Raw genomic sequence first — 144,179 nt, 5'->3', positions numbered from 1 at the left:
GCCAACCAAAAGTTCGGAAACGATCCTTTTCTGGCTTCTGGAGGGCCTCGGGGGGGGGGGGGCAGAGAAGGCCATTTTCACCTTCCCCAGGCTTTAGGAAAGTCTCCGGAGCCTGCGGAGGGCTACAAAGAGACCCAATAGGCCTACCGGAAGTTCGTTTCTGAAAATCAGTTGGCCGGTGCGCACATGCGCGCTGGAGCCAACAGCTCACGTACCGGCAGATCAGTGGTGGGTTACGACCGGTACATCCTGGTACGGGCATACCGGTGCCTGCCGGGAGTACCGGGTACCGTTCTGGGAAAGCCGCACACGGGCCTCCTGAGCTCCGTTTTTGCTGGCAGAGACACCGCAAGCCGGTTGCTGTCATGAGGGTGGGCAAAGCCAAGCAGATTTTTCATACATTAAAGGGGTATCATGTTCCAGCGTTCACAGTGAAAATAAACAGAGAGTCAGTTTGTTTGGAGAAAAACTTTTATCTCTAAGAAATCGTGATAAGCAGCACTAAATGACTATGAGCCAAAGGTAAGCAAATCCTAGTCAGTTCTAACAAAATTAACCCTGTCACCATATATGTACCATTACCTGGTCCAATTCCATGCCACAAATCCACCCAATTACCCAAATGATACCCTTAATCACCAGCACCAATCACCAGCACCCTCAGCCACCCTCAGACACACCCCCACGCAGTGTCATCATTGCCTCCTTCTGTATTGGCTGCACCTGCACAGAAGAGTTCCTTCAGAGTAGGCAGCTACACCTGCTGCACCTTTAACAGAAGGAATTTGATAGCCCCCTTTTCGAACACAACTAATTAAAAGGCAGGAGATTTTGTGAGTTGAACACGATGAAGTAAGTGGCAGCTCACATAATGTCAGGCGTGAATAACCAGGCGCAATTGTTGAGATCAAAGATTGAGAGAGTTTCTTATTGCTACTTCTCGAATCTAATCACCGAATGGTCAAAGCTAAATTGGCATTAGATAAGGCTCAGTGGAATTTAGGAGCCACTGGGTTTAGCTCTCTTGTGGCAACGTAATGATTCCAAACTGATGACCTGTTTAACTCCGCCTTCCAGCTCAGCTTGCTCTTCTTCTCCTACACAAAAATTTGTGCTGTTTAAGAAACTCGGTTAGTCACTAAAGGTGCCACCACCTTCTTCCTGATTGTTTGCCATCATAGGCTGGCAATTTTCCTCCTAACCATGACATTTAATAGGTGGGTGCTTAAAAACGACGAGGAAAGACTAGAAATGAGCTCTCTCTTCTACCGTTTAACAAATCAGTAATCTGACAGTAATTTCATTAGACCTGGGCTTCCCAAGATCATGAAGCAGACTCCTCATCCCGATAAAACCCCTTTTAGTTACTTTAAAGGGAATTCCTCTCCAGCAAAGTCCCAGCCAGCAGTCTTTCAAGAGATTTCACAACTACAGACCTTTATCAGGCTTGGAGAGCTGCCAGGCTGATATCTTCCAAATGCCACTCTGTAGCAGCAACGGGCAAGAAGTCAGGAACAGATTTTCACTCTATTGAATTGAACTAATTGTCTCCTGCAAACTCCCCTCCCCTTTCGCTCCTCTTTATTCCCTATGGGAGGGGCCATTCACCGTCCACCTTTGGCTTTACTCCCGAGTCAGCCCTTGTTCCTTAGCTGTTCCCTTCTCCTGGCAGCTCTGTGCATGCGCACACTGGGAACAGGCTCCAGCTGTTCTTCTGCCCCACTAATGTCCGAATCTGAAGGCAGCTGAAAACTGTCGGATGGCCCTGGCCCCCTATTTACCTCTGATGCAGAGCCCTCACCGGAGCCTTCCCCAGACTCCAGGACTGGCCCATGTTCCTCCCACACCTCCTCACTGTCTGGGATCTGCTGCTAGATCCACTGGCTGCTATTGGGCCATAACAATGAGGTCCAGCAGATCTGCAGAACTTCAGATGATTTCTGCCTGACTGCCAAGGAGGAAGGCTGAAATGTTCTACATTTCTTTCTTGCCATCCGATGGTAATTTAGTGTCCCAGTCCAGATCTGTTTGCCCACCACAACGTTTAGCAATCTTGTCTATTCATTTAAAGCTTCCTTGCCCAGCTTTTCAATCCAAAAATAATCTCCTCCCAGCCTCCAGAAACCAATGGAGATTTATTGCCATCTATTCCTGTAAAACACTCTGGCAGGCTTGATACTCATTTTTTTCCCCTCTCCGCTTTTCTATTTTATTTGATGGTGGAGCTGATTTGCTGGAGAGCAAGCAACAGAATTCAGCCACTAATTTCCACCACAGGCTTGGTAAGACACACAAAGCCATAACAAACAGCATTACATCTTCTTTTCAACAAAACGTAGGAAATTAGCACCCACCTCTCTCCTAGGAGAATGAAATATTCTAGGAAATATTAAAAAGGCCAAATATTATATTTCCCTGGATGAGAAAAGGAGAAACATGCTTCAAAGACAAAGCAGCTCTCTGCCCCCCCTCCCCTTCAGATCCAGGGTGATGGGATGGAGACATGGCTCTCAGAACATGATAGGATTAGCCCTCTACCAATGGTGGGTGGGTTTCAAAAATTTTTGGAACCTCTTCTGTAGGTGTGGCCTGCTTTCCGGGTCCACTGGTGGAACCTCTTCTAACCAGTTCGGTAGATTTGACGAACCGGTTCTACCGAATAGGTGCGAACTGGTAGGAACCCACCTCTGCCCTCTACCCATCTCACTACATGGCACCTGGGAAGATTACATCACCCAGCAAAGCTCAACCAAGCTTGGGACTCAGGACAGCCTAGAGTTGCCCCTGCATGGCCCCGTGAGAGTCTGAGAACCAATCAAAATACAAGCTCAAATTCAAAAGCCCAGAGTGGGTATAAAACTCAGGAACTCTCAGCATCTCTTCCCTTTTTTTCTTCTTCTTCACCCAACATCTTCAAGGCATGTGATCCTGTCCACCATTAAAACCATCTTTCCAAACAGCCTCCATGTTTCCAGTGTCTTTCTCCCCACTTGGAACTGAACCCAGAAGGGCATTTCTTCCAGTGGTGGGTTTCAAAAATTGTTCGAACCTACTCTGTGGGTGTGGCCTCCTTTGTGGGCGTGGCTTGCCGCCCTTGTGACCGGATATGAAGATGCCGACGACACTTGTCAGAACCACCTTAAATTACCTCACACACAGCACTGGCATGCATAAGAATATGATGTAAACTTGTTTTTTAAAAGGCATCTTTGCTTTGTTTTAAAACAACTTCGACACACGCAATGTTCTGATTGCGCCACAAATGCAGTAGTCATCCTTACCTTTCACATAGGCACTGAGTTTTATAAATATGAGCATGACCGTGTAGAATAATCATATCCAAGGACCAGGGGTGGGTTTCAAAAAAATTTTGGAACCTCTTCTGTAGGTGTGGCCTGCTTTCCGGGTCCACTGGTGGAACCTCTTCTAACCGGTTCGGTAGATTTGACGAACCGGTTCTACCGAATAGGTGCGAACTGGTAGGAACCCACCTCTGATTTCTTCCAACAAGGATAACTTATTTTCAATAACTGCTGCAATGAAAAAAAGCTGCAAGGTTTTAACGCGCACGAATTTTGGGTGGAAACCCTGTATAACAACTTTGTGTTCCACTTCATGCAGTGTGCGGCTGTTCGTTGAATTTGTTCGCACGGCCAAGATGCTCTGACGTTAATCTCCCCAGATGCATATTTCACAGAGAGAAAGAGCTGCATACGGTATACATTAGGATTAAGAATCTAAATTACATGCGTGCAGGATTCTGTAGGCATCTGGCAAAGAAAAAGCTCAAAGAGTTTGGTTGTGCTACAAATACTGACACACATCAAAAAAAGAAAGAAAAGAAAAAGAAACCAGAAACAAAACAGATAAGAGAAAACCGAAGCCAGGAACCATTAGATCAACTTACAGGAAAAGAGTTTTGCTTTCCCCTCTGGGAAATAGAAAGGTACAAGAATAAGCAGAAAAGAAAAACGGAGGCCAAGAATATCTGAGTACGGAGAGGGAAATATAAGCCAAATGTCAGAGACTCGTCCTGCTGAAATGTCACTGTGGGAGTAACAAATGGCAAATTAAAGACTCAATGATTGGCGAGGAGGATTCTGAAGTTTGTTAGATTACATACCCGTTGCCGGTTTTTAATATTGAGGGAGAGGGAATGTGGGAGAACTAGCAGCAGAATTGGAATGAACCAGTGGTGGGATTCATTTTTTTTAAACTACTGGTTCTGTGGGCGTGGCTTTGCGGGCGTGGCAGGGGAAGGATAATGTCCTCAGGCATGCCTCACTCAATATCCAAGAAATAAAAACCCCCAACTCCATTGAATTAGAGAAAAGTTACTTTTACTGGACATGAAATGAAAACAGCGGAAGTGAAGCAAGATCTAAAGCAAAAAAAGTGCGAAGTTGTACATATCAAATGTTTACCCAAAGCCCTTCCCCCCCCCCCAGCTACCCCGGCCTAAATGTCCAATCTCCAACCCCCCCCAGGGTGTCATGTAGGGCGCATCTTCAAGTGGCCTCATTCTTTGCTCTTGCTCTGCTCTCTTACTTTCTTCCGATCTTTTTCCAAGGATCCATCACTAAGGAATGCCTTATCTTTGGTCCTGCTAAAGAGCTTTTCTGGATTGGATCTGTGTTCAGAAAAGTGCCATTTTCCGGGGGTGGGCAGGGGCATCTCTACCTGAATCACTGATCTCTGAGCTGGTGGTCTTTGGAAGATCAAAAGAAAGAAATGTTGCAGTTTGCTTTGCCAAAGACAGATTTTTCATGTCAAAAAGGATTTTTAAAGCACAGGGATCAATGTACATACATGCATGCCAGGGGTGGGTTTCTCGCCCCGTTCCAACTGGTTCGGTTGGAACGGGGCCAGTGGCGTCCTCGTGCACGCGCGCGGTGCACGCATGAGTACTAGCGTCTGTGCGATGCTCCAGCTGCTCCTGGAGGATCGCGCAGGCGCTGTATGTGTCCTGCGCATGCATGGAAGCACAGAACTCGTCAAAACCGGGTAAGGAGCGCAGGCGGGCGGGTCGGCCCTTCGCTGTTCCCAGAAGTTACTTACTTCTGGGTTCACCAACCAACCGGTTCGCGGGGACCGCCACGAACCAGTTGAAACCCACCCCTGATGCATGCATGCATGCATGCATACATGCATACATACATGGCTCTGTGTGTGTGTGTGTTCCAGCATAACTCTGGAATGCCTCCAGCAATTTCAACCAAACTTGGTACACAGATGACTTACTCAGTGGTGGGATTCAAATAATTTAACAATCGGTTCTGTGCCCTAATGATTTCTTCCAAAAACCAGCTCACCAAACTTCTCAGAAAAATAACAACTGGTTCTCCCAAAGTGGTGCAAACTGGCTGAATCCCACCACTGGACTTACTCTCTGGAAAAAAAATACTGTGGGGGTAAGACACCCCTAATACCCTTTGGGGTGTGTGTGTGTGTGTGTGTGTGTTCCAGAAGAACTCTGGAATGCCTGGGCCGCTGAAATGAAAAGGAATGAATTATATCTATAGTGTCAAATCATAGTACTCTTGACAGTGATAGTGTGTGTTTTGGATTCAAGATCTGTTAAGATACAGCCTGTTGTGCCTTAAAACGGCGTGTGCTGTACAGCACAGTGGAGTTGCCATGGTAATGACTTCACAGTACTCCGCAAGGGGGCTCCCTCTGGTAAGGGGGATTGGTTCTTAAAAAGAAACAAAGAAAAAGCAAGGGGGCTCCCTTTGGTAATAGGGATTGGTTCTTACAAAAACCAAGGGGGCTCCCTCTGGTAAGGGGGGTTTGTTCCGGGCAACGCCATGTTATCAGCTAGTTTATCACGAAGAGCAGTGTGCTAACATCTCAAAGAAGGGCTCCCTTCAAAGATCAACCAAATAGTCTAGCCCCGTGATGGCGAACCTATGGCACACCTGCAACAAGTGGTACGCGGAGCCATTTCTGAGGGCAGGTGCGGAGTTGCTCTGTCAGTTCCAGCGCGGGAACAGACTTCTGATTTGTGCATTGGGCTATTTTTCACCCTCCAAGCCTCCGGAGGGCAAAAAACCACCCAACACGCAAACTGGAAGTTCAGGAACTTCTGGTTTTCGTGTTGGACCATTTTTTTGCTCTCCTCAGGCTTCTAAAAAGCCTCTGGAGCCTAGGGAGGGCAAAAAACAGAGCTACCGGGCCAGGGGTGGGTTTCAACCGGTTCGCGGCGGTCCCTGCGAACCGGTTGGTCGCCGAACCCGGGAGTAAGTAACAGTCCTTACCCGGTTTTGACGAGTTCCGCGCGTCCACGCATGCGCAGGACGCATACAGCGCCTGCGCGATCGTCCAGGAGCAGCTGGAGCGTCACGCAGACGCTAGTACGCATGCGTGCACCGCGCGCGTGCACAAGGACGCCGCCGGCCCCGTTCCAACTGAACCGGTTGGAACGGGGCGAGAAACCCACCCCTGTACCGGGCCCACTGGAAGTCGGAAAACGGGTCGTTTCCGGCCTTTGGAGAGCCTCCGGGGGTGGCATTTTTGCCCTTCCCATGCTCATAGAAAGCTGTGTGCACATGTGTGGGACAGTGGGGGGAGGGTTTACATGCGCAGAGGTCACGGAGCGTGGGGGGGCATTAAATTATGGATGTGGGCACGCGTATGATTTTGTGCACCCGAGGCGAAAAAGATTCGCCATCACTGTTTTAGGCAGTATAAAGATTATCTTTGAATTATTAACAGAGGAAATAAGAAAAAAACAATTTAAAGAGCTTGTGTGGAAAACGAACTGTTTCTCTTCAGCTTCATGACAGGGCCTTAATTCAAACCCATCAATTTTCAAGGCTGGGTGCAAATCTGGCTGGAAATTATTGTATACGTTTTCTTGCCATGACCCAGCCTGCCCGCTGTGAGGGAAAGCAAACCATCGTTCCTCTGGAAAACTAATCCGTAATTTTGAAACTCCTTGGAGGTTTCCTTTGAACTTCAACCAAGAAAAACCCTGTCTTATAAATAATGGAATTTGTTGATTGGCTGACAAGAGTGGGTCAATATTAGTTTTGGAGAAATAGGCTGGATGCATTTCCTTGAAGAATTCTGCTGGTCACAGTGCTAAAAATTTCTGTCAGCGTAATTTCTTTTTGTTGGAGCGATGCTAACAGAAAGAATCATTTCCAAAGCTACTTCCAGAATTTAACCTAACATTTGGCCTGCCTCAGTTAAATGTTATTTTACATATTTCTTTCTGGAACACTCTCTCTTTCTTGCCTGCCTTCCAAGGTCGAATCCATCTTTTGCAATTTAGAATTTAACGATAGGCCATTTTCCTTTACCAGAAATGGTAAACTGATTGGATCGCTTCTATTAAAGCCGCGAGCGATGAAGGATCTTACCCGCAAACCGACTGAAAGGAATTGCGGGAATTGGGGTTTTTCTAAATGGAGGGCCATGTGGGCTGAAGAAATATTTAATCACAAAAATCCTCCATTTTCTGCTCAAGTGGTAAACTCCAAAGCGCACCCCCAATTCTATCTACGGTCCATGAGAGCTACCGTATTTTTTCAGACTATAAGACGCACTGGTGTATAAGACGCACCAAGATTTCGAAGAGGTAAGTAAGAAAAAAAAAGGTTTTGTACTTCCCGGCCCCCAGGACCACTCTGCAGGCTTCAACAGGGCTAAAGGAAGGCAAATGCACCTCCATTTTGGTGAAAAATGGGCGGGAAACAGGCCATTCTTTGCCAAAACAAGGGCAGTTTTGCCTTCCCCCAGCCCTGCTGAAGGTTGCAGAGTGCTTCTGGGGGCTGGGGGAAGGCAAAAATGCCTCAGTTTTTGTGAAAAATGGCCCATTTCTTGCAAAAAATGGGATGCAGGGGGCAGGGCTTTGGGAGGCCAAAAATGGCTGTATTCGGTGTATAAGGCGCACCAACATTTCCACGCTCTTTAAGGGGGGGAAGGTGCATCTTATACTCTGAAAAATACAGTAAGTTAAACCACCACAAAGCAAAACAAAACCAAAAAACATCCCTTTAATATTGAGGTGGTTTTGAACAGTCATTTCTTTGGAGACTTCTAAGTCTCTCTAAGTCTTCTAATGATTCTAAGTCTCCGCCCAAACTGATTATTCTTGTTTGAGAATGGGAACAGGATGGTGGTAGGTAGAAGGAAGGATGAAGTCTTCGAAATGACCTCATCTACAGTAGCTGTGAAATTACCATAATGAACAATGCGTGCTGCTCATTAGAAAGTCCAGTGGTAAACACCCTTCTCTTGCAAACTAAAATGCAGCTATAATTTCATGCCCACGAAGAGCAGGTGAAACCTGTTCCCTCTATTTAATCCCCTCTAGATGTTGTAGTTAAACCACCCGTGAAGATGTCTTCTGGTGGAGATCTTGAACCTGGCTCCCAGTTTGTGGGAAAAATAGGGTTCAACCCATTGTTGAATTTTGGATTTTATTTTTTTCTAAGGGAACCTCTATCTTTTGCTGAAGTAGAGGAACAAGATAAAGGCTTTTGACAAGATAATAGATCATAATTAGGGCTTTCCCCAAATTTAGACCTAATTTGTCAGGGGCAAAAAAATTGGGACCGTATCTTAAGTTGCAGTTCAGAAGATTTATTGTTCAAGCTTATATACAAGAATCTAGTCAACGAAAGTTCAATACTTAATAGGTGCTAGATAAGGGTCAACAGAATTCAAGATGGATTAGACCAGGGGTCTCAAACTCAATTTCATTGAGGGCCACATCAGGATTGGGTTTGACCTTGAATGGCCACGTGGTGGATTGGCCGTGGATGTGTCCATGGTGCACGTGACACGGGACCACACATCTGCAGACCCTGCTTCCGGGACTCCGGCTCCAGATTTTGCCTCAAGGTTGACTCCCGAAGCCTTTTCCAGTAGTAGATACAGCCACAAGGCAGTGGAGGTTGGTAATCAGAGTTTCCCTTCTCCTAGAAGATGGTTCTGCCACTTTATCTCCTGTTGGGGAGTAGATCTCTCTTCCGCCTTCGAAACCGTTGACCGTCTTCTCCTGTAACCCTTACGAGGTGCTACCAGCCAGGCCAGTTGGGGCCCTTACGAGGTGCTACCAGCCAGGCCAGTTGGACCAAGGTTTTTTAAGGAGGTGTTACTCCTCCATCACTCACCCTTTGTCCTGGCTTGTGACAGGCAGAGCCTGGCTTTCCAAATGTTGGGCCCAGGACGATGGGTTTAAATAAATGTAGCAGTCATTAAGTAAATGCAGCACTCATGTATCAATGGGCTTTTTTGCTCAGCTAGCATCCTTTCCTTTGACGAGGAAGGATGCTCAAGGATTCCTTCCATACATGGACTGAGAGGACAGGAGCCGTTCTGGGACAACTTCCCTCCTCAACAGTTGATTGACACCTTCCAGGCTTCATTCCAAAATGCTGTGAAAACACACCATTTCCGTACAACTTCTATACAGTGAAACCTATATGTCATCCCCATTAATTAGGGTTGGGTTCATGTAGCTATCTGTTCTTTTAGTGCCATGGCTGATATTTTGTAATTTTAGTGAGTGATTTCATCGATTTATCTGGAGAGTAAACTCCACAAGAGTCAGCTCTGATTATGGCCATGAACAAACTTCGTAAGTAAATAAAACATTGTCTGTATTTTTATGCAACACCCTGATTTCCTGGGCTTGGTTTAAAAGACCGTGGTGTCCCAAACGCCAAGCTACATTACTTTTCCAAGCAATCCCTGGTTAAAACCTAATCAGGTTTAGCATGTTATGCAAATGCTGTGGTTAGGGCTTCAGCCTACTCTGGTTAAGCATGATAGGGTTTCCTAAATGTGGCAGCTATTTCTGAACGGGAGAGAAAATTAGTCAACCCACTGGATTTCCCTTTGTGGTCCTTTTGGCCAGGAGTGTCCAATTATGACAATTTTAAGACTCGTGGACGTCAACACCAAGAATTCCCCATGGCTGAAGGAGGAATTCTGGGAGTTGAAGTTCACAGGTCTTAAAGTTGCTGAGGTTGCATTCTCCTGGCCAAAAAGACCATAGGGGAAGTCCAGTGGATTGACTAGTTTTCTTCACCATAACCCTTCAAAAGTATTGTTGTTTAGAGAGACACTAAGAAATAATGATTTAGGAAATGCATATGTGAGGGTGAAGCAGGGGTGAGATTCAGACTGGTTTGGGAGAATTAGATGCTAATTCTACATAAGGTTCACCGAACTGGTAGTTGTAAGGACTGGCTGGCCCCGCCCGCTCACCCTACTCCTCCCAGGAGTCTCCACATGACCAGGTAAGTGAGGCCCCGCATGGAGCTCTGGAAGGGCAAAAAATGGGCTTTCCAGAAGTTCTGGAAGTCCGGAAATGAGATTGTTTCCGGCCTCCAGAGCCCTCCTGGAGGCTCTAGGAAGTTTTTGCCCTCCCGGAGACTCTAGGAAAGCCTCCAGAGCCTGGGGAGGCCTCCAGGAAGTCTGGAAACAGGCCCGCTGACCGGAAAACCCGCCCCTTGCCATAGTCTCCTCCCGGCAGAAACTCCTCTCAAAATTGTGGTGCCAACTGGTGACAGGGAGCCACAGCAGAGGGATGAAAGAGCCACATGTGGCTCCAGAGCCACGGATTGCTGACCTCTGCACTAGAATGATGTATGTTTTTCAAATAGGACATCTGAAAAGATGTCCCAGTTAGGACCCAGCACCAGTTCTGGAAAGATATGGAGATAGACACAACGTATTTTCAGGACTTCACTGAAATTATTATTTTCATCTCTCCACCAAATGAGATGAGGGGGCTGGAAATAAAGTTTCTTGTGCAACTGGGGCAGTGAGCAAGAAGGGTTGCAGGAATTCTTCCATCCTTCAAAAATTCTCTGTCAAAAATGCTTCCCTAACTGTTCTAATTTGTGCCCCCAGCCAACTTGAGCTTCCAAACTATAAATAAGCTAGTTAGGCTGGGTGGAGATGTAGACCTCGGGGGATTTGTTAAGAACAGCCAAGAATGGAAAGGCTGATGAAGGATTTTTGATCTTACTAGCTAATTCTCCCTTGAAGGACCAAAGGTTCAGAATCCTTGTTTTCCTCTTCATCCAGATCATAGACATTCTCTTCCATAGAAGTTGTCTCGATGTTGAGACGACTGTTCTAGTCAACTAACTACCTTCAAGCATATCTAAGCCTTCATGAAAAATGAAGATGCCCTGTAAACCAAAACTAAAAGTGATGTGATTAAGAAAGGATCCTGACCAGGGCTGAAATTTGTTTGTTTGTTTGTTTGTTTATTGGATTTATAAGCTGCCCTTCTCCCAAAGGACTCAGGGCGGCATAAAACATTTAAAAAAAAAAACATATTACAAGAGTTAAAAAAAATTAGATAGAGTATCCAAAAACGAACACAATTAAGATTAACAATAACATTAAAAAAATTAGATTAAAATTAACAATAATCAATCATTTATTTTATTTTGTTCAGGCCAGGCCGGCTTGCTGGAAAAGCCAACTTTTTAGGGCGCGTCGGAAGGACCGGAGGTCGGGGATTATACGAAGCTCCGGGGGCAGTTCATTCCAGAGGGAAGGCGCTCCCACAGAGAAGGCTCTCCCCCTGGGGGTCGCTAGCCGACACTGTCTGGCCGACGGCACCCTGAGGAGGCCAACTCTGTGGGTTTTGAAATATACACCAACAATAATAGAAAGAGAGAGAGAGAGAGAGGAGAGAATGAAAGGAAGACGGGGGAAAGAAGAAAGAGGTAAGGAGAGGAGGATGGAAGGGAAAGAAAGAGAAGGATAGAGGGTAGGAAGGGGAAGAGTAGAAGGGGGGAGGTAAGGGAAGAAGGAAGGGGAAGGAGAGGAGGAAGGAAGGAAGTAAAGAAGGGAGGGAGAAAAGAAAGGGAAAATAAAGTGGTGTTACAACAGGCGCAAGGGATGGTAAATAAAGCAACCAAAACTATATATTATAACCTATTAAATGAAATAATAAATGTATAAGAATGACAAACGTATAGAAGAAGAATAATTATGTGAATGTATACTTAAAATGGCATGTAAGAGAATAAAAAATAAAAAATTCTGGGGGGGAAAAAAAGAAATTTCTACAGTTAAAACTGCAGACCATTTTAAATCAGTGAAACTACACGCCTCCAGAAGTTGTGGGTGCTCCAACATTGGAGGTTTTCAAGAAGAGATTTGATAACCAGTTGTCTGGAATGGCATAGGATCTCCTGTTTGAGCAGGAGGTTGGACTAGAAGACCTCAAGGTTCCTTACAACTCTGTTATTCTGCTACTAGTAGTAAAATTAAGTTCTCCTTTAAATCTGTGTATCTTTGCTGGCAACACTATGGAAATTGTTTTCCATTGCCTTTTTGAAGTGTTTTTTTTTAAACTTCCCAACCTAAGACAACATTTTAGGATATCCTGAAGATCTGCCACCCAAATATTGACCCAGTTTTACAGACTGACCAGCTGTTCAAGTTTATCAGTCAAAGACAACGAGGCGGGCTAACATACTTGAAATATTTCCACAGAAGTCGGAGATAAGGAGAGAGATTTGCAGGGATTATAAACTAGTGCTGGAAGAAATATCCATCTGCTTCCGTTCCAAGAGAGGAGAAAAGACATTGGAAACACGAAGGCTGATTGGAAAGATGGTTTATTGATGAACAGGACCACCTGGGTTTGAGGTCCTGGGCAGCTGATCACATGGAGTTGAGAATGAGGGTGATTTATACCCTCTCTTGGGCCTTGCCCTTGAGCTTCCTGTTCCTGTGGCAAGAGCATGTATTCTATTGACTGTTGTAGGGGTCATAGCTAACCTTGTAGGTTGTCTGAAAAGTTTGGTTGAACCCTGGAGGGTGATGTCCTTAGGAGACTATGCAATGTAGTGAGCTCTGCTACTAGATAATCCTATTATGCCCTGGAGAGTCATGTCTTAATCCCATCACCCTGGAGCTGAAGGTCTTTTATTTTGTAGATAGGATGGCCCAGTCTTCAATGGGCACCAAATATCTGCTGGCAGCAGGGAGCTGGTTCCTGTCTTTAGAAATATGTTTCTCCTTTAGGGAAAATATAATATTCTGCCTTTTTAAATATTTCTCAAAATATTTCATTCTTCTAGGAGGGGTGAGTTCCTTCAATAAATCAAAATGAATTCCCCCTGCCTTTACAATTTGGCCACGCAAAGTTTATTAATTCTACTCAGCTCATTTTAAGGTGTTTAATGCCCACACTTGTAACCTTAAAAGTACTTTTCAACAGAAATAAACCAACAATTCTCTGCAAGTTCTTTGGCGATGTAGACTATAATCACTGTGTAGTGACTCTAAATATTAAGCCCATGGGCCTCCTAGCAGACATTGCTCCACACCTAATATAATGGTGCATTTCTTTAGATAAATTAACTGCCTTAATTAATCCAAACATCGTCACCTAAACGCATCGGAGTGATAGACATCAGGGAGTCTTCATAATTTCTTATTTTCCTTTCTGCAGGACTTCTTGGCACCGTCACCAAGGAACTCGTACTACACTTCCAGCGAGCAATTTAATATCATAAACTCTGTACTATTAATAAAATTCCAGGTATACGTAGCGTATGCCTTTCAAAGCAATGGCAGATAATTAATCTGTGCAATAGGTGAATATGCAAGCCACATTTCGTCTTGTAGTATTTTTCATTAAAATGAAAACTGAAATGCATCGTACTTCAGAGATGCTCTCTGCCTTTAAGTGGGGGAGTCACACCCTTTTGGTCAAGTTCAAACAGATTGCGTATACCAAAGAAAGCGCCCAAATTTAGTCACATTGAATAAAGTACGAATAACAGCCATGAAAGAAAGTTTTTCTGTGGCTATTCACAAGTTCTGGGATAACCTCTCTCTATATAAAAGCGAAATGCCACTCAAGCAACATCACGAAATCTCCAGAACCATAAAGCCTACAAACTTGAAATTTGGCACATATGTTCCTCTTGGTTTCTAGGTGCTTGTTAAGAAAGGATTTTTCGAAATGACCATCAGATCATTAGTAATTCTTGTACAGCAATTAACATGCTCTGATGCTAAGGAGTTAGACGTTCTACTCCTCCTCCCAACCTGAAAATAACTCTGTTCCAACCGCCACATGGGTGTGGCCAGCTCGTGACTTGCTTCTGTGGGGCAAGCCTGAGAGAAAGAAGGGGATAAGATAGGAGAGGAGAGGCTTTTGTGGAGCAAGCCTGAAAAGAGAAGGGGAGAGGAGAAGCCGATTGTAACTACTCATTAACTTTCAAGCTGTGTGCCAATTTATCAAGCCCAATCACATAGTTTTGTAGCAGAGCACAGGTATTCAGGTAGTTTATAATATTGGTGTATAAATATTTTTATTGCAAAAATGTTATTTTTTGATAAAAGGGGAGGATAATCACACACCGATGGTAAAAGTAGATTTTTTTTCTTTGACCATTAGGTGTTTTTCCTCTTGAGACTCTGCCAATTACTCCAATGATTATAATGTTATCATGGAATCTGCAACCAATCACTTCAAAGACTTAATCCAATTAGTCACAATAAAGATGTTGAGACTCTAGAAAGAGCACAGGGAAGAGTAACAACGATGATAAAGTATATGGAGACTAAACCATATGATGAACAGTTAAGGGAACTGGCTAATCTAGTCTAGTCTAATGAAGAGATGGACAAAAGGTATCATTATATATGTGTGTGTGTGTGTGTGTGTGTGTGTGTGTGTGTGTGTGTGTGTGTGTGTTGTATTTGTGCTGATAAATAAATAAAGGGAGACTAGTATAGATCTATTTCAAGCTATTTAGCTCTCATCAGCAAGCCATACTCTTACTGGGAATCGAACCTGTGCTGTATTGAATCTTAGGCAGATGTGTTAACCACTAAGCTACAGAGTTCGACTCCTTATCAGCCAAGCCAGGGTGAAAGGTATCTCATAGCAAATAGCAAATACCACTCAATCATCACAAAATCTCCAGAACCGTAAAGCCTACAAACTTGAAATTTGACACATATATTCCTCTTGGCTTCTAGGTGCTCGCTAAGAAAGGATTTTTCAAAATGACCATAAAATCATTAGTATTTTTTATGCAGTAATTAACACACTCTGATGCTAAGGAGTTCTACTCCCCCTCCCCACCTGAATGGAACCCTGTTCCAACTGCCAGTTGCCTTATATTAACACGCTCAAATGCTAAGGAGTTAGACATTGTACTCCCCCTCCCCACCTGAAAAGAACTTGGTTCCAACTGCTAGTTGCCTCACATTCCGATACCCCAGTTCAAACTGGCAGACATTCCATTCCTTCACTCAGAAGCAGTCTGGCTCTTTTACAGTACTAAATGTCGGTACCTCACCAAAATGTCTATGCCTTCCACCTATGGAACTGCTTCTGGACTCAAGGCGGCAGGAGCGATATTCCCTTATGTTTCAATCACTGGCCACCACTGAGCCAACAGATTGTGAACCAAATTTTTCCTGCATAGCCCAATCACATAGTTTTGTTGCGAAGCACAGGTATCCAGTTAGTTTTCAATATTTGAGTCTTAACAGAGAAGAAAGGGTTAACCTATTCTGCAAAGCACCTGACAGCAGGACAAGAACTAACCAATGGAAACCTATCAAGGAAAGATCCAACTTAGAATTTAGGAGAAATTTCCTGACAGTTAGAACAATTAATCAGTGATATTTATGTAGCTGCCCGTCTCACCATGATCAACTCTGGGCGGTGCCCGACAGTTCGCTAAACAATAAATGTTAAAGCAAAAATATAAAAATCCATATTAATGAATATAAAAACCATAAACCAAAACCAGACCGTCACCCGTCAAAACCGCGCTCGACAAAAGCGCGTACCTGACGTCATCAGCAGCGTGACGAAAAAAATTAAAAAATAAATACAATTAAAATAAAAATAAAATTAAATCAAGCCGATTCACATAAAGGTAAGGGTTAGGTTTAAGTTAAGGGTTAGGGTTAGGTTTAGGGTTACGTTAAGCATTAGGGTTAGGTTTAGCGTTAGGTTAAGGGTTACCATTAGGTTTAGGGTTAGGTTTAGGGTTAGGTTTAGGGATAGGTTTAGGGTTAGGTTTTGGGGGGGTTAGGGTAAGGTTTTCGCTTTAATTTTAAATTTACCGCTCACATCGCGATGTTTTCATCGCGCTGTGATGACGTCATGTACGCGCTTTTGTCGAGCGCGCAATTGTCTACCGCGGTTTTGTGGTGGAACCAACCAGACAGGAAGCAGCAGGTGACGCTAGGCAACATCACATCAGATACCTGTACAATTAGCACAGGAGCCCCGCCACCCTTCCGCGGACTGTGTGCTCTCTCCACTTCTTTCTCTATACAATGACTGCATCTCAAACGACCCATCTGTTAAACTACTGAAGTTTGCAAATGGTAAACAGTGTTCGGTCATCATTTGAGATAACAATGAAACCGCAACATTCTTTGAAAATCCCTTTTATACCAGCACAAACAGTGTGTGGGATACATTACAGAGCTTTACAAAAGAATACTTTCTTGTTTAAGCTTCACAAAGCTGCCAGCTGATTACATTTGATTTGAAAAGAAAAACTGGCATTTCCTTTTGGCTTTGCTGCCTCTAAAAATAAAATACTTCCAATCGAACCTCTTTCTAGGATTCTCCCCAGCTAATATGATGGATTTCACATCATTCTAATAAGCTAAGGAGACTACAGCAATTCTTAGAATAGAATAGAACAGAATAGAATAGAATAGAATAATGAATGGAGAAAAAATAGAATGGGAATAAAGAATAAAATAGAGAAGAATAGAATAGAGAAGAATAGAATAGAATAGAATAGAATAGAATAATGAATGGAATTGAATGGAGAAAGAAAATAGAATAGGAATAAGGAATAAAATAGAGGGAAGTCGCGACGAGACGACGTGCGATATCAATGCTCTGAGATCGCAGTCGATACTTTTATCACTGGGGGGGGGTCCCAACGGACCTCAACCATCCTGAAGAGATGGTGAATAGGAAGATTACGTCTTGCTGATCTCAGGGATATCGCAAAATCTCCGAAAGAAGCAAGAAAAGATCTTCAAGCCGGTGATAAAAAAAAATCCAGTGTTCCAACATCTTAGGGTTTGCCACAAAGAAGAGGAAGTCAAGCTATTCTCCAAAAGCACCTGAAGGCAGGACAAGAAGAAGTGGATGGAAAGTAATCAAGGACAGAAGCAACCTAGAACCAAGAAGAAATTTCCTGACAGTTAGAATAATTAATCCGTGGAACAACTTGCTTCCAGAAGTTGTGAATGCTCCAACACTCAAAAGTTTTTAAGAAGAGATTGGAGAACCATTTGTCTGAAGTGGTGTAGGTTTTCCTGCCTAAGCAGAGGGTTGGACTAGAAGACCTCCAAGGCCCTTCCAACTCTGTTATTCTATTCTATTCTATTCTATTCTATTCTATTCTATTCTATTCTATGCCATGCCATGCCATGCCATGCCATGCCATGCCATGCCATTTATATTCTTCAATTTGAGTTAACTGACTGGTGAATAAGCTTCTTGATGAGAAGCAAAATGAAGTAAACCAAGAAAGTCCACTTGTCTTTTGGGGGAAAACTACCTTTGGGACATCCCTTATAACCTTCTCTAGGGTGGGGAGAGTTCAAGTCCCACCCATCTTATTTATCATTACCCTGGAATCTAAAGGTCAGTTCTTCGTTGCTATATAGATAGTGCTTTCAGTAGCCCTCTCTCTTCTGTCATTCAGTTTTGATCAGTTTTGCAATCCTTTCTGGGGAACGGTAGTTTACATCTGCGCCATCTGGAGCCATTTAGGATGTCCTCCTGTTACATTCAGAATAGGGGAGATTAAGCATTCCAAACTCTTAATTTATCTGATTTAGCCAGTGTGGTTTTATGGATCCAGGTGATTGCTTCCTTTGCTGAAAAATTCCGTACTCTAATCAATCTTTGTGGGTAACGGTAAGAATGAGGTCTCGTGCTGTGACCCACCAGTTGCCAGTGTGAAACTGGCAGCAGATTCGGGCAGTGAGGAGGTTGGGGAGGAACATGGGCCAATCCTGGAGTCTGGGGAAGGCTCTGATGAGGGCTCTGTGTCGGAGGCAGAGAGGGGGCCAGAGCTATATGCCAGTTATCAGCTGCCTTCAGAGTCAGACATCAGTGAGGCAGATGAACAGCTGGAGTCTGTCCCCAGTGTGTGCATGCACAGAGTTACCAGACGAAGGGAACAGCTAAAGAACAGGGGCCGACTTGGGAATAAGGTTGCAGGTGGATGGTGAATGACCCTCCCAAAGGAACTAAAAGAGGAGCGAAAGGGGAGTGGAGTTTGCAGGAGAAAATTAGTTCGCTTAATTGGTTTGTGACTCTCCGAGACTCCTTGCCAAGTTTTGCAGATATCATCCTGTCAGCTCTCCAAGCCAGATAAGGTCTGTGGCTGTAAATTCTCCCTTGAAAGACTTTGCTGGATGTGAATGAGCAGAATTCACAGCCAATTAATAAAAGGGTTTTTTGTCGGGACCAGGAGTTTGCTTCATGCTCTCGGGAAGCCTCGGTCAGAACACTATGTTTTCTTGAACGGCTTGGTGGAATGGTGAGCTATATATTTAGCGAATCTTCTGACTTCTTAGCTCTTTGCCCAGTATTTGGGGTTTTCCCCATTGCTTTTTTCCAAAAATGCGCCTCCCTCTTAGTCATGAAGCATGAACTTGGGCCAAGCTGGAGTGAAAGCAAAAAAATGAACTCATAAAAAGGCCATTCTTTCCTGTAATTTATAGCACTCAAAGTTGCCTGAGGAAAAATACAAATGTAAATGGTTTCCATATGGCTAAACGCCCCCAAGTGAGAAGTTCTGTACAGTGCACAGGCATTGAATCCGCAATTGTACGAGCAGCTGTCAAGTCCTTTCACACTTTGATTCCACCTATTTATTTTGTTCTTGTGTTACCTTTTGTAGTAGTTGGTCATTTCTGCTGAGCTGCTAGAGGTCTGCTAAGGAGGGGAAAGCAAGAGATATTTTAGGTCATAGAAGGAATCTCTCATGGGGGAAAAAAAAGCTGGAAAATGTAAACAATTACGCCTATGTGTGTAGTGAAAAAAGTACAGTTGTGAAAGATTAAAACATCTATTTTCCCCCCTCACAACTGGCATTTTGAGCGAGGCCAACAGTGGTGGGATTCAATTTTTTTTACTGCCGGTTCTGTGGCCGTGGCTTGGTGGGCATGGTGTGACTTTGTGGGCGTGGCTTTGAGGGCGTGTCAGGAGAAGGATACTGCAAAATCCCCATTCCCTCCCCATCCCACTAACTTGCTTCCCAGCTCCGATCTTCTGCTCAGGGCAACAAAAGAAGATCAGCTGGGAGGCAGTGGGGTGGGGCCAGCCTGTTTGCTGGTTCTCCGAACTACTCAAAATTTCCGCTACCGGTTCTCCAGACCCTGTCAGAACTGGCTGAATTTCACCTTTGGAGGCCAACCTTCTGAAAGATATGATGTTCTTCCCTGTACAGAGGAAGCAAAAATTATTTTAAGAGAAACAAATATTTCTGAATATTTATCTCTACTTACTAGACTGATGTGAACTGATAAAGGGAGTGTGGACAGAGGTCATGCTGGTTGGAAGATGGACCCACTGTCTTGCTGAATTCCAAAGCACCAGAGGACAGAACAAGAAGCAATGGATGGAAGATCATTAAAGGGAGAGCCAATCTAGAATTAAGAAATTCCGGACAACAATTAATCAGTGGAGGAGCTGGCCTCCAGAAGTTGTGGGTGCTCCATCACTAGAGATATTTTAAGAGGAGAGTGATTTGTCCAGAATGGTATAGGGCAGTATTGGCAAACCTTTTCGGCACTGAGTGCCAAAATGGGTGTGCGCGAGCGTGAATGCCCGCGTGCCAGAAACCGGAAGACTAGCTGGTCAGTGCACATGCGCGCGCTGGAAACTTGAAGGGGATCAATGAAGCGCATCCCGCAGCCTGCCACTGAGAACAAGCCAGCGCAACCCCTATTCCCACCACTTCTGCCAAGGGAGTCTGACCGTTTCCTGGCTGGCACCCCTCTTACCCCAGTGCCGGACAGACGTTAGTCTTCACGCAGATGGACAGCTGGTCTTCACATGCGTGGAAGCACTGGAAACCGGAAGAGTAGTTGCCCGGTGCACACGCATGCACCCAGATGATCTTCCAGTTTCCAGCACCCACATGTGCACTGGTCAGCTGATCTTTGCGCGCGCAGACGGGTGCTCTTCCGCTTTCCTGCGCTCCCACGTGTGTGAAGACCAACTGGCCAGCACCCTGGAACCCGGAAGAGCAACGGGCAACAGCTCCCGTGCCCTGAGAGATGGCCTTGTGTGCCACTTCCGTCACACCTGCCATAGATTCACCATCGCAGGTATACAGTTTCTTGTTTGTGCAGGGGATTGGACTAGAAGACCTCCAAGGTCCCTTCCAACTGTTATTTTGTTATATACACCCAGGACATGTGAATGCTTTTTTTCTTTGCAGCTGATACGTAAAAATGTTGAGATCCTGTGTGCAGAGAATTGCAACCGATAAAGAGTCAGGAAGCTAAATCATACGATGAACAATTGAGAGTTGCCTAGTCTAAGAAAGAGAAGGGCTACAGGTGATATGATAGCATCTTCAGAGTTGGGATTCAGCCGGTTCGGGCTGGTTCGGGCGAACCGGTAGTTCTGGCAATCAGTTGGCCCCGCCCATCCACCCCTGCCCTAGCCTGTCCTATGTTTGAAGCCCAGTTGATCAGAGCCGACTGCCACGCCTGAGTTGTTTTACTCACCGGAGCTGCCGAAGAAGGTAAGTTTTAGAGCTGTTTTCAAAGCTGTTGTTACACCGGTTGAATCCCACCACTGAGCATCTTCCAGTATTTGACTGGCTGTCATAGAAAAGAAGGCCTCAACTTAATGACTATAGTGAATCCCCCCGCTGTACTGTTTGCACAATGTTACGGTTTTCCCCGAAGGCCTTTATGGGCAAAAAAAATGAAGCGCGTGTATTTCTAAAGACAGCTAATGATTCATTAAAAACAACTCCCTTAACTATCAAGGAAAAAACATCCCCACAAAACCGTTTATAGAGTCATAAACAACAATAATGCAATGTGGTGCATCCTGATATTGAGTTAGGAATGTGGAGAATGAGGTCCAAGTTCTGTGCGGTGTTTCCGTAGACTACCCGCAAAAGCATTTTTTTTTAAACCTTGGCAGATCACAAAGCATTAACAAGTTTTCAGGTAACCAAAATCAGATGGTTATTTAAAACACACACACACACACACACACACACACACACACACACACACACACACACACAGAGCAAACGAGAAAGGCTAATGAAAACCTGCAGATTCAAGCTTCAGGATTTTTAAACCTGAAGTAAAAGTTTTTCATCTGGAATCGATCTATACCATAAAGCAACACCAGGCATAATTCGTGCCAGAAGATTTTTCAGAACAGGGAAGTTAAGCTGCCCCCCCCCAAAAAAGCCCTTGTTTTTCCCTAGTAGCTACTAACTCCTGCCATTTGGCCACGGAAAAGGAGAACAGGGTGTTTGCAAGAGGAACTTGTGGATAGGAAGCCAGTGCCAGCCTATTAATTCTGAATTCTGAATTAATTCAGAAGTGTCTACAACGTCAGGGGTATTCAGGCACAATAAAAGGGATTGTAATCCATTTTGACAACCGATTAATGTTTACTAGTAGGAACCCAATGGTATTCCTTTTTTTAAAAAAAACTTTTTTTTTGTTATAGAAAGTTTTTTTTTCTTTTTCTTTCCATATACGTTCGCAAACAAGTGTAGCAAGAGAGACCTTGAAGTGGGGCGAAACTCACTTCACTTCACTGTCTTGCTTAGCAAATTTTGGTCGTAAGTCGAGGACTTCCCTGTATAACAACTTTGAGAAATACGTTCAGTCAAACACAAAAGCACCAGGGACCGCTGATCGCAAAGAACATTAGGGAGAAAGGTAAGGGTGGTAAACACACACGCACACGAAAACAATTTGTCACAATTGCACAATGCAGATTTTCCACAGAAAAGGAGCCTCTGCAGTTTTGCAGAAATTTGCAGGCCACCGAGAACTGCTGCTCTGAAAAATAATCTGGCTCAGAAGTAGCATTCTTTCAGTTCCTTCTGCAAGTTTATATAAAAAAAAAACCAAAACCTCTGGATAGGAAAATGGAAGTGAGCAGCCAAATCTTTCGGCACTTTGGCTGAGTCAGAAGCCCCAAAATATACAAAGCAGAGCAAGCGACTGTGGAAATGACCACAATGTTCTCCGAAGTGAATCATCCCAAAACAAATAAAATTAAGACAAGCAAATAAACTTGTGCTTATGGGCATGGCCATGAATTCCGCACAGATCGGTGTGGCAGCTTTTAATGAAAAGGGATAGACAATTCGATTTTTTTGTGTGTGTGTGTGGTTTAAAGCAAGAAAGGATTCCAGTCAGAATTATAAAGGTAAATAAAGATTTCCCTCGCAGAGGCGTGCTAGTCATTCCTGACTCTAGAGGGCGGTGCTCATCTCCCTTTCAAAGCCGAAGAGCCAGCGCTGTCCGAAGACGTCTCTGTGGTCATGTGGCCGGCGTGACTAAACACCTAAGGTGCATGGAACGCTGTTACCTTCCCACCAAAGGTGGTTCCTATTTTTCTACTTGCATTTTACGTGCTTTCGAACTGCTAGGTTGGCAGAAGCTGGGACAAGTAACGGGGTGCTCACTCCGTTACTTGGCACTAGGGATTTGAACTGCTAAACTGCCGATCTTTCTGATCGACAAGCTCAGCATCTTAGCTACTGAGACACTGTGTAACTTGGTCAGAATTACCGTATTTTCCAGAGTATGAGATGCACTTCCCCCCCCCTCCCTAAAAGAGCGTGGAAATGTTGGTGCGTCTTATACACCGAATACAGCAATTTTTGGCCTCCCGAAGCCCCGCCCCCACATCCCATTTTTGCGAAAAACGAGCTGTTTTTCGCAAAAATGAAGGGTTTTTTTGCCTTCCCTCAGCCCTGCTGAAGCCTGCAGAATGTTCCTAGGGGCCGGAGAGGACAAACACATTTTTTTCTTACTTACCTCTTCGAAATCTTGGTGCGTCTTATAAACCGTTGCGTCTTATAGTCCGAAAAATACGGTATACCCCATCTCAATATATATTTTTTTAGAGTGGCGGGTTGTCATGTTGGTATCACCGTGTTTGTAATCCTCGACTTATGACCAGAATCGAGCCTCACCTTTCCGTGGCTACGTGAAACATTTGTTAGGTGTGTGTCGCTCCGTTTTACAACCTTTCTTGCCACGGTTGTTAAGTGAATCACTGCAGTTGGTAACACTTGGTTGGTAAGTGAATCCAGCTACCCCATGGACTTTGCTTGTCAGAAGGTCGCAAAAGGGGATCACGTGACCCCGGGACACTGCAACGGTCATAAATGTGAACCTGTTGGTATGTGCCTGAGTTTGGATCACGTGACCATGGGGATGCTTCAATGGACGTAAGTGTGAAAAATGGTCGCAAGTCCCTTTTCCCCCAATGCCGTTGTAATTTCAAACGGTCACTAAATGAACTGTTGCAAATCCAGGACTACCTGTACCAGACAAATTTGAAGAGCTTGGTGAAGGGTACTATTGGCTTTGTAACCTTTTGAGTATGAGTAAGAAATAGGGTAAGAAATGGAGGTAGGGAGAGATTTTACTTTCCTGGGCTCCAAGATCACCGCAGGTGGGGACTGAAGCCAAGAAATTAAAAGACGCTTGCTCCTGGGGAGGAAAGCTATGGCAAATCTAGACAGCCTGCTAAAAAGCAGAGACATCACCCAGCCAACAAAAGTGCTTATAGTCAACGCTATGGATGGTTGTGAAAGTTGGACCATAAGAAAGGCTGAGCGCCAAAGAATTGAGGCCGTTGAGCTCTGGTGCTGGAGAAGACTCCTGCGAGTCCCTTGGACTGCAAGGCCATCCAACCGGTCAGTCCTAGAGGAGATCAACCTTGACTACTCTTTAGAAGGCCAGATCGTGAAGAGGAAACTCAAAGACTTTGGCCACCTAATGAGAAGGAAGGACTCCCTGGAGAAGAGCCTCATGCTGGGAAAGATGGAGGGCAAAAGAAGAAGGGGACGACAGAGAATGAGGTGGCTGGATGGAGTCACCGAAGCAGTAGGCATGAGCTTAAATAGACTCCAGGGGATGGTAAAGGACAGGAAGGCCTGGAGGAACATTGTCCATGGGGTCGCGATGGGTCGGACATGACTTCACAACAATAAATCTAGATGAAATATTAATAAATACTGCCAGTACACGTGTGGTATACGACATGACAAATAAGAAAGAAAGAGAAAGAGAGAGAGGAAGAGGAAAGAAAGAAAGAAAGAAAGAAAGAAAGAAAGACAGAAAGAAAGAAAGAAAAGAAAGAAAGAAAGAAAGAGGGAGGTGCAGAGGGAGAAAGAATGAAAGAATGAAAGAAAGAAAGAAAGAAAGAAAGAGGGAGGAAGAGAAAGAGAAAGAGAAAGAGAAAGAGAAAGAGAAAGAGAGAAATAGAGAGGGAGAGAGATAGAAAGAAAGAAAAGAATGAAAGAAAGAGAGAGGGAGGTGTAGAGAAAGAAAGAAAGAAAGAAAGAAAGAAAGAAAGAAAGAAAGAAAGAAAGAAAGAAAGAAAGAAAGAAAGAAAGCCAGCCTTAGGGATATTGATCCCGCACCAGATGTGTCATTGAGTCTCATGCTTTTACAATCTGAATAGAACAAACATTGCGTTTAATTAGCTAAACAGTTTTATAAAGTCCTCTGTCCCCCGAGCATATCCATTCATTATAAGATTTAACAGCCTGCCCTCTGCTGTATGAAAAGTGTAGAATAATTATATATGGAGAGAAAGGTGTTAGAGCACTCAACTCTACCTAAGCTGCTTAAGCTCTGTGTTTTGACAAGATATTCAGCATTTCACTATCTTCCCCGTTTTTCTCATCTTTTTCAGAGAATTCAGAAACGTGCCTTGCTTTTTTTTTTAATTGCTCAGAGGAAAGCAAAAGCAGATTTTGAGTGCCAGGTACAAAGACTAAGTGTAGGCATCACTCCACGCATTTTGAGATAGTTTTTGTTATTATAAATGCATACAGTTTAGCATTCTGCGTATATTCATAGATTTAGGATTAGTTTTCTATTTCATTTACAGAGTTTCTCGGCCATCCAGGTGATAGTTATCCCAAATAAGCTTTTTTCCAAAGGACAACTGGATTTTCTTGGCGTTTCCTTTGAAAATGTTTCACTTTTCATCCAAGTGAACAGACGAAATTTCTTGGATGAAGAACAAAATGTTTTCAAACAGGGAAAAAAAACCCCAAGTAAAGTCCAATTGCCTTTTGTGGGGGGAAAAAACAACCCACTTGTCTTTGGAAGTTGTGGAAGCTTCATCACTGGAAGATTTCCAGAAGAGACTGGACTGCCATCTGTTAGGAATGGTGTAGGGCAGGGGTCAGCAAACTGCAGCTCTGGAGCCGCATGTGGCTCTTTCCTCCCTCTGCTGCGGCTCCGTCACCGGTCGGCGCCACAATTTTGAGAGGACCTTCCGCGGGGGGGGGGGGGAAGAGATGCACAGTGCGCCAGGAGAAGACTCTATGACAAGGGGAGGGTTTTTCAGTTGTCCTCACAATTGATAGGGCTTTCAGTTATGACAGGTAGAGGAAAAAGTACGCCACGCTAGGAGGAGACTCTATGGTGGGAGAACTGAACTTCCGGTCAGCTCCAGAAATGAACAGGGGGCTTCCGGTTAGGATCTTTGTGGCTCCCGGTGTTTTCTTTTCTGTGGGAAACGGGTTCAAATGGCTCTTTGAGTGTTTTAAGTTTGCCGACCATTAGTGTAGGGTCTCCTACTTGAGCAGGGGGTTGGACTAGATGACCTACAAGATGCCTTCCAACTCTGTTATTCTGTCTGAAACTTAAACCTTTTCAAAGGAAAGAATCCTTAACATGCCACAAGCTCTGACAGAACTCACGTATGATATATCTATCCATATCTCTCCTATGTATCATGTTATACCTACTTAACATATGTATATGTGTGTGTGATGGTATCATGTTATCATAGGATAGACTCAAGATCATGTGGCGTGTTAATGCATTATTATGCCTTGGTAAGACCACACCTGGAATATTGCATCCAGTTTTGGTTGCCACAATATAAAAAAAGATGTTGAGACTCTAGAAAGAAGAGCAACAAATATTAGAGGATTGGAGGCTAAAACATATGAAGAACGATTCCAGGAATTGAGTAATTTAATGAAAAGACTAGGTGTGACATGATAGCAGTGTTCCAATATCCCAGGGGTTGCCCCAAAGGAGAGTCAAGCTATTCTCCAAAGCACCTGAAGGGCAGGACAAGAAGCAATCGGTGGAAATTAATCGAGAAGAGAAGCAACCTAGAACTAAGGAGAAATTTCCTGACAGTTAGAACAATTAACCACTGGAACGGATTGCCTTCAAACGTTGTGGGTACTCCATCCCTGGAAACTTTTAAGAAGAGATTGGACAGCTACCTGTGTTTCCCCGAAAATAAGACTGGGGTCTTATATTAATTTTTGCTCCAAAAGATGCATTAGGGCTTATTTTCCAGTTAGGTCTCATTTCTGGGGAAATATGGTACTAAATGTGTCTGTCTGGCTGACGAGCTTAATGTGGCTTATTTGGGGGTAAGTGATTATATTCCGAGCATCCTGAAAAAAATCATGCTAGGGTTGATTTTCCAATTGGATCTTATTTTTGGGAAAACACAGTATTTGTCTAGAATGATATAGGGCCTCCTGCTTGTGCAGCCGGTCGGACTAGAAGACTTCCAAGGTGACTTCCAATTCTGTTATTCTGTTTATTCATAGTCTGTTTTAGTTCCTAAAAAATAATAATACTAGTGTCCTATATCCCTTTGTCACCTTATTTTATCTCAAGAGTAATTGCACAGCACAGGATTGGCTCCCTTTTCCTCACATCTGCCTATAGAATGGGATAACTGATGTCTGCCTGAATCCGGAGGATTAAGAGATTAATCATTGTCGGAGTACAACTGGAGAAAAAACACAAAACTACAAGCAATTCAGGAATCAAAGCAAACAAAAGACAAGTTCATTTTCTGTTAAACCGAGGTCAAAACATGTTTGTTTTATCCCTTGGACAGGAAACTAGGAAATGATTCTTTCTCGACTCAGCAACGGAAGACTTAACCATTTTATAAACTAGGCTCACATCTCTCCGAGCAGGGGTCGGCAACCTTAAACACTCAGAGCCACAAAGGTCCTAACCAGAAGCCCCTCCATTCAATTCTGGAGCCAACCAGAAGTGTAGCTCCCCCACCATAGAGTCTCCTACTAGCACAGCATCCTTTTTCCTCTACCTGTCATAAACAATTTTATAAGACATGGGATTTATTTTATCAATGGTTAGATAAAAAACATGGAAACGAAAGATACTAGAGAAAGTTATCAATACAAAAATAGAATGATACTGAATGTAACATAAAGATACGTATATTATGATTGGATAGATTGAAGATGATGTAATGAATTGTTATAATATAAATGAACCCAATATTTAGTATATTTCGTTTAAAATGAAGGAATAGTGATAGTCAAAACAAATGAGATATGATAACAATGTATACAAACATATTCAATTTGATATTATGTGATTTATATAAATTGCAAGTGATGACTATGGAAAGGATGCACAAAAACCTTGTAACCAATCGACACACTATATCTAATGGAAGATGTTTTTATGTTTTATGTCGTTTGTCTGTCCAAAAATTAAAAAAAACCTTTTTTTTAAAAAAAAAAAGAATATCTCATATAGTTGTTCTACACAAATGTGGTTTCACTTGGCTTCAAGTTGATTAGACCAACAATCATTTTGTTTAACTTTATACATCTGTTAAGTATCATTACTTATAACACTGTTTAGATTAAGCATAATGAGTGCATCCTTTACAGCAATTCCAAATGGGCAAAGCAGCCTATTATTTGGAGGTTTAGGGAATTTTACACCCAAAAGCAAAAGATGATTTCTATACTTTTGATACCACGTGATGTTTGAATGCTTGTGAATCACTGCGGTACACATTTTATATACCTGTGATATTTGGGGAAAAAAATAAGTATCACAATAGATATGGAAGCAGTTTTGCAGGCTGACTGCCCACTGCCAGGAGTTTGATTCTGAGTGGCTCAAGGTTGACTCAGCCTTCCGTCCTTCCGAGGTCGGTAAAATGAGGACCCAGATTGTTTGGGGGCAATATGCTGACTCTGTAAACTGCTTAGAGAGGGCTGTAAAGCACTATGGGGTGCTATATCTAAGTGCTATTGCTATATATAGCTGCTTGGTTTTATCTGGTCAATATGTGTGCAGAAAACCAAGACTAGGAATTACTATCTGGATGCTAGAAAGAACCTGCCAGAATACAGGTAGGCATTTTCTACATTTATGTCTCAAAGCCAACTTAAAAAGTAATGGTAAAGGTTCCCCTCGCACATATGTGCCAGTCGTTCCCAACTCTAGGGGGCGGTGCTCATCTCCATTTCAAAGCTGAAGAGCCAGCACTGTCCCAAGATGTCTCTGTGGTCATGTGGCTGGCATGACTAAATGCCGAAGGCACACAGGACACTGTTACCTTCCCATCAAAGGTGGTTCCTACTTTTCTACTTGCATTTTTACATGCTTTCCAACTGCTAGGTTGGCAGAAGCTGGGACAAGTAATGAGTGCGTCACTCGGGATTCGAACCGCTGAACTGCCAACCTGAGCCAGGATGTCCCAGGCAAAGCCAGCCTAGTGACAATTTAAACACAAAATTACTGAAAAATTTCAAATAAAGAAAAACAGTATAAAACTTTACGAAAAAAGATTTTAAAATGTGTAATACACATTTTTTTATTTGTAACAGGAAAACAACAAATATAGCTTCTCTTAATTTAAAAGTTAACTTTAAAAGCCCTGAACTCAAAATGGTAGAGTTTTAATTAGAAATTCAATCCAGTTAAAAATCATCTCTTCTTGGAGCCTGAAATTATAATGTGCTTATCTGGAATATCTTTTTCAGAAATAACTATTATTATTCTCAGTTCATCTTTTCATTTAAAGAACAGTTAAAATACCGAGCAGCGTATCCCATGGTAATTATAAAAAGGTTCTATTTCGCACCATTTTAGAACATGTGTTTTTTAAATAATATACTTTATTAGCATATTTTATACAGACAACGGCTGCATAATCTGTATAGATCAAAATAACATTTATTCTTTCAGTAAAGGAAAAGTCTATTATTCCATTTTCTTAACAGAAATCATTCCGTACAGTTCTCTTTGCCATATCAAGATCAGAGACAATCTTAATGTTTGAAAATCAGCAACTACTATGAGTCTATTTGCATGAATGCAAGCCAACATGCCAACCCCTTTTTCCCCACATTATTTCAGTTGTCGGAAAGGTCTTGGAGCAACATGGATGGCAAAAAGGGAAATCCACACTTCTTCAAGCTCTCACTCAGGGAGAGGTTTTTATTTTCTTCCAAACGGATCAGACCACACTTTTAATCCTACAGGAAAAGATACAATTAGAATGTTTAGAATTATTTCTTTTAATATCAGTATCAATGCAAGGAGATAGTTGTAAACATGCATATACGAAAGGGAAAACCTTCTTAACCCATATAATTTAAATAATAAAACTACCCCCCACCCCAAAAAAGCAACCAGATCTGTTTAAAATTGGAAAATTAATCTGAGGTCAGAGTGATTCAGAAATTGCGTTCCTACAAGTCAGAGGTGATATTCAGACAGTTCTGACTGGTTCTAGCGAATCGGTAGCGGAAATTTTGAGTAGTTCGGAGAACTGATAAATACCACCTCTGGCTGGCTCCACCCCCATCTAGCTGCCTCCCGAGTCCCAGCTGATCGGCTGGGTCTTCTTCTGTTGCCCTGCAAGGGAGAACAGAGCTGGAAAGCTGGTTAGTAGGGTGGGATAGCAATGGAGATTTTACAGTATCTTTCCCCTAGGAGTGGGGAGAGAATGGGGATTTTGCAGTATCCTTCCCCTGCCACGCCCACCAAGCCACACCATGCCCACAGAACCGGTAGCAAAAATGTTGAATCACTGTTACAAGCATACATTAGAATATGTAGTTTTCCTATGAGGGCAATCTTAAGATTCTGGTTAGCCTTCCTCTTTGTGAAATTTTCATCAACTGATCTGTGCACAGTTCTTACACTGTATAACAACGCAGGATAGATTTAACTGTTTTGAGAAATGATCATCCAATACAGGACGAGGGTTGGGGAAGAGAACTGCCTCTGAGACCAAATACCACAGGAAAAGAACAGTAGAAGAAATAACAACTATTCCCTTGACTAATTTAACAGGTTTTCTCGGAAAGAAATTCCACTCTTAAATCTAACTCATTTATTTCGAGATTTAAAGGCTGCCCAACTCTTGACAATGTCATTCTGGGAGGATGTACAATATACAATGATGTAAACAACTAACAACAAACAATATATAAATGTAAGTACCAAAGCTCAAAGCTAAAATATAAAATGACATTTCCCAATTAATAAACCTGTCAATAAACTCATTATCCAATAAACATGTTTAGGAGTGTAGCAGGGGGAAAAAATATCCAGCAATAATCAGTAACTTGGAACACTAATGCACATACTAGTTTCTCAAATAGTTGCTTAATAAATGAGTGTGGGACAAAATATGGCTAAAAAGAAACTTCACAGAGAAACTTGGTTAACCTACAAAAAGTCCTACTTTTCAGTTTTATTTAATAGATCTGAATCCTCACAAATGTTGGTTTGCAGACAATCGAGTCCAATCAGTAACAATACTGATAAACTTCATTAACGTGATGTTACCTAACTAAGTTATAGTAACTAAAATCTTTATCCCCTCTTCTATTTCATCTCAAAAAGGGGAAGAAATTGATTTTCACTTGAATAGAGAAGGTATTTTGGCAAAGAAGTTTATATGTTTGTACGTATCTAAATTGGCACTTTAAACACTCAGAAACAAATAGGTAGCCAGTAGTTCTAAAAATGGCAATACAATAATGTATGGTAAAATACAAAGATGTTGTGCTCATAATTTGAGTGCCAAACGATGCACGAAGCTGCTTTACAACACTTTGAAACAATTGAATCAGGACATAACTAGAGCATGGCTAACTCTGACCCGGTTTTCCCTGTCTTGGAATACTGACAAGCCAGTATAGTTTGTCTACTCCAACTACACTTGGTTTGTCTACTCCAACTACACTTGGGAGTCTATGTCAAATTTAAATGCAAGAGGAAAAACAAAACTTAAAATCCACTTTGCAGATTAATACAAACCGCTGTGTGGCTGGATAGATCCTAATTCTTCAAACAGGGAAAATCAGTTAAGCATAGCACTTCCATTTCTTGGAATATTTTACTTACTGGCCTTCATCCAACCCACTAAAAATAGATTTCATACAGCTGAGTTCACTAATTATCCTCACCAAAGGGTAATCTAATAACTTTCCTGCATGAACCCCAATCGTCTGGATTTGCAAGCCACAAAACTAATCGGATAGGCTGAGCTTGCACAACGAGCCAAGAAAAATGTGGTTGGCTAATTTGTGCAAACACAATTTCAGTAATTTAGCTGACAAGGAAAAGAGCTGGATAATATCACACAGTGGCAGGATTTCACAAACATACCCTACAGAATTACAGAAAGGGAATAAGAAACTGCAAACAGGAGGAACTAAAAGCATTAAAGAGAAAATACAATTAAATCTAGTTATTAACACAACTTGCAGCTCCTTTCCGTATCTTTCTGTCTTGCAAATCATCCTTGTTTTGCCTATGCCCACATTGTTTTGTCCTTCTCACTTGTTTCATTTGAAGATTTTGTCAATTCCACCAATCATGACTTCCTGTCTTGTATCTCCTCTCCACCTATTCACTCTTCTCTTTCTTCATACCTTTATTTTACAATTCATCCCCCACTCTTTCCATATAATCAAACTTCTGCAAACTAAAATCTCAACAACCGTACCCTAAATACAAAAAGGGACTCAGCCAACTGCTGAGTACCTGACCTCTGACCACATCTTTGCGCTGATTTAATCGTACGACAAAAATCTGGATATCTATACTGCATTTCTCCTAATAGAGTCAGTCACCTGTTTCCCACACATTAAGTAATAAACCTCCTGTTGCCATGGCGACAAACCCATGGCACGTGTGCCCAAAGTGGCAAGTGGAGGCATGTCACCTGGCACATGTAGCGTTACCCGTTCCTCTTCTGGGTTTCTGGCGCGCATGCATGTGCGATGATCCGCTAGGCTTCGTGCGTGCGGCAATGCCAGAAAGTGGAAGAGCTGGTCTTCCGTTTTCCAGCATGAGCAAGTTGATCGGCGTGCGTGCCAGTAAGCAGAAGACTTGCTGGCTGGCGCTCATGGGCATGCCGGAAACCAGAAATTCATTTTCTGGCGCGCGCATGCCCCCTGGGCAGCTCCTCTTCCAGGTCGCGGCCCAGATGAGCGCGCACACGAAAAGATTCACCATCACTGTCCTATTGCTTTTGCATTCAATCCTATTTGGGATCAGAATTCCTTTCCTAAGCAAGGCAGTTAAGCTAGTTGCAACTGATTTTATGAGCTTTTTTTTGCCACAGTTGTTAAGTGGGTCACAGCGCCATCCTAAATACATGCCAACTGCTGAGCACCTGACCTCTGACCACATGACTTTGGGAATGTTTTCTACCTATACAGCATTGCCTGCATCCCATCTTCCAGAGAAAGTATGCAGCCTATTGATAATCACCCTTGGGGTGTATGCTATTCCAAGTTCCCCAAAAACCTTAATTTAATTTATTTATATATTACACAGGTAGTCCTTGACTTACAATAGTTCGCTTAGTAAACGTTCAAAGTTACAACGGCACTGAAAAAAGTGAGTTATGACCATTTTTTACACTTACGATGACTGTGGCATTCCCATGATCAAAATTCAGACACTTGGCAACTGATTCAGATTTATGACTGTTGTAGTGCCCCAGGGTCATGTGATTCCCTTTTCTGACAAGTCAATGGGAAGCCAGATTCACTTAACAACCATGTTATCAACAAATGTGGCAAGAAAGGGTGTAAAATAGAGCAAAACTCAACAAATATTTCAATTAACAACAGAACTTCTGGGCTCAAATTGTGATCATAAGTTGAGGAGTACCTGTATTTAGAAACAAGTAAAAGGTAAAGGTTCCCATCGCACATATTTGCTGGTTGTTTCTGACTCTAGGGGGCAGTGCTCATCTCTGTTTCTAAGACGAAGAGCCAGTGCTGTGCGAAGACATCTCTGTGGTCATGTGGCCTGCATGACTCAACACCAGAGGTGCACGGAACGCTGTTACCTTTCCACTAAAGGTGGTTCCTATTTTTCTACTTGCATTTTTACGTGCTTTTGAACTGCTAGGTTGGCAGAAGCTGAGACAAGTAACGGGAGCTCACTCCATTACCCAGTGCTAGGGATTCGAACTGCTGACCTTCTGATCAACAAGCTCAGCGTCTTAGCCACTGAGCCACCACATCCCCATTTAGAAATAAAAGTAGGTAGTAAAAAGCATGATTGACATTTTGCTCCTGGGCATTTTTGTCGGCAAGACTCCATTAGAGAACTCATTCTGATAGTTGCACAGACAACTCTTTCAGTTATTTTAAAAAGCTAAGTACTTTACGCACCAAAGTCAGACTCTACTAGTTTACCAATCGAAAACAATTCAAATAACAATTGTGACTTTGGAGTGTGCCCAAGTATAAACTAGCCATGTTTTAGGCTAATGTGCTGTACAAAGCTAATAGTTAAAGTGCAAAGTATCCTGCAAAACCAGAAAATTGGATTGAATAAAGAAATCAAATTGTGGGCAAAGATTTTGTGAGAATACAATTGATCTGTGCCATCTAAGAGAACCTGAAGTTAAACAGCTGCCACCTGTTTGAGGACTTTGTCTCCAAATGAAGCACTGTATTTTTCAGAGCATAAGATTCTCCGAAGTATAAGACACATCCAAATTTTCACCCTCCTTTGGAGGGGGAGGGGGTTTTATACTCCGAAAAATATAGTACTCGTAAAATAGTGATGGTAGTGTGAGAGTGAGTGTAAGTGTTGCTTCTGAAGCGAAGAACCACTGCTAACAAACAGCTTGAGACAATCTGTCCCTTGAACAATATGAAGAAATACTATGTGCTTCTGGAAGAGCTTTTGAGGGAAACAAATAACAACTGTGTCTGGAAGGAGATATCTTAATATAGAGCAGAGGAGTATTTACATGTTTTACTTCTTTTCAACAAAAGAGGCATAAACTAAGGTCCAATCTGCTTCTGTTTTCCCATTTATATTTCCAAAATTGAGCAGGAGTAAAATATATGGAGGTGACAAACTGTGCACAATTGGGAACAATTTTCTAAGCAGTAGAAGAATGACTCAACCAAGTAGAAACTATCCACTTAAAAATGTATCTCATATCTTCAGGCTGGCATCCAAATTAAACTCCACCGCTTATCTATTTTGGGATAATTATTAAACCATAATATTCCTGAACAGACACGCTTCAATAAGTAATTTAGAGATATACCTGGAGGCTGTACATCTTCTTGGATAATGCCGGCTCGATTTATACTTTGTGCCTTTTCTAATAAATATAAAATACATAAGTAGGTAAAATGCACACTTAGTTGACTTACAGCTGAATATTCTTGAATATGTTAAATGTGGCATTTAAGGCTGTCTCACAACAGCTACTTCTTACCCTTCTGTATCTGTTCCCGGCTCTCAGATCAAAACCCCAATACCACTCTATGCAATTTTCTTAATCTCTTGAATTTATTCCTTACTACAGTTTTACTTTGTTCCTCCATCTTTCCTACATGGCATCTGGCTCCTATCTCCCATCAGACGTTTTTACTGTACAGACTAGGATTTTGCTTATGTAAACGTATATACACACAAGCCCATGTCCCTATATATGCACCTAATAGCATAGTACTCAATATAATACTACTGATAACCACCACCTTACTCAGAACTACCTATATACTCAAGACATTACCTTAACAGCTCTTAGGTTCTTGGTTAGGACTTGAATTGTTTTTACCAGTCCCAGAGTGTAAATCAGATTGAAGATTAAATCAACAACAATTATGAAGGTACTTGGTTGATACCTAGGATGCTGGCAGCAACCCGTATCAACCATTAGCACCAGTCAATGGTATTTGTGATGAATTTTTGAATGTTCAGTTGGCTGAGTTTCCTTTTAAATGAATAAAGTATATAATAATAGTAATAAAGCAGCTTCCTGCTATAACACCAGCGGAACTGCAAAAGACTGCACTACTCAGAACAACATACTTTTAAAGAAGATATTTGGTCGATACCTAGGATGCTGGCAGCACCCCATTTCAACCATTAGCACCAGTCAATGGTATTTCTGATGCACTTTTGAAAGTTCAGTTGACTGAGTTTTATGTTTAATTAATATAATAACAATAATAATTTGATACCTAGGATTATGGCAGCAACCCGTATCAACCATCAGTCCGTCAATGATATTTGTGATGCATTTTTGCATGTTCAATTGACTGAGTTTCATGTTTAATGAAAGTAATAATAAAAATAATTTTTATCAGTCCCAGATTGTGAATGGGAGATTAAACCTATAATAATTATATCAACATCCACTCATCCCAGGTCCTTGATAGGTAGACAAACATGCCAAATCCAATTGCACATCTGTCTGATAAACCATATTTTTATTTTTATTATTAAACTTTTATTCATTAAACATGGAAGTCAACTGAACATGCAAAAATGTATCACAAATACCATTGACTGGTGCTAATGGTTGATACAGCATCCTAGCTATCAACCAAGCTTATTATTTTTATTATTCATTCATTAAACATGGAACTCAGTCAATTGAAATTTAAAAATGTAAAAATGTATCACAAATACCACTGAGTGGCACTAATGGTTGCTACAGGTTACATCATCATCATCATCATTATTATTATCAACTTTATTTATGAACCATGAAGCTCAGCCAATTGAACATTCAAAAATGCATTACAAATACCATCGACTGGTGCTAATAATGGTTGATACGGTTTGCTGCCAGCATCCCAGGTATCAACCAAGTACCTTCTTAAAATATAAGATGTTCCGACTAGCGCAGTTTTTTGCAGTTCCGCTGATGTTATTGCAGGAAGTTGCAATTTCTTGATGTATCTTGTAAAATTCTTGGACATGGTGCCAAGTGCCCCGATGACAATGGGTATCATCATCATCATTATAAAATGATAACTTTTATCTATTTAGTGCATCACCCCTGTAGATGCCATACTCTAAATACATCAATAAAATCCCTAATCATACCCGTTTGTTTGTCCTTATTTTTTTTTAAAAAGGAGAGAGCCGTGTGTTGAGGCTGCCCTCTCAACCGATTATAGAGGACGTCTGCAATTGGGGGGGGGGGGACTAGTCCCCCAACCGCCATTCTTATTGCGGGGGGGGGGCATTGCTGGTTAGCTGCGTTTTTTCAAACGGATTTCAAACGAGGGGAGTTATGGGATGGCTGTGATCATTTGTTTCTTCCGCTGAATAAAGGCGGCCCATTGCCCGCACCTGAGCCCAGCAGGCCAGCTGTGCCCCCCCCCCCTCAAGGCCTCAGCCTCTTCTCCCCTCCCGCCCCCCCAAGGAAAGGCCGGAGCCGGCGAAAGTGGCCGCGGACCCTCCCTTACTGTAGTCCCCCAGGTGGCTCATGGGGTAAAAGTAGATGGGGTAGAGGGTCAGGCCCACCGCAGCAGCGAAGCCGCCGAAGACCAGGACGTAGCGGCCGAGGGGCGCCATTTCTACCCGGCGGGAAGCGGAAACCGGCCGCCCGCTTCTTTCCGCTTCCGGTTTCCTGCGCTCCGCCAGCCGGACGGCGCCCGTATGGCCAAGCGGCGTCCCAGAGCGTCCGCGCCTGACCCCTAGTGGCGGACGCCGGGAAGGAGCAAGGCTCCGCTGGGCTGAACTGCGGGGAGAGACTAATGACATCCGAGTTTCAAAAAAAAAACCTGGCGTTTTTGATCTCAGAAATCAAATGATTTGGTCAGATCCTGAAGCTGGAGGAAAGCCAGGAAGGAGAGCAGACAGAGGAACGGAGGGGCTGCTGCTCGCTGGTTGGGCTGGTTTCTCCTGCCTCAGCAGGGGGTTGGACTAGATGACCTCTAAAGCCCCTTCCAACTCTGGCATTCTGTTATCACTGGGGTTTTTTTTTTTTAAAGAAGAGACTGGACAGCCACTTGTCTGAAATGGTATCAGGTCTCCTGCTTGGTCAGGGGGGTTCGACCAAAAGGCCTCCATGGTCCCTTTCCAACTCTATTCTGATTGATTGGTTCCCTGGGAGATGTCTCCCTGCTGGACTAGGTAACTTCATCAGTGCTGGGAAGGAGGGGGAGTTGCTCTCCTCTTTTAGGGCTGCCAGGGGTTTGTGTGGGGATGATGGTCTTGGTGGTCCTTTGTTTGGGCTGCTTTGGCAGTTTGTTAATGGGGGATGTTGTTGACTTGATTGTTGGTCTGATGTTAACCTTGGAGTTGATCTCTGCTGATCTGGGTGCTGATTAGATTGAATTCACAGCAGACCAACAATCAACTCAACAATGCCCCAATCAAGGAACTGCCAAAGAAGCCATCAGAAAACAGCCCAACCCATTCTACCATATGTGGTGGACGTGCCCCATCAACTTGCCAAAGCAAATGGTCTCTGCTGAAATATCAAACAGGAAACAGAGGAAACCTAAGACAGAGGGGAAAAAAGGGGGGGAAAAAGAAGAAAGGTGAAAAGTTTGCAAAAGGCAGGGTTCTCCTACAAGCTGGTAGGGATCCCTCTGCATATCCTAAACAACAGAGGACCCAGAGGCAGATGAGAGTCTAAAAGACACCCCCCCCCACCCACACACACACCCCCAATCCTTAAGCCAGCCATTACTCTTGAGAAAAGAAACTGATGCACTTACAAAAGGTAGAATCATCTTCTGCCTAGAGTGTTAAAAAAGGCTGTAGAGACATTTGAAAAGTCTGCACGCTCTTCAAACCCTGGTAGCAGTTGGACTCCCCCCCCCACTCCTGTTGTGACATCATCAGCTGGATGACATCATCAGCTGGATGACATCACAACATTCTATTATACAGTCAAGTCTCTCCTGGTCCCCAGTATCAGTGTCTGAAACGAAGTCCTTCTCCAAGGAACTCCATGTAAATATACCCTCTTTAGTTGTGCTTGGTGGCCAGAATATATCTGAGAACGTATCTCCTTCTGAGTCCTTCTACTGGAGAAAAGGAGCTATTTTCTTCAGCTGCTTTTAGGCTACTTCTGGCTGCTTTATTTCCAGATAGGAAACATATCCTTTCCTTCTCTCCTAAGGTGACCAGATTTTCAGATTGGTAAAGAGGGACCCCGGAGAGGGGGAGGGCTTGATTAAAAATTTTATACGGAGCCAACAAAAATTTTCATACAACGCAAAAATAGTATTGTAATGTTTTTTATTTCAACATAACTACAATTTACAAATATAAATTGTAACTGTTGCCAAACTTCAAAATTTTGATCGCGTGACCCTGAGGATGCTGCAACGGTTGCTAAGTGTGAAAAATGGTCGCTTAGTGTGAAAAATGGTCATCAGTTCACTTTTTTCAATGCCATTGTAACTTTGGTCGTTAAGCCCATTATACCACCTTTCTTGCCAGAGTTCTTAAGTGAATAACTGCAGCTGATAAGTTAGTAGCAGAAGTGAATCTGGTTTCCCCATTTGACTTTGTCAAAAGGTGATGATAGGACCCCAGGACACTGAAACCATCATAAATACGAATCTGTTGCCAAACATCAAAATTTTGATCGCGTGACCATGAGGATGCTGCAACGGTCGCTAAGTGTGAAAATGGTCGCTAAGTGTGAAAAATGGTTGTTTTCTAGGCAACTTGACTTCTGACATGGATAAAATGAGCCAAGGTGGCGCAGTGGTTAAATGCAGCACTGCAAGCTACTTCAGCTGACTGCAGTTCTGCAGTTCGGCTGTTCAAATCTCACCGGCTCAGGGTTGACTCAGCCTTCCATCCTTCCGAGGTGGGTAAAATGAGGACCCGGATTGTTGTTGGGGGCGATATGCTGACTATGTAAACCGCTTAGAGAGGGACTGAAAGCCCTATGAAGCGGTATATAAGTCTAACTGCAATAACTGCAAAAAATAGATCAAAGTTGCTCTCAAAGCAGCTTAACTCCTCCTAATTTACTGAGCACAAACAGTGACCTGGATTTAAAGTGTGTCAATGCCCTGGGTACCTTTTCAAGATCAACTGTGCCAGTTACTAAGGAGCAGCACATCATACTATTAATGCAATTATTTAATTGGTAGCTTCTGGTTTACTGCCCTGTGTAGGGCAGCTCAAGTATTTTGGGAGAATCTTGGCCCTGCTGCAAGCTATTATAGGTTTAAAATAAACATATCGTTAAAAACAACAGCAAAAGAGAGAGATAGAGAAACGTGCTTGACTTCTCAATTTTTAAACGTTCACTTTAAAAAGAAACAACACGCACTTCCCATAGAAGTGGCGCCTGCTTCTTATCTTCAGTGTTAAATATGCAAATAGGGAGCGAAGCCCAGCGAAGGTTTCACTCAGGTCCGGAGTTAAATGGCGTATTTGCATAAACCGCCGCTGATTGGTCCATTCGAGCGGCGGGAAAAACAAAGCAACGTCAGTGCCCTTTAAACAAAGAGCAGCCGGGCGAAAGGTTTTTCCACGTGCACAAGAAAGAGCTGGAATGACTTGCCCAGTCCTGCCTCTTCATTCACCCCCAAAGCAACACTCCAGCTTAACATTCATTGGTAATTTTTTTTTTAAATCTGAGTTTATGGTTTCTATGGATGGGGCCGAAATCCTGTGAACAGCAGGTTGGAAGGAATAGCTGAAATCAATGAATAAATAAAAGGTGCTTTTTGACGTCCACTTTTCCTTCCAAAGACAATCCTGATTCCTAACTCGGAGGTGACAGGAAACTGGCTGGTTGAACGTTTTCCCTCTTTTTTCAGGGTATATTAGGTTAATACTCTCCTTATGGTTTCCTGGTGACTTCCTCTTCAATGCAGAACTCAAAATCACTCTAAGTGTGTTTGGTGGTTAGTATTTTATTGACATAAATATTAACATTTTAATTAATAATATAACTATCTTAATGTTAAACTATTGACAGAAGTAAAAGTGCTTCTTGGGGAGACAGCAATATTTTTATAGATGGTTCATAAGCATAACAATGTTAATAGGTGATATATATGGTTTTTTATTTATTTTTTATTTCTGCTAATAAATAAATAAAGGGAGACTAGTATAGATCTATTTCAAGCTATTTAGCTTTCATCAGCTAGGGTATGGCTATATATAGGTATATATATATATATATATATATATAGATAGATAGATAGATAGATAGATAGATAGATAGATAGATAGACAGACAGAGAGAAAGAGAGAGACAGAGAGAGAGAGAGACAGAGAGAGACAGAGAGAGAGACAGAGAGAGAGAGAAAGAGAGAGACAGAGAGAGAGAGAGAGAGACAGAGAGAGACAGAGAGAGAGAGACAGAGAGAGAAAGAGAGAGACAGAGAGAGAGAGAGACAGAGAGAGAGAGAGAGAGACAGAGAGAGAGAGAAAGAGAGAGACAGAGAGAGACAGAGAGAGAGACAGAGAGACAGAGAGAGAGAGAGACAGAGAGAGACAGAGAGAGAGACAGAGAGAGACAGAGACAGAGACAGAGAGAGACAGAGAGAGAGACAGAGAGAGAGAGAAAGAGAGACAGAGAGAGACAGAGAGAGAGACAGAGAGAGACAGAGAGAGAGACAGAGAGAGACAGAGACAGAGACAGAGAGAGACAGAGAGACAGAGAGAGAAATATTTAACCACTATATGGATTAATAATTAATAATGCAAAACTATTCCTGGAATTCTGGATGATTGGTGACATTATGGTCAATTGAAAATATGAATGTATATTATAAATTAATTTTGCCCCATTTTATGACCTTTCCGGCCACAATCCTTAAGTGAATCACTGCCGTTGTTAAATTAGCCACACAAATTGCCTTGCCTTATCAGAAAGTCACAAAAGTTGAATTGCATGACTCTGGGGACACTGCGACCGTCGTAAATGCGAATCAGCGGCCAAGCGTCTGGATTTTGATCGTGTGACCCTGGGAATGCTGTGAGAAATGGTCCCAAGTCCTAAGTCACTAAATAAACTGTCGTTAGTCAAGGACTACCTTACTCCATGCCACCCTGGGTTTCCTTTTCTTTTTGATATCCACTTTCTGCCAAGTCTTTCCAAATTCTTCCACCAGGTGGTGCCATAATCTTACAAATCTTGCCTCGAGACAAGTTCTGTAAAAAAATAACAATCAGAATTTGATTTTGGAATTTCCCGATATATCCGGCATTCATTTTCTTCTGCTCATAAGCTGCTTTCAGCTCCCGGTGATGGATCCAAACTCACTCAGCAGACTTTCTTACATAGGGCAGGACTAGAATTCACAAACTCCTGGAGATTGGTTCAAATGTTACAAAATCCACTTTAATTCCTAAGGTGGAACTCACAAGGGGAGCTCGGCACATGGGCGCAAGGGCCGATCGGGGGTGGACTTCAAATATTTTAGCAAGGGGTTCTCTGCTCGGTTGCTGGGTGGGCGTGTCCACGGTGGGTATGGCCTAGTTGGCCTCCTGCACCACGATGGGGGGGGGGCTCCCCGGGCTCTGGAAGGTTCCTCGAGCCTCCGGGAGGATTAGGTTAAGGGTTAGGTTTAGGGTTAGGGGTTAATTTTAGGTTTAGCGTTTACAGCGTGCTTCTGTCTCCGCGCTGTTGTCGCGCTGTTGATGACGTCAGCTACGCGGTTTCGTCGAGCGCGGTTTAGTCGAACGCGGTTTTGTGGTGGAACCCAACTCAAGGCATGCCCTCTACGACCAGGTGACTTCATATGAGAGGAGTCTGGACATTCTTCATCCAGAGAGATGTGGAGTAAAACTCTGGACTTAAAAGAATATTCTGGCTCTGAATTAGTGGAATAATAACACAGAAATGAGAAACAAGTTAACGTTGTACTCCTTAGAATTTATGAACAGGATCTGTTGTTTTAATTGACAAACAACACAGGGGAAAAAGCATTATACAGGCAGTCCTTGACTCACAACCACAAGCAGAATTGTGGTTGCCCCCAATTTTTGTTGCTAAGTGAAACATTTGCTCAGCGCATTTTGCCCCCCCCCCCATTTTATGAACTTTCCTGCCATGGTGGTTAAGCATACCAGTGCAATGTTGAGTTAATGACACAATGGTTCAATGAGTCTAGTTTCCCTTTCGGTTTTGCTTGTGGAAAGGTCACCAAAGAATAATCACACAATCCCCAGCACACTGCAACTCTCATAAATATGAATCAGTTGGGAAAATAGTCATCACTAACCAGTGGTGGGTTTCAAAAATTGTTCGAACCTACTCTGTGGGCGTGGCCGCCTTTGTGGGAGTGGCTTGCCGCCCATGTGACCGGATGGGGGTGGCTTGCCGCGCATGTGACCGGATATGAAGATGCCGACGACACTTGTCAGAACCACCTTAAATTAGCTCACACACAGCACTGGCATGCATAAGAATATGATGTATACTTGTTTTTTAAAAGGCATCTTTGCTTTGCGTTAAAACAACTTCAACACACGCAATGTTCTGATTGCACCACAAACGCAGTAGTCACCCTTACTTTCACAGAGGCCCTGAGTTTTATAAATATGAGCATGATAGTGTAGAATAATCATATCCAAGGACCAGTGGTGGGTTTCAAAAAAATTTGGAACCTCTTCTGTAGGTGTGGCCTGCTTTCCGGGTCCACTGGTGGAACCTCTTCTAACCGGTTCGGTAGATTTGACGAACCGGTTCTACCGAATAGGTGCGAACTGGTAGGAACCCACCTCTGTCACTAACCCTTTTTTTTAGTGCTGTTGTAACTTTGGTCACTAAGTGAACTCTGGTTGGTTGGTGACTGTTTTCCTGCAATTGTAATCTTCTCGCCAGAAGATTACAATTGTCTCGCAATTGTCTCGCCAAAAAGACAAAAATAAAAATCCCCCAGCCTTTGGGAAAGGGTGAGGATGGCAGTGTTTGCTCTTATTTCTTTTTTTTAGGGAGGAACGTTGCCATTTTCCCCTGGCAAGGTTTCCGAAGAGAAACAATAAAAGTTGACTAGCTGGAGAAGGCATTTCCTTGGGCTCGGTTCCTCCTATTGTCAAACTGTTAACAGAATGGTCCCTTTCTTGTCGCTGCAGATGCCTGGTACGAAATATATTTACGTGTACCAAAACACAAGGGCTTTTCCTACATACGCGTAATGTAAAACAATACATTTCACTCCTTATTACTGCAAATTGCATTTGTGTTCTAATTGTTGTGAACTAAGACGCTGAACTCGTTGATCAGAAAGGTCAGCAGTTTGGCGGTTCGAATCCCTAGCGCCGCGTAACGGAGTGAGCTCCCGTGACTTGTCCCGGCTTCTGCCAACCTAGCAGTTCGAAAGCACATAAAAAAATGCAAGTAGAAAAAACAAGAACCAACTTTGGTGGGAAGGTAACAGAGTTCCGTGCGCCTTCGGCATTTAGTCATGCCAGCCACATGACCATGGAGACGTCTTCGGACAGCGCTGGCTCTTTGGCTTTGAAATGGAGATGAGCACCGCCCCCTAGAGTCGGAAAGGACTAGCACATATGTGCGAGGGAAACCAGTATACATATTTGATTAATAAAGTTTGTACCTATCTATCTGTTTATCTTATTTCTTTCTTTTCTTTTCTTTCTCTTTCTTTCTTTCTTTCTTTCTTTTATCTTTCTCTCTCTCCCCCCTCCCTCTCTGTGTGTGGTGTGTGTGTATGTGTCAATTAAATATACTTTTTTTTCTACAACAGTAGAAAAAGAAAGGAAGAGAGGAGGAGAGGAAGAGGAGGGGAGGAAGATAGAGGTAAGGAGAGGAAGATGGAAGGGAGGAGGAGAGACGGGAGGAAGGGGAAGTGGGATAGGGCAGAGGTAAGGGAAGAAGGAAGGGAAAGGGAGGAGGAAGGAAGAAAATAGAGAAGGGAGGGAGGGAGAAAAGAAAGGGAAAAGAAGGTGGTGTCAAAACAGGCGAGGGATGGCAAACAAAACAAATGGTATGTTATAACCTTGTAAATGGAACGACAAAGGTATAAAATGACAAATGTAAAAAAGAATAACAAATATATATGGAAGTGGAATGGAAGTGTGACCTTCCTCCCATATTTGGGCATACCAGGGGTTGTGACTTTAAATATATACCTTTCACCCTGGCTTGGCTGATAAGGAGTTGAGCCCTGTAGCTCAATGGTTAACACATCTGCCTTAGAGGCAATAGAGCACAGGTTCGATTCCCAGCAAGGGTATGGCTAGCTGATGAGAGCTAGTAGCTTGAAATAGATCTATACTAGTCTCCCTTTATTTATTTATCAGCACAAATATAACACACACAGACACACAGACACACACACACATATATATATATACTTTTTTTTTCACCTATTCATTTGGCATGTAGCCTTGGGAACCACCAATTTTTTCGTGACCTGACTTTTAATTTCCAGCGAAATTTGCCAGTCTACCATTAGCATTTCTGGGCATTTGATAGTGAAGATAAAAATATCTGATGACCTTGATGAATTTTAAACGTTGGGGACTAGACAGACGGGCAAATCCAAAGAGATCCCAGAAGAAAGAGGCACAGCAGTTCTGACTATCTCGCTCCGGGGGGGGTGTGGGGGGTGAGTGGGAAGGTCCTCTAAATGCTTTGGCTCCCTTAACCCTGGGGTGACTTCTTTTGCGCAATCGTTTTCTGCAGAAGTGTCGTGGGTTGGGGTTGAGGGAACCACAAGTGGCAACACCGAAGTTCCGTTATTGCAGCCAGAGGCTGAGCTCGTCCTTCTCAGGGCAGGAGGGCCTCCTTCTCAGGAAGGCAAGCTGAGCTCTCCCCCTCCCAGGCTTCCTTGGCCCAGCTGCCGTTTCTTTGGCCTCCTGCCCTCCATCCCTTTCCACTTCAGTGGCCTCCCTCCAAAGGTGAGACGCTCTTGCTGCTCTCCTCCTTTTCTCTTCTGCTCCTCCTCCTCTTCCTCCCTCTCCTCCTCTCTTCTCCTCTTCCTCCCCCTCCTTCCCTCTCCTCGTTTTCCTCCTCTTCTCTCTTCTCCTCTTCCTTCCTCTCCTCCTCCTTTTCTCCTCTTCTCCTTCTCCTTGTTTCTTCCTCCTCCTTTTCTCTTGTCCTCCTATCTTCTTCTCCTCTTCCTCCCTCTCCTCTTTTTCTCCTCTTCTCCTTCTCTTCCTCCCCATCCTTTCCTCTCCTTCTCCTCCTCCTCTTCTCTTCTCCTCTTCCTCCCTCTCCTCTTCTCCTTCTCTATTATCCTTTTCCCCTCCTTTCCTCTCCTTCTCCTTGTTCCCTCCTCCTCCTTTTCTCTCCTCCTATCCTCTTCTCTTCCTCCCTCTCCTCCTTTTCTCCTCTTCTCCTTCTCTTCCTCCCCTTCCTTTCCTCTCCTCCTTTTCCTCTCCTCTTCCTCCCCCTCCTCCTTTTCTCCTCTTCTCCCTTCTTCTCTTCCTCCCCCTCCTCCTTTTCTTTTCTTCTCTTTCTCCTCCTCCCTTTCCCTCCCCTTCTCCCTTCTTCTCTTCCTCCTCCTCCTCCTCCTTTTCTCTTCTCCTCCTCCTCCTTTCCTCCTCCTCCTTTCTTCCTTGTTTCCTCCTCCCCTTCCCTCTTCTCCTCTTCCTCCCCCTCCTTTCTTCTCCTTCTCTCCTCTCCTCTTCCTCCCTCTCCTCCTTTTCTCCTCTTCTCCTTCTCTTCCTCCTTTTCTCTTCTCCTCCTCCTCCTCCTTTCCTCCCCCTCCTTTCTTCTCCTTCTCCTCCTCCTCTCCCTCCCTCTCCTCCTTTTCTTCTCTTCTCCTTCTCTTCCTCCTCCTTTTCTCTCCTCCTCTCCCTCCCTCTCCTCCTTTTCTTCTCTTCTCCTTCTCTTCCTCCTCCTTTTCTCTCCTCCTCCTCCTCTCCTCTTCCTCCCTCTCCTCCCTTCTTCTCTTTCTCCTCCTCCTCCTCCTCCTCTCCTTCTTGTTTCCTCCTCCCCCTCCCCTTCCTCCTCCTCTTCGCCTGCGAGCAGCCACGGCGAGGCGCGCCGAGAAGGACCAGCGAGCGCTTCGAAGGCGCGGCGCGCCAGCCGCCCAGCCAAAGTTTGGCAGCCTTGGCTTCCTTTCCGTCCGCTGCGAGGCGCGACCTGCTTCTCCCCCAACGAAAGCGAACAACCAGCCCTCGCGGAAAGGCGCTGTTACTCCGGAGAGGGCGAGGTTAACAAGCGCCGTCTCGGAAGCTGCCTCCCCGCCGTCAAGGGGACGGAGGAAGACGGTGGTAGTGGGCGGCGGCGGCGGTGCCGGCAGTAGTCGCGGCTGTTCGGCTCTTTTCCCACCGCGGTGTCGTTTCGTCCTTCGCCCCGCCGGCAGGTTCCGCTTCGTACGGTCAGGTAAGAGGGGGGGAAACCCCAAACCGCTTCTCCCTTTTTTTTGCAAGTCACTTTCGGTGGTTACAGACGGAGCCCCGGTCCGTAAGTCTCCTTGACTTTCCCCGCGCAGGCGGCAGGTGTTTGAACTGCTGGATTGAATGGTTTCTACACCTGGTTGTAAGTCCAAGGGAACAAGCACTAGCTCGCTTGTTGGGCTGTTCTGTACAACTTTACTCTGCGTTAGAATCCCGAACCTTGGACCTTACGGTGCTAAAAGGAAGTGGTAAACACTAAGGCAACAACAACAACAACAACAACAACAACAACAACAACAACAAGCACACATACAAACTGGGTGAAACCAGGATTAATCGCAGTAACTGTGAGAGGGATCTTGGGAGTTTTAGTTGGCAACCAGCTAAATATGAGCCAGAAGTGTGTGGGTGATAGCCAAAAAAAAAGCCACTTGAGACTTTCAAGAAGAGATTGGACTGCCATTTGTCAGAAATGGTGTAGGGTCTCCTGTTTGAGCCGGGGTGGGGGTGGGGTGGACTAGATGACCTAAAAGGTCCCTTCCAACTAAAGGGCGCTCAACGAAAGCGCGTACGTGACGTCATCACAGCGCGACGAAAACAGCACGCTGTGAGTGGTAAAGTTAAAATTAACGCGTAAATCTAACCCTAACCCCCCCAAACCTAACCCTAAACCTAACCCTAAACCTAACCCTAAACCTAACCCTTAACCTAACCCTAAACCTAACCCTTAACCTAACCCTAAACCTAACCCTAAACCTAACCCTTAACGCTAAACCTAACGCTAACCCTTAACCTAACCCTAAACTTAACCCTAACACTTAACGTAACCCTAACCCTAACCCTAAACCTAACCCTTACCTTTACGTGAATCGGCTTGCTTTAAAAGCGCTTTTTAAAGCGCCCTTTTTTCTCCGCGGTCGTATTTGTCGCGCTGCTGATGACATCACGTACGCGCTTTAATCGGGCGTGCTTTAGTGGACCGTGGTTTTGTCGTGCCACGCTTTCCAACTCTGCATTAACAGAGGGATACAATCAAAATCAAGTGAAGTACTAATGCCACTCTATAAAGCCTTTGTAAAGAAGACCACACCTAAAATATTGCATCCAGTTTTGGCCACCACACTATAAGTTTGTGGAGACTGTAGATTCTAGAAAGAGTGCAGAGAAGAGCAACCAGGATGATTAGGGGACCGGAGACTAAAACATATGAAGAACGGTTGCAGGAACTGGGCCTGGCTAGTCTAGTCAAGAGAAGGACCAGGGGAGACATGATAGCAGTCTTCCCATATTTGAAAGGCTGCCACAGAGAGGAAGGGGGTCAAGCTATTTCCCAAGGCACCTGAAGGGCAGACAAGGAATAATGGATGGAAACTGATCAAGGAGAAATTCAATCTAGAAATGAGGAGGAATTTTCGGACAGAACAATCAACCCATGGGACAGAAGGTTGTGGGAGTTCCATCACTTGAGACTTTCAAGAAGAGATTGGACTGCCATTTGTCTGAAATGGTGTAGGGTCTCCTGTTTGGGCCGGATGGGGGTGGGGGGTGGACTAGATGACCTAAAAGGTCCCTTCCAACTCTTGTTAATCTGTTAAACCTGTTGAACCGTACTAGTAATTGGCAGCTGGGGGGAGGAGGGGAATTCTTTAAACTTCACGGCCCAGAAAGTCTTCATGGGAATATCTTGGAAGGATCCTACCGAATCTTTGGAATTGGAGCTTTCCCAAGACTTGGTATAGATAGTCCTTGACTTACAACAGTTCCCATAGTGACCGTTCAAATTTACAAAGGCACTGAAGAAAGGGACTTACGGCCATTTTTTCAGAAAGGTCGGCAGCACGGCCGTTCGAATCCCTAGCGCTGCGTAATGGAGTGAGCTCCCGTTACTTGTCCCAGCTTCTGCCAACCTAGCAGTTCGAAAGCACATAAAAATGCGAGTAGAAAAATAGGAACCACCTTTGGTGGGAAGGGAACAGCGTTCTATGCGCCTTCGGCATTTAGTCATGCCGGCCACATGACCACGAATATGTCTTCGGACAGCGCTGGCTCTTCGGCTTTGAAACGGAGATGAGCACCGCCCCCTAGAGTCGGGAACGAATAGCACACATGTGCGAGGGGAACCTTTACCTAACAACCTTTCGCAACATTCTGCATGGTTCCTGTGATCTCAAAATTCAGATGCTTGGCAACTGGTTCAGACATATGGCGGTTGCTGTGTCCTGGGGGGGTCATAGGTGATCCCGTCTTGCGACCTTCGGACAAGCAAAGTCAGTGGGGAAGCCAGGCTCCCTTCGCAATCAGGTGACTAACTTTATCAACTGCAGTGCTTCACTTAACAACCGGGGCAAGAAAGGTCGTAAAAAAGGGGGCAGAACTCACTTAACAAAAGGTCTCACTTAACGGCAGAAATGTTGGCCTTGGTTGTGGTCTTTAGGACGAGGACTGCCTTGTATGGCATGCTCTTTACAGTTGTCAGCAGCCTTTTGATGAATATGGTGCCCGACTTGGGTGAAAACTCTAGTTTTCCAGCTACTTGAATTCACAACGTTGAATTTACAACTAAGTTCTGTATGTTTCTTGCACCAGAATGTGTCAACAGACAATCTAGAAATAGTGACAATGCAGGGTCTACTATAGGCTTTCTCTCTGGTCGTGTAAGAACTCGGCTGATGGGAATTGCAATGAAGCATACTGGGAGTAACTGGGTTCGGACGTTGGGCTGGAACTGGGGAAACTAATTTTAAGTATCCACTTCCAGTCAGAAGGGAGCAATAACTACATGTAACTCTTGACTTACAACCAGTGGTAAAATTCATTTTTTTTTTACTCTCGGTTCTATGGGCGTGGCTTGGTGGGCGTGGCAAGGGAGGGATACCGCAAAATCCCCATTCCCTCCCGATCAGCTGGGACTCGGGAGACAGAGAATAGATGGGGCGGGGCCAGCCAGAGGTGGTATTTGCCGGTTCTTCGAACTACCCAAAATTTCCGCTACTGGTTTTCCAGAACCTGTGAGAACCTGCTGAATTTCAATCCTGCTTACAACATTCATTTAATGACCGCTCAAAGTTTCAGTGGCATTGAAAAAAAGTGACTTATGACCATTCTCCACACCTACAACCATCGCAGCATCTCCATGGTCAATCTAAATTCAGATGTTTGACAACTGACTCATATTTATGACGGTTGCAGTGCCCCGGGGGCATGGGATCAGCTTTTGCGACCTTCTGACAAGCAAACTCAAGCGAGGTTCATTGAACAACCATGTCACCAACTTAACAACTGCAGTGATTCACTTAATGACCGTAGCAAGAAAGGTCGTGAAATGGGGCAAAATTTGCTTACCAATTGTCTCGTTTAGCTATAGAAATTTTGGCCTCGGTTGTCGTCGTAAGTCGAGGACTAACTGTATTTATTTCACAGGGCTTTCGTTAAGATAACTTGGAAAGGAAATTCAACAGCATGTTTTCCACCGTGAATTACTTGAAATAAAGATAGCATTTATGTGTGTCTGCACCAGGATAAAAATGTTCCTTCCTTCAGTGACTTTCGGAATTGATATTTGAATGACTTAAGGGGTTGATTAAGAGGAGATAAATACTGAAAACTGTTTTGAAAAACATTTTCACACCTAGATTCCAGAGAAGATATATACCATATTTTTCAGAGTATAAGACGCACAGGAGTATAAGACGCACCAAGGTTTTGAAGAGGCAAATTAAAAAAAAAAAGTTTTTGCACTCTGCAAACTTCCCAAAAATGGCCCGTTTTTTTCCAAAAACAAGCCCCCCCCCCAAATGGCATGAATAGCCTTTAGGGGGCTTGCAGAGTGCTGGGGGGGGGGGAATGAGCAAAAAACGGCCCATTTTTCGTAAAAACAAAAGGGCCTGGATAGCCTTTAGGAAGCTTATAGAGTGCTCCTGGGGGCTGGGGGGGGGGGTACAATTGAGGAAAAAAAGGGCCATTTTTTTGCTCATTTCTGCTCTCCCCAGCCCCCAGGAGCTCTCTAAAAGCTTCCTACAAGCTATGCACAACCATTTTGGTGAAGGGACGGAGTTTTGGAAGACAGGTTGATTTTGAAGAGGTAAATTTTTTGAGGGAAAAGGGTGCATCTTATACTCCAAAAAATACGGTAGATCAGAAATCTTTTTTTAAAAAAAAATACCTTATTTAGGACTATAAGATATACCGTAGTATAAGACACACCATGATTTTGAAGAGGTAAATTTTTTGAAAAAGTGTTTGCACTCTGCATGCCTCCCAAACCCTCTGCACAAAAAAAGGGGGGGGCATTCAGAGCTTTAGGAGACTTGTAGAGTGCTCCTGGAGGTTGGGGGGGGGGGAAATGAGCAAAAAATGGACCATATTTTGCAAAAAAAAGGCATGCAGAATTTGGGAGGCTTGTAGAATGCTAGTGGGGACTGGTGGGGGGGGGGAGCAAAAACAGCCTCTACTTTGCAGCCTGTACAATACTTTGCAAGTTTCTCAAACCCTCTGCGTGTCCATTTTTGCAAAGGGGGTGGAGTTTCGGTAGGGCAAAAAATGCTGTATTAAGTTGATAAGACGCACCCAGATTTTCACCCTCTTTTTTGGGGGGGGGGGAAGGTTAGTCTTATACTCTGAAAAATACAGTAGTTGATGTGGATGAAATTGGGGTTTTTTTTAAGCTATTGTTAAGATCCTTCTTGCTTTTATTCATAGAGTTGCTGAACCTTTTTCTAAAGCTCAACTTCAATTTAACGGCCTTACGATAAAAGATGAACTGGCTAAGGATTTCCCGTAATCACCCTGCTAGGTGAAACTATACATTTTAAATTAATGCCCAGGCAATTATTACAAACATGTTGTTTTTTTTATTAGTAAAAGAAAAATACAACAGCCAATAGATTGCAAAAGACAATACAACATCCACCACTGTTTTGCTTTACATTTGACTACGTTTCGAGACTTTTCCATAATAACAAGATCGTTATGGACATCAAAAGTTAGGCATCTTCTTCCCTCCCTCCCTCTTTCCTTCCCTCGTTTCTTCTCTCCCACTCCCCTTCCTTCCCTCCCTCCTTCTCTCCTTCCCTCCTTCCTTCCCTCCTTTCTTTTCTCCTTTTCTCCTTCCCTTCCCCCTCCCTTTCCTCCTTCCTTCCCCCCTTCCTTCTCTCATACATTCCCTCCTTCCTTCCCTCCTTCCCTCCTTCCTTTCTTTTCTCTTAGATTCCCTCCTTTCTTCCCTCCTTCCTTCCTTCCTTTCTTCTCTCCTTCTCTCCTTCCTTCCTTCCCTCCTTCCCTCCTTACTTCCCTCCTTTCTTTTCTCCTTTTCTCCTTCCCTTCCCCCTCCCTTTCCTCCTTCCTTCCCCCCTTCCTTCTCTCATACATTCCCTCCTTCCTTCCCTCCTTCCCTCCTTCCTTTCTTTTCTCTTAGATTCCCTCCTTTCTTCCCTCCTTCCTTCCTTCCTTCCTTTCTTCTCTCCTTCTCTCCTTCCTTCCTTCCCTCCTTCCCTCCTTACTTCCCTCCCTGCTTCCCTCCCTCCTTCCTATTACAAACATGTTGATGATTCATTTCTCTGATTACAACAGGGGTGTCAAACTCAAGGCGTGGGGGGGCCGGATCCGGCTTGCGGGGTGTTTAGACCTGGCCCGCAAGGCTGCCCTTGAAATAGCGAATTACTGGCCCGCAGTGTCTCTGCCAGCGAAAACCGAGCCCGTGAGGGTTAGGGTGCCCCCACCAAGTTCTATTTTCACTGTTGCAGGAGGCCGTTGCAGCTGAAAACAGAGCTCGGGAGCCCGTTTTCGCTGGCAGAGCCCTTGGGCGAGCATAGGCACCCCCAACACAAGTGATGTCATGCTGGCCATGCCCCCCCCCCCCGCTTCCCAAGGTCAAACACAACCCTGATGTGGCCCTGAATGAATTCAAGTTTGACGCACCTGGATTACAAGAAACATGGTTTCAATATTACTATGAGTCAGCCAGTACCTGCTGACCTCGTAGCCTAAATGTGAAAGTTTTGGACTACTAAGAAAGCTGATGAATCTCAAACTTTGTCCTGAAATAGCCAGCAAGGATATTCTATAATAATAGATAGCCTGCACTCAGATGTATAGATTGACAACAGGAAGTTCAGTTAACAACGAGGAACGAGGCCGTGTCTTAATAGTGACGCTCTGTTTATACTCACATTGTTTGCCATCAGAGGCCATGTTTATATGTCACACTTACTCATAATTGATTTATCTGTGATTTCTTTAGCTCAGTTTTCCAGGTAGATATGGACATTGTTTCCCCAACATAAAACTGGTGGGTTGTTACTTATTAATTATTTTATTTAACCTGGCTATTCATTTAACAACTCTGGTTGGCTCCCAGAGTTAAAATAAGCCAGCATGGATTTATTTTTCATGTTCAAAACTTTTATTACGGGCAGTCCTCAACTTAAAACCACAACTGAGCCCAGAATTTCATGTAGCTAAGCAAGGCCGTTGTGAAGCGAACCGTGTTATGACCTCTCTTGCCGCAGTTTTGAGTGAGACACTGCGGTTGTTAAGTTAGTGACGCAGTTGTTAAGTGAATCTGGTTTCCCCGTTGCCTTTGCTTTTGCAAACGGTCAGGGCCGGATTTAGATGAAAAGAGGCCCTAGGCTATTCCACTTATGAGGCCCTTTCACCTCCCATTTTTAAGTTTGTAAATTACATGAGAGACAATAAAATACATCATTACTGTGATATATATCAATATATATCAATATATATAGCTGGCCTCCCGACGGAGGGCGGCTCTGCTCTGCGGCAAAGGCAGCGAGGCCAGCCGCCTCCCCTGCTGCGCTCAGCTGCCCGGCTCGGCCCCCTCACCCTCACCTGCCTGGCCGCTGGTGGGCTCCGCGTCGACGGGGCGGCTACTGGGAGCGGCCGCGCCTCTCGCCCGACCGCCGGTGCCGGGAACGTGGGCGGGCTCCCCAACTGCCGCGGCGCTGGAACGATCTTAACCAATACATTTTTATGTTTGTTTATTAGTCATATGCGTAGAATTTCTCCTTATTTTCGGTTCAGTGTTTTAGTGTTCACTGTTTTTAGAATAGTGTAATTTTAATTTTGCTAACAATTTGAATGTAGGCCCCTCTTGATCTTGAGGCCCTAGGCTGAAGCCTAGTTAGCCTCTAGGGAAATCCGGCCCTGCAAACGGTTGCAAAAGGAGATCACATGACCCCAGGGCATTGCAACCGTCATAAATGTGAGACAGTTGTCACGTGTCTGAATTTTATCCTATGGCCGTGTGGATGTTCCAGTGCTATTGTAACTTTGCACAGTCACTAAATGAAACTGTTGGGAATTGGGGACTACCTGTAGTTTATCAGAATATAAAATACAAAAAGAAAATGCATACAATGTGAACTAGGGGAGGGGAAAATGGAAAAAGAGAGGATGTGGGGGTAGAAAGGGAAAAGAAAAAGAGGTGTTGACCAGACCCTTTTTAGCACAGGAAATAATAACATTACAACCTCAACTTTTTACTTTTATGCAATAGTATCAGGGGTGAAATTCAGCAGATTCCGAGAACCAGTAATAGAAATTTTGAGTAATGCGGAGAAGCGGCAAATGCCACCTCTGGCTGGCCCCAGAGTGGAGAGGGAGTGGAGATTTTGCAGTATCCTTCCCCTGCCATGGCCGCCAAGCCACAGCCACAGAACCGGTAGTAAAAAAATTGAATTTCACCACTGCAGTAATTACACACACACACACACACACACACACCATTTGTACAGTGGTGGAATTCAAATAATTTAACAACGGGTTCTCTGCCCTAATGACCAGCTGAGTAGGTGTGGCTTGGTGGTCATGTGACTGGGTGGGCGTGGCCAACTCAGCGTCACTCAGGTTGATGGGCGCTTCGCCGTAGCTGTTGCAATGTAATAAGGGTTAACCGGAGAGGCAGTTTCTGTAAGCAGGGCAATAAAGATTAGGCTAGAAACAACACCAGAATGTTTCCTTCCTGCCTTCCTTACAGGATTAGCCCTGTAAAATGGGAAAAAGCAAAAGGAGATTTCTTCCAACAACTGGTTCTCTGAACTGCTTAGAAAGTTAACAACCGGTTCTCCCCAAATAGATGCGAACTGGCTGAATCTCACCATTGTGTTTGCATAACAACAAAACTCTCTAATCGGCCCAACCAAAGTCAAAGTTTCATTTTTCTATCACACGCACAGAAGCAGTTTCCAAACAAAAACGAAATTGGATAAATTCCTTTCTTTGAATAAAGGAACAGTTTAACCCAGGGGTCCCCAACCCCCCAGGCTGTGACCTACTTCCAGGCTGCAAAGGGTTGAGAACCGGGCCGCAGAAACGGTGGGTGATGTGTGTTCATGCGGTCGCCCACGCCTTCCGCGGCCTGGTTCCAAATGGCTCACACCCATATTGCTTCAATATGAACCAGCAGTGTGCTACAACTGCCCGAATAGTCAACACACACCTAGGCTGCATCAACAGAGGGAAGTGACAGTTCCACTCTATGTAGCGTTAGTGATGCTAAACATGGAATACTGCTTCTCGTTCTGGTCGCAACAATATAAATAAAGACGTTGAGGTTTAAGAAGGATGCAGAGAAGAGCAACAGAGATGATAAGAAATCTGGCAGCTCAATTGTATAATGAATGGCTAAAGAAACGTATCGTATTTTTCGGAGTATAAGACGCACCGAGGTTTTGAAGAGGCAATTTTTTTTTAAAAAAGTAGGTAGATAGAGGGATAGAGAGGGAGAGAAAGAGAGAGCAATACAGTAGGTAGGTAGGGAGAGAGAGGGAGTAGTTAGGCGGGTAGATAAAGGGAGAGAGAGAGAGAGAGAAATAGAGAGAGAGAGATACAGTAGGTAGGTAGGAAGAGAGAGAGAGTGTAGATAGGTAGGTAGAGGGATAGCGAGAGAGAAATAGAAAGAGATAGATAGAGAGAAATACAGTAGATAGGTAGGGAGAGAGAAAGGTAGGTAGGTAGATAGGTGGGTAGGTAGATAAAGGTATAGAAGAGAGAGAGAAATAGAGAGAGAGAGAAATAGAGTAGGTAGGTAGGGAGAGAGAGTGTGTAAGTAAGTAGATAAAGGGAGGGAGGGAGAAATAGAGAGAGAAATACAGTAGGTAGGTAGGTAGGGAGAGAGTTAGGGTTAGGGTTAGGGTTAGAGAGGGAGAGAGTAGTTAGGTAGGTAGATAAAGGGGGAGAGAGAGAGAAATACAGTAGGGAGGGAGGGAGAGAGAGAGAGTGTGTGTAGGTATGTAGGTAGGTAGGTAGAGGGATAGAGGGATAGAGAGAGAGAGAAATACAGTAGATAGGTAGGTGTTTCTGCTGGCACAGCACTTGATCAATGTAATTGTCATCAATCAGTTAAAGAGCTTTCCAAAAGGAAAAAAAAAGTTTTTGCATTCTGCAAACCTCACGAAACGGCCCGTTTTTCATGAAAACGGGCCCGTGTTTTTTTTTCTTCAAAAAAATGGCATCAATAGCCTTCCGGGGGCTTACAGAGTGCTCCGGGGGGGGGGGGGGGAAACGAGCAAAAAAATGCATGCATAGCCCCATGGAGACTTATTAGAGTGCTGCTGGGGGGGGATAGCCTGGTTTTTTTTGCTCATTTCTGCCCTCCCCAGCGCCCAGGAACTCTCTGAAAGCTTCCATAAGGTTCTGCACAGCCATTTTGGTGAAGGGGGTGGGGCTTTGGGAGGCAGAAATGCTGTATTCGATGTATAAGATGCACCCAGAGTTTACCCAGAGTATAAGATGCAGTCTCTTTTTTGAGGGAAAAAGGTCCATCTTATACTCCGAAAAATACGGTAAGTTCTACCACGGCCACCAAGCCACAGCCACAGAACCGGTAGTAAAAAAAATTGAATTTCACCACTGCAGTAATTACACACACACACACAGACACACACGCCATTTGTACAGTGGTGGATTTCTGTATAAATCTAGGAGCGATATGGCAGCTGTCCTACAATACAGACTGTGAAGGGCTGTCAGAGGGAAGAGGGCATCAATTTATTCTTCTAAGGTGTTGTGGCCAGCCAGCGGCCAGCAGAGCTGGCAGCAGAGTCGGACAGTGAGGAGGTTGGGAGGAACATTGGTCAGTCCTGGAGGCTGGCGAAGGCTCAGATGAGGGCTCTGCATCGGAGACAGAGACGGGGCCAAGGCCATCTGGCAGTGATCAAGTGACTACAGAGCTAGACAGCAATGAGGCAGAAGAACAACTGGAGCCTGTTCCCAGTGTGCGCATGCGCAGAGCTGCAAGAAGAAAAGAACAATTTAGAAATCAGGGTGGACTTGGGAGTAAAGTCACAGGTGAACAGTGAATGGCCCCTCCCATAGGAAATAAAAGAGGAGCGAAAGGGCAGTGGGCTTTTGCGGGAAACAATCTGTTCGTTTGGTCGTTAGATTCATTTCAGGAGTGTGAAGATCTGTCCGTGAATCTCAGAGACTCTGTGCCCGCTTTTTCCTTGCACAGCACCTCATTTGGAAAATATTTACATGGCAGCTTTCCAAGATAGATAAGGTCTGTAGTCATAAATATTCCTTTGAAGCACCGTTTGCCAAGCTTTGCTGAATGTGAATGAGAGGAATCCACATTCCTTTAATAAAAGGGGTTTTGTCGGGGACCAGGACTCTGCCTCGTGCTCTTTGGGGGAAGCCCAGGTCAGAACATAAGGGCAGGATAAGAAACAAAAGGTGGAAGCTTGTTAAAGAAAGATCCAACCTGGAACAAATGAGAAATTTCCTGAGTACAATTAATCACGAAATTAATTTCGTGAGTACAATTAATCGGTGGAACGGCTTGCCTCCTGGCTGGAGGTTTTCAAGAAAAGATTGGACAATCATTTGCCCAGGATGGTATAAAGATTTTCCTGCCTTAGGGCATTGGACTAGAAGAAAGCCAAGATCTCTCTCGGTTCTAAGAGTCTATGGTATAACACAACGATAATAAATGATAGCAAAAGCAACTGTGGGAATAGTTATTTTTTCCATAACAAAGCAACAGTGGAAAATCAATCAATCCACACAGACAGCCAGTGTAGTCTGATGAGGTAAGTCATTGTTCTGTATTTTTTAAAAGCTAAAGAACTGTGTAGAATACATACACCATAGACACTGGTGTGTTTATATAACACACAAAGCTAAAGCATTATTTTAGGAGCATTGGGGGTGATCCCTACCAGTTGTGGTTTATTTAAAGCTAGAATAGAATAGCAGAGTTGGAAGGGACCTTGAAGGTCTTCTAGTCCAACCTCTTGCCTAGGCAGGAAAACCCTTCACCGCTTCAGACAAATGGTTATCCAACATCGCCTTAAAAACTTCCAGTGTTGGAGCATTCACAACTTCTGGAGGCAAGTTGTTCCATGGATTAATTCTTCTAACTGTCAGGAAATTTCTCCTTCGTTCTAAGATGCTTCTCTCCTTGATTAGTTTCCACCCCTTGCTTCTTGTTCTACCTTCAGGTGCTTTGGAGAATAGTTTGACTTCCTCTTCTTTGTGGCAGCCCCTGAGATATTGGAACATTGCTATCATGTCTCCCCTGGTCCTTCTGTTCATTAAACTAGACCTACCTAGTTCCTGCAAAAAAATTTTTTTTAATAAGCTATGGTTGAACTATGGCAGCAGGATATGTAATCCAAATGTCTGATATCGGGTGTCTTCAGGACTTAATGAAGAAGGATTTAGTCTTCTCCCCTGGCCTTCTGTTTGGAAAATGTGATTCTGCTCTGTATTCCTATCATATGAACTTCGTAGATCAGGGGTCTCCAACCTTGGCAACTTTAAGACTTGTGGACTTCAATTTCTGGGAGTTGGAAGTCCACAAGTCTTAAAGTTGCCAAGGTTGAAGAAGACCCCTGCTCTAAGAAGACAGGGGTCATCTTCAACCTTGGCAACTTTAAGACTTGTGGACTTCAATTTCTGGGAGTTGGAAGTCCACAAGTCTTAAAATTGCCAAGGTTGAAGAAGACCCCTGCTCTAAGAAGACAGGGGTCATCTTCAACCTTGGCAACTTTAAGACTTGTGGACTTCCAACTCCCAGAAATACCAAACTATGGAATTCTTAGAGGAAACTAAATTATGCCTGTTTGCAGAGCTAGTCCTGGATCCAAGTTCATTGCTGTTCGCCAGAGAGTAGGTCATTTCGTTGGATGGAGATCAAGTGGTTGAAGTGAAGTTGTGCCTTGCATGTTGTTTGTGGGCCTTGCCCCTTTAACACGGTTTGGATTCCTTCATCATTACAAAATAACCTTGCAGATAAATCCAGGAAAATGACTGGAGTTTTTTGTTGGGGTACTAATTTGGTTGCCTGTTCAAAATTCTTAGATACTGCTGGCAGTTTGTTCCATGCCTGGAAACAGAAGTCCAACATACCTCAAGAAAAGCAGGCTGGTGTAAGTTTTAATTAACAGCCACCAATTATGAAATTTACCTCAGGTGCCAGAGAACCTCTGTGCTCTGGATTTCATTAGAACGATGGTTCTCAACCTATTCTTTATCATGGACCCCCCTTTAAATACCTTTTGTGACCATGAACCATGGCCAGGAATTAACTCAAGATTTAAATAACAACATTCCTTCAAGCCTTCACGGACCCAGTGTGACAAGATTGCATCCCCACCCCAAGAGTCTGCAGACCACAGGTTGAGAACAGCTGTATTAGAGGGTTCTAGATAGACTCTAATGCAACTGACCAGGATCTGATAAAGAACTGGCAGCAGATTCGGACAGTGAGGAGGTTGGGGAGGAACATGGGCCAGTCCTGGAGCCAGGGGAAGGCTCTGATGAGGGCTCTGCGTCAGAGGCAGAGATGAGGCCAGACCCCTATGCCACTTATCAGATGCCTTCAGAGTCAGACATCAGTGAGGCAGACAAACAGCTGGAGCCTGTTCCCAGTGTGTGCATGCGCAGAGTGGCCAGACGAAGGGAACAGCTAAAGACTTGGGAGTAAGGCCACAGATGGACGATGAATGGCCCCTCCCAGAGGGAATAAAAGAGGAGCGAAAGGGGAGTGGAGTTTGCAGGAGACCATTAGTTCGTTTAATTGGTCTGTGACTCTCAGGGGCTCCTTGCCAAGTTGTGCAGATATCTGCCTGTCGGCTCTCCAAGCCAGATAAGGTCTGTGACTGTAAATCCTCCCTGGAAAAACTTTGCTGTTATGTGAATGAGCAGAATTCCCAATTAATAAAAGGGGTTTTTTGTGGGGACCAGAAGTTTGCTTCATGCTCTTGGGAAGCCTAGATCAGAACAAGATGCAAGCCTTCCATCCCATCTCCACCACGAGGCATTTGAAGGTCTCCCGTCTCATTTACTACCACGGCAACAAGTAAGCGATGGTGAAGGCAGGCTGAAGAAACCCGTGTTTCCAGAAAAGCTGAATAATGTGTGAGCCAAAGGTAGAAAGACTGTGATTTAAACAAGAGGGGGAAGTTTCTGCGGAGTATGCCTTCTGGAAAACATTGGTATTTTCCTCTTGCGCAATCATAGATTGCCCTTATGGCTTTGTGTATATGTGTGATTTAGGATACACAAGGTGGGGTGCATCAAATGTGTTCTGGACAAAATGGCAGCATTTCAACTTGCTGTCTATTTATTTGATTTCCCCCCCTCCCTTCTTTATTATTTTATAAGTAATTCAAGGTGGCGAACATGCATTCTCTCCCTCTCCTATTTTCCCTGCAACCTCAACCCTGTGAGGTGGATTGGATTGAGAGAGAGAGACTGAGAGGGAGTGGCTGGCTCCCTCCTTCCCTCCCTCCCTCCCTGCCACATCTACTTTCCTCACCACTTTCTTTCTGGTCCAAATCTTGTCCCATTTGTTCAATTTTTGGAAAGTTATCTGCAAATAAAAAATGGAAGGAGGCTTTCCTTTCCAATATGCCACTAGATTAAAAAAAGGGTTTTTTTTAAAAAAAAAAACCACAAATAACAAAACGATAATGCAGACAGAGCATTCTCTGTTTTTAAAATTTTATTTTAAACACATAAACACATCAACAAAAACAAACACATGACTTAAGACAACATAGGAACGTGAGGTTCCATCATATATCATACAGCAGTTCCGTATCGGTTTCTTTGCAGTTAGTGTTTTCCCTTCTATACATTTCTATCTTGCATTCATGGTGTCCAGGGGTGGGTTTCAACCGGTTCACGGTAGTCCCTGCGAACCGGTTGGTCGCTGAACCCGGAAGTAAGTAACTTCCGGGAACGGCGAAGGGCGCGCCCGCCCACCTGCGGTCCTTACCCAGTTTTGACGAGTTCTGCGTTTCCACGCATGCGCAGGACGCATACAGCGCCTGCGCGATCGTCCAGGAGCAGCTGGAGCGTCGCGCAGATGCTAGTACGCATGCGTGCACCGTGCGCGTGCACAAGAATGCCGCCGGCCCGGTTCCAACCAAACCGGTTGGAACGGGGCGAGAAACCCACCCCTGATGGTGTCCTTATTCGTTATCCATTTTTATGTACTATTCTATATTTATTTATTCTTAGCTATTTATAACCAAATATTGTTTACCTATATTGTGCTATATATTCTTACTATCATTTATTCTCTTACATACAAATCTAGGTATACATGGTTATTCTTTTTCTTTGCCAATCTTATACTATTGTTATTCCATTTAAAAGATTATAAGGTACAGTTTGGATTGTTTTGTTTACCATCCCTAGCGCCTGTTATGACACCACCTTATTTTCTCTTCTTTTCTTTTCTCTCTCCCTTCCTTCTCTACTTCCTTCCTTCCTCCTCTCCTTCCCCTTTTTTCTTCCCTTACCTCTCCCCTACTCTTCCCCTCTCTCTTCCCCTTCCTACCCTCTCTCCTTCTCTTTCTCTCCCTTCCTCCCTCCTCTCCCTTCTCATCACAGCTGTTTTCATGGTAGCTGGGGGAACAAGTCACTGTTAATTAAAAAAAAAACGTTTTGACACTTAAGCAATCGGAAATGCTGACATGCCAACCTCATATATCTTTAATGGTTTTCACACTTCTCCCCCGCCCCCTTGTATATCACACCGTTGGATTGTTGCAAAAAAGGAGACACTAATGCAAACAAATAATTCTTGAGATTCTTTTCATATAGGTCTATTTCCATGTAAAATTCTGTCTTTGGTGCTATTTTAATATGCCAAATTGCATGCCAACTTAAATATTGCTATAATGGCAACTTTTTTCATCTTGGGAAGAAAAAGGCTGAAGGTTTGCCTTATCCAGTCGTGTCTGACTCTAGTGGGCGTTGCTCATGTCTGTTTCTTATGCAAGGCAGCCACATTATCTGAAGATGATATTCCCATGGTCTTGTGACCAGCATGGCTTATGCCAAGGCGCATAGAGTGCTGTTACCTTCCCACTGATGTGGTACCTATTGATGTACTTGCATTTGCATGCTTTTGAACTGCTAGGTGGATAGGATCTGGGGCAAGTAACAGGAACTCACCCTGTTGCATGATGCTCGAGTCTCAAACCAGAGCTGTCAGTTTTTCAGCTGACAAGGAGAATGTCTTTAACCACTGAGCCATCACAAAAAAAAAAGTCATGCTTTGAAGAAGTCCATTCTAAAAGGTACATATGACATAATGTTGCTGGAGGAGCCTTCCTTCCTTCCTTCCTTCCTTCCTTCCTTCCTTCCTTCCTTCCTTCCTTCCTTCCTTCCCTACCTACTTACTTAATTAGACATGATGGTTATAGAGCCTTTGGGTAGAGTATCCTATGACTGTTTGGGACATCGTCTTCCTGATGAAACAGGTTGAATGTTTAGGAATTCTCCTGCTACCCTGAGAAATTGGTTGTAATGACACCTACATATAACATAATGTTGCTGGAGGAGCCTGCCTGCCTGCCTGCCTGCCTTCCTGCCTTCCTTCCTGCCTTCCCTACCTACCTATCTACTGACCTACCCTTTTGCTTACTTACTTACTTAACTAACTAACTAACTAACTAACTAACTAGACATGTTGGTTATAGAGACTTTTGAGTAGGGTATCCTATGATTGTTGGGGACTTCCTTCCTTACCTACCTACCTATTTGCTTACTTAACTAACTAACTAACTAACTAACTAACTAACTAACTAACTAACTAACTACCTAACTAGACATGATGGTTATAGAGACTTTTGAGTAGGGTATCCTATGATTGTTGGGGACTTCCTTCCTTCCTTCCTTACCTACCTACCTATTTGCTTACTTAACTAACTAACTAACTAACTAACTAACTAACTAACTAACTAACTAACTAACTAACTAACTAACTAACTACCTAACTAGACATGATGGTTATAGAGACTTTTGAGTAGGGTATCCTATGATTGTTGGGGACTTCCTTCCTTACCTACCTACCTATTTGCTTACTTAACTAACTAACTAACTAACTAACTAACTAACTAACTAACTAACTAACTACCTAACTAGACATGATGGTTATAGAGACTTTTGAGTAGGGTATCCTATGATTGTTGGGGACTTCCTTCCTTCCTTCCTTACCTACCTACCTATTTGCTTACTTAACTAACTAACTAACTAACTAACTAACTAACTAACTAACTAACTAACTAACTAACTAACTAATTACCTAACTAGACATGATGGTTATAGAGACTTTTGAGTAGGGTATCCTATGATTGTTGGGGACTTCCTTCCTTCCTTCCTTCCTTCCTTCCCTACCTACCTATTTGCTTACTTAACTAACTAACTAACTAACTAACTAATTACCTAACTAGACATGATGGTTATAGAGACTTTTGAGTAGGGTATCCTATGATTGTTGGGGACATCCTTCCTTCCTTACCTACCTACCTACCTACCTACCTACCTATTTGTTTACTTAACTAACTAACTAACTAGATATGATGGCTATAGAGTCTTTTGGGTAGGGTATCCTATGATTGTTGGGGACATCCTTCCTTCCTTCCTTCCTTCCTTCCTTCCTTCCTTCCTTCCTTCCTTCCTTACCTACCTACCTACCTACCTACCTACCTATCTATTTGCTTACTTAACTAACTAACTAACTAACTAACTAACTAACTAACTAACTAACTAACTAACTAACTAAACATGATAGCTATAGAGTCTTTTGGGTAGGGTATCCTATGATTGTTGTGGACATAATCCTCCTGATGAAACAGGTTGAATGTTTAGGATTTCTCCTGCTACCTTGAAAAATTAGTTGTGGTGACACCTAAACGGGCCTTGTCAGTTGTGGTTTTAACATGCTCCACAATTTCCTTAATGGGGAGGGTAAAGTGTCAATTGAGACATAACCAGTGTCAGTGAAAACAATTCAAGGGCATAAGTAGGAAACAACATAAAAAGTGCAGCTTTATGTTTCTTTAGAGATGTGGGAAAGACATGGCATTATTTAGTCTATTTTAGTGGCTCTTCTTAATCCAATTTCAGATATTATATTTATATACAAGGAGAGTTTCACCAATTTTCCTCTCCGCCTGCCACACGGAAGAGAGTGTGAGCGAAGAAAAAGGAACAGCATCATCTCTCATTTCATTTTAGTATTTATTATTTCCTACGAGACATTGGTACTAGGTGCATTTCTTAAACTTTTTGTCGTGATGGACTTCTAAATAAGCATTCAGAAAATGCTAGGACCACTGACTTAATCGCATACGTTTTTAATCTTCCAGAGAATCTCAGTTTACATTTTCAATATGTACAACAATGATTATTATTAATATTTAACTGCGCCTTCTTATCTCTTTTTTTCTCTTTTAAAGGTCTTTCCATTAGATTTTGTACTCAAAATATTTTAGCCAAAATTATTTTCCACTTGAATGATTGTATGCATTTCCTGCTTTATAATAAGAACTCTAGCTTTATGGCATTAGTTGACAAAATTTCAGCACATAATGCTTGAGAAGACTGTGTGGGAGTTGTGGAGTGGATCGCCAGCCCAATGAAATTACAGTTTTAGATACTCATCGGTGTATTTCCTGTTCACACAAGTTTTGCTTGCTTACATAAGATATCGGTTCCACTTGGCAGAGCAGATAAAATAATAATGCCGTTAACTCTAAAAGTAATCACACTTGCAACCTCTTCCTCATTGTCCTAGACCAGGCACATCAAACTCAAGGCCTGGGGCCCGGATCCAGCCTCCGGGGTACATAGATCTGGCCCATGGGGCCACCTAGGAAACAGCAAAGAACCAGCCAGCAGTGGTTCTTCCACAGCTCCATTTTAGGCTGCCTAAAATGGGAGCTCCATTTTCACTGGCAGAGGATTGCAGGACGCTGTCACAGCCGAAAATGGAGCTCGGGAGCCGTTTTTGCTGGCAGAGCTCTCGTACCACCACAGGCGCCCCCAACAGGAGTGTCGTCAAGCTGGCCACACCCACCCTGGCCATGCCGATCCCAGCCCCCCAAGGTCAAACACAACCCTGATGTGGCCCTCAAAGAAATCCAGTTTGACACCCTTGTACTAGACTGAAGTTGCTGTTTGCATCTTCGTGCTGTTTGTACTTTTCCATTAATTGATTTTCAGTCACAATCCACTTTTGTGAACCAAGTGAGGACAATCCAGCATCCTCAATAAAAGGCAAAAGGAACTTGAAGAAAGATAAAAACCTGAGCGTGAAAAATAGCTATGTAAGCTGGTATTTAATCTATGTAAACTGGTATGCAAACTATGTGTGCCGTGTCTGCATTGCCTACAGGAAGGGCTCCTGGCAAGGGATAGGCTGCACCTCTCAAGAACCAGGAAAAATGTACTCAGAAAATGAGTGGCTCAGCTTATCCGAAGAGCTTTAAACTAAAACTGGGGGGGGGGGGGGTTTGACCAATTTTTAGGACCAAAACCCAAGCATAAATTCCAAGGCATCCAATCGAACAAGAAGGTAAGGAGTGATGGGAAGGAAGAAAACCTCAGATATAAAGCAGGAGAGGTAGAAAGTAGTGGTGAAATTAAAAAAAATATACTACTGGTTCAGTGGGCGTGGTTTGGTGGGTGTGGCTTGGTGGGCATGGCAGGGGAAGGATACTGCAAAATTTCCATTCCCTCCTCACTCCAGGGGAAGGATACTGCAAAATTTCCATTCCCTCCTCACTCCAGGGGAAGGATACTGCAAAATCTCCATTCTCTCCCCACTCCTGGGGAAGGATGCTGCAAAATCTCTATTCCCAGCCCACTCCAGGGGAAGGATACTGCAAAATCTCCATTCCCACCCCACTCCAGGGGAAGGATACTGCAAAATCTCCATACCCTCCCCACTCCAGGGGAAGGTTACTGCAAAATCTCCATTCCCTCCTCACTCCAGGGGAAGGATACTGCAAAATTTCCATTCCCTCCTCACTCCAGGGGAAGGATACTGCAAAATCTCCATTCCCTTTCCTTCGTTGTAGCACAGACAATATTTTATAGACATTTATTCCTTGAAATGTCTTTGTCATTTAATAGCACAAATACATCAAAGCAAGTAAAGTAGAAATGATGCCCCCAAAATACCCTGTTTTGCTGTTTTCTAGTGCAATTACAGCCAAGACAAAACCTTTTCCATGTTCACTTTAAGAGATCCAAGAATATTTTACATGTTGAGCCATCACATAAAATTTTATTTTGGATTATTAGGCTGCTAAACCACTGATGTCCGTCTTCAATTATGCTTCCTCTGCCTACCACAGGCTGTTTCCTCTTTCTCACAGTCACACGATACACGAGCGGTTTTTCCCCTCTTCCTCAAAAGTTGTTTCCCCCCCCTGTCTCGTATGTCTTTTTTTCCCCCCTATATGTGTGTGATCGCTGTTCATCTTGGCTTCGATTCCCTTGGGCTTCTCATCTTCTAACCTCCGTGCAACATTTCTGATGGCTTTGTGGGACAGAAGGATCATTGCACAAGGCCTGTTTTCTAGGGAATAGCCCTTATTTCCAAGAGCTTTTAGTTTGTGATTCAGTTGTGAACCTCAGATGCTGGGGTGGTTCAGGCACCAATGGAGGAAGAAAAGGATCAAGAGAAAGGTAGTTTCCATGTATCTTGTTTTCTAATCTGCCCCACTCTGCTAACTTTGTATTTCTATAAAAATTCTGCTGTTTTCTCTTTACTTTTATTTTTTTTTAAATTATTTTAAACACATAAGCACATCAACAAAAACAAACACATAACTTAAAAACAACGTAGGAACAATAAGTTCCATCGTATATCATACCGCAGTTCCGAATCTGTTTCTTCGCAGTTAGTGTTTTTCCTACTATACGTTTCTATCTTTTCATTCATAATCTCCTTATTCGTTATCCATTTTTATGTACGTTTCTTTATTTATTTAAACTTAGCTACGTATGACCAAATATTATTTACCTGTATTATGCTTTATATTTTTACTCTCATTTATTCTCTTACATACTGTTTATAGATATACATTCACATAATTATTCTTTTTCTTTGCCATTCTTATATTATTATTATTATTCCATTTGGAAAGTTATAAGGTATAGTTTAAAATGCTTTGTTTACCATCCTTCGCACCTGCTAAGGCACCAACTCATTTTCTCTTTCTTTTCTTTTCTCCCTCCCTTCCTTCTCTACTTCCTTCCTTCCTCGTCTCCGTCCCCTTCTTCCTTCCCTTACCTCTTCCCTACTTCTATCCTTTTTCTTCCCCTTCCTGCCTTCTCTCCTTCTCTTTCTTTCTCTTCCTCCCTCCTCTTCTTCTTTTTCTCTCCCTTCTGCCCACCTTCTCTTTACTTTTAAGTAATGGATGTTTGGCTAAAGTGGAGATTTATGAGAGTATTGCCTGTATAATTAGATTGGTACAACTTGTTGGTGGAGGGAATATTTTCTGGAGAACAAGAGTTGTGATTCTTTTGTTGTTCCTTCTCAGGGTCATTCTTTTTGCTTGGAAGACTGTGTTTGACTCATAAGGGCACATTCAGACAGAGAGCTGAATGTGCTTTCCTTTATTTTATGCAGTGGCACAATTTGCTTTGTCCACATAAAAGGAAAAGGTTCCCCTCGCACATGTGTGCTAGTCGTTCCTGACTCTAGGGGGCAGTGCTCATCTCCGTTTCAAAGCCGAAGAGCCAGTGCTGTCCGAAGAGGTCTCCATGGTCATGACTAAACACCGAAGGTGCATGGAACGCTGTTACCTTCCCACCAAAGGTGGCCCCTATTTTTCTACTCGGATTTTTTACGTGCTTTCGAACTGCTAGGTTGGCAGAAGCCGGGACAAGTAACGGAGGCTCACCCTGTTACGCGGCGCTAGGGATTTGAACCACTGAACTGCCAACCTTCTGGTAGACAAGCTCAGTGTCTTAGCCACTGAGCCACCGTGTCCCTTTTGTCTACGTACTCAGAACCAGGGGTGAAATTCAGCAGGTTCTGACAAGTTCTGGAGACCCGTTAGTGGAAATTTTAAGTAGTTTGGAGAACCGGCAAATACCATCTCTGGCTGGCCCCAGAGTGGGGAGGGAATGGAGTTTTTGCAATATCCTTCCTCCAGGAGTGGGGAGGGAATGGGAATTTTGCAGTATCCTTCCCCTGTCACACCCACCAAGCAAAGACCACAGAATCGGTAGTCTATTTTTTTTTTTTTTAATTTCACCACTGCTCAGGACTATATGCGATCTCAACTCTGCCTTGGTGTTGAGGACAGTGAATGCTACTATCCTAACAGATTGGTAAGGTGCAATAATTGATGGGTTTCTATGCCAGCAGGAAAGCAGCCACCAATCACTCCCTCAACGTGGATGGCTTTAGCAGGGGAAGGAGGCAAATCTTGATGGACAAGAGTGATGGGTTTTGCAACAGCAATAGCAGCTAGACTTATAATATCGCTCCATGGTGTCTTACAGCACTCTCTGAGCTGCCCACAAATGTCAGCATATCGCCCCAAACAATCTGGGGCCTCATTTTACCGATCTCAGAAGGCTGGAAAGCTGAGTCAACCTTGAGCTGATCAGGATCAAACTGGCTGCGGGCAGAGTTTGCCTGCAATACTGCATTTTAACCACTGTGCCACCACGGCGCCTTTAGCCATCTAAGTTGGTTGAGTTGAGTACTGGCCTAGTGATCCTGGTGTAACCTGCCTGTCAGATTTGTGTAGAAAGAAAGACATGTTGACTGTAGCATTGTCCTGCCGTGAGTGTAGCCTGTAGATTGGAAGTTCGCAAGCAGTTGTATGCTGGAGCTATGAGCCGAGGTGGCACAGTGGTTAAATGCAGCACTGCAGGCTACTTCAGCTGACTGCAGTTCTGCAGTTCGGCTGTTCAAATCTCACCGGCTCAGGGTTGACTCAGCCTTCCTTCCGAGGTGGGTAAAATGAGGACCCGGATTGTTGTTGGGGGCGATATGCTGACTCTGTAAACCGCTTAGAGAGGGCTGAAAGCCCTATGAAGTGGTATATAAGTCTAACTGCTATTGCTATTGCTATTATAAATTTCTCAATGTGAGTGGCAGAGATCATACTTGATTGGAGAGGTTGCAAATCAAGAGTCAGGAGATGGATGCACTTTGCCTTTAAGTCAAAGCGGGTTGACAAAGAGAATGAAGAAGCAGAGAAGTCCAGGGGCGCGCAGAGTCCAGTTCAGAAGCATCGCCAGAGATTCAATGTACCAAGGCCAAAAAAATGGAGATATTGTTTCCCCAAAGGGGAGAAAGAGCCTGGAGGCTTTTCTTACACCAGCCAGTTGTTGGCAGGGTTTTTATTAGGGCTTTCCCATCAATTCTTCTTGAGGAGACAAGCTGACCACTTGTGTTCTGCATGTCTTAGTTGCTGGTGAGTTTTTGGATCAACATTAGCTGTCTCTTTCTCTGACTTACCATATTTTTCGGACTATAAGACGCACCAGTGTATAAGACTCACCAAGATTTCCAAGAGGTAAGTAAGAAAAAAAGTTTTTGTCCTCCCCGGCCCCCAGGAGCACTCTGCAGGCTTCAGCAAGGCTGGGGGAAGACAAAAATGCCCCTGTTTTTGCAAAAAATGGGCAGAAAATGGGCCTTTGAGGCTTCCTCCATGTGAGTAGAGTTCACTTTTTGAGTAAAGGAAGAATTATATGTCACAGAGGGAAACATCAGGATTTTAGAGATGATTAGGTGGGGCATGGCCAAAAATTAAGTTGGGAACCATAGACTACCGCTTCATAGTGCTTTACAGCCTTTTCTAAGTGGCTTACAGAGTCACCATATTGCCGCGTACAATCTGGGTCCTCATATTACCAACCTCGGAAGGATGGACAGCTGAGTCAACCTTGAGCCGGTCAGGATTGAACTCCTGGCAGTGAGCAGAGAGCCTGCAATACTGCCTTCTAACCACTGCACCATCATGGCTCTTAAACTAATATTATCTTCCTTTACAAATCCTAATTTGCAGAAGAGCATCAAATTGAGATCCTGACTCCAGGCATCGCAGTCAGCTTTTGAGTTTGGGTTGCTAAGGGTCAGAGATGGTGCACCTTTTTCTAAAGGTCTTCCAAAACTGTGTGCATATACTGTCCACCCACCTGTGCATGCACGCACCACCACCATCCCACCTGTGCATAGGTGCAAGACACACAAACCCCACGCGCATGCGCACGCACACACCATTGGGGGAGGTTTTGCCCTCCCCAGGCTCCGGAAACTTTCCTGAAGCTTGGGGAGGGTGAAAATGGCCTCCCCCAGCTGTCCCCGGCCCAAACTTCCAGTTTTTCGCCCTCCCCAGGCTTCAGGAAAACCTCCAGAGCCTGGAGAGGGCGAAAAATGGCTCAACGGCCCAACTGGAAGTTCGGGAATGAACTTCTGGTTGGGCCGTTGGGCCTGTTTTTCACCCTCCCCAGGCTCCGGTGGCTTTGTTGAAGCCTGGGGAGGATGAAAACAGCTTCTCCCAGCCTCCAGAAGGCCAAAAAATCAGCTGATGGCTGCCGTGCCAGCTAATATGGCTCTGTGTGCCACCCGTGGCATGTGTGCCATAGGTTTGCCGTTACGGCTATAGGTACTTACCTAAGTCAGAGGCAAAATGATCAGTTTATACATAAAAGCATGTTAACTTGTGAGATACAAATTTAGGAAAACAAAGGGAGGAGGCCAAGTGATTTGGAAATCAGGTGGTTTTCTACCAGCTTCCATATGAGAGATACAGAGGAAAACACAATATTACATTGTTGGCACTTAATTTCAGCTGGTTTAGATCTGCAGAGCTGAGCTGGAGAATTCTGGGAGTTGAAGTCCACAAGTCTTAAAGTTGCCAAGTTTGGGAACCACTGGTTTAGACTAATACAACTAGTCCATAGTCATTCATCAAAATAAATGAATAGTTTAGAATAATAACTAAAGAAAAAGTATAAAAGTAATTCAGAATTGGGATTATTACATATCTTTGAGGAAGATAACTTTAGAGCAGGGGTGTCAAACTCGCTTCGTCATATGACGTATTGCGACTTTTCCCCCTTCGCTAAAATAGGGATGGGTGTGGCTAGCGCGGGACGCATCCAGCCCACAAACTTCAAGTTTGACACCCCTGCTCTAGAGTTTATTGTAGCTTTCCTAGCTTGTGATTTGCTCCAAACTGATAATTTCTGGATAGCCTATCATTGAATAATTGGCATGCAAAGGTATGGAGAATTGCTTTTATGGAAAAAGTTACCAATAAAATTCAGATACTTGCTTTTCAAAGGGATGGATCACGTTTTTATTGAACCTGGAAAGATTATGTATAAATTGTGCTATTACTAATTTCTCTTGATAAGTAGACTGTTATATGCAGATCATGACTGAATGGGGACATACCTTATTCATGGCTGTTTCCTTTTGTTCTTGTTCTTCCTTGCGAGAATCAACAATTAAAAAGAGGAATCTGTAGGGTTTTTTCCCCATTAGATTTTTATCTTACTTGATCTCAGGTAATACTCTCTCCTTAACCTTTCCCCCACAATCTTTTAAATAGCTTGGGTTGAGCGGCCAAAATCACCAAGTGAACCTCAGTGGCTGGAGGTAAACTTGAACCCGGTTTTCCCCAGAGCCAGTCCAGCAGCTAGCTACTAAAGCTCGGCTAAAAGAGCCGAGGTGGCGTAGTGGTTAGAATGCAGCACTGCAGGCTACTTCAGCTGACTGTTAGCTGCAGTTCGGCTGGTCAAATCTCACCGGCTCAGGGTTGACTCAGCCTTCCATCCTTCCGAGGTGGGTAAAATGAGGACCCAGATTGTTGGGGGCGATATGCTGACTCTGTAAACCGCTTAGAGAGGGCTGAAAGCCCTATGAAGCGGTATATAAGTCTAACTGCTATTGCTATTGCTATTGCTACTATACCACACAGAAATACAGAATAACCTGTCTTGAAGTGACTAGAGTTTCCCCATGTTGTAGCCACTTTCTGTATACCAGGGATCGGGCAACCTGCGGCTCTGGAGCTGCATGTGGCTCTTTCATCCCTCTGCTGTGGCTCCCTTTCACCGGTCGTCTTCACAATTGATAGGGTTTTCGGTTAGCACAGGTAGAGGGAAAAGGACGCTGTTCTAAGAGGAGACTCTATGGTGGGGGAACCGGACTTCCGGTTGGCTTTAGAAATGAACAGGGGGTTTCTGGTTAAACACTCTTTGACTGTTTAAGGTTGCCGACCCCTGCTCTATACAGACTAATTTAATGTCTATTTGTAATGGATTACAAGACTTTGTGTAGGAGGTTGCTCTATTCAGTTTGTTCTAAAATGCATGTGCTCAACTACCCATACAAGCAAGGAAATGACAGAGGAAGTAAATCTCAGGATAAGAACGTTATCGTATATATATTGTACTGAGACAAGCTTTTAAAAAAAGCACCCTGTAAAACAGCTGTTCTTAAAAAGACAGCATCAGATGATCTGGTCCGTATTTCAGCCCGGACCAGATCATCTGATGCTGTAAGTGCAGCTTACTCAATGGTTGCCATCTGTTGTAAAACTTGGTTTGCCAGCTAAATGTAGCCTTTTGGGGAAACTGAATCACCTGTTTCTTTTTCTTAGAAAGTAAGCTGCACTTAATATTTTTTGGTAGGAATATACAGTAGGTCAACAAGATAAAGAGAAAAATGAATGTTCTATCATTCCTTTAACTGATGTCAGTTGATTACCAGACAGTCTTAAAAAGATAGAATTTAGGAATATTGACTTTGAGGATGGGCTGGGGGTAGTTTGCTCCACTTCTCCCCTCCAAACCCTTGTTTTTTTAGTTGGCTTTAATTTCTGTAATTTTAATCTGTTTTTATATTTATAATTGCTGAAGGCTTATTTTATCTTAATGTGAGCTCCTCAGAGTGGTCTGAAATTTTCGATGGGCAGCAAATAAATTTGCTAAACAAATAAGAAACCAAAACCTAAACATTTTCATTTTCCTCCGCTTATAATAATAATTTTGTTAACAACTGTTCAAAGTTACGACTGTACTGAAAAAAAAATGTTTTGGGACCAGTGCTCATACTTATGGGGTTACTTTGAGTAAATGATAATCTAATTGGATGATATAATCATTCAGCACATTGATGGACTTATCCTGCTATGGATTATATATACCAAATTTTAGATTTTTATATCTCCCTCAATAAGGATGAAGTTTGAGGTTCGGAATGAAAAAGATCCCAAAAAGTTTGTTTATTTTAAAAAGAAATAACATCTGTGACACAAAGGAGAGAATATGTTGCTCTTATCAAAAGCAGCTGTGAAGTCTTTTTTAGTACCTTATTTGAATTGAATTTTTTTCATAGAAGCATTTTTTCCACTTTCATAGAAGTGTTTTTTTTTTCATTTCATACGGCAGTTATACTAAAAAATCTGGGTTGATTTCTTGTCCCTATAGAACAATTGTGGAGAACATATTTAATGCAATTGTTAATTGTTTTTGCACATTTTTATTTGTGCAGTTTCCACTAGCTGATCTTTTTAATACTTTTGAAATCAGAAATTATTTTGATTTCTATTTGCCCGTTGCTACATAAAAACATTGCTTTTGTACAGATTGAATGGTATTTAAGTGTCCTAATCTGTTTAAAAGGGACACAGTGGCTCAGTGGCTAAGAGCTTGTCGATCAGAAAGGTTGGTGGTTCGAATCCCAAGCACTGCATAACGGAGTGAGCTCCCGTTACTTGTCCCAGCTTCTGCCAACCTAGCAGTTCGAAAGCATGTAAAAATGCAAGTAGAAAAATAGGGACCATCTTTGGTGGGAAGGTAACAGCATTCGGTGTGCCTTTAGCATTTAGTGATGCTAGCCACATGACCAGAGAGACCACTGTCTTCGGACAGTGATGGCTCTTCAGCTTAGAAACGGAGATGAGCACTGCCCCCTAGAGTCGGGAACAAGTAGCACATATATGCGGGGGGAACCTTTGCCTTTACTAATCTGCTTAACTGCTATGCCACATTGATGGTCATTTGTGTAACCAAAAAGCTGCTATTGTTTTTTTTTTTAATACATTCTGACTACGGATCATTACTGAAATTATACTTTGCATAAGAAATTTTTTAACCTATTGGAGGGAAATTATTCCCCACAAGATTGGCAAATTTAGAGAAGTAATTCATATTTATCTGTTGCATTAGTCAAGATGCCTGGCTTCTTCTTTTTTGCTGTTTTTTTGTTTTTTTGGGTGGCTGCCTTGAACACTTTTGTATTTGCATGTACACATACTGTAATCCGATTCCTCCGAAATAGATGTTTTCAATGTAGATATTTTTGTTTGGTACATTGTTTGGGGAAGTTTTATATTTGACACATTCTTAAGAAGAATAAGGAACATTGTCTTCTGCAGGACTGAGAGTGGCATAAAGGCACTTCTATATTTGTCTCCATTCTTAAGTGTTATTAGTTTCAGATTTTGACCAGTGTTTCTTGAATTAAAAGCATGAATTAAGCTATTCTAGTTTGGACTTGGTTCTGAGGTGGGCCGCCAGCAGAGCTGGCAGCAGATTCGGACATTGAGGAGGTTGGGGAGGAACATGGGCCAGTCCTGGAGTCTGGGGAAGGCTCTGATGAGGGCTCTGTGGCGGAGGCAGAGAGAGGGGTAGAGCTGTATGCCAGTTACCAGCTGCCTTTAGAGTCAGACATCAGTGAGGCAGATGAACAGCTGGAGCCTGTTCCCAGCGTGCTCATGCACAGAGTTGCCAGCTAAAGAACAGGGATCAACTTGGGAGTAAGGCCACAGGTGGATGATGAATGGCCCCTCCCAGAGGGAATAAAAGAGGAGCAAAAGGGGAGTGGAGTTTGCAGGAGACAATTAGTTCACTTAATTTGTTCGTGACTCTCCGGGACTCCTTGCCAAGTTTTGCAGATATCGGCCTGGCAGCTCTCCAAGCCAGATAAGGTCTGTGACTGTAAATCCTCCCTTGAAAGACTTTGCTGGATGTGAATGAGAGGAATTCACAGTCAATTAATAAAAAGGGGGTTTTGTCGGGACAAGGAGTTTGCTTCAGGCTTTTGGGAGGCCTCAGTCAAAACAGGTTCCCTCAGTGGAATTTTGCTTTGAGGTCACACCCAGTGCTTTGAAGACAGTTCTCCTTCATCTGCCCTTTTCCTGGTAGTTCTTTCTGGGGTTTGCGAGTTGTGCCACAGATGGAAATTACAGGCATTCTTTGACTTATAACAGTTTATTTAGTAACTATTTGACGTTACGACAGCACTGAAAAAAGTCACTGACGACCATCGCAGCATCCTTATAGTCACGTGACCAAAATTCAGATGCTTGGTGAACACTCCTATTTGTGACAGTTGCAGTGTCCCTGGGTCATGTGATCAACAACAAGAGAAATGTTGGACTCAATTGTGGCCGTAAGTCAAGGACTACCTGTAATCAATTTTCAGAAGTAAATGCAAGCCCTTTCTGTTGGCTACCATCCAAAATTTTGTTGTTAGTTGTGAAGTCGTTTCCGACCCATTGCAACCCCCATGGACAACATTCCTCCCAGCCTTCCTGTCCTCTACCATCCTCTGGAGTCCATTTAAGCTCACGCCTGCTGCTTCGGTGACTCCATCCAGCCACCTCATTTCTCTGTCATCCCCTTCTTCTTTTGCCTTCAATCGTTCCCAGCATGAGGCTCTTCTCCAGGGAGTCCTTCCTTCTCATTAGGTGGCCAAAGCATTTGAGTTTCATCTTCAGGATCTGACCTTCTAAAGAGCAGTCAGAGCTGATCTCCTGAATCTAATTGAATAGCATGTAACTGCAAGAACAGTTTTGACAAGAGAAAGAAAATGGTTCCACCACAAAACCGCGGAGGACAAAATCGCGGTCGACGAAAGCGCGCATTTGACGTCATCACAGCGCGACGAAAACATCGCGCTGTGATCGAAAAATGTAAAAATAAAGCGAAAACCTTACCCTAACCCCCCAAACCTAACCCTAAACCTAACCCTAAACCTAACCCTTAACCTAACCCTAAATCTAACCCTAAACCTAACCGTTAACGTAACGCTAAACCTAACGCTAACCCTTAACCTAACGCTAAACGTAACCCTAACGCTCTAAACCTAACCCTAACCCTTAACCTAACCCTAAACCTAAACCTAAACCTAACCCTTACCTTTATGTGAATCGGCTTGCTTTAATTTTAATTTTATCTCAATTTTTAATTTTTTTCGTCGCACTGTGATGACGTCACATGCGCGCTTTCGTCGATCGCGATTTTGTCCTCCGTGGTTTTGACGGGTCACGAAAGAAAATAGTTTAGAGCATGTCAGTCGCGTTTTTTAAAATAGGCGGGGCGTGGTGTTCCTCTCCTGCAGAGATGGTTTTTTTAAAAAAAAATAACTTCTATATTAGTGCTAGAGAAAAGTTGAATGATGTATTGGTAAAATACAGTTTGGTAAAATACAGATCTTCTAATAGTTGACCATAGCCCAAAACCGTTTGATTTCAAGTAGTCAGATCTGCCTATAATGTGATATAACTTGTGATTGTTTACAAGTGTTTTTTTTAAATCACCAAATTGGATTCTTAGTGTTTGATACATGATTTATTTTCTGTTCACAAGGAACATGGTCAGGAGTTTCCGGCATTTTTCCATTAGCTAGTGTTGTGTGTTGGAAGCAAGATTTTGAGAGTCAAGATTAATTTTGCCACTGAATCACAGCTCAAGTTATTCAACTTCCCAGCATGATGGTTTCCGCATGTGGAAAGTTAAGAGTCTTGAGACCATTCTTAAAATCAGATTGGAGATCTATATATAGCTTTTGATTCATAATGCACTTCTAGATGGTTAATGAAAGTAGTGTAGACTAGTTTTTATCTCAAGTAACTATATAAACCATACTTGTAAACGTGGGTGGCTCGCGTTGAGTAAGCATAATTAAAGGTTTTTTTGGCTGACACGTTTGTTTTCTCCAAAACTGAAATTGTTAGCTTATATTTGAAAGGGGAGCGTTATAGTTTTATGGGCTGCATTTCATGTTGCCTGTTTGAAACACTAAAATATCATGGGAATTATTGAAGTGTTTCGAGTGTCTCTTCAGTCTCTCTCTCTCTCTCTCCACATTCTTTCAGAAGGAAATGCTGGGAGTTCTCATATTGTTAGTTTGAATGAGAAATATAACAATTCAGACTTTTTAAAATCAACTTATTTGGAATTACATTCCTCTGACATTTCAGCTTTCTGCTTAGGAAAAACCTAATTTTGATAGTCACATTAAAACCTAAATGACAACATGTTGTACGTGATTTTGATGCCTTGCTATTATATGGTTATACATTTATTTTCCTGGGCTTCAAGATCACCGCAGATGGGGACTGCAGCCAAGAAATTAAAAGACGTTTGCTCCTGGGGAGGAAAGCTATGGCAAATCTAGATAGCAAACTAAAAAGCAGAGACATCACCCTGCCAACAAAAGTGTGTATAGTCAAGGCTATGATTTTCCCAGTTGCAATAGATGGCTGTGAAATTTGGACCATAAGAAAGGCTGAGCGCCAAAGAATGGAGTTCTTTGAACTAGGGTGCTGGAGAAGACATTCGCTGGCTGGGGAATTCTGGGAGTTGAAGTCCAGACATCTTCAAGTTGCCAAGGTTGAGAAACGCTGGCTTAAGAGGTCCTACTATTATTCTGAAAATTAAGCAGAAACACCCTTGAGCCAGAAAAGCTGAATATTTAAAACTCCCTCAAACGTGGGTGTTAGTTACAAAACCTCAATGTCTCAACTAGTCAGACTGGCTAAACAAGGACTGGTGAAACTGAGATTCATGGAGATTTGGGAGGGATCATATTCTGAAGCACCTAAAGCCCTTGTTTTTATCGGATGATTTGAATGAGGAACGACTTCTGGTCTAGGAAATTTTCAGGACAAGCACTATATTGTACAGGTAGTTCTCTTTTTTTGGTAAAAAGCTTTTTTTTCCCTTTCAGATTCATTCTTAGATACACATTCTTGCAGTTGCTATTTAACATTTGTCAATTCTTATCATTTTTCCGCCTGTATATTTACATTTTGATATTTTCTTATTTCCCCTTCCCCCAATTTAATCATGTGTCGTCTGAGATATTTATTTCATGTTTTGTTCCTTTTTCTTTCTATTTGTATCTTTTTTTTCAAGCCACTCATAAAATCGCCCCCATGTCCTGTAGTACGCTGATTCCTCTTTGTCCTTTATTCTCAATGTCAATCTGTTCACTTCTGCACAATCTAATATCTTCTTTATTACCTCCCCTTCCGATGGGATTTTGTCTGCTTTCCAATTTTGTGCAAATAACAATTCTAGCTGCTATTATTATTTGTGCAATCAAATATGAATGATCTTTACTATATTTCTCTGGTAGAATACCCAATAAAAAAATACCTCTGGCTTAAACTCTATGGGTTGATGTATCATTTTCACTAACCATGTTTGTACAGGTGGTTCTTGACTTACAAAAGTTCATTTAGTGATTGTTCAGAGTTACAACAGCACTAAATATAGTGTGTGAAGATCATTTTTCACACTTACAACCGTTGTAGCATCCCCATGGTCACGAGATCAAGATTCAAACACTTGGGAACTGACTCACATTTATGTCCCAGCCAGATTCACTTAAACCAGGCCACTAATTCAACAACTGCAATGATTCAGTTAGCAACTGTGGCAAGAAAGATTGTAGAACGTGACAAAATTCACTTAACAAGTGTCTCACTCAGCAACAGAAATTTGGGGCTCAATTTTGGTCATAGGTCGAGAACTATCTATAGTATTACCAAGCCTAAAGTCTTCCTTTGCGGTAAATTGGACTAACAAAGATGGGTTATAATTTCTTAAAGATTAAAAATCCAGTTCTGGCAATTAACAAAGCTGGAATGAATATTGCATCCTTCCAGGCACAGACAATAGCCTTAATTTGATGTAATGTTTGTTATTCTTGGCCAAGTCACTGATTATTAAATTTGAAGATAATGGTAATGATTTGCAGGAAAGCAGCAAATATTTTTGACTTCATGTTGTCTGTTGTAAGTGTGGCATCACAGTTATTCACCACTCCTCAATTATATTTCTGAAATGAAGAAAATTTAGGTTCCTCATAATGCATTTTTGGGGGGGAAGACCATAAACTCCATCCAGTTCCTAAGCTGAGTATATATAATACAATACAATATAATAGCAGAGTTGGAAGGGACCATGGAGGTCTTCTAGTCCAACCCCCTACCTAGGCAGGAAACCCTATACTCTTTCAGACAAATGGCTATCCAGCATCTTCTTGTTTCAAATATGTTTTATTTTCATTTTCATTTTCATTTCATACAGTCACATATATACTGTGCATAACCGGGGCCATATAACATTGAGCAATAAACACAGCCATCCTTGTCAAAAATACTCCCCAAAATACGGTTCCACCACAAAAGCGCGTAGGACAAAATCGCGCTCGACAAAAGCGCGCTGTGACGTCATCACAGCGCGACGAAAAAGATCGAAAAATGTAAAAATAAAGCGAAAACCTTACCCTAAGCCCCCCAAACCTAACCCTAAACCTAACCCTAAACCTAACCCTTAACCTAACCCTAAACCTAACCCTAAACCTAACCCTTAACCTAACGAAAAACCTAACGCTAACCCTTAACCTAACGCTAAACGTAAAGCTAACGCTCTAAACCTAACCCTAACCCTTAACCTAACCCTAACCCTAACCCTAACCCTAACCCTTACCTTTATGTGAATCGGCTTGCTTTAATTTAATTTTTATTAATTTTTATTTGAATTTTTCGATCTTTTTCGTCGCGCTGTGATGACGTCAAAGGCGCGATTTTGTCGATCGCGCTTTTGCCGTCCGCGCTTTTGACGGGTCACGCAAAATACAAGCCCAATATACCACTTCAACCCTCCATACACCCTTTCTTTCACCCCCCTCCAACTTTCCTTTCTCCCCTCCAACATTCCCCTCTCCTACTTCCCCTCCCCCTCTATCACTCCTTTCTTATAGCAATAGCAATAGCAGTAGACTTATATACCGCTTCATAGGGCTTTCAGCCCTCTCTAAGCGGTTTACAGAGAGTCAGCATATTGCCCCCAACAATCTGGGTCTTCATTTTACCCACCTCGGAAGGATGGAAGGCTGAGTCAACCCTGAGCCGGTGGGATTTGAACCGCTGAACTGCTGATCTAGCAGTAGCCTGCAGTGCTGCATTTAACCACTGCGCCACCTTGGCTCTTTCTCCCAATACACTCCCTCCCTTCCATCTCACCCTCCCTCCGATCCTCTCTCCCACCCTCTCTACCCCTCTTTCTTCTTTCCCTCTACTCCTCCCTTCGGTGTATTTCTACTATCTATCAATATATTCAGCTTCTTATTTTTACACTAGAATTAAAAAGGCAACGGTATACAAGTGCAATCATGTTACTTTAAAATCTAGCACATGCTATATTTTCCCCCTCCCCCCCTCCCCCTATGACCCCACCTCCCTTCCCCCCACCCCGACTTCCCAGAGCCCGTACACGGTATAGCTTTTTATCAAACACAGTCTAAGATATATTAAAACCAAGGAAATAATAATAAAAAAGTCAGTAAAATCTCTACGTTGAACTCAGCTTCTTGCCATTACACAAACTTTAAGCAGTTTACATTGTTCCTAATCTTAGTTGTTTGATTACCTGCAGGATTTCCCCAGAGGTTATTTGTTGGTTCAACTTTTGCCTGTACTCTTCTCTAACTAGGGGTATTATCTCTTTATCTAAGTATCTGTCTATATCTAAACCCTTAATTTTGTCCCCTTTGTACCTCCTTCCCTCTATAACACAATTTGGATACATTTCAAATTTTTCTTTTGATTTCCTCTTCCAATTCTTTTCGTTTTTGCCCTTGTTTATGTCTATGTATTTTGTTTATATTCATCAGTACTCCTCATATATGCTTTACTTACATCCCCTACAAATTCCAAAAGGACCCTCGCCGCAATCTTTGTCTTCTTCACCCTAGAAAATAAATCATTAGTGATTTGTATAAAATCAATCCTTGAAAGAGATTAATGTCCATCAGAAAAAGGGGTGAAGTCATATGCCTCTGCGTTTCTTTCTCGCCAAACATTTCTCAATTCGAAGTTGTCCATCAAGTCTTTTTCCCTTCTAGAATTAGGTCTAATGCGATATATCTTCCAAAGGGATCTGCTTCAATTAATTCATCTTCTTAAAGACTTCCAGTGTTGGGGCATTCACAACTTCTAGAGGCAACTTCTGTTCCACTGATTAATTGTTCTCACTGTCAGGAAATTTCTCCTCAATTCTAATTTGCTTCTCTCCTTGATGAGTTTCCACCCGTTGCTTCTTGTTCTACCCTCAGGTGCTTTGGAGAATAGTTTGACTCCCTCTTCTTTGGGGCAGCCCCTGGTTTTATAATACACTGATAAAAATGAGTTGCCGTGTTTTCCCAAAAATAAGGCAGGGTCTTATTTTCTTTTGACCCCCCCCCAAAAATAAGCCCTTCGCCTTATTTTTGGGAAGGTCTTATTATTTTTCAAGTCCAGGAGGCAGTGAGTGTGGTCACCTCATGGCTGCTGCTGTGTTGCACATCGCTGGGCCTGCTGCTTTTTTTGTGGTGGCCATTAGCGTGATAAAAGGGGTGCGGTGGCTAGGGTTGTGGGAGCGGGCATTAGGTAAGGGTGTGTGTGGTACATGGGGCATGTTCCGCCCTCCTTTCCCCCCCTCCAGCCTTGCCTCCTAACCTTGTGTTGTTTGTGCAGCAAGCAACCAGAGGAAGTGGCAGGGACTGGCTGTGCATGCATTTAAATATTTTCAGGGGAGGTCTTATTTTCGGGGAAACAAGGTAACTGTTCTGACCCCCCTCTGTACGGTGAGTCACGCCGACACAAGTTTACTGTTAGCCACGCTTTATTCACAGTAATTACTCACAGACAAGACTTTGGCAGCAACCCAGACTCCCACAGATAAGAGATACACACAAGAGCTTCTCCAGCTTAGTAAAACGGTTGTGTCCTGCAAAAGGTCTCCTCCCAAAGTCTCTTCTTATATACTCTCTTGGGAGGAGCCAAATCACAACCACCTGAGTCCAATTATCTTCTAGGTCTCTGTAATTGCTGCCTGCGCTTATCCGCCATTCTCTGCCTGGCGTCCAGGACAAACTCCCTTTGCTCCTGCCCACTGCTCCAGGGCCTGACGTCAGGGACAAACTCCCTTTGGCTTTCACTGCTGCTCCATGCCTCAGGCGCCTCCTGGTGGCCAACCAGCCTCTCTGGTCCCTGCTCGGAGTCTGAACCCTGCCCAGGGTCCTCCACATCGTCCAGAGTCGACTCATAGGGTCTCTCGCTGTCGGAGTCTGTCGGTAACTCCAACGGCTCCTGCTGGGCCACAACAGTAAATGTCAGAAATGATTTGCATCTGTGGTTGTGTTGTCTGCTTGGAAACAGGTCTTTGACCCCACCCTCATAGTTAATATATCGGGGGTGGGGGGGGAATCCTGAAAAAAACTTCCTTGCGATTCCATTTTTATCTTGAAAAGTATATCAGCATAGATTAAAAACAGTTGGAAGCAGCAGTTAATTTAACTCCAATGGCACTTGTTTTGTTAGGAAACACCTTGAGCCTCTCCCCCCCCCCACCCCAAGGTTGAGCAAGGGATAGAAATGCCACAGCTGGCAACGCAAGTAATTTCTGCAACATGCTGCTGGTTGCATCTCTTGTTTTGCATTGGCGTCATGCTCACCGTTGCAGGCATGGTTGACTAGCTTGCAGCTGAAGACTGCAAGGGAAACTACGATCGGCTTCTCCTACTACAAGCAAAGTTCTATCCTTATTGCAGCTTTTTATATTTAAATTGTTTGTTGTTATAGAGATCAGCGTTTCTCAACCTTGGCAGCTTGAAGATGTCCGGACTTCAACTCTCAGAATTCCCCAGCCAGCGAATGCTGGCTGGGGAATTCTGGGAGTTGAAGTCCGGACATCTTCAAGTTACCAAAGTTGAGAAACACTGATCTAGATTTTGAGTTCAGTTGTAGTCGTCACGCAAGGACTTACCTCTCCCTTAGCATGTTTCGTTTTAATGATGTTTGCTCTTTGGCTGATAGAGATTTTATTGCACTGTGTCACTTTTGATTATTGTTGTTTGTCATTTGGATTTCCTAGGTTAGGTGGGTGGCCCTATCAAATTTAAAAATGAGTAGACCTCTGTTTTACATTTCCTCGTTTGAATTTCATATTCGAGTATAAAGTATATGAAAATTGCTGTGTGTCACGCCAGCTGAGTACAGGGCTCCAGTTAGATATGTAAAGTAGTTGCAGGCCTCGGTGAAGCCAAATGTAGACCTTTCTGTCTAATATTTAACTTCCGTACATTGCTGCCTTCCAACCCGGAGCAATGAAAGTGTCCTGATCAGATGCCTCCTGTGCGTTTGTGTTGCTGGGGGGAAAAAAAATAGGATCTTAAGGGTTGCTGCTGCTGTTTCTTTTTCAGAGTTGGATCTTCAATGGCCGGAGAAAGAACGAGGAAAGGGTTGAAATGACTACGAATGCTATCCTAGAAGAGATTCTGATTAAAAGGTCTCAGCAGAAGAAAAGGACGTCTCCTTTAAACTACAAAGAGAGGCTGTTTGTGCTCACAAAATCCATGCTAGCCTATTACGAAGGTCGTCCAGAGGTAGGAAACTGGATTTCAATTTTCTGGGTTTTGCTATTGCCTTTAGCATTTGTTTCAGGGGTGGGTTCCTGCCAGTTCTAACCTCTTCTATAGAAGAGGTTCCACAAATCAACAGTGCCGTTTAGAACCGGTTACAGCTCCCTCCCCCCGCCCATCTTCACATCATCAAGATGAAGAGCGAGAGGAGGAATTCTGGGAGTTGAAGTCCACAAGTCTTAAAGCTGTCAAGTTTGAACACCAGTGGGGTTTTTTTTCCTAAAGGGTTAGGGGTGCAAGTGTCCTGTAACTGGACAGCTTTAAAACTTGCACACTTCAATGCCAGAGTTCTGAGCCAACATGACTGGAGGAGGAATTCTGGGAGTTGAAGTTCACAAGTCTTAAAGCTGTCAAGTTTGAACACCCCTGGGGTTTTTTTTTCTAAAGGGTTAGGGGTGCAAGGGTCTTGTAACTTGACAGCTTTAAGACTTGCTTCAAATGCCAGTTTCTGAGCCAACATTTTGGTTGCTAAGCAATAGCGTTGTTAAGTGTGTTTCACCACATTTTACAAGTTGGCCATGCCCACCTAGTCACAGGACTGTCAAGCCACTCCCACTCGGTCACATGGCTGGCAAGCCACTTCTACCCAGTCACATGGCCAGCAAGCCACTCCCACAAAGCAGGCCACACCTACAGAAGAGGTTCTAAAAATTTTTGAAACCCACCACTGATTTGTTTGTAGATTGTAGATTGTAGAAGTTTATTTATATGCCGCCCTTTTCCCTGGGGGGACTCAGGGCGGCTTACAACTCAAGGGGGGGGGAGGAGACAAACTTTTAACACGTAAGACAATACATAAGACAATACATCATTAAAACACAGCATTCATACCATTCGGGCGGGTTACAGTCTTTAGCCCCAGGCCTGACGGGATAGCCAGATTTTGAGGGCTGTGTATGGTGTCTTATCAATCTTTGAATCACTTTGTATTTAAAAGGGACTAATAACTATGACTGACATTTCATATATATATACGGTTTGCTTATAACAGTGATGGCGAACATTTTCAGTACCGAGTGGCCAAATTGGAACGCACATGCATGCACATGCTTGCGTGCACCGGAGTATCGGAAATGACCAGCTGACCACCCCACACATGCTGATTTTTTGGCTGTTTTTTGGGGGGGGGCATTTTCAGGCTGTTGTGAGGCCATTTTTGGCCCGAAAATGGCCTGAAATACAGCCTGAAAATGGCCCCAAAACAGCCCAGAAAATGGCCTGTTTTTTGGCCATTTTGGGGGCAATTTTCAGGCAGTTTTCTGGTACTCTGGCGCCCACAAAGATCAGCTGCCCAGCATGCATGTGCACACCAGAAACCAGAAGAGCAGCTGGCGATGGCACACATGCCCACAGAGAGGGGTCTGCAGGCCACCTCTGGCAGGTGTGCCATAGGTTTTTCCATCATGGGCTTATAATATACAGCAGTGGCCAAAATTGTGGAAACCTTTTGGGGAAAAGTGTATTTTTGAGGCTTGACGGCTAATAACACCACTTTTATTTTTTTGAGTGATACCATAAAATTATATTATATATCAATGGAAAGGAAATTTAATCAAGAATGCAATGCAACAAGGTTTGTTCAATTATCTGTATTCTATGAAAAGTTATAGCCAAATATAGCCAGTAATAAAACCCATTTAATAGAAGCAATCATTCAATCTTGGTTTCACATTATTTGTATTTGTATTTAGTTTATTTGTATGCCGCCCTTCTCCAGGAGGGACTCAGGGCGGCGAAAAACTCAGGGGGGAAAGGGGACATAAACAACAGTACACATGATTAAAATACACGAAAATCACACAGCCATACCAGTCGAGAGGGGAGGGGAACTCATCAACCCCAGGCCTGCCGGCACAGCCAGGTTTTGACGGCTTTCCGGAAGGCCTGGAGAGAGGTGAGGGTCCGGATCTCCGCGGGGAGTTCGTTCCAAAGGGCCGGAGCTGCCACAGAGAAGGCCCTCCCCCGGGGTAGTAGCCAGGTGGCATTGGCTGGTGGACGGAACCCGGAGGAGGCCGACCCTGTGTGATCTAACAGGTCTTTGGGAGGTAATTGGCAGCAGGCGGTCTCTCAAGTACCCAGGTCCAATACCATGAAGGTATTGGACCTTCATGGTATTATAACAGCTGCAGAACTAAAATACTTGGTTCCCTCCATGGGAAGACGATGTAAGGCCGTAATTCTTGCTAAAGGTTACCCAACTAAATATTAACCGACATGGTGATAATTTTTGTATATCTCGTTTTTTCTACGTGTTTCACTTTTTTCCTTTATAACTGCTGTTCTGATAGCAAATCGTAAATGCAATGCATTCTTGATTAAATTATCTTTCCATCGATATGTAATTTTATGGTACTACTCCAAGTAAAAAGTGGCGTTATTAAGCCATCAAACATCAAAAATACAGTACCCTTTTTCCAAAAGGTTTCCACAACTTGGGCCACTACTGTAATATACACGGTGGTGGGACTCAACTGGTGTAACAATTGATTCACTCAGCGTGTGCGCTTTACACACCGATGCACCAATCCTTTGCTCCGCAGGCGCGCACTGCATTTGAAAACAACTCTGAACTTACCTTCTACTGCAGCCCCAGTGAGTAAAACAGCTGAGGAACAGCAATCCACTCTGCCAGACCTAGCTGGGCTTCAAAGGAAATATAGGATAGACTAGCGTGGGGCCAATTGATCGCTGGAACTAACTACCAGTTCACCCGAACCAGTCCGAACTGGCTAAATCCCACCCCTGGATATAGGTTTAGGTTTAGGTTTATTGGTTTTGTATGCCGCCCACTCCCGAAGGACTCCGGGCGGCTCACAATAAACAGGGGAGGGAATAAATAAGACAATACAACAATTTTAAAATCCACAACAGTCACAATTAAGACGGGGCTGGGTGCTTTAACAGCCTGCCGGAACAGCCAGGATTTAGTAGCTTTACGGAAGGCTGGGAGGGTAGTAAGGGTCCGGATCTCCACGGGGAGCTCGTTCCAGAGGGCCGGAGCAGCAACAGAGAAGGCTCTCCCCCGGGGGGTCGCCAGCCGGCATTGGCTGGCAGATGGAACCTGGAGAAGGCCAAGCCTGTGCAATCGAATTGGTCTTTGGGAGGTAATTGGCAGGAGGCGGTCTCTCAGGTACCCAGGTCCGATGCCATGTAGGGCTTTATAAGTAACAACTAGGACCTTGAAGCGAGTCTGGAGACCAATGGGCAGCCAGTGCAGCTCGTGGAGGATAGGTGTAACGGTGTACCTAGGTGCACCCACAATCGCTCGCGCGGCTGCATTCTGGACTAGCTGAAGTCTTCGAACACTTTTCAAGGGCAGCCCCATGTAAAGCGCATTCAACAATACATTATTGAATGCTTGTATGAACCATGTCACTTACAGATTCTTAGAAGCGAATTCTTTTTCTCCCCAAGCCTTAACAGCTTCTTACTCTGCTGCAGGGAGAGTTGTTGTTCAAAACCCTAACTTGATGGAAACATCAGCATGGGTAGACTCAAAAGTAGTGTCCTCTTTGTTTCTCAGAAAGGCCATATCACCAGAGGGCCACCATAACCTAGAACACAGTGGAAATCTAGGCGTCCCTTAGATGGCAGTAGGGACATACAGAGAATTCTTAAGGTTTTGTTGCCTTCCGATGCACATCCAGATTTTTGCAAGCCAGATATGGTAATCCCACATAAGCACAGCATAGGAACACGCCAAAGTTGGATTTAAATTCAATCCAAGAATGTGAGAGTTGGAAACCACTCCCAAATGCCTGCTCCAAAATCCCAAATACATCCTGAACAGTGCTTTTGATTGGTTGCATCCATCTACTCCTTTGTGTCTTACTTAATATGGCTGTGTGTCATCTCATCGGCATCCTTCAGTCTCAAAAGACTATGGTATCGTGCTCTGGAAAGAGATCAAAGCTGGAATATCCTCTCCAGCATAAGGCCTGGGTAGATTAATATGGAGGTTGGACTATTATCCAAGCAGCAGATCCCCCCTCTCCACGTCTTTGAAATAGTCCAATGCAGTTTAGACAATTTCCTTTGTGGGCCACTCAACTCGCTCTCTTTGTTTATAGAAGAAAAACATTTTTGCGAAATCAGGGTTGGATCTCTTTTGTAGCATGTACAACGTGTGTAGAAAGTCCCTTTTTATTCAGTTGGATCTGTCTCAGAGGTGGTATTCAGCCTGTTCAGACCGATTCACACAAACCGGTAGTGGAAATCACGGGTTGGTCTGTCCAGTGGTGCGTTCCGGATCCTGGTGCAACCGGTACAGTGCAACAGGGCCCAGCGTCCACCACATGAACGAGCACAGCACGCGCATGTGTCCTACCCTCCCGTGACGCCCCCGTGACGCTCCAGCTGCTTGGTGGAGCGTCACACAGGCACTGTATGCGCCATGCATGTGCACAGAAGTGCTGAAGAGTTCAAATACAGCTAAGGAGGATGGGTAGGTGGGTGGGCCCTGTGGAGCACCGTACTGGAACGGTATCCGGTGCTCCAGGCAGGCACCAGTACACCCATACCGGGGCATACCGCCTGCAACCCACCACAGGCTCATCCCACCCACTCTATGCCGTGCCATTTAGGCACGTTTTCAAACTAAAGCACATGCGCAAAAGGCCGAGCGCACATGCGCGCCCTCGCATTTGTGAACCGGTAGGGAAGGTAAGTGAATACCAACCCTGATCTGTCTATCATTTTGAAAGAAATGTTGATGGGCAGGCAATTGTTAATTTGCTTCATTGTGGTTTTTTTCCGCTTCCTCCTTATACCCAAAACCTTTATAAATTAAAAATAACACTCTGGGTGTTTGGGTGGAAGCGTTGGAGGATAAGAAAATAGCCACTTGGTTCAGTGCCTTATTAGAATTTAGAAATGAGAACTTACTGGAGGAAAAACTCATTTGGTTAAATGTTAGGGAGAAGCCCTTTGCCTGTAATACGTATGCACTGAGAAATTGCTGGAATTCATCTTGCATCATTGCATTCCAGGATTGTGCTGAAGTGAAGTTGGGGAGAAATTAAATGAGTGACTAATTAAAATCTTAGTCAGGAAGCCCTGGCAGTTAGCATCCCAAGAAGTAACATGACTGGAATCTGGAGGTCAGCGGGCCATCTGGTTTGAACCAGGCCAATAGTCAAATTCAAAAGATAACATAGCGGGGAGTTGTTGAACATAAATTTAGTCTGACAGCATTTTCTAATTTACAGACATGTTTCTCAAGTTTATTCTACAGGCACGTAAAGCTATAACATATCAGAAGAAGCAAATCAGCATATAAGAAAAATATAAAACAATCAAAATCTCTCTGAATCATTGATGTTGATGTGTTCAGGTATTGATGGTGTCTGTTCTTACCCAGGCTTCCCAAGAGCATGAAGCAAACTCCTGGTCCCGACAAAAACCCCTTTTATTAGTTTGCTATGAATTCTTCTCATTCACATCCAATAAAGTCTTTCAAGGGAGGATTTACAGCCACAGACCTTATCTGGCTTGGAGAGCTGTCAGGCCAATATCTGCAAAACATGGCAAGAAGTCTCAGAGAGTCACGAACCAATTCAGCGAACTAATTGCCTCCTGCAAACTCCACTCCCCTTTCGTTCCTCTTTTATTTCCTCTGGGAGGGGCCATTCATCATCCACCGCCTTACTCCCAGGTCGACCTCTGTTCTTTAGCTGTTCCCTTCATCTGGCAAATCTGCACATGCGCACACTGGGAACAGGCTCCAGCTGTTCATCTGCCTCACTGATGTTTGACTCTGAAGGCATTTGATAAGTGGCATAGGGCTCTGGTCGCCTCTCTGCCTCCGACACAGAGCCCTCATCAGAGCCTCCCCCAGACTCCAGGACTGACCCATGTTCCTAAGGACCTAAGTCGTGCACTTAGACAAGAAAAACCAAATGTTCCGGTACAGGATAGGCAGTATCTGACTCAACAGTGATACCTGTGGGAGAGATTCAGGTGTCCAGGTGCATCACTGCTTAAATATGAGCTAGTTGCCAAAAAAGCCAGTGCAGTCCTAGGCTGCATCAACATTACTGGAAAAAAAGTGAGTTATGGCCTGTGGTATCATGATCAAAATTCAGATGCTTGGCAAGTGACTCATATTTATGACAGTGGCGGGGGCAAGGGGGTCATGTGATCACCTTTTGCAACCTTCTGACAAGAAATGTTAATGGGGAAACCACATTAATTTCCCAACCGCAATACTCACTTATCAGTGAGCAGTGATTCACTTAATAACTCTTGACAGGAAAAAAATCATAAAATGGGGCAAAACTCACTTAACAAATGTTTCATTTACCAACAGAAATGCCTGGTTCATTTGTGGTTGTGGGTTGTGGACAGTCTTTGTGTATGCTCCTGCCACCGAATGTCGTATGGGATCTGCGAAACCGACTTTCTTTTTTTTTTCTTTGCAATTTGTTTTTATTTTTAAACATAAAAAAACATAAAAAAATTCTCATCCATTGCATACAGCATGTCGTTTGGTTCCAAGTGTTTTTGCATCCATATTCTCAATTACATTTACAATCACAGATTTTTCATCTAATATAACTAGATACCTCACTTTCATTGTATGACATATATTCAATTACAATTAATATTTTTCTTTCAATGAACCTAATTCCCTTACATTCTTGATTGTCCGTTTAATAACAATATACCTTTATTTATTTATTTATTTTTTTAAGTGGGAGGGAAGGAAGGAGGGAAGGAAGGAGAGAAGGAGAGAAGAAAGGAGGGAAGGAAGGAGGGAATGCAGGAGAGAAGGAAGGGGGAAGGAAGGAGGAAAGGAAGGAGAGAAGAAAGGAGGGAAGGAAGGAAGGAGGGAAGGAAGGAGGGAAGGAGAGAAGAAAGGAGGGAAGGAAGGAGGGAATGCAGGAGAGAAGGAAGGGGGAAGGAAGGAGGAAAGGAAGGAGAGAAGAAAGGAGGGAAGGAAGGAAGGAAGGAGGGAAGGAAGGAGGGAAGGAGAGAAGAAAGGAGGGAGGGAAGGGGGAAGGAGGGAGGGAAGGAAGGAGAGAAGGAGAGAAGAAAGGAGGGAAGGAAAGAGGGAAGGAAGGAAGAAGAAGTAGGATTGTTGTAAGATAAGATGGGTTTATGGGATGGTAAGAAAGCAATTTCAATTATATTGTCAATTGTAGGGGAGAAAAATTGTTACAAATACATATTATTAATAACAGCTATGAGATAATATAATTGTGAATGTATATATGAGAAATAAAAAAAAAACACAATATACCTTTATATAATCACATATCCCGATATGAAAAAGATTTACCAACCATTTATATTTGTATATCACTGTTTTCAATTATGTATCATCCCACCAATCAACTATCGAGTATGCTTATGTTCATTATTGTCCTTGTACATCATACATTCAAACAAAGATGTTATTCTTTCATTTTTCAACAAGGTATTCTAAATAGTCACTTCATATATATATACCAATTTTTAATTACTTCCTTATTAAAATTATTTATCAACAACAAGATATAAGAGCCGAGGTGGCGCAGTGGGTAGAGTGCCGTACTGCAGCCACTTCAGCTGATTGTTATCTGCAGTTCGGCTGTTCAAATCTCACCGGCTCAGGGTTGGCTCAGCCTTCCATCCTTCCGAGGTGGGTAAAATGAGGACCCAGACTGTGGGGGTGATATGCTGACTCTGTAAACCGCTTAGAGAGGGCTGAAAGCTCTATGAAGCGGTATATGTCTAATTGCTATTGCTATTGCTATCTTTATAATATATATATTATATCACCAATCCTCTATCAAGTATACATAAATTCATCGTTATCCTTATCCATTTTAAAACAAAAAGTTCTAAAGTATTCAATTCATATATGTATCAGCCTTTCATTGTATCGTTGTGCTTCACAGCATAATTATATTATCGAAACCTACTTTCTTGATAAGCTCCAAATGAATTCAAGACCATTATATTGAAAAACATACACAGGTGGTTCTTGAATGACCACAGCTGGGGGTCAGGATTTCAGTCATGCTTGTATCCGGCTAACCCTAACCCTAACCCTAACCCTAACCCGAAATGAACTGTTGTAAGTCAAGGACTATCTCTATTAGACATTAGGGTAGGAGGTAAGCAGGGGTGGGTTTCTCGCCCCGTTCCAACCGGTTCGGTTGGAACGGGGCCGGCAGTGTCCTCATGCACGTGCGCAATGCACGCATGCGTACTAGCGTCTGTGCGATGCTCCAGCTGCTCCTGGAGGATCGCGCAGGCGCTGTATGCGTCCTGCACATGCGTGGAAGCGCAGAACTCATCAAAACCGGGTAAGAAACGCGGGCGAGCGGGTGGACCCTTCGGCGTTCCTGGAAGTTACTTACTTCCGGGTTCGCTGACCAACCAGTTCGCAGGGACCGCCGCGAACTGCCTGAAACCCACCCCTGGAGGTAAGGTACGGTATAGCTCAGCTACACATTCAATAAATCAAATCTCTGCCTGTGTGAGCAGAAAGTGACACGTATCAAAAACGATGTCTTTTTAATATTTTTTTTAATTAGATCCAAAGTTAAAATAAGATATTTGAAATATATTTTTTTCAGCATTCAATCAGGAAGGGCATGTTATGTTGAATGTTAAATTTGATGATCATTTGTTATTTTTTCTATCCACATTTTCCATTATTCCTTTTGTTCTGACCTAGGCTTCCCCAAAAAGCACAAAGCAGAGTCCTGGTCCCGACAGAACTTTTATTAAACAAATGTGAATTCCTCTCATTCACATTCAGCAAAGGCCTGGCAAACAGTCTTTCAAAGGAATGTTTATGACTACAGACCTCATCTGTCTTGGAAAGCTGCCATGTAGATATTTTCCAAATGAAGTGTTGTGCAAGGAAAGTCTGGGCACAGAGTCTCTGAGATTCACGGACAGATCTTCACACTCCTGAAACGAATCTAATGACCGAACGAACAAATTGTTTCCTGCAAAATCCCACTCCCCTTTCGCTCCTTTTTTATTTCCTACGGGAGGAGCTAATCACCTTCCACCTGTGACCTTACTCCCAAGTCTACCGTGATTTCTGTTCTTTTCTTCTGGCAGCTCTGCACATGCGCACACTGGGAACAGGCTCCAGCTGTTCCTCTGCCTCACTCCTGTCTAGCTCCATAGGCACCTGATCACTGTCAGACAGCCTCGGCTGCATCTCTGCCTCCGACGCAGACCCCCTCGTCTGAGCCTGCCCCAACCTCCAGGACTGGCCCATGTTCCTCCCCAACCTCCTCACTGTCTGACTCTGCTGCCAGTTCTGCTGGCCGCTGGCAGGACACAACAGCTTTCTTTAATTCTTTTTTATTTTTATTTTAAAAACAATTTCTTAAAGCCTGCAGAAATGTCTCAGTGGATTAATCTACAAAGAGCAATTTATATAATAATAAGGAACCTGAGCATCACTAATCACAGAAGGTTGCTAATTAAAAAAAAATATCTTTACTGTCTCTGTATATGAAAGAGATGAAGGACAGGTATATAATGGCATACAGTAGGCATTCCCATAGTTTTTTGCAAGTAGAGTATTTTATAAGAGAGGCATTGAATAGCCTCCAAGTGGCTTGTAATTAAAAACTCGGATTGAAAGAATCTGAAACCAATATTAAAAATGGAAAGGTGTTTCTCTGGTATTCTTTAATAAGAAGTCTGAAAGTTTTGCTGTGTGCACAATAAAAAAATTTTTTTTGTTATCCCTCTAATTTCAGGAACTGCAGACTGTTTTTCATGCATATTTTTAACCTTATCTAGATGAACGACATCCTGGCATTCTTCCTGATGCTGAGCAGCAAAGCATGAAACACGCAATACGCAATTTTTGTGTTTCTCTCTGTAATACTTCTAGGGCTTCGCTTTCCCTCTTTCATCAGCTCATTTTATGGATTGGTTGCTAGTTAAAGAACTAAAAGCAGAATGTAAGATTCTTCAGGAATATGTCTATAGTCTCTATAAGAATATAGAATAGAGTAGAATTCTTTATTGGCCAAGTGTGATTGGACCAATGGTGGGTTTCAACATTTTTAAAAACCTCTTCTGTAGGTGTGGCCTGCTTTGTGGGAGTGGCTTGTCAACCATGTGACTGGGTGGGAGTGGCTCGCCATCCATGTGACCAGGTGGGAGTGGCTTGCCGGCCATGTGACCGGGTAGGAGTGGCTTGGCAGTCATGTGACTGGGTGGGCGTGGCCAACTTGTAAAATGTGGTGAAACTCACTTAACAACGCTCTTGCTTAGCAACCAAAATGTTGCCTCAGAAACTGGCATTTGAAGCAAGTCTTAAAGCTGTCAAGTTACAACACCCTTGCACCCCTAACCCTTTAGAAACCCCCCCCCCAGGGGTGTGCAAACTTGACAGCTTTAAGACTTGTGGACTTCAACTCCCAGAATTCCTCCTCTCGCTCTTCATCTTGATGATGTGCGGACGGGCGGGGGGAGGGAGGGAGCTGGAACCGGTTCTAAACAGCACTGTAGATTTATGGAACCTTTTCTATAGAAGAGGTTAGAACTGGCAGGAACCCACCCCTGGATTGGACACAAGGAACGCAGAAAAAACAATTAATACCAACCCGACTTCCATTGAGGACTTGTATACTGTCCGAGTCAAAAAGAGGGCTGTGAAAATATCTGCAAACCCTTCACCTCCTGGACATAAATTGTTTCAACTACTACCCTCAAAAAAAACACAACACTATAGAGCACTGCACACACCAAGACAACTAGACACAAGTTTTTCCCCAAATGCCATCACTCTGCTATTAGGCTTCTCATTCGTTCCTATCACCCACCTCCTCCCACTTATGAATGCATGACTGTTGCTTGTAGCCTTACGATTTATACTGATATCGATTGTTTCCTGATCGCTTATTTGTACCCTATGACTATCATTAAGTGCTGTATCTTAGGATTCTTGATGAATGTATTTTATTCTCCTTATGTACCCTGCAGTGGTGGGTTTCAAAAATTGTTGGAACCTACTCTGTGGGTGTGGCCTCCTTTGTGGGAGTGGCTTGCCACCCATGTGACCGGATGGGAGTGGCTTGCCGCCCATGTGACCGGATATGAAGATGCCGACGACACTTGTCAGAACCACCTTAAGTTACCTCACACACAGCCCTGGCATGCATAAGAATATGATGTAAACTTGTTTTTTAAAAGGCATCTTTGGTTTGCGTTAAAACAACTTCAACACACGCAATGTTCTGATTGCACCACAAACGCAGTAGTCATCCTTACCTTTCACAGAGGCACTGAGTTTTATAAATATGAGCATGATAGTGTAGAATAAGCATATCCAAGGACCAGTGGTGGGTTTCAAACAATTTTGGAACCTCTTCTGTAGGTGTGGCCTGCTTTCCGGGTCCACTGGTGGAACCTCTTCTAACCGGTTAGGTAGATTTGACGAACCGGTTCTACCGAATAGGTGCAAACTGGTAGGAACCCACCTCTGGTACCCTGAGAGCATCTGCACCAAAGACAAATTCCTTGTGTGCCCAATCACACTTGGCCAATGAAGAATCCTGTGTGTTTGATGAAGTGGGATTGGACACACAAGGAATTTGTCTTAAGTGCATATGCTTTCAGTGTACATTAGAAAGCATAATATACATTCATCAAGAATAAAAAGATACAACACTTAGTGATAGTCAAAGTTACTAAGAAGCTATCAAATCATACCAGTAAACAAATAAAACAATATAAATTGAGAGATACAAGCAACATAAGTGGGGAGAGATAGATACTAGGAAGGGAATAATAATAATAGTAATTACAGAAAATTATTGACAGTGTTGTGAGAATTATTTGTTTAGCAGAGTGATGGCGTTCAGGAAAAAACCGTCATTGTGTCTAGTTGTTCTGGTGCGCAGTGTCCTATAGCGTCATTTTGAGTGCAGAAGTTGAAACAATTTATGTCCAGGATGCGAGGAGTCTGTAGATATTTTCACAGCCCTCCTTTTGACTCCTGCAGTGTACAGGTCCTCAATGGAAGGCAGGTTGGTAGCCATTGTTTTTTCTGCAGTTCTAATTATCCTCTGAAGTCTGTTTCTGTCTTGTTGGGTTGCAGAGCCAAACCAGACGGTTATGGAGGTGCCGATGACAGACTCAATCATTCCTCTGTAGCACTGAATCAGCAGCTCTTTGGGAAGTTTGAGCTTCCTGAGTTGGCGCAGAAAGAACATTCTTTTTTGTGCTTTTTTGATGATGTTTTTGATGTCAGGTGTCCATTTTAGGTCTTGAGATATGATAGAACCTAGAAACCTGAAGGTCTCTACTTAAAGTGACCAGATTTTAAAATTGGTTAAGCGGGACACCATTGATGGGGGGGGGGGCGGTGTGTTCTTGATTAAAAAGTTTGCCGCCCGGCGCTGCGGCTGAGGTGAAGCTGCCAAAGCTCCCACTGGCGCCCCCACCCATGGCAGCAGTGGTGCTGCCTCCCTCCCCCTCCGCTCAGAGCATCTGAGCTGGGTACCGCATTACCCCTGCCGCCGCCGCCGCCTCCTCCTCTGCCGTGCTTTTGAGAAGCCATGGGGCCTTTTGTTTTCTGCTCCCGCCCCCTCCGCCGCCTTCCTACTGGCTCCTGCGGCCTCATGGCTCCTCAAAAGCACGGCGGAGGAGGAGGGGGCAGGGGTAATGCGGTGCCCAGCTCAGGTGCTCCGAGCGGAGGGGGAGGCGCAGCTGTCATGGGCGGGGGTGCCGGCGGGAGCTTGGTGGCTTCACCTCAGCCGCAGCACTGGGTGGCAAAAGTTTTAATCAATAACACCCCGCCCTCCATTCCATTCCCAGGCAGAATAAAGAGACTCCGGGGAGGAGAGCTTGGTCAGTCATTGGAAGGCGTTTGAGAAGGAGAAAAGCAGGCAAGGAAACTTCTCAAGAAGTTCCAGGAGCAGCTGCTTCTCCTCTGGGCTTTAGCCCCGCAGGCTGCGACCCCGGGGTCGGCTCCTTCCCCGGGCACAGCCCACCTGCTCTGCTGGCCCCGCTTCCTTCCGAAGCAAAGCTCCCGAGCGCCAGCTGCCTCTTTGTCGGAAGGCGAGGCAGAGCCGCCCCGATTGAAGCCGTTTCAAGCAGGGCAGCGGGGATCAGGGTGGCCATGCTGCCCGGGGAAGCCGGTTGGCTTGTTGCAATTGCCGTGGTGGGCTGCAACACCCTACCTTCCGTGAGGACCTCTGCTTCAATCGCGTACATGCAAAGCATGGGGCCGAGCTGGTAGGGGCGTCGCACCGGGGCCGAGAGCACTCATCCCACCCACCCCCATCTGTGTCCCCCTCTGGGGATGGAGCAGCCGCAGCCCGGCCCCTGTGGGTGAAACAGCTGGGAGTCTCCAGGGCATTTGGAAAAGCCAGATGCACTCCTGGGTAAAAACCCTCATTGCAAGTATTGCAAAGCCCATCTAAAAATCGGGACTTTTTTAAAATGACGTGGGACACAGGACAAATTGTTCAAAAGCGTGACTGTCCTGCCAAAAGCGAGATGTCTGGTCACCTTATCTCTACTGTTGATACTGTGTTGTCTACTATTGTAAGAGGTGGTAGTATAGGAGGGTTTCTTCTAAAATCTACCACCATTTCTATGGTTTTGAGTGTATTTGGTTCAAAATTGTTCTGGTTACACCACGAGACTAGTTGTTCAACCTCGCATCTGTATGCAGATTCATCGTTGTCTCGAATGAAACCAATCCATGTTGTATCATCTGCAAACTTCAGTATGTCTTACTCTGAAGGGAGTAATGCTTTTCAATGCTTTTTAAGAGTAAGCACCAGAAATAATATGAAAAGGTTGGAGATGGCATCAAATATTTCAGAGTAGCCAGATATGATTTAGGGTTGGAACTATAAAAAGCGGAGCAAAGAAATAATTTCATAATTGAAATTATGAGCCACTGAAGTCTGAACTGACCCTAAAGGAAAATTAGGGACATGGTAGATAGCTAAATGAAACTTTTGACACAGGAGGTGGCTGCTATGAACGGAGGAAAATCCCCATTGGAGATCACAAAGAAAGGAATGTAAATAAAATTCTCAGAATCTTATTGCTGCTCTCATACAAATCTGTGGTAATCAGAATGTGGCGTACCTTTACAGTGAGCAAAGTTTATTCTGCACCTTGAAACAAGGGGCAAGAAGAGGCAATAAAGAGGATTTTTCACCTAGGATTAATTACTGTGCGTTTGGGAACATTGCAATAGACAAGCCCTTACACAATGACTAAGCTGAAAATTAACACGACTGTTTGACGTCAGGAGGCTTTTGGGTACACTGGTAACTTGGTACTCAACTGCTTTCAAACTCATCAAATGGTACTCAACACATTTTGATGTGAAAATTTTTGTCTTGGTATTCAACGCACAAGCTAGATCCAATTCTCGAATACAGCTCATCTGACTGGAATTCACACTGTATAATAGACATTAATATAGTTGAGCGGGTCTAGAAGTATTTCATGAGAAGAGTCCTCCACTCCTCTGCTCACAATAGAATCCCTTACACTACCAGGCTCGAAATTTTGGGCTTGGACAACCTGGAACCACGCCGATTAAAGTCTGACCTAAGCGTAATACACAAAATTGCCTGCTACAACGTCCTACCTGACAACGACTACTTCAGCTTCAACCTCAATAATACTCGGGCAAACAATAGATACAAACTCAAGGTCAACCGCTCCAAACTCGATTGCAGAAAATACAACTTCAGCAACAGAGCGGTCAACGCCTGGAATGCTCTACCTGACTCCATTGTTATATCCTCTAACCCTCACAGCTTCAACTTTAAACTGTCTACTGTGGACCTCACCCCATTCCTAAGAGGTCCATAAAAGGGGCGTGCATAAGTGCATGCCATCCATCCCTGTCCCCATGTATTTGTACTCATTTCCTTCATGTCCATGTCTATACTTATACCTGTTATCTTGTAACATGCCACCCGGAGTCCTTCGGGAGTGGGCGGCATACAAAACCAATAAACTATGTTTGACAAACCAAATGAAATAAAATAAAATAAACTTGTAGGTGTCAGCTGCCTTGTGACTCACTATGGGAAAAAATTGGTACTCATCATTTTTTGTACTCATTGCACTTCCCGTAAACAATTGATGAGGAATACCGAGATATCACTCTACTTTTAATCACCGTGATAATGATTTAGGCACAGAGAGGGTGATTGGGAGGAAACAGAATAATATTTTTCTCCCTGGAAACCGAGCCACGTGAAAATTCTGTTGGATATAAAGACAAGTATGACCACCTTCAAAAAAAAAAAAAAGGACCATTCTTTGAAAAAAAATGGTGGACATTTCTATACCTGAGTTGTGCCTCAAAAAAGGGGTTTTTCATAGATAGTAAAATTTAAATCTCTAAGTCTCTGGGACCATTTTCAAGGGAAAAAAAACCCCCTGGATTACTTCAGCTTTATTTGAACAATTGCACCCTCTTCTGGCCTACTCTGTGTAGGGTTGCAATTTGCCAGGTTTTTCTAACTCTGCAAATGGTTTGAAATCCCTCATTGTTAAGACGATTCCATCTTTGTCCCATTGCAGAAAAAATACAGAAAAGGATCGGTTGACATTTCCAAAATCAAATGCGTTGAGACGGTGAAGAATGAGGATACTGTTATACCTTGTCAAAATAAATATCCATTTCAGGTAAGCTGTGAAATCTCTTTTGCTCATGTCAACAAACATGGAAATATTTGTGTAACACACACTCTGGACCTGCCACCTATAACCTAATACACTCCAAGAGGTTTAGATTGTAACTAAATTTCCCACTGTTGGCAAAGTTAACTACTTTGAAGAGCAAACATGTATTTCCTTTCAGTGAGCACATAAATGATTTTATTTGGAAAATCTCTAGGGCAGGTCTGATGACTTTCTTGTGCTTTTTCTGTCTCCTATTTCCAGGCAATTTTTCCTCCCCCTTTTCTTCCTTTTATTGCTATTAATTGGCATGAACTAAAACTGCATGAACAATTCCAGATGGTCACCCAAAAGCTTCTGAAATGTGTTAGGACTTTCCCCTTCTTCTTCTTCTTCTTGTTGTTGTTAGTTGCAAAGTCATATCTGACCCATCGTGACCCCATGGACAATGTTCCTCCAGGTCTTCTGGTCCTCTACCATCCTCTGGAGTTAATTTAAGCTCACGCCTACTGCTTTGGTGACTCCATCCAGCCACCTCATTCTCTGTCATCCCTTTCTTCTTTTGCCCTTCATCTTTCCCAGCATTAGGCTCTTCTCCAGTGAGTCCTTCCTTCTCATTTGGTGGCCAAAGTATTTGAGTTTCATCTTCAGGATCTGGCCTTCTAAAGAGCAGTCAAGGTTGATCTCCTCTAGGACTGACCGGTTTGATCACCTTGCAGTCCAAGGGACTCATAGGAGTCTTCTCCAGCACCAGAATTCAAAGGTCTCAATTTTTTGGTGCTCAGATTTTCTTATAGTCCAACTTTCACAGCCATACATTGCAATTGGGAAAACCATAGCCTTGACAGTTGTGGCCCAGCAGGAGCAGTTGGAGCTGCAAACAGACTCCGACAGCGAGGGGCCTTATGAGTCGGCTCTGGAAGATGTGGAGGACCCTGGACAGGGTTCAGACTCTGAGCAGGGACCAGAGAGGCTGGTTGGCCACCAGGAGGCTCCTGAGGCATGGAGCAGCGGTGAAAGCCAAAGAGAGTTTGTCCCTGACGTCAGGCTCTGGAGCAGTGGGGAGGAGCTAAGGGAGTTGGTCCTGGACGCCAGGCAAAGGCGGGCAGATAAGCACCGACAGCAACTACGCAGATACAGAAGATAATTGGACCCAGGTGGTTGTAATTATGCTCCTCCCAAGAGAGTATATAAGAAGAGACTTTGGGAGGAGGCTGTTTGCAGGATTCAACTAATATACCAACACTGGAGAAACTCTCGTGTGTATTTCTTATCTTGGAAGTCTGGATTGCTGCCAAAGTCTTGTCGATGTGTTAATTTACTGTGAATATATTGTCTAGCAATAATCTTGTGTTGGAGTGCCTCGGCGTACCGGGGGGGGGGGGGGTCAGAACACTTGACTATATGCACTTTTGTTGGCAGGGTGATGTTTCTGCATGTTAGTTTCCTGTCTAGATTTGCCATAGCTTTCCTCCCCAGGAGCTCCCCGCCCTGTTACATCCGTAGATAACTCTCTTGCTTTAACTCTCTACGTTGTGAGCTCTAAGAAGCAGTGTGCATTTAGATTAAAGTAAAACGTATTTTAAGTTAAGTTCAACCATGCAATCTTCATGAAAACAGAAATTGTTCTCATTGCCTTCTTTTGAGAAGTTTTTTCTACTCTTCAGCCTAGCCTACAGCATTGGTATCCCATATAGTCTTCCTAACCAGACTGGAACTTGCATTACTTCCAAATCCAACCTAAGGTTATGATTTGCGGAGTCAGGGTGCACATGTACAAGTGGGAGTATGCAAATCTGACATTAAAAGTACAACAAGAAGAAGACACTTGTGCCTTCAAGTCAGTCTTGACTTCTGACAAGCAGTAGACAAGACATGGCTAATTTTCCTAGGGCTGAGATAGAGTAACTGGCATTCACTCAACTGGATTGATGTCCATGGTTGATTTTTCCTAGATTCCAAATATTGAAAGCAGATATTGGCTTTATTTAAAAGTGACATAAGGTAGCTTTCAAGAAACAACAAAAAGAATTTATATACGGATAATAATTATTTAGTTATGAGAGCCATGTTGGTGCAGTGGTTGGAAATCAGTACTGCAGGCTACTTCTGCTGACTGCTAGCTGCCTGCAGTTTTGGCAGTTCGATTCTCACCAGGCTCAAGGTTGACTCCGCTTTCCTTCCTTCCGAGATCGGTAAAATGAGGACCCTAATTGTTGGAGGCAATGTGTTGACTCTATAAACTGCTAAGAGAAGGCTGTAAATCACTATGGAGTGGCATATAAGTCTAAGTGCTATTGCTACATATTTCTCCTTTTGTTGTAAAACCTAACTTTCCGCTCTGCAAACCCTTCAAGGAAGCTAATAAAATTTTTAAAAAAACCAGCCATAAATCGCTTCATTTGTATAAGCCCTCATTCAGTCCATTGCTTATATCATGTATTAATTTAGCAATTATTGAGCAATAATTAATTGTAATAATTGAGGAACAATTAGTTATAATAGCTGCAGAGGCAAAACGTCTGTAGTAAGTAATATTTGGTTTTTTCTTTCTTACAGGTTGTCTACGATCATAGTACCCTTTATATTTTTGCCCCCACTGCCTATAGTAGGGATCAGTGGGTAAGAAATTTAAAAGAAGGTAATTGCGGTTCTTGAAAACATACATCTCTAAGTGAAGAGTGTGAAGGAAATTTAACAAACAATTTCCCCTACACTTGCCTATTTATTAGTTTAATTTTTTTTTAAAGTCAGGAAACAATTCCTTGCCATCCTTACTCTTCATTTTTCTCTGTTGTTTTCTTTTTTTTCATTCTTAATGTTGTTATTTGTGACTATCTAAAAGTTGTTTGTAGTCAGGCAGCATGTAAATAAAATAAACAGCATCTGCCTATTCCAGGTCCTTGGCAAGGACTCAATAGGTGGACGAAAATGCCAAATCCAGTCTGAACATCTGGGTGACGGTGCGACGAATCTTATTATTATGGTTGATCACACAATCACCAAATGTTTAGACTAGATTTGGCCCTTTCATCCACCTATTGAGTCCATTCCAACGACCTAAGAAAGCCAAATGTTATTGATTAATAAAATATTAAGAGTATTGTTGCTGGATATAAGCTTACTATTATTATTTCCTTGTTGCTTTGGATGAAAAAAATATGTACTGAGAGGAAAAACAAGGTAGCAACCGTCAGAAGGGAATCAATCTACATATCTATCTATCTATCTCTCTCTCTCTCTCTCTCTCTCTCTCTATCTATCTATCTATCTATCTATCTATCTATCTATCTTTTTATCTATCTATTCTATTCTCTCTCATCTCTGTCTCTCTCTCTCTCTCTCTCATCTCTCTCTCTCTCTATTGGTCTGTCTGTCTGTCTGTCTATCTATCTATCTATCTATCTATCTATCTATCTATCTATCTATCTATCTATCATCTATCTATCTATCTATCTATCTCAAATACTTAGGTGGGAAATGTGGTATTTCTCTGGTCATACAAACAATGAATGCTAGCCAAAGTACAGATTGTTGGTGTTTCCCTGAAAAAAATCTGCAATGCTATCAGCTGGAGAATACATTTACCTTATAACTGTGATCTTTCCTACTTAAAAAAAAACCATTTTAAACCTCCCCCTTGTGATGGGCATATAATTATTGCAGAAGATATTTCTTTTCAAAGAGCTCAGCACGACCCTAAGCCCCTCTTATATTTCATAATTAAGTAGAAATAGAAAAAAACTTCTTGGCTGCCTGATCTCTCTCTTAAAATATAAACAGAAGTCTGAGCCATCCTGATGAATTTTTCTATGATTTGTCTATAGAGATCCTCAATCATCCAGGTCATGGTGTGTGTTTTTTTCCAAAAGACAACTGGACTTTCTCAGTTTGGCACTTTAAATTTCTTGGCTCTTAATGAGAATATGTAAATAATCTCAATTTATTCCTGTTGTTATTGAGGATATTTGGATTGTTGCAAGTTGAGCTAAGCTTCTTTGGGTTCAAATATTTACTACAGTACGACTAAATGAGACAATGATAATTTAAAATGTGGCCGTTTTTAACTTTTCCTTTCTGTTTTTAGAAATAAAGAGTAATAATAATATAATGGTTAAGTATCATCCTAAATTCTGGACAGATGGAATCTATCAATGTTGCCGGCAGACTGAAAAACTGGCGCCCGGCTGTGAAAAGTACAATCTCTTTGAAAATGGTAAGTGTTTTCATAAATGCATCTTTTAAAAATCTTTACTAAAGAGTATGGTTGCTGTTACATGATAATCCATCGAATAGTTTAATTAGTGTACTGCACACTGCTGCGGCACATTAACTTCATGTTAATTATTGACCTGCAATTTATGAGAAAATTATGGTAGGTATTTGGCTAATTGGAAAATGACACATTATCTTCTCCTTCAGAAAAAAAAAATCCTGAACATTCTCGATCAACATTGAACACTTAGAATTCTTTTAAAAATAAGATCTGATGAATGAATGAATGAATGAATGAATGAATGAATGAATGAATGAATGAATTTATTATTTGAATTTGTCAAATATTGAATTCAGGATCTGCAATAGCTGCTGGTTGTTTTTTATGTATTTTCTTGTATAGTTTTATTTTTCCTTTTGTTTTTTTTAATGGTAACTTGTCCATTTTAATTTTAATTTACGCTATTTAATATTTGTTTAAAAATTGATTGAATTGAATTGAATTGAATTGAATTGATTTTATTTGTAGGCCGCCCTTTTCCCTGAGGGGACTCAGGGCGGCTCACAGAAAACCAGGGAGGGGGGAATACAACACTAAGACAATAACACATAATAAAATAATACGCAACATGCATACAACATTCGGGCGGGGTAGTGGTCCTTATCCCCAGGCCTGACGGGCGAGCCAGTTCTTCAAGGCTGTGCGGAAGGCCTGGACGGTGGAGAGGGTACGAATCTCTACGGGGAGCTCGTTCCAAAGGGTCGGGGCCGCTGCTGAGAAGGCCCTCCTCCTTGTAGTTGCCAGCCGACACTGGCTGGCCGATGGAATGCGGAGGAGGCCTAACCTATGAGATCTTATAGGTCGTAGGGAGGTAATTGGCAGAAGGCGGTCTCTCAAGTATCCAGATCCACTGCCATGTAGGGCTTTATGGGTGATCAATAGCACCTTGAAGCGCATCCGGAGATCGACAGGTAGCCAGCGCAGCTCGCGGAGGATAGGTGTAATGCGGGTGAATCGGGGTGCACCCGCAATCACTCGCGCGGCTGCGTTCTGCACTAGCTGAAGTCGCCGGATGCTCTTCAAGGGCAGCCCCATGTAGAGCACATTGCAGTATTCCAGCCTAGAAATCACGAGGGCCCGAGTGACTGTTGTGAGGGCCTCCCGGTTCAGGTAGGGTCGCAACTGGCGCACCAGGCGTACCTGGGCGATTGATTCCTTCCTTTCTTCCTTCCCTCCTTCCCTCCCTCTCTTGTATGTATATATTTTCATTTCTTCTTTCTTCATCTTTACGGATAGATTTACACCAGTATCACAGCAGATTTGATGATTGAATTTTAATATTGATAATAAAGTATAACACCAGAATAAGCAAGCAGTTCATATGGTATCACGTTACTCAGGAATTCATTCAATTTTGCTATTTTTTGCCCTGAAATACTTCCCAGAATATTAGTTTTAAGTTAATAATAAACCATATAATATAGCCATTATTTTAACATTAACAGATACAGAGAGGTTACCAGCAAAAATTGAAAACAGCTGTACAGTAAAAGGCATTTTTAAATATTCAATAACCTTTTTATGGATATGTGTCATCTTACACAGTTTTATTTTCTCTTGCTTTTTTAAAGGAATTAAAGCTCTACCTTCGACAATGACAGATAAACATAAGGTAAGAATAAAGTTCAGCACAATAAGCAAAAATAAGGGGGGAAATTGCATTTAGTTTGGGATTTCGTTTGGGAATTCTGATAAAGTTATAGACTAGACTAATGGCTAAATTAAATTGATAGCTGTTTAAAAATTAAAGCTTAATTTATTCTTCTGCAAAATGGAACTTTTAACTATTATTGTAGAGACAGTTTTTTCCCACCAATTCCAAACGTGTCTAAATCTTCGAAATGTGTAGCTACGTAAGTCATACATAATTCAAAAGATTGCATTGCATGCATTCTGAATGGACTAATAAATCTTCTCTAATGACAGTGCATGATGGGAAGGAGGCTGAATACTCTCTTCACCACTTGTTTCCATGTTGGGGGATAGGCTGCCTATGGACCTCAGATATGTCCCCTGCATATTTTATATTTATTTTATTTTATTGTTTTATTTTTACCCATCCCACCAAAAATCACTCTGGGTGGCAGTGGTGGGTCTCAAAATTTTTTTGAACCTACTCTGTGGGTGTGGCCTCCTTTATGGGAGTGGCTTGCTGTCCATGTGACCTGGTGGGAGTGGCTTGCCAGCCATGTGTTCTCTCTCTCTCTCTCGCGCGCGCTCTCTCTCTCTCTCTCCTTCCTTTTTCCTTTTTTTCTTTCATCTCTCTCTCACTTTTTCTTTCTTTTCTTCTTTTTTATTTATTTATTTCTTCCTTCCTTTCTCTTTCTCTCTCTGTGTGAGTCTGTCTTTCTGTATGTCTGTCTGTCTGTGTGTTATGGGTTTCAAAAAATCTTCTTTAGGTGTGGCCTGCTTTTCAGGTCCACTGGTAGAACCTGTTCTAACCGGTTCGATAGATTTGACGAACTGGTTCCACCGAACTGGTGCGAACTGGTAGGAACCCACCTCTGCTGGGTGGTATAGAACAATGTTTCTCAACCTTGGCGACTTTAAGTCCTGTGGACTTCAACTCCCAGAATTCCCCAGCCAGCTGTGCTGGCTGGGGAATTCTGGGAGTTGAAGTCCACAGGACTTAAAGTCGCCAAGGTTGAGAAACACTGGTATAGAACAAAACTAAAACAGTAGACAAATACATAAAATCACTTATCATAATTATTACAAAAAAACATTTTAAAACTGTAAAAAAAAAAAAAAAGCAAAACAGGGACATTACAGACAAAAGATCACAGGTAAAAGGATGCTAATCATAATGGGACCACCTCAAAGGTTCACCATTCATCTTCCGTAAACTGCTAAAAATTGAATTCCTCTCAAAGATGATTGAGATATTGCTTAATTGAGATGATAACGATTGACAAATTGATGTTTGTATTGTTATTTCTTGTTTGGATTGACAGTGTTTAGGTAATTACTGTGGATTTTTTAAAAATTGCATAGTGTTGTGTACTGCAGAGAGTTTGGATGGATAGATAGATAGGCAGATAAATAGGTATGGAAGACAGGCTCATATTTTTTTTACTTTTCTCTTTATAAACTTGGGGATTTTAAGGAAGAGCTATTTGTTTGAACCTATTTATGTGCACAAAAGAACAAAAATGGCACTAACAGATTTGTTTCCATTGTTCTGTTCAACGAGATCTACTCACCATTTTTCAAAAACCCAAATTAAACGCATAGTCTTCTAAGAGTATGCTGTGGCATTTCTTTGCAACATCAAACTACTTAAATTTGGAGTTGCCTCAGCCCGCAGTGGGTTTCAACTTATTTTACTACCAGTTCACTTGTGCGTGCGCACCTGTCACTTCTGCGCATGCACAGAAGTGCCCGGGTGGAGCCTCCCGCCACTGCCATTACCAGTTTGCCTGATCCGGGGGCAAACCGATAAGAAATCCACCTCTGACCTCAGGAAGGAAAATATTAAAGGTTTTCCCTCCCTACTTATTAGTGTCTCCCTGTAGTTTCTGCTCCCTAATTAGTCTTTAGCAATTCTCCACTGTTCTCCTCCACGCTGCCTGACTGGCAATTAAGCTTCACAGAGAGTAAATTTGCATATGTGTGTGTAGATTCCTACATCCCATCTTCTTGCTTGCTTTTTCTCATCCATTCATGTTAGCGCCAGAAAAACAAGTTTAGGAACTAGCAGTAACATGTAGTTACACCCTAATAATTGAATATTAGATGGACAAGCCTCTAACTATGATACCTGTACTAGTCACCATTACTCACAGGCATATGGGTATATGTCAGCAAGTTTCACTCAGGGATAGGCTACTAAATGCAAGATTAATAATCCGTCCCTTCAACCCATGAAATGCAATATCGGTGTAGTCTCATTGATTCTAATGAGGATATCAACCCACCGTCCCCATTTCTCTCCAAAATGAATGAAATTTGTAGTTATTGTACTCCGTTCTTACAGGATAAAGATTACCAAATTGCTCTCAAAGAAATTTAGGATGGGGTTGGGTTGTGCCATGTCATTTTTAAATAGCTGATACAAAGAGCATGCGTGTATATGTATGTAATAGATATATAACAGATCTGAATGAAATTTTCAGGCCTGCCTTTCTGAGAATATGAACTACTAAATTCCAGGCAATATAGCTATATCTGTTCTGACCCCCCCACCGTACGGTGAGTCATGCCGTCACAAGGTTACAGTTAGCCACGCTTTATTCACAGTAATTACTCACAGACAAGACTTTGGCAGCAACCCAGACTCCCACAGATAAGAGATACACACAAGAGCTTCTCCAGCTTAGTAAAACGGTTGTGTCCTGCAAAAGGTCTCCTCCCAAAGTCTCTTCTTATATACTCTCTTGGGAGGAGCCAAATCACAACCATCCGGGTCTGATTATCTCCTATGTCTCAGTAATTGCTGCCTGCGCTTCTCTGCCCTTCTCTACCTTCTCTACCAACTCCCTTTGCTCCTCCCCACTGCTCCAGGGCCTGACGTCAGGAACAAACTCCCTTTGGCTTTCACTGCTGCTCCATGCTTCAGGCACCTATCCATTTCTGCACATTCCAGATTTTTTTTCTTTTTTGGATTCTAATATCATCTGTAGGGATTTCTGGGTTTTTCCAGCATTGTGTGCGTATACAATCCTGGCTGCTGTTAGGATATGTAAAACCAAATATGTGTTACCCTTATTATATTTTCCTGGAAGCATGTAACATCTGTGTCTTTTCCAGAATCCTGTATCTGTTTTTAAAATGAAGGGTTCTGGATCCAGAATTAATTTGCAGCCGTAATTTTTACACTGTAATTTTTAGCTGTTTCCTTCATCAGAAACACAAGCTCGTTTTTAATTTCTGTGTCAAGTTTGTTAAAGTTTGCTCATCATTTGTTCCCCGGAAACACAAATGGGATAATTTAGATGTATAAGTTGCTTGCATACATTTTAATTTCCCTCCTAGAGTTGCAATTTGGTGTAAAGCATTTTATTCTGCTTCATTGAGAATAAGCAGTTGGAAATTAGAGGCATCCCAAATAATTATCTTGCTAATTAGAATTATTAGAATATTTCAATCAATAACGGATCATAACTTTTTTAAGTTTCAGAGAAGACCCCCACCTCCTGTTCCTCCAGAAGAGGAAGAGTCGGAGGAAGAAGAAGTGGTCATAGCCATGTATGACTTTGAGCCCACGGAACTTCATGATTTGAGATTAGAAAGAGGTCAAGAATATATTGTAATTGAAAAAAATGACATCCATTGGTGGAAAGCAAAAGATAAATATGGGTAAGGAATGCAATTATCTAGTTTAATTTAAGTATAGGCACAAATCAGTGGTGGGTTTCAAATTATTTTAGAACCTCTTCTGTAGGTGTGGCCTGCTTTGTTGGAGTGGCTTGCTGGCCATGTGACTGGGTGGGAGTGGCTTGCCAGCCATGCGACCAAGTGGGAGTGGCTTGTCAGTCATGTGACTGGGTGGGCATGACCAACTTGGAAAATGTGGTGAAACTCACTTAACAACGCTCTTGCTTAGCAACCCAAATGTTGGCTCAGAAATTCTGGCATTTGAAACACGCAAGTCTTAAAGCTGTCAAGTTACAATACCCTTGCACCCCTAACCCTTTAGAAAAAAATCCCCCAGGGGTGTTCAAACTTGACAGCTTTAAGACTTTAAAGTTTAGATAGGATTTTTAGAGGTGGGCGGGGCAATTGGTGAGTCAGCCAATCAGTGAGCGGTGGGCGGGGCAAGCATGGTGCGGACGAACAGGAGGAGGCAGCTGGAACCAGTTCTAAATGGCACAGTAGATTTGTGGAACCTCTTCTATAAAAGAGGTTAGAACTGGCAGGAACCCACCTCTGGCACAAATATAATACATATTATATACCAGTGATGGCTAACCTTTTTGTTCTCATGCGCCAAAAGCGCATGTGCACATGTGATAGTGAGCGTGTGTGTGCCCACACCCATAATGCAATGTATGTGCAACCACCACCCACTGTGTGCCCCGCCCCACTGAGCATACAAATGCAATCCCCCCTGCTCCTCCAACCCCCACATATCTGTGCTCAGCCCCTCCCCCATGGCCCATTTTTGCCCTAGCAGGCCTCCCTGCAGCCCCCTGGGACCCAAAAATGGGCCACGGAGACCACCGCACTCTGCCCTTCCCCCACACATGTGTGAACGACCCTTCCCCGCGCATTTGCACATGCCTCCCTCATGTGCAACAATCAGCTGGCCAGTGGGAGGCGCGTACCCATGTGTGATGGCGCTGAGCTGGGGCGACGGCTCTTGTGCCCACAAAGAGGGGGTCCACGTGCCACCTGTGGCACCCATGCCATAGGTTTACCATCACGGTTATATACAATATGCATCAATGGAACTATGAGGAAACTCCAGCTTCGGAGTCTTCTTTCGTTGGGGTGTTACTTGGAACCCTAGCATTAACCTGAATCCTCTTTAACAACTCTACCAGCTTCCCCGAACTTTGGGGTGCTGTCCGAGGTCCTGATGCCCAAGCGTCGACCCGATCTTGGGTGGTGCAGAAACTCAGGGAAGACTGACAGCTGAAGTCTTATGTGTTTTTAATTTTGGGGGACGTGGAGGGGGGGGACACAGGAGAGGGAGAGAGAGAGGGAGAGGGAGGGAGGGAGGGAGAGAGAGAGAGAGGGAGAGAGAGAGAGAGAGAGAGAGAGAGAGAGAGAGAGAGAGAGAGAGAGAGAGAGATAGATAGATAGATAGATTTTGGTCAAAGTTCACAGAAATAACTGATTTCAATTCCAATATTCTGGATTATCCTCCATGATGGCAAATACAAACATGTTAATAGGAAACGAATCCTAATGAACTAAATAATCACCTTGCCTAAATCTTCTAAGTTTATTTAGATCAGGGGTAGTCAACTTTTTTATACCTACCGCCCACTTTTGTATCTCTGTTAGTAGTAAGATTTTCTAACCGCCCACCGGTTCCACAGTAATTGGTGATTTATAAAGTAGGGAAGTAACTTTACTTTATAAATTTAATAAAGCAGAGTTACAGCAAACCCCTACCGCCCACCATGAAAGCTGGAACGCCCACTAGTGGGGGGTAGGGACCAGGTTGACTACCACTGATTTAGATGTTCAAAAGATGGCAATTGTGTCTCGGGCAAATCTCATTATTTGAGAGCCAGACCGATCTTGATTTTTCTCACTGCCTGAATTTCATAACAGCTGAACGAAAAGCATCATGTGCTTTGATGTCTTTAGCTAATAATGGGAAGAAATCTGTTAATGCATTTTTTTGTCTACGTGGCTTTTAGTGTCCTAGATGGTTTATATGTGGAATTCAAACATTTCTTACCTTATTAAAATACATTTTTACAATGCATTTTTAGTACCCTGGTAGTCCTTGACTTCCAACCACAATTGAGCCCAGAATTTCTGTTAGTGATTCATTTGTTAAGTGAGTTTTGCCTCATTTTTACGACCTTTCGCACCACCGTCGTTAAGTGAATCACTGCAGTTAAGTTAGTAATATGGTGTGTAAGTAAATCTGGCTTCTCCATGGATGTTGCTTGTCAGAAGGTCACAAAAGGAGATCACATGACCCCAGGACACTGCAACCATCATAAATATGAGTCAGTTGCCAAGCATCTGAATTTTGATCATGTAACCATGCAGATGCCGCAATGGTCATAGATATGAAAAACCATAAGTCAGTTTTTTCAGTGCCTTTGTAAGTCTGAACAGTCACTAAAAGAACTGTTATAAGTCAAGGACTACCTGTATTGTTAAGGGACGTGGTGGCTCAGTGGCTAAGACGCTGAGCTTGTCGATCAGGAAGGTCAGCAGTTCGGTGGTTCGAATCCCTACCGCTGCCTAATGGAGTGACCTCCCATTACTTGTCCCAGCTTCTGCCAACCTAGCAGTTCGAAAGCACGTAAAAAATGCAAGTAGAAAAATGGGAACCACCTTTGGTGGGAAGGGAACAGCGTTCCGTGCACCTTCGACATTTAGTCATGCCGGCCACATGACCACGGAGATGTCTTCGGACAGCGCTGGCTCTTCGGCTTTGAAACGGAGATGAGCTCCGCCCCCTAGAATCGGGAACGACTAGCACATATGTGCAAGGGGAACCTTTACCTTTACCTTTCCTGTATTGTTCCTTTTTATCACTCTAGAAACCAAGGATATATTCCAAGCAATTACGTAACAGGAAAGAAGTCCAACAGCCTGGAGCAGTATGAGTAAGTCAACATTTATATAGCAAATGTGATTTTATGTATTTTGACCATTTCGTGGGAAACAGCCGGTGACTCAAGAATGTGGTGGTATCCCATTAAGACTTTGCATCTCCAGAAAGATGCTTAAGAGCCATTCCTGACCAATTCTGGGGCGCCATATGATGCTTCAGAAGACAGTAGAACCCACCATTCATAACTTACTAGCCAAGTTCTCTCAAGGATTTTGTCATAGCCAAGTATAAACTGTCCCATTAAGATTCAGCAGTATGTTGTCTTTTGAACTGTCTTATTAAAATGAACTTTATTGTATTTCATGTACTCTAATAGTTTGGCTTTATCATAAATGGTTTTATTGACTGTTTTTATTAAATACTACGTGATAACCCGGCATTGCCCGGGTATTTATTTATCCTAATCCTATATTAGACAGGAAAAGCCCTGATTTTGGTGACAATTAAATTAGTTAGAATTGTTTTCCCTGTGCCCCCAGAAGCCGTACATTTGTCCTCAAAAATAATCAAAGCCTTGTTGAAAATGTCCGTACCAAATGTAATTTCTAATGTTGGATTTTCCCCCTTACCAGAGGGAGCCCCCTTGTGGAGTACTGAGGAGCTGTTACCATGGCAACTCCATTGTGCTGTACAGTAGAAGCCATTTTACAGCAGTACGGTAGTAGCCATTTTAAGGCACAACAGGCTGTATCTTAACAGAGCACCTGAAGGGGTGTTAGGGATGTCTTACCCCCACAGTATTTGTTTCCAGAGAGTAAGTCATCTGTGTACCAACTTTGGTTGAAATTGCTCGAGGTGTTCCAGAGTTATGCTGGAAAACATACATGTGTGCATGCACACACACACACACACACACACACACACACACACACACTGAAGCAAAAGAGAGAGAACATGATGAAGGCGTAAATACACACAAACACATGGTGTAGATAAAATGGACATGGAAAAACTTTTTTCCTCTTCCAAAAAAATACTAGAACCAGAGGTCATTCAATAAAATTGAATCCTAGAAGGATCACAAGAAACAAAAGAACTTTTTAAAAAATGAAATGCATAATTTGGAATTTGCTTCCATGAGATATAGTGGTGGCTACCACTTTAGCTGGCTTCAAAAAAGAGTTGGACGAACTCATAGAAATCATATGGATATATTGTGGGACATACAATGTTCCACCTTCAGTGCCAGAAAAGTGCTTTAAAGTATCCACAGCATGAATGCCTTAAAGCAGCCATCTTTTTTTCCTGAGACAGTGATTACCCTATTTTCCAGAGTATAAGACGCACCAGAGTGTAAGACACACCTTAGTTTTTGGGGAGGAAAATAGAGGGGGACATTCTGCCTACCAGGTATTCATTTTTATTCCCATAACACCAGAAAAGCAAGCAAACACAATAGTATAATAAAATGACACTTTTTGCCCCTTTTTTTCTTTCCCCAGGTGGTCTGGGAAACTCTTAATAAGCTTAATTAGAAGTCTGGGCATTCAGCCAAAAGCACTTCACACCTCGTAAAATGTAACAAAGCTAAATCAACAAACCAGCCCAGCGCTTGCTTGAAGGAAACCATTGAGAAAACTCAGATAGCCAATAGGAAAAATCCCTGCCTTGTCCTTAAAGGGATTATATCCCCAAAGGAATAGAAACTGGACAAAAGAAGAACCTCTTAAGGCAGTCTTCAAATCATTTGTCTTCAACTTCTCCCAGCTGAAAGGAGAACTGGGAAATTTTTCCAACAGGATGCTGCAGTAAAAATATTCAAAGCTTTTTTTCAGCTCTAATGAGGTGCTAACGAGTGAAAAGATCTTCTGATCTTCCGTGCTTTGCCTGAAAGGGAAGATCACTCATTAGCTCCTCATTAGGGCTGGAAAAAAAAAGCTTCCAAAAAGCTACATTCGGTGTATAAGACGCACCCAAATTTCATCCCTCTTTTGTGGGGGGAAGGTGCGTCTTATACTCAAAAAATATGGTATCTTCTTCAGCTGCCTAGTGGGAAGAGATGCATTTGTAGGTGCAGACAGATGATATTGTCTGTGTTTTGAAAAATGTATTTTGTGTTCAAACCGAAAGACCTAGTAAAGAGGCACATACACACACAAGTAGCATTTATATATAACATGCTAAACTCTTACTGTTTTCCTCTTTAGGTGGTACTGCAGAAATCTGAACAGAAGTCAGGCAGAGCAACTTCTCAGAAATGAGGTGGGCTTACCATTATTCTGATAAAATAAAAGGAAAAAAAAGAACGTCATTGCCATAGGTGTATACTTACAGGCCACCCAATGAAACAGAGGAAATAGATGAATTTTTTTTGCTAGTCAGTTAACTAGGATATGTAAAGAAGCACACACAATAGAAGTGAGGGACTTTAACTACTCCGGCGTCATCTGAGAGACAAACTCTGCACCAAGTGGAAGATCAAATGGACTCCTGACAAACTTAGCCAACAACTTTGTCTCCCAAAAAGACAGAGAACGGAACTAGAGGGTCAGCCATACTGGACTTAATTCTCATTAACATAAATGAAATGATAGAAGGCATTGAAGTTACAGGAACCTTGGGAGGGGGCAGTTATGTTGGTTTCTTTAGAGGTCTCTTCTTCTTCACTGGAATTGTGTGAGACTGGGCTTTTATATTTCATTTTTCAAAGTTTCCCAAACTTCTTGGGTTGTTTTCCTCTGGAAGATTCTCATCCATGGAATCCTTCACAAGCTCTAAGTTTATTGATATTGCCTCTCTTCAAGTCCAATGCTCTAATTTGACTGTTGCTTGTGCTTGCATAATGTTGAATTCCAATATTGCATTCTGGGAGTTGAAATCCACAAATCTTAAAAGTTCACAAGTTTGGACACCCCTGTGCTAGAGTGTCATAAGCCCCTCTTGTTGGAGCGCTAAAACAGCCATGTCCTTTGAAAGAGTCACAGAAATACTTTGAGATTTTTTTTAAAAAAAGTTTATTTATTTATTTTTTATAAATGTATCAAATCAATGCGTGAACAGTGTGTCACCTGAATGTCATTCATTCTAATACAAATTAAACTAATAGTTAATCATAATTGTTCATTCAGTCAACTTATGTATTTCTAAGAATAATATGCATTTATATGAGGTTGCAATCTATCACTGTTCAATTGTTCCACATTTTCTCTTATTATTACTTCCATTTTATTATATAAAAATGTATACACTGATATTCCCCCTTCTCTTATTTCTATCCCTTATTCTAGCTTTTAATCATGTTGCCCTTTATCAAAAGACTTTTCCTTCCTTTCCTCTGTAACTTCTAATCCTATCACCTACTTAAAGAAAAGAAGTGTTAAGTAAAGAGAGAGAGAAAAAAAGGAGAAGCAAATCATAACAGCAACAAAAAAAGAGAATCCATCCATCTATCATCCCTTGCCCGCTCCAATACTTTTTAATTGCTACGCTTTAAGAGAAAAAACGTCAAAAAAATAAAATAATCATCATCATCATCATCTATCCATCAGCTCTTACCCACTTCAATACTTTAATTGCTATGCTATTTTTTTAAACTTGCCTTCCAAATTCCTCTCTTAAATATTTATCTCTATCTACAGGGCGGGGCATAACCTTTTCCTAGGGGGTCACAGCAACACTTGTAATAACAACACAAATAATTCATACACCATTCGAAAGCCCATCAAAAACTGAGTTTATTGACATGATTTAATAGTCAGTATGACCACCATTAGCCCTTCGAACAGCATTCAAACGAGGTGGATAAGAACACAACAAATCTTCAAACAGTTCCGTTCGATTTTCCAGATTTTCCAGGGCGGGGCATAACCTTTTCCTAGGGGGTCACAGCAAGATCGACAGCAGTTTACAACTTCCGCGACACCTCATTTTAAAGCCCATAAAAAACTGAATTGAATGAGCTATTAAATGTTAAATTTGTTTCGGTTGAAACTTTGAGAATGAATTTGGAAACTGTGTTGAAAAATCTGGAAAATCGAACGGAACTGTTTGAAGATTTGTTGTGTTCTTATCCACCTCGTTTGAATGCTGTTCGAAGGGCTAATGGTGGTCATACTGACTATTAAATCGTGTCAATAAACTCAGTTTTTGATGGGCTTTCGAATGGTGTATGAATTATTTGTGTTGTTATTACAAGTGTTGCTGTGACCCCCTAGGAAAAGGTTATGCCCCGCCCTGTATGTTTGTTTCCTCGCTGTTCAATCCAGATATTCCTCCCACTTCTACCCTCTTCCACTGCCTAATTTCTAGGATTTCTACCCAGACCCCTGTGCCCCTTTCAAACATTTCTTCCAACTTTGAGAGATACCGTTGAGTGGGTGTGTAAATAACCAACTTTTAACTCTGAATTTTTGTTTAACTTCAAGAGTTTTCTAACGCTTCAAAGAGCGGTACTTTGCTCCTGGTAGCAATTCCCTGGAAACAGCTTGTCAGGACAGAGCCAGCATTTATCATAGTCGGAGTCCCTTGCAATTGAAATGCCATCTAAGTTTCATAAGGAAATGGTGAATCTTGCAAATCATGCAACCGAGAATTTTGGTTGGTTCCTAACAAAAGTTTCATTTCTTTTTCTTGAATTTCAGGATAAAGAAGGGGGGTTTATGGTGAGGGACTCCAGTCAGCCAGGTTTATATACAGTATCGCTTTACGCAAAATTTGGAGGGTAAGTTTCTGATCCACGTGATGCAGGGGTGGTGTTCACTTACCTCCCCTACTGGTTTGCAAATGTGAGAGCACATGCACGCTAGCTTTGCTCGCATGCGGCATGTCAACGCATGCACTCAGGCTTCCGCGCGCACGCTTTGGCTAAAAAAGTGCCTAAATGGGGTGCCATAGAGCCAGGATGGGTGGGCGGGGCCAGCCACGATTTCCTCTACCGGTTCGGGCGAACCGGCAGAAAACCACCTCTGAAGTGATGACAACATTTTAAATATACAGGGCGGGGCATAACCTTTTCCTAGGGGGTCACAGCAACACTTGTAATAACAACACAAATAATTCATACACCATTCGAAAGCCCATCAAAAACTGAGTTTATTGACACGATTTAATAGTCAGTATGACCACCATTAGCCCTTCGAACAGCATTCAAACGAGGTGGATAAGAACACAACAAATCTTCAAACAGTTCCGTTCGATTTTCCAGATTTTTCAACACAGTTTCCAAATTCATTCTCAAAGTTTCAACCGAAACAAATTTAACATTTAATAGCTCATTCAATTCAGTTTTTTATGGGCTTTAAAATGAGGTGTCGCGGAAGTTGTAAACTGCTGTCGATCTTGCTGTGACCCCCTAGGAAAAGGTTATGCCCCGCCCTCTGGAAAATCTGGAAAATCGAACGGAACTGTTTGAAGATTTGTTGTGTTCTTATCCACCTCGTTTGAATGCTGTTCGAAGGGCTAATGGTGGTCATACTGACTATTAAATCGTGTCAATAAACTCAGTTTTTGATGGGCTTTCGAATGGTGTATGAATTATTTGTGTTGTTATTACAAGTGTTGCTGTGACCCCCTAGTTATGCCCCGCCCTGTATTCTTTTGTGCTTACAGAGACTTGGTCTTATAAAAAAGAAATATTCTCTTTAAACTCCATTTATTGAGGCAGCAAATCAGATCAATTAAACTAAATAAAATGCTGCTTGACATTGAAATGACTGTTGCCACTATTAGACTAAATTTGATAAGCTTAACCACCTAAATTCCTAGCAATCAGGACCAAATATAGACCAGCCTCTCTGGTCTCTGCTCGAAGTCAGAACCCTGTCCAGGGTCCTCCACATCTTCCAGAGCCGACTCATAGGGCCCCTCGCTGTCGGAGTCTGTTTGCAGCTCCAACGGCTCCTGCTGGGCCACAACAGGTCACTAAAAAGAACTGCTGTAAGTTGAGGACTACCTCTATTCCTTACTGTTCTCATTTCATCCTTTAAAAAGTATGTGCAAGAGAAGAATCAAATAGAACGATGGAGCTGGTTTTCAATTATCTTAAAGAAATATAAATGTGGCTTTGATCCTCTTTGCAGGTTTCAGAAATCGTGTTAGCATCCAAAACTCTGAACTCTGGACTGTGTCCCGGTGAATTAATGGAACATGTTTCCAAGTTGATTTGGATGTAACGAGAGACATGCATATTTCCACAACACTACACTGTTTCTGAAAAGTCAAATTCACCTTTCCCATTGAAAGATTTCCAAGTGCCCACAGTTTTCTTGCAGTGAGGACCACTGAAGGGCAAAGCATGTTGCTAAATAGACCCATATTGAGCACTATGCATCTCCAAAATTAAATGAAATATTTTGTTAGCTAAATATAAGCATATGTTTATTCATCAAAAAAAATTTGAGTGAAAACCCTTTTAATTTCTACATTGTGTCTTTTAGAGAAGGGCTATCTGGAGTAAGACACTACCATATAAAAGAAACAATGACATCACAAAAGCAATATTATTTGGCGGAAAAGCATCTGTTTGACTCTATTCCAGAGTTAATTGACTATCATAAACACAATGCTGCAGGTATGTGACCTTGAGTTTTCTATCCTTTAATTTGTACTTTTTGTCTCCAAACTATTAAAGTTGAGGTCTTTTGAAGATGCATAATGGTTTTAATATGATTCAAGAAAATAAATTGTTCAAATAAGTTCTATGTCACTCCTACTTCAGTCATATGTGCTTAAAGTTATTTCAAAGTGTGACCCGTCAAAAGCGCGAACGTCATAAGCGCGCCGACAACACCGCGGCGCTAAAACCGCGATTTCAAAAGTGCGCCGACAACAGCGCGCCGACAACAGCGCGCCGACAGAAGCGCGATTTCATTTAAGGTAAGATTTAGGGTTAGGTTTAGGGTTAGGTTTAGGGTTAGGTTTAGGGTTAGGTTGAGGGTTAGGTTTAGGATTAGGTTTAGGGTTAGGTTTAGGATTAGGTTTAGGGTTAGGTTGAGGGTTACGTTACAGCGCGCTTCTGTCGGCGCCCTTTTGTCGGCGTGCTTTCGGGCTAATTAGTCGCTCATTCGTCGCGCGGTTTTGTCACCGCGCTTTAGACACCGCGGTTTAGTCAGGCGCGCTTTTGTTGTGCGCGCATTTGTGGTGGAACCATTTCAAAGTACAGTAGAACCTCTGGTCACGACCATAATTCATTTCATAACCTTGGTCGCAACCTGATTTTGTCTTGAACCAAACCTAATTTTGGAAATTTGGTACTTACAAAAAAAAAAATGGTGCAGAAGGGGAAATAGGCTACAAAAAACATAATTGCGAATTTTTTGGTTTCCCTGAAGGCTCCGGAGGGCAAAAAACGACCCCACAAGCAAACTGGACTTCCGGGTTGCTCATAGGGCCGGTTTTAGCCCTCCGGAGCCTTCAGGAGCCTCCAGGAGGCTTCCCTGAAGGCTCTGGAGGGCTAAAACCGGCTCTACGAGCAACCCAGACGTCTGTTCCTGAACTTTCAGTTTGCCCATAGGGCGGGTTTTCTGCGCAGGGTTTTTCACGCAGGGAAGCTCTTGAAGCCTCCAGAGGGCGAAAAATGGCCTCAAAAGAAAGCTGAAGTCAGCTGGCCAGCGTGCGCATGCGCCCTGGCCAGCTGACAGGCCAAGCCTCGCGTGCCCTGACAGATGGCTCAGTGTGCCACCTGTGGCACGCGTGCCATAGGTTCGCCATCACGGGTATAAGTGAATGATGCTATAAGAAAATAACATAGTTTTCATTAAAACACCAGAGCCGAGGTGGCACAGTGGTTAGAGTGCAGTATTGCAGGCTCCTTCTGCTGACTGCCAGTTGCAATTTAACCGGATCAAGGTTGATTCAGCCTTCCATCCTTCCGAAGTGGGTAAAATGAGGACCCAGATTGTTGGGGAAAATATGCTGATCCTGTAAACCACTTAGAGGGGACTGTGAAAGGAATATGAAGCGGTATATAAGACTAAGTGCTATTGCTATTGCCAGAAAGTATTGTTCGTCTTGCTTAGTTTCCAAAGTAACTTATTCACCGTATGAATTTTCTGTGAATCTTAGGGCTTGTAACGAGGCTACGATATCCAGTGACTCCGAAGGTGAAACCTTCACCAACTACTGCTGGATTCAGCTATGGTACATTTATGTTTCTCTATGAATATATGACTGATTTTGTAGATTAACAAAAAAAAAACCCTGAAATAAATAAATACATTTCCTCTCAACTATCTAATGGCTAAAGCAGTGTTTCTCAACCTTGATGACTTTAAGTCTTGTGAACTTCAACTCCCAGAATCCCTCAGCCAGCTGTGCTGGCTGGGGGATTCTGGGAGTTGAAGTCCACAAGACTTAAAGTTGCCAAGGTTGAGAAACAGTGGGCTAAAGTCTCAACCATCTGAAGTGGTTTGCCATTGCTTCTTTCCTAGGGACTGGGAGAAAGTGATTGGCCCAAGCTCACCAAGCCACGCCCACAGAACCACTCGTAAAAATAATTGAATCTCACCACTGGTCCAAAGGCAGCATTTTGTGTGCCAACCTTGAGAATAAGCAGTGAGACTCTTCAAAAGTACCCTTGAAGAGTTTGAGTTTTCAAAAGTTCCTGGGTTTTAAAGAAAGATGAAATAAGAACAAGAATACTGACAATAAAAAAAAGGTCTTCCAGTTTGCCTTGGAGGTTGATCCTCAAGTGGTCCGTTCTTGTTTTTATAGAGAAATGGGAAATCAATCCTGCAGAACTCACCTTTATGCGAGAACTGGGCAGTGGTCTCTTTGGCGTCGTGCGGCTGGGCAAATGGAGAGCCCAGTACAAAGTTGCCATCAAAGCTATCCGAGAAGGTGCCATGTACGAAGAGGACTTTATAGAAGAAGCTAAAGTGATGATGTAAGTAACAGGCAAAGGTGCCGGTTATTATTTTAAGAAATCATTAAAAGAACCTGGCTGCAAAACCTCTTAAGAAATGTCTTCTGAACATCTTGAGATGTTCTACTCTGTTTCCTTTCGTTTTAAAGAATTACCTCTATTGCCTGGATCAGAACATCAAAAGGCTACAATGCTTCTCTCCTTATTTTGTTCCCTGGCGCACTGTAAATAAAATCTATTTTGGAAGTGTCAAACTTGCTAAACCCAAATTTAGCAAGAACCAAATCTGTATTTTTGTCATTTAAAAAAATTTTTTTTTACAAACGTATCAAATCAATGCATGAACAATGTGGTACTTGGCTTTCATACATTCTAATACAAGTAAAACTGATAATGTTAATCATAATTATTACATTCTTACAATACAATACAATACAATACAATACAATACAATACAATACAATACAATACAATACAATACAATACAATACAATACAATAGCAGAGTTGGAAGGGACCTTGGAGGTCTTCTAGTCCAACCCCCTGCCTAGGCAGGAAACCCCTATACCGTTTCAGACAAATGGCTATCCAACATCTTCTTAAAGACTTCCAGTGTTGGGGCATTCACAATTTCTGGAGGCAACTTCTGTTCCCCTGATTAATTGTTCTAACTGTCAGGAATTTTCTCCTCAGTTCTAAGTTGCTTCTCTCCTTGATTAGTTTCCACCCATTGCTTCTTGTTCTACCCTCAGGTGCCTTGGAGAATAGTTCGACTCCCTCTTCTTTGTGGTAACCCATGAGATATTGGAACACTGCTATCATGTCTCCCCTAGTCCTTCTTTCTATTAAACTAGACATACCCAGCTCCTGCAACCATTCTTCATATGTTTTAGCCTCCAGTCCCCTAATCCTCTTTGTTGCTCTTCTCTGCACTCTTTCTAGAGTCTCCACATCTTTTCTACATCGTGGTGACCAAAACTGAATGCAGTATACCAAGTGTGGCCTTACCAAGGCATTATAAAGTAGTATTCTATTTCCAGCTATCTGTTGTATATATTTTAGACGTGTAATCTTGCAAAACGTTACATTTTAGGATATAATATCAGTGGTGGAGTGTTACAGCCACATTTCTGTATACTGAAGTTTGAGCCTGCATTTTGAATTGGTTTCAAATCCTAAATCTTGGTTGATTAATTCCATTTGCCTTAATATTGAATGCTATTGCCCTGCTCTGTAGACCTACAGTTATAAGCCATTATGTGACTGGGACTTGCTATTTTACTCTGCTTCTATTTCTTTTGAATTTTTATTGTGTTTTTTGCATAAAGACTGCATAAGCTATTTTTCATGGACTTCTTTCCAAATGTGTACTGTATTTTTCAGAGTATAAACTTTTCCCCACCCTAAAAGAGGGTGAAAATTTGGGGGCGTCTTATACACTGAATGTAGCCCCACCCACCTGCCGGCCCCCACACTTTGGCTTCTGCCTCCCAGCAATTTGCCTCCTTGCAACAAATAGCAAACAGCCTGTTTCAGCTTCAGCACTCCCTGATTAGCACAAGCAGCTGATTGTTGGTTGGATTGGCCTACCAACCATCAGCTGTATCAGGTTGCAGGGATTGCCATTGCATATTGCTGCCTCTGGGTGCCCCATTTTCGGCCTTCCCGCGCCCCATTTTCCACCCATTCTGATCCCTGTCACCCAAAATGGAATGCAGAGGCCGAAAATGGGGCGCACTGAGGCGGCAATAGGCAATGGCAATCCCTGTAGCCTGAAACAGCTGATTGTTGGGAGGCCTAACAATCAGCTGCTTGTGCTAAACAGACTGTGCTGAAACTGTAACTGAAACAGGCTGTTTGCTGGGAGGAAAAGGCAGATTTTTTTTCTTGTTTTCTTCCCCAAAAGCTAGGTGCGTCCTATACTTCAGTGCATCTTATACTTCGAAAAATACGGTATGCTTTTTAGATAAAGTTAACTTCATGAAGAAAATTACATCTATATTTCTATTTATATTTTCCTGTTGCTTCCCGTTTTACTCTTTTTTTTTCTTTCTTTCTTTCTTTCTTTCTTTCTTTCTTTCTTTCTTTCTTTCTTTCTTTCTTTCTTTCTTTCTTTCAACTACTTTCAGGAAATTGACGCATCCGAAATTAGTCCAGCTCTATGGCGTTTGTACTCAGCAGAGACCCATCTACATAGTGACGGAGTTCATGGAGCATGGCTGCCTTCTAAATTATCTTCGCCAAAGACGAGGACACTTCACTAAAGATAACTTGCTGACTATGTGTCAGGATGTCTCTGAAGGAATGGAATACCTGGAGAGAAATAGCTTCATTCACAGAGATTTGGTAAGTCTGGGGATGAACAGGTGTAAATGTGTTGCGTTCACAAAGCAAGAGGGTCTAAAGGATCTGCTTTGTGTCTGAATTTTTATAATGTTTCTGAAAAGTTTTGACCAAAAACTATGCAAAGTAAGATTCATGTCCCTTTGAGAGAGAGAGAGAGAGAGAGAGGGAGGGAGGGAGGGAGGGAGGGAGAGAGAGAGAGAGAGAGAAAGAAGAAAGAAAGAAAGAAAGAAAGAAAGATAGATAGATAGATAGATAGATAGATAGATAGATAGATAGATAGATAGATAGATAGATAGATAGATAGATAGATAGATGATAGATAGATGATAGATGGATGATAGATAGATAGATAGATAGATAGATAGATAGATAGATAGATAGATAGATAGATGATAGAGAGAGAGAGAGAGAGAGAGAGAGAGAGAGAGAGAGAGATAGATAGATAGATAGATAGATAGATAGATAGATAGATGGTGGAGCCTGGGCTGTCCATCAACCCTCAGATGGAGAGTCAACAGGACCCAGGTCTGGAGGTGGCTGATGAGAAAGAGAAGGAATAGGTGGGATCCTAACACCTTTAGACTTCTTTAACTGGTAGATGTTAAGCAGTAATCAGACTACATCCAAGATATGCAGTCCATATCTAACGATTGTTTTACTTTTATTCTTTCTCTAGGCTGCTAGAAACTGCTTAGTGAATGAGTCGGGAGTGGTGAAAGTGTCTGATTTTGGAATGACAAGGTATTAATCATCTCTATACCTTTTAAGTTTATATTTTTGTACCTTCCAAAGTGGTAGAGTAGTGGCCGTGTTTTTAACTTAAAACAGACCCCCGATAATGTGAAGCTTGCATAACCAAATATTTGCCAAATGTATCCATTACCATTAGGCAGCGACATGAAAAAATTACAAGTACTCCTCAACTTATGACCACAATTGGGGCTGAAATTTCAGTTGATGAGCAATGCGGCCACTAGGCTTGCGATCAGGTCCCATTTTACAACCCTGTTTACCATGGTCATTAAGCGGATCACGCAGCAATGAAAGCGAAACCTGTTGCTGTTAAGCAAATCCAGCTTCGCCCATTGACTTTGCTCACCAGAAGGCATCTGGGAAGGTTGCAAATTGTGATGATGTGACTGCAAGGATTGTGCAGCAATCATAACTTTGAGGATAGATCAAAGTCACTTTTTTTCAGTGGCATCGTAATTTTGAACCATTGTTAAACAAGTGGTCCTTATTTGAGGACTGGGTCAGTTTCTTGTACAGTGGTACCTCAGTATTTGGTGTTAATTTGTTCCAGGAAGTGCGACAACTACTAAAAAGGATGCCTCCCAACCAAACCATGTGACTTATCACATGACCCTTTTTTTTCTGCTGGGAAGAATTTCCTTCTGACCCTTTTCCTATGTCAGTGACCTTCCCTGCATGGCTGACATCCTGTCCACTCTGAGTGGCCACCCCCTTCCTTTTGCAGTGCCCTTCCCAGCATGGCCAACTTCCTATCCATTCTTTGCAGCTGTCCCCCTTTTCCTATTGCAGCACAGTGAGTACTAAACAAATGCTGAGTACTGGGACAACATTTTCACATCAAAATGTGACATCTAGACTGGATTACTGCAACGTGCTCTACATGGGGCTGCCCTTGAAGAGTATTCGGCGACTTCAGCTTGTCCAGAATGCAGCCGCGCAAGCGATCGTGGGTGCACCTCGGTTCACCCACGTAACACCTATCCTCCGCGAGCTGCACTGGCTGCCTGTTGGTCTCCGGGTACGCTTCAAGGTGCTAGTCATCACGTACAAAGCCCTTCATGGTATTGGATCTGGGTACTTGAGAGACCGCCTACTGCCAATTACCTCCACTAGACCAATTAGATCCCACAGACTAGGCCTCCTCCGAATTCCATCGGCCGGCCAGTGTCGACTGGCGACTACCTGGAGGAGAGCCTTCTCTGTGGCTGCTCCGACCCTTTGGAACGAACTCCCTGTGGAGATTCGTACCCTCACCACCCTCCAGGCCTTCCACACAGCCCTTAAAACCTGGCTGTTCCGACAGGCCTGGGGCTAAAGACTCGCTGCCCCACTTCGAACGGTATGATTGTTGTGTTTTTTAACTATGTATGGTTTTATGTTTTGTAACTTTGTTGGTATTTCCCCTCCCTTTTTGAGTTGTGAGCCGCCCTGAGTCCCTTTAGGGAAAAGGGCGGCATACAAATAAATAAATCAAATAAATAAATCAAATCAAAATGCGTCGAGTACCAAATTTGACGAGTTTTGAAGCAGTTGAGTACCGAGATTCCCCTGTAACTCATTTCAGAGGAAGGATTTTTTTCCCCCTCCTTTTAGGTATGTTCTTGATGATCAGTACACCAGCTCCTCAGGTGCTAAATTTCCCGTGAAGTGGTGTCCGCCTGAAGTTTTCAATTACAGCCGATTCAGTAGCAAGTCTGACGTTTGGTCTTTTGGTAAGATTGTTAAACTTTTTTTTATTATTAAAAAAAAATTAGGAGAATTACTTTTTCAAATCTTCGATTAGCCTCTTCAAATTATATGCCAAAGCAATAATTATAGTTAAGATAGAATGGGTGGGGAATGCTTCATGTTAATGACAAACAATGAATAGTTGTAGGTGAAATAAACACAGGGACTCTTGAATAAAATATGGGTTTCATGGACATTAGTCCTTACGTAACTTAAAACTTAACATTCAGGAGTTTCAGATGTTGTAATCTGTTTTTAACTTGTGCGTTTTTTCCTTCTAGTGGTTTCTAAATATATTGTAAAACACATGTTTCTGGTTAGCTGTTCTGATTGTTTTATTTGCTTATCAAATTTCTACCTTCCCCATCTCACCTAAGTGACTCTGGGCAGTTTATAATGTAATATTCGCTCTTCATAGTGAGATGGGCAGACTACAAACTTAAATAGATAAGTAAATAAATTTTATGTAATCACAATCACTTGTTTTTAATGGAGATGTATTATTATGTACAGTATTTATATTTGCCATCATGGGGGATAACCCAGAATATTGGAATTGAAATCAGTTATTTCTGTGAACTTTGACTAATATCTCTCTCTCTCTCTCTCTCTCTCTTTCTCTCTCTCTCTTTCTTTTTTTCTCTCTCTCTCTTTCTCTCTTTCTCTCTCTCTCTCTCTTTCTCTCTCTCTCTCTCTTTCTTTCTCTCTCTCTCTCTTTCTCTCTCTCTCTTTCTCTCTCTCTTTCTCTCTCTCTCTCTTTCTTTCTCTCTCTCTCTCTCTCTCTTTCTTTCTCTCTGTCTCTTTCTTTCTCTCTTTCTCTCTCTCTCTCTTTCTCTCTCTCTCTCTCTTTCTCTCTCTCTCTCTTTCTTTCTCTCTCTTTCTCTCTCTCTTTCTCTCTCTCTCTCTTTCTTTCTCTCTCTCTCTTTCTTTCTCTCTGTCTCTTTCTTTCTCTCTTTCTCTCTCTCTCTCTTTCTCTCTCTCTCTCTCTCTTTCTCTCCCTCTCTCTCTCTCTTTCTCTCCCCCCCACTCTAATTTTGCAGGAGTTCTCATGTGGGAAGTGTTTACAGAAGGGAAGATGCCCTTTGAGACAAACACAAACTACGAAGTGGTGACTATGATAACTCAAGGACACCGGCTATTTCGACCCAAGCTAGCTTCTAAGAACATTTTTGACTTGATGGTATTGTGCTGGCATGAGGTAAGTTATGTTGCATTTCACTTGCATTAGTCCTATTACTGTATTCTGGTATGAAGAGCAACTATACTTTGCACCCTACCGGTCAGTTGAGTGAAAATTGCCAGACCATAAGTAAATGCATTATAAGCAATAGCACTTGTATACCGCTTCACAGTGCTTTACAGCCCTCTCTAAGCGGTTTATAGAGTCAGCATATTGCCCCCAACAATCTGGCTCCTCATTTCACCCACCTCGGAAGGATGGAAGGCTGAGTCAACCTTCAGCCTGGTGAGATTTGAACTGCCAAATTGCAAGCAGCTGGCAGTCAGCAGAAGTAGCCTGCAGTACTGCACTCTAACCACTGCGCCACCGAGGCTGTCTGTTCATCCCATTTGCTGTCTGTTCTTCCAATTTTTGTGGGTGCATGAATAGGTCGGCAGTTCTGCGGTTTGAATCTCGAGCACCACGTACTGGAGTGAGCTCCCCTTACTTGTCTCAGCTTCTGCCAACCTAGCAGTTCGAAAGCATGTAAAAATGCAAGTAGAAAAATAGGAACCACCTTTGGCGGGAAGGTAACAGCGTTCCGTGCACCTTCGGCGTTTAGTCATGCCTGCCACATTACCATGGAGACGTCTTTGGACAGCGCTGGCTCTTTTGCTTTGAAACAGAGATGAGCCCCCTAGAGTCGGGAACGACGAGCATATATGTGCGAGGAGAACTTTTATCTTTAAGTAGAACACGGTCTGAAAAGAGAAATCTAGTACAGGTAGCCAGATTGACCTAACAATCATTTGATCCACTTAACAATTGCAGTGATCTGCTAACAACCATGGCGGAAAAGGTGGTAAAATCTGGTGTGAATCGCTTTTAACAACCGCTTTGATTAGCAATGTAAATTTTGATGCCGTAAATTGTGGAGTACCTATAGACTTAAAGAGTGGAAATTAGATGATTTTAAATTCTAACAATTACCATGTCAGGGTTCCAAGTAATACTCCCAATGAAAGAAGACTCCGAGGCTGGAGTTTCCTCAAAGTTCCATTTTAGTAGGGATGTCCTATTGGCACATCTGAGAAAACCCAAATCTGAAAGCTTCCAGGTTTTCCCCACCCACTCTTCCAGAGTGCTCCTGGGAGCTGGGAGGGCAGAAATGAGCGAAAAACAAGCCATTTTTTGCTCAGTTTTGCCCCCAGCCTCCAGGAGCACTCTCTAAGCAAAATCTATGCATGCCCCTTTTTTGACAAAGACGGGCCTGTTTTCGCAAAAAAAGAGGCCATTTTTGGGAGGTCAGCAGAGTGCAAAAAAAAATTTTTTTAATTGTCTCTTCAAAATCTTGGTGCGTCTTATACTTTGAAAAATACGGTAAGTCAATCTTGAGCCAGTGAGAATCAAATTGCCGACAGTAGAGCCGAGGTGGCGCAGTGGTTAAATGCGGCACTGCAGGCTACTTCAGCTGACTGCAGTTCGGCTGTTCAAATCTCACCGGCTCAAGGTTGACTCAGCCTTCCATCCTTCCGAGGTGGGTAAAATGAGGACCCGGATTGTTGTTGGGGGCAATATGCTGACTCTGTAAAACCGCTTAGAGAGGGCTGAAAGCCCTATGAAGCGGTATATAAGTCTAACTGCTATTGCTATTGCTATAGTTGGCAGAATTAGCCTGCAAAACTGCATTCTACCCACTGCACCACTACGGCTCTTATCAAAACACCCATGGGTGAGGGTGTTTTTTGCTGGAAACAGCCCAAAGAAGCCAGAAACCAGCGAGAAAGCTTTGTAAATTGTGGCCATGTGACTGAAACTCTGCAACAGGCAGTAAAGGTGAGCCCATTGCCAAGAGCCGAGGTGGTGCAGTGGTTAGGGTGCAGTACTGCAGGCCACTTCAGCTGACTGTTATCTGCAGTTCAGCGGTTCAAATCTCACTGGCTCAAGGTTGACTCAGCCTTCCATCCTTCCGAGGTGGGTAAAATGAGGACCCGGATTGTTGGGGGCAATATGCTGACTCTGTAAACCGCTTAGAGAGGGCTGAAAGCCCTATGAAGCGGTATATAAGTCTAACTGCTATTGCTATTGCTATTGCTAAGCTCCCAAAAATGTGGTCATGTCACTGCAGGTGTATGCAGCCCTACAACTGGTGGTAAGTAGCCCTACAACTGGTGGTAAGTAGCGTTTGAAGGGTTGGTTGTAATGTCGAACCATTGCTAAGTGAGGACTATTTGCATATCGTGCATTCCCGAAAGAAAAAGAAACGTCACTTACTGGAGCCCTTTTTAAAACTTTTCCACTTGCAGCAGCCAGAAGGACGTCCTACGTTTCAGGATCTCCTGCATATGATTGAATGTATCGCGGATGACTCTTCGTCCTGACTCTAAGCTCGGCAGGTGCAAGAATTCACAACAAGGACATACCGTTTTAGAGATGCTGATGGGTTCTTCCCAGAGACACAGTCCTGGATGCTGCTGAGGAGGACCGTGGGAAGACAAGACCATTGTCCATATCGCCCCTTTGTCTCCGGAAGACGTTTTATCAAGCTATTTTAAAGTCAATTTGACGGTTCAAACAATATTATTATCGAGCAGGCCACGGTGTGGTTTTCCTGAGTGAGGAAATGCCCATTTGTGGCAGGCTAAAGCTACCGTACAGTGTAACCCAAATCAGCACAAGCCTTTTATAAGCCACCCGTTGACTTGAAAGGACAATATTTAAAGCGATCGTTTCTTTATAATCCTGCCCATTGTTGTGTCCTCCAGATGTGCGCTTGGGCACATCTCCTTTTCCAGCCAGCCCGGAGGTTTTGCATACACTGGTTTGGTCATAGCTGCTGGTGAATGTGGAGGCGAGATGGAACATGGAGAATGAGTCTCCTACAGAACTTGCCTTTCTATACAAGACCTCAGTGGCTTGTTAGGAAAATAGGGGACAAAGCGAAATCTCTTTGACTGGAAGCTGCTCAAAGACCCCGCCAGGCCCGAAACAGATGTTAGGAAGAATGCAAGACTATCAGAAGATCTTCCAGGACTTGTGGCTTGTTTAAGCCGTCACTAAGTTAATGAAGAAAAATGTCCTTTCGGTTTGATCTGCTCTTATCTTCCTCTGCAAAAGAACAATATTATGAAAGCCTCTTTTAAAACTTTTCAATTTCTAGAAGCCAGAGGGGGCTCCTTTGAAACACGGCATTCGCCATAAAGGTATTCTAAATACCATTTAGGGATTGTAAATAGGCACCGCACATCGGTTTCCGTACGAAGGGAGAACGTAATATGTCCTAAACTATTTAAAAGCACAACATATCGACTCCTTTTATCGTATGCTGCATGTTCAGTTTGGTGTTTAGCGAAGAGAATAAACTCCCAACTTTATTACAAACTAGAGAGGGTTTTTTTTTTTAAGAAAAACAACCGATTGTTGTTTTGATTTTTACCAGCTGCAAAGCGTGCTCCATGGCCAGGGAAATAATGTATAGCAAAACATGTCTAATAAATATACTTCATATAATAAATATGAACTTGTGGACTTCAGCTCCCAGAATTCCACAGCCAGACATGCTCAGTTCTGATTTTTCAGCATTTTTTTTTCTACTTTACTGAATCCTGGTTAAAAAGTGAGATTCCTTTCTTTTTCTTTTTCCCTTCCCTTCCTCCCTCTCTCCCCCACTCTCTTTCTCTCTCTTAGTTTTTAAAACCTCTTTTCCCTTGCCTGAACCAGCATGGAAAAAGGGCTTTAAAAAAAGCTTCTGACAAGAGGTTTGGGGGTGTGGCTAAGCCACCATTACTACCAGTCCAGTCCGGTACGCCAGATTTTCACTACCTCTTCTGGCGTACCAAACAGGACCTGGAGGAACCACCTTTGCATTACCATTACCAACTGTTACTTATTGTTGTTAGTCGCGAAGTCGTGTCCGACCCATCGCAACCCCATGGACAACGTTCCTCCAGGCCTTCCTGACCTCTACCATCCTCTGGAGCTCATTTAAGTTCATGCCGACTGCTTCGGTGACTCCATCCAGCCACCTCATTCTCTGTCATCCCCTTCTTCTTTTACTTAGCTATTTCTAATAGTTAAGATTTCAATAATGCCCCTTGCCCCACATTTTATAACATAAAGACTAGACCAGGGATGTCAAACCAACAAGCGTCATGTGACATATTGTGACTTCCCCCCCCCTTCACTAAATTGTGGGTGGGGGTGGCCAGCGCATGATACATCTAGCCCGCAGGCTGTGGATTTGATACTCCTGGACGAGATTATATTCTTGAAAAAGAAATACTCTTATTTACCATGGTACATAAAGACTTTGCAAAATTGCAGCATGTGTGCTTCCAAGAATGGCGCCACCGCAGAAAGTTGCCCTATGATTTGTTACCTTAAAAATAAGGGATATTCCCAGAAATAGCTAAAATTTAGGGAGCTTCATACAAAGGACCGGTGAACTCTCTTTGGTCTTAACTGTAAGTCATCAATAGCAATCAATTCACACTCTTGGGTCGGTTGTGTAAATATCTATTTTCTTGATATGTTATGTGGACTACTCAAGTGTGGGCTTCAAAAATTTCAGCAACGGGGTTCTCTGCCTGGCTGCATGGCCCAGTTGGGCTCCTGTACCACAGTGAGAAGGGGGGCCTTTTCGCCTTCCCCAGGCTCCAGAGGCTTTCCTTGAGCATCTGGGAGGGTGAAAACCGCCTCCCTCGGGCTCTGGAGGCCCTCTGGAGATTGGAAATGGGCCCATTTCTGGCCTTCTGGAATTTCTGGGAGGCTCGTTTCCCCCCCTCCCCGAGCTTCCGCGTGGGTCCTGCCCTCACCTCACATCCAAAACGGCCCGCTTGGAGACTCTGGGGAGGGGAAGGAGGGGCCAGCCAGGGGTGGGATTTGGGGGTTCGATGAACCATCCATAACATTAGCTATGGATTCTCCCGAACCTCGGCAAACTCCTAGCAGCCCACACCTGGACCTACCTCTATCTGATTCCCTGTATCCAGGTTTCCCATGGGAGGCTCCTCCAGATAAATTAGGATGATATAAAATATAAAAACTGGCCCAATGTTAGTAGGATACACTATCAAAACATTTTTATTCATTTTTGTCAAGCTTGTATCAAAGCTTCAAAGATTCTCCATTCAGAAAATTAAATATTAAATATTTTAAAATAGTTACAACAAACTTCATACAGATACAGAAAAGCAACATCACACACACACACACACCCGGAATGGCACTTCACCATCACTGTTCATGGTTTTTAGATGAGCCACACGGTAGGTGACCACTCCAAATAATTAAAAACCTGTATTTCCTTAAAGGTTTCCTTATCATGGAACAAATGCCAATTCTTAATAAACTAAAGTGATAAGAGAAATTCAGAGCTAAAAAGATGGTATTATCCCAGGCCATTCTTATCCGTTACTGTGAGCTAAATATATGATGTTTATCTGTGTAGTAAAACCTGTCTAGCTGTTTCTTTCTTTCTTAAGCAGTTTTGCATCTAAAGTGTTTATATTAATCACCGAAGAGATGACTAAAAATCTTCACACAGCCAAGCCTGTGTTTACAGATGGAAGTCTATTTTGAAACCAAATTTATTGGCACTGATCAATTGACTTCAGACATTGACATGTAACCAAAATCGCTTTCCAACTCACAAAATAACCAAAAAGGTCACCATGGTTTTTTTAAAAAAATCTTAACCCTGAATTACAATATACTTCTGTGTAAAAGGAAAGAGACTTTAACATTTGAGAGCATACATACATGTGTCTTACAAGGCTAATCTATCATCTTGAACAATTAAAAGCAATTGATGGGGAAAATAAAATTTAAAAGATTTCCAGAAATGTTTACTGTACACCAAGTTGATTCCCAGATTTCATGCGTTTATTGTAAGGATTTCTTGGTTTGGAGTTAACTCACTGCTATCTGGCACTGTTTTCATTTAATGTACTCAGATTTTAAACTTTGTTTCTGGAAGTTAAACCTAAAAAAAGAGAAGTAGTTCTCTTTGGCAAATTCCTATGTGGGAAACTAGAATAAATTAAAACTTCCAATTTACTAACATGCTGGTCATTAGAAAAAGCCTTGGTTTTACCCCCCACTTAGCCCTCGGGGGGGGGGGGGAAATCTCATTTTAAAACAGTGAAGCTATAAAATACGATTTAGAAAACACATTTACATACGCAATTCAGTTTACTAGAAACTATAGTCATCACTTCAACAGAATTTCTGCTATCGGTGACTTTTGCAGCTTGTCAAAGGTGGCAAATACCAAAATGCCAAAATGATCTAATTTCCTTTTCTAACCCAAATGCAAATGGCAAGTCTCCCTTTTGTTCCTCCAAATTCTGGGATAGTTGAAGATGATGATATTGCTCTGGTGAGAGATGACTTCAACGGTAGTTACTGTCGTTCGTTCCCTCGGCTGAACAGAGTATTATCCTCGTCACATATCGAAAGGGGAGCGTCCATATTTTCCAACAAAGTGTGATGAGACTCATAAGCGTGCAGAGGCAAGCTGGGTTCTTTTTTAACGGAAGCCGCCAACTGGTTCCAGGTAATGCTGACATTTTTGAAAGCGTGGAGGAAGAAAATGCCAATGATGATGGTGAAGAATCCACTCAAGGTCCCGACGATATCTCCAAGTTCCATGCTGTTCCATTCTTTGAAGAGGATCACGGAGCAGATCACCACTGTGGTGGTGAAGCACACGTAATAAATGGGGGTGACCAGAGACGTATTAAACACATCCAATGACTTGTTGAGGTAGTTGATTTGAGTACTGACGGCCAGCACCAAAATGACGGCTAAAACATAGAGCAGCGGGTTTCGGAAGACTGGCTTCTGATAGAGCATGTCCTTAATAGCGATGCCCAGGCCTTTGACGGAGGAGACGGAAAAAGCCCCGATCAGGGAACAGATGGAGATGTAGACCAGTATATTGGTCTGCCCAAAACGTGGAGCGACAACAAAAATAAGTACCAGCGAGGTCAGAATTACAACGGCGGCAAACACAATGAAGACTGCAGGGAAGGAAAATAACTACATGTTAGGACCAGGGATAAGCTGCTGGGTGTTTGCAAGGGTTCGGGAGAAGCTCTAGCTAAAGATTCTGTGCGGTTCGGAGAACCCCCAAATCCCACTCCTGACTGGCTCCGCCCACTCCCTCCCCTCCCAGGAGTTCCCACGCGGCCTGGTTTGGATGTAGGTAAGTGCAGGGCATGGACAGAGGCTCAGGGAGGGCAAAAAAACGGGACTCTCGGAAGTTCAGGAAGCCCATAAATTGGCCCATTTCTGGCCTTCACAGAAATATAAGAATTTATGAACTGGAATAGCCATGACAACAAGTCAGCCAATGGGAACGGTTTGGTGACTGAGAAACAGGATTCGTTGTGAGCCATGTCAGAGAGCTCCGAGCCTGGGCATCGCTTAGCTTAACTGTTCTGTGTATAGAAGAGTTCATGTCCTTACTCCTTGCCTCTAGTTCTAGTCCTTGCTTCTACTTCTTCCCTACTACGTTGCAAGAACTGAATGGGTATTGTACAGGGCGGGGCATAACCTTTTCCTAGGGGGTCACAGCAACACTTGTAATAACAACACAAATAATTCATACACCATTCGAAAGCCCATCAAAAACTGAGTTTATTGACACGATTTAATAGTCAGTATGACCACCATTAGCCCTTCGAACAGCATTCAAACGAGGTGGATAAGAACACAACAAATCTTCAAACAGTTCCGTTCGATTTTCCAGATTTTTCAACACAGTTTCCAAATTCATTCTCAAAGTTTCAACCGAAACAAATTTAACATTTAATAGCTCATTCAATTCAGTTTTTTATGGGCTTTAAAATGAGGTGTCGCGGAAGTTGTAAACTGCTGTCGATCTTGCTGTGACCCCCTAGGAAAAGGTTATGCCCCGCCCTCTGGAAAATCTGGAAAATCGAACGGAACTGTTTGAAGATTTGTTGTGTTCTTATCCACCTCGTTTGAATGCTGTTCGAAGGGCTAATGGTGGTCATACTGACTATTAAATCGTGTCAATAAACTCAGTTTTTGATGGGCTTTCGAGTGGTGTATGAATTATTTGTGTTGTTATTACAAGTGTTGCTGTGACCCCCTAGGAAAAGGTTATGCCCCGCCCTGTATACATGCGTCGTGTTTTATATTTTTGTATATAAAGAATTTTCTTCCCTAAATGAATCCTGCTGAAATTATTTACTTGTGGGCTGGCTGGATAGCTACAGACTCTTAATATATTTCCATTCGGTATCTCCATGTCAGCTGCAATATTGTACATGCGGAAGACCCATGCACAATCTCAAATCTGCCTATAGGATGAATGGTTCCACCACAAATCCGCGGTAGACTAAAGCGCGCTCGACGAAAGCGCGTACGTGACGTCATCACAGCGCGACGAAAACGGCACGCTGTGAGCGGTAAATTTAAAATTAACGCGAAAACCTTACCCTAACCCCCCCAAACCTAACCCTAAACCTAACCCTAACCCTAACCCTTAACCTAACCCTAAACCTAACCCTAAACCTAACCCTTAACCTAACGCTAAACCTAACGCTAACCCTTAACCTAACCCTAAACCTAACCCTAACGCTTAACGTAACCCTAAACCTAAACCTAACCCTAACCCTTAACCTAACCCTAACCCTAAACCTAACCCTTACCTTTATGTGAATCAGCTTTCTTTAATTTAATTTTAATTTAATTTATTTTTAATTTTATTTGTCGCGCTGCTGATGACGTCACGTACGCGCTTTGATCGGGCGCGCTTTAGTGGACCGCGGTTTTGACGGGTCACGGGATGAATAAATAGATTCTAGCCTAATTTAAATACATTCATGGGGAAACATTTTCATAATGGGGACTTATTCTATGTGCTGTCTTGTTCCTGCTCGCTCTCCCTCCCTCCCTCTCTCCCTCTCTCTCTCTCTCTCTCTCTCGCACGCACACACACACACACACACCATGGGTGTTAGGAGTCTTTATTAAGGCTTCCAAGTCCGGGTTAGTATTCCCCAGCAGTTCCCTTTGCCAGCAGCCCCAATGAGTTCAACTGGCTGCTCAAAAGAAGCCAGGATTAGTCTACAGCATAAAGACAAGGGAGATCCACTAGGCAAGGGAGAGTTCTGGGTTGAAAAGGCAAGAATCACAACGGCTGAAGAACACACAGCAAGGAAACAGACACATTGCTCCCAGCACTCCCCTTGCTGAGCTAAATAACTGCTTCCTGGTGCAACCCATCAAGAGGGGTGAAGCTGCCTCCTCGCAAGTAGCCTGGCTGACCTTCATTGTACATGCCTCCTCTTTGCCCTACATGCTCTTGGATCAGGAGGCAGTTCTTCATCTCCACTCAGCCAGCTGCTCCTCCGGTCACTCCCCTGTTCTCAGGCCCTCCATTCCTAGGTCATAGCCCCCAGCTGCCTCCCCTCCTAACATGCCCAGGATCAGCTCACCCTCCAAATTAACATCTGGGGAGGCATCTGGAGAAGCTTCCGGGGGAGTCATCCCATTCTATGACAGCTCTCTTAGTAAGCGTACCTGGGTCTTTCAGTTTGATTTCCATGTCATCCAATGATGTGATTTGTTCCTCTTCAGGAGCATGGATGACCATCACGGTGGACCCCAGAATGCTTAACACACAGCCCATCTTTCCGTGAATGTTGAGCTTTTCATCCAAGAAATAGGAAGACAATATCGCACTGTTTGAAATTTTCAAACAAGGAGGAATTAAGCAAAGACAGATCCCTTGTGAATGTAACAAATCTAGATTCAGAACTGAAGTTCTGAATAGCTACAATGAATTAAGAACCAAGAACGATAGTATAAATAGACAACTTTTGCACATTATTATTTATTAATCGTCTTTGATATATCAACTTATGAGGAGTTTAGTTTAGTTTTCCCAAACTTTACAACTGTTCATCCTGACTTTTGGACACATTAGAAAGAGAAATTAACTGCACATTGTCTTTTAACAGAATCCCTAAACCGCCACAAGAGTATATAAATTGTGTGTTTATATGCAACTGCCTTTACAAACCTACTTTGTCACAGTGCCTGGCTAACGTAATTCTCAAGGTCAGAGTCTCAATTTAAATCCTGTATATACTAAAAGTGAGGGACGAGGTGGCTCAGTGGCTAAGACGCTGAGCTTGTCGATCAGAAAGGTCAGCAGCTTGAATCCCTAGTGCTGTGTAACATATGAGCCCCCGTTACTTGTCCCGGATTCTGCCAACCTAGCAGTTTGAAAGCACGTAAAAATGCAAGTAGAAAAATAGGGACCACCTTTGGTGGGAAGGTAACAGCGTCCCGTGCGCCTTCGGCATTTAGTCATGACAAGCTGAATATATTAATAGATAGTAGAAATACACCGAAGGGAGGAGTAGAGGGTTAGAAGAAAGAGGGGTAGAGAGGGTGGGAGAGAGGACGGGAGGGAGGGTGAGAAGGAAGGGAGGGAGTGTACCGGGAGAGGGGAGTGGTAGAGGGGGAGGGGAAGTAGGGTAGAGGGGAATGTTGGAGGGAAGAAGGAAAGTTGGAGGGGGGCGAAAGAAAGGGTGTATGGAGAGTCGAAGTGGTACATTGGGTTTGTATTTTTGGGGGTATTGTTGACAAGAGGAATGGCTGTGTTTATTGTTTAATGTTATATGGCCCCGGTTATGCACAGTATATATGTGACTGTACGAAATGAAAATGGAAAAATAAAAACACATTTACAGGCATTTAGTCATGCTGGCCACATGACCACGGAGACGTCTTTGGACAGCGCTGGCTCTTCGGCTTTGAAACGGAGATGAGCACCGCCCCCTAGAGTCGGGAACGACTAGCACATATGTGCGAGGGAAACTACCTTTACCTTATATACCAAAAGAATCACATATTGGGAAAAAAATGTGTATTTTTGCAGAAATAAGTTAGGGGCAGAGCTGTGTATTTGCGCATAGTCTGAAGCTCTTTTTATATTGCCAAATTCTAACAGTGAAGTATGTTGTCACTTTGGACTCTCCAGAAGAGTTTTTGGCTGGCTGTGGAATTTGGGGAGTTGAAAGTCACACATCCTACAGTTGCCAATTTTGAGAAATACTACTTTAGATAGATAATATAGACATAATTTAACTAAAATAGGAGTACAAGAGCCCACAGTGTATCTACGGTCCTGTTGAACTCTAATCCTAGATGTCTTAGCTGGCAAAGCAAAGGTACGAATTGTACTAACCTTATAAGGACACTTAGTGCCCCCAATGGAGTGACCAAAGTTGCCGGGGCAAAGGCATATGCAGCAAAATTGGCGGCTTCTCCTATTCCCACTGCCAAAAAAATGACAACTAGAATTACGTGAGAGATATAACGTTTCAAAAAATATGAGTATCTTTTTGGAATTCTATCAGTAATTTCTGCCTGCCCGTGTTAGATTCAAGAAACTTTTGGAAACTACTGTATTTTTTTGGAGTATAAGACGCACCTCCCCCCCCCACAAAAAAGAGGGTGAAAATCTCGGTGCATCTTATACACTGAATACAGCATTTGTGGCCTCCCCAAACCCCGCCTCCTTCACAAAAATGGATGTGCAGAGGGTTTGGGAGGCCTGCAAGGCGCTCCTGGGGGTGGGGAGGGCAAAAATGAATGGAAAAGAGGCCGCTTTTTGCTCGTTTTTGCCCCCCGGAGCACTTTACAAGCCTCCCAAAGCCTATGCATGCACTGTTTGTTCGCAGAAAACGGGCCCATTTTTGCGAAAAATGGGCCGTTTGATTGTTTTTGTCCCCCAAGCCTTTCACCAAAAAAAAAGAGGTGCAGAGAGGATTTGGGAGGCCTGCAAAGTGCAAAAACTTTTTTTTTATAGTCCGAAAAATACGGTATTAGATTATCTCTCTCCATCTCTCTCTCTCTCTCCACTACAACCATAACTCTAGCAAGAATTTCTGGCAAATAGAAATGGACCTGCTTTCCATTCATACTGTATCAGAGGTGGGTTCCTACCAGTTCGCACCTATTCGGTAGAACCGGTTCGTCAAATCTACCGAACCGGTTAGAAGAGGTTCCACCAGTGGACCCAAAAAACACACCTACAGAAGAGGTTCCAAATTTTTTTGAAACCCACCACTGGTGGGTGTGTAATGTCCCGCAGTTATCTAAACATTAATAATGACCTAGTAATATTTCCTTATACATTTTAGGGACCTTTTCTTACATAATTGGTGTTTCCTTTCATACTTTTGGATTTCTAATTTCTGTTTCCATTAGTTGGCAATTGCTAAAACCAATCCCACGTGAAAAAGTATTCAAAGCCTTCTTGATTTTAATTGTCAATTTATTTATTCCTGCACATTGTAATATTTATTCATTTACATATCTCTGTTTTTCCACTGTTGTGCAAACACAATTCCAGCAGCTGCTAACGTGTGTAAAATTAAATATATATTATACTCCCTTTCAAATAGCCAACAAAATATTTCTGGTTTTAATTCCATATCTTGCTTTATGATTGCTTCTAACCACTAACTTCTGAATAGCTACTTGGACCGACCTAAGTACTAATTCATAATTTCATATCCGGTCACATGGGCAGCAAGCCACTCTCATCCGGTCACATGGGTAGCAAGCCACTCCCACAAAGGAGGCCACACCCACAGAGTAGGTTCCAACAATTTTTGAAACCCACCACTGTACTGTATGATAGTAATATTAAGGCAGAGGAAGGCTTACTTGTTACAACTACAGCCAGTTTCTTTTAGCAAGAAGTATGCAAAAATAACTACACATAAATGTAAAGCTTAGAAGCTTTAATACTTACTTGAAAGCAATCCGGCCCACCATAACCATTCTTTGAGGTACGAATAGCCCCCTTCTCCTAGGGAAGAGAAAAACAAGCATAAAAAAACATTTTGGGAAGAAAAACCTAGAACTCCGCTTCCATTCAAATACCTCAACTGCCCACTTTTCTAATATTTTTTTCAAAAGAGATTTTTTTTTTTACCCACCTTGGAAGGATGGAAGGCTGAGTCAACCTTGAGCCTGGTGAGATTAAAAAAAAACCTACCAATTTGAAGGCAGCCGGCAGTCAGCGGAAATAGCCTGAGGCTCTATATTCCCTCATCTAGATCATTTGTGGAGCTATTGGCCTAGAAACCAGGAATCTGTCAATTCTAGACCTGTCTTAGATATGAAAGCCAGCTGGATGAGTTTGGACCAGTCACTTCCTCTCAGCCTAACCCACCTCACAGGATTGTTGTGGAGAAAACAGGAGAAGGAATGGGCATTAGAAGCACTGGCCCTCTTGAGTTATTTATAAACAATAATAAAGGTGGGATAAAAAGCAAATAAATCATATTCTGGGTATGAGCTATATAGGAACTAAGTTATTAAAAATTAACAGAAGAGTAATTAAATTTGCTTAACTGTTTCAAGACCATTTTTTTGTTATGCTTTGTTTTGTACACACATAAAAATCAAAATACTGTGGATGTATTTTTTTCCCCAACAACTCTTCTTTATTATTAATTTATTTACTGGCAAAAGGCCCCAAAGACTCTTCTCAGACCTCCTACAATATGATGGGGGGGGGGGGGAACCTTAAAAAAACATAATGCTTCATATTTGATGAAGAAAATACCCTACGCTTTCCACAAGACCAGAGGTGGGTTCCTACCTCTGAGCCAAGGTGGCGCAGTGGTTAAATGCAGCACTGCAGGCTACTGCTAGATCAGCAGTTCAGCGGTTCAAATCTCACCGGCTCAGGGTTGACTCAGCCTTCCATCCTTCCGAGGTGGGTAAAATGAGGACCCAGATTGTTGGGGGCAATATGCTGACTCTCTGTAAACCACTTAGAGAGGCCTGAAAGCCCTATGAAGTGGTATATAAGTCTACTGCTATTGCTATTGCTATTGCTACCAGTTCGCACCTATTCGGTAGAACCGGTTCGTCAAATCTACCGAACCGCTTAGAAGAGGTTCCACCAGTGGACCCGGAAAGCAGGCCACACCTACAGAAGAGGTTCCAAGATTTTTTGAAACCCACCACCGGTCCTTGGATATGATTATTCTACACTATCACGCTCATATTTATAAAACTCAGTGCCTCTGTGAAAGGTAAGGATGACTACTGCGTTTGTGGTGCAATCAGAACATTGCGTGTGTTGAAGTTGTTTTAACGCAAACCAAAGATGCCTTTTAAAAAACAAGTTTACATCATATTCTTATGCCTGCCAGTGCTGTGTGTGAGGTAATTTAAGGTGGTTCTGACAAGTGTCGTCGGCATCTTCATATCCGGTCACATGGGCGGTAAGCCACTCCTATCCGGTCACATGGGTGGCAAGCCACTCCCACAAAGGAGGCCACACCCACAGAGTAAATTCAAACAATTTTTGAAACCCACCACTGCACAAGACTATAACCTGCACGAACCACTCAATATTAAATACACATTGGAGATACGATAGCCAAGCAATGCTTTGAGACTTGATTCCAAATTTCAAAGGAAAAAAAAAAAGATACTTATAAGTAGTACTTATTTATTTTACCAGCTCTAGTGAAACCTTTTGCAGCCATTTGCAAAAGGCCCTTCTTCTTCAATATAAAACTGGAGCCGACAAAGATACTGGAGCCGATGGCCAGTGCGACACCTAGGTATAAGCTGTATTTGCTTCCTTGGGGAGTGGAAACATTCAGCACCGTTTCGTTGGGGTATCTCCCCGAATAGGCAAAAAAAGAAGCTTGTAGCTCCGAGACGTTGAGGATCTGGCACCAGGCATGTTGAGAGTTGGGGCAAGACAAAGGAAACACTTCCCCTAGAAGAACAGAAAAACGAGGGACTGAACATCGGAGCCACATATGTGAGAAAATGTTTGCAGAGCTGGTCTACAGGCTTAGCAAAACAAACCTTTAGCAAAACAAACCCTTAGCAAAACAAACCGTTAGCAAAAACAAACCTTTAGCAAAACAAACCGTTAGCAAAAACAAACCCTTAGCAAAACAAACCGTTAGCAAAACAAACCCTTAGCAAAACAAACCCTTAGCAAAACAAACCCTTAGCAAAACAAACCCTTAGCAAAAACAAACCCTTAGCAAAACAAACCCTTAGCAAAACAAACCCTTAGCAAAACAAACCCTTAGCAAAACAAACCCTTAGCAAAACAAACCCTTAGCAAAACAAACCCTTAGCAAAACAGACAAAAGTGCAGAGAAGAGCAACAAAGATGATTAGGAGACTGGAGGCTAAAACATATGAAGAACGGTTGCAGGAACTGGGCATGGCTAGTCTCGCGAAGAGAAGGACCAGGGGAGACAGGATAGCAGTCTTCCAATATTTGAGGGACTTCCACAGACCGGAAGGGGTCAAGCTACGACCTATGGCAGTGATGGCAAACCTTGTTGTTGTTGGGTGCCAAAAATGCAAGGGTGCGCATGTGATAGCGTGTGCGGCACCCATAATGCAAAGCGCATCCCACATGCGCATGCATGCACAACTCCCCCCCACTGCTCACCTCCCAGCTGAACTTGGTATTTCCTCCACGGGGCTGGGGGAGGCTGTTTTTGCCCTCCCCAGGGTCCAGGAAAGCCCGTGGAGGGCTAAAAAGGGGCCCAATGGGCCATCCGGAAGTTTGGAAACGATCTTTGAAACTTCCGGTTGTGCCCTCCACAGGCTCCGCAGGCTTTCCTGAAGCCGTGGAAGACCATGAAAACGGTCTCCTCCGGCCCTTCGGAAGGCCAAAAATCAGCTGGCCAGCATGTGCTGGAACTGACAGCTCACATGCCAGCAGATAGGATCTCTGGCAATGCCATTTCTTTTTTTCTCGCTTTTATATTAACTTATATGCATTCAAGAAGGCTTTCATCCTTGGTTTGATGCATTTCTGTAGAGGTGCAATGATTTCTCACATGTAAGATAATCCCAGCACCTTTGTTGCTAGGTCTATTTCTTTTGAACAGTTTATATACTTCTAGCATCACATTCCAGTTACAAGTTTCATCCTACCCACCTTTGGTAATACCTGTCCTCTTGTACTAACTACTAGGACGTCAGGTTCACCCTGCTTATTCCTCATACTTTGAGCATTAGTGTAGAAGAGGCATCCTAGTCCTTTTACAGGCTGATCCTGGCTTTCTCCTCACCACTCCCTTCCTCATCGTTTGATTATTGTGATTTGGATTCGGTCCTAAAAGATCCTAAAGACCAGCCACCCTTCCCTTTTTCAATGGTCGGTTTAAACCTCTCTCTCTCACACACACACACACACCAACTTTTTAAACTAAATCCATTGCATTTGATTTTACTTTTCACGTTGCGATTTTCTGAAGAAAGCTGCTCCATTTGGCACGCTTGTGTTCCGCCTTCGCCTCTCTCACCTGTTGAGTTTCCAGGCACCAACTGCTCTTCAAGATGCCAAGATCGGGAAACTTTCAATGTGTAGGATGGGCAGAACCCAGGATTGGTACAAAGCATGCTACCTCCTGAGGAACCCCCTCATTAATCCCTCTCTATTTGCAGCAACACTACTACTACTACTACTACTACTACTACTACTACTACTACTACTACTACTACTACGGCAGGGGTGGTGGATTAGATCAGTGTTTCTCAACCTTGGCCACTTGAAGAATTCTGGGAGTTGAAGTCCAGACATCTTCAAGTGGCCAAGGTTGAGAAACACTGGATTAGATGACCTACAAGGTCCCTTCCAACTCTGTTAATCTGTCTGTTAAACTACTAGTACTACTACTTGGGCAGGGGATTGGACTAGATGACCTACAAGATCCCTTCCAACTCTGTTAATTTGTCTGTTAAACTACTACTACTACTACTTGGGCAGGGGGTTGGACTAGATGATCCACAGGGTCCCTTCCAACTCTGTTAATCTGTATGTTAAGCAATTACTACTACTACTTGGGCATGGGGTTGGACTAGATGACCTACAAGGTCCCTTCCAACTCTGTTAATCTGTCTGTTAAACTACTACTACTATTACTACTACTAGGGCGGGGGGTGGACTAGATGACCTACAAGGTCCCTTCCAACTCTGTTAATCTGTCTGTTAAACAACAACTACTACTTACTACTACTACTACTACTACTACTACTACTACTACTACTACTACTACTACTACTACTGATAACTGCTGCACAAAGGTGCTCACACAGCTTTCTCAAGGACCCAGATGGGAGGCGAAGCTGTGTGCAGAAATTAAAGACTCCCCCCCCCCCAAAAAAAGCGGGGAGAAGGCAGCCAACTCACCTTCCTTGCACGACTTGGGCAGTAACACCATTTTCTGCCCACGCTCCGACAGCTCACACCCGCTCGCAAGGACGGAGCGCGATCCCTCGGATTCAGCGGGTCGGGAACCGCAGCAGCGCAGCGCTCTACTCCTCCCGCGGAGCCGCCTTCGTCGCGAGTCCGAGCGAACATCTGGAGCGCCCCTCTCCCTTATTAAAGAGCCGCCACCAACCCCAGCCGAGGGGCGGGAGTCGCGGGGGACACCTCCGGCGCTGCTCCGCTTCTTTTTAGCTCCCTCTCTCCCTCTCTCTCTTTCTCACACACACACGCACAGATACACAAGCAAACACTCCGTTGTGACGTCATAAAGGGCACGAATGGGCTGGACGTTCCATCCTGACCTGGGGTCCCTTCCAAGGAGAAGCGCCGCTTGATTTATCTCTCTGCAGA

At 43.1% G+C, this 144,179-nt stretch overlaps 3 protein-coding genes across 4 annotated transcripts; 1 reads left to right on the top strand and 2 right to left on the bottom strand.

Annotated features, from left to right (window-relative positions):
- Nucleotides 1-29,140: 29,140 nt before the first annotated feature.
- SMIM20 (small integral membrane protein 20) lies at nt 29,141-36,901 on the bottom strand. The gene is made up of 3 exons (XM_087724787.1): nt 36,747-36,901; nt 34,586-34,642; nt 29,141-29,522 (listed from the first exon to the last, which is right to left on the bottom strand). The coding sequence occupies exons 1-3, from the start codon at nt 36,853-36,855 to the stop codon at nt 29,485-29,487; spliced, it is 204 nt and encodes a 67-aa protein (XP_087580913.1). The 5' UTR covers nt 36,856-36,901; the 3' UTR covers nt 29,141-29,484.
- Nucleotides 36,902-46,441: 9,540 nt separating this feature from the next.
- Nucleotides 46,442-130,034, top strand: TEC (tec protein tyrosine kinase). Of its 2 annotated transcripts, XM_087724783.1 has the most exons (18): nt 46,442-46,564; nt 83,354-83,536; nt 99,101-99,205; nt 101,759-101,840; nt 103,287-103,415; nt 105,047-105,087; nt 108,589-108,773; nt 111,650-111,715; nt 113,871-113,925; nt 116,304-116,383; nt 118,098-118,231; nt 119,725-119,799; nt 120,373-120,544; nt 122,652-122,868; nt 123,545-123,609; nt 125,215-125,333; nt 126,390-126,547; nt 128,815-130,034. In XM_087724783.1, exons 2-18 carry the CDS (start codon nt 83,399-83,401, stop codon nt 128,887-128,889), a joined length of 1,896 nt encoding a protein of 631 aa, XP_087580909.1. In that variant the 5' UTR covers nt 46,442-46,564; nt 83,354-83,398; the 3' UTR covers nt 128,890-130,034. The 2 variants fall into 2 exon arrangements, with proteins under 2 accessions (XP_087580909.1, XP_087580910.1); XM_087724784.1 differs by lacking the exon at nt 46,442-46,564 and having other exon boundaries at nt 83,290-83,536.
- A 1,687-nt stretch (nt 130,035-131,721) lies between these two features.
- On the bottom strand, nt 131,722-143,947 carry NIPAL1 (NIPA like domain containing 1). The gene is made up of 6 exons (XM_087724782.1): nt 143,751-143,947; nt 141,039-141,305; nt 139,314-139,370; nt 137,739-137,829; nt 136,064-136,224; nt 131,722-133,530 (listed from the first exon to the last, which is right to left on the bottom strand). The coding sequence occupies exons 1-6, from the start codon at nt 143,779-143,781 to the stop codon at nt 132,911-132,913; spliced, it is 1,227 nt and encodes a 408-aa protein (XP_087580908.1). The 5' UTR covers nt 143,782-143,947; the 3' UTR covers nt 131,722-132,910.
- Nucleotides 143,948-144,179: the final 232 nt, after the last annotated feature.

This window comes from Thamnophis sirtalis, unplaced genomic scaffold (genome assembly GCF_051295495.1).
Source record: "Thamnophis sirtalis isolate CommonGarterSnake01/CBP01778 unplaced genomic scaffold, rThaSir2_p1.2 scaffold_10, whole genome shotgun sequence".
NCBI classification, from domain to species: Eukaryota; Metazoa; Chordata; class Lepidosauria; order Squamata; family Natricidae; genus Thamnophis; species Thamnophis sirtalis.
Note: the sequence above shows the minus strand (reverse complement) of the source record. Positions and strands in the feature narration are given on the sequence as shown.

Excerpts from the sequence above, each read along its gene's own strand:
- SMIM20 (XM_087724787.1), bottom strand. The coding sequence starts at position 36,855 with ATGGCGCCCCTCGGCCGCTACGTCCTGGTCTTCGGCGGCTTCGCTGCT. Across the intron at positions 34,643-36,746 it reads GAGCCACCTGGGGGACTACA|AAAAGGCACAAAGTATAAAT; the intron begins GTAAGGGAGGGT and ends TATATTTATTAG. Across the intron at positions 29,523-34,585 it reads AGAAGATGTACAGCCTCCAG|GATTAAAAGTGTGGTCTGAT; the intron begins GTATATCTCTAA and ends CTTTTCCTGTAG.
- NIPAL1 (XM_087724782.1), bottom strand. The coding sequence starts at position 143,781 with ATGGTGTTACTGCCCAAGTCGTGCAAGGAAG. Across the intron at positions 137,830-139,313 it reads GTGGGCCGGATTGCTTTCAA|TGGGAATAGGAGAAGCCGCC; the intron begins GTAAGTATTAAA and ends TTTTTTTGGCAG. Across the intron at positions 136,225-137,738 it reads GCACTAAGTGTCCTTATAAG|TGCGATATTGTCTTCCTATT; the intron begins GTTAGTACAATT and ends AATTTCAAACAG.
- TEC (XM_087724783.1), top strand. The coding sequence starts at position 83,399 with ATGACTACGAATGCTATCCTAGAAGAGATTCTGATTAAAAGGTCTCAG. Across the intron at positions 119,800-120,372 it reads TACTGCTGGATTCAGCTATG|AGAAATGGGAAATCAATCCT; the intron begins GTACATTTATGT and ends TTGTTTTTATAG. Across the intron at positions 122,869-123,544 it reads GCTTCATTCACAGAGATTTG|GCTGCTAGAAACTGCTTAGT; the intron begins GTAAGTCTGGGG and ends TTCTTTCTCTAG.